This window comes from Simochromis diagramma, unplaced genomic scaffold, assembly GCF_900408965.1.
Source record: "Simochromis diagramma unplaced genomic scaffold, fSimDia1.1 OVJJ01000413.1, whole genome shotgun sequence".
NCBI lineage: Eukaryota > Metazoa > Chordata > Actinopteri > Cichliformes > Cichlidae > Simochromis > Simochromis diagramma.
This window is the reverse complement of record NW_024386948.1, coordinates 846584-968479: the sequence shown is the minus strand read 5'-3', so window position 1 is coordinate 968479 and position 121896 is coordinate 846584. Positions and strand designations below refer to the sequence as shown.

The 121896-nt window shown below is 40.3% G+C and overlaps 3 protein-coding genes across 6 annotated transcripts in view; all 3 read right to left on the bottom strand.

The window, feature by feature from the left end:
* Nucleotides 1-4140: 4140 nt before the first annotated feature.
* Nucleotides 4141-6845, bottom strand: LOC120737604. Its single transcript, XM_040038406.1, has 6 exons — nucleotides 6440-6845; nucleotides 6099-6209; nucleotides 5798-5928; nucleotides 5528-5689; nucleotides 5156-5382; nucleotides 4141-4554 (listed from the first exon to the last, which is right to left on the bottom strand). Exons 1-6 carry the CDS (start codon nucleotides 6504-6506, stop codon nucleotides 4452-4454), a joined length of 801 nt encoding a protein of 266 aa, XP_039894340.1. The 5' UTR covers nucleotides 6507-6845; the 3' UTR covers nucleotides 4141-4451.
* Nucleotides 6846-9261: 2416 nt separating this feature from the next.
* LOC120737561 (FERM and PDZ domain-containing protein 4-like) lies at nucleotides 9262-72537 on the bottom strand. The gene is made up of 16 exons (XM_040038348.1): nucleotides 71463-72537; nucleotides 44219-44341; nucleotides 35411-35562; nucleotides 34098-34200; nucleotides 32507-32552; nucleotides 29002-29106; nucleotides 28673-28780; nucleotides 26414-26545; nucleotides 24370-24489; nucleotides 23704-23840; nucleotides 20981-21107; nucleotides 18166-18255; nucleotides 17875-18057; nucleotides 17604-17742; nucleotides 15390-16364; nucleotides 9262-13549 (listed from the first exon to the last, which is right to left on the bottom strand). Exons 1-16 carry the CDS (start codon nucleotides 71495-71497, stop codon nucleotides 10197-10199), a joined length of 5928 nt encoding a protein of 1975 aa, XP_039894282.1. The 5' UTR covers nucleotides 71498-72537; the 3' UTR covers nucleotides 9262-10196.
* A 37294-nt stretch (nucleotides 72538-109831) lies between these two features.
* The window catches only part of LOC120737567 (male-specific lethal 3 homolog), a 12654-nt gene continuing 589 nt past the window's right edge, over nucleotides 109832-121896 (bottom strand). For 2 of the 4 annotated variants that reach the window (XM_040038359.1, XM_040038358.1), the window contains exons 2-14: nucleotides 119650-119732; nucleotides 119444-119539; nucleotides 119123-119217; nucleotides 118941-119038; nucleotides 118587-118715; nucleotides 118198-118355; nucleotides 116344-116502; nucleotides 116005-116240; nucleotides 115826-115915; nucleotides 114291-114400; nucleotides 114016-114115; nucleotides 113846-113930; nucleotides 109832-111068 (exon numbers count right to left, since the gene is read on the bottom strand). In XM_040038359.1, the coding sequence (XP_039894293.1) occupies nucleotides 110969-111068; nucleotides 113846-113930; nucleotides 114016-114115; nucleotides 114291-114400; nucleotides 115826-115915; nucleotides 116005-116240; nucleotides 116344-116502; nucleotides 118198-118355; nucleotides 118587-118715; nucleotides 118941-119038; nucleotides 119123-119217; nucleotides 119444-119445 (1362 nt within the window). In that variant the 5' untranslated portion in view covers nucleotides 119446-119539; nucleotides 119650-119732 and the 3' untranslated portion in view covers nucleotides 109832-110968. Of the gene's footprint in view, nucleotides 111069-113845; nucleotides 113931-114015; nucleotides 114116-114290; nucleotides 114401-115825; nucleotides 115916-116004; nucleotides 116241-116343; nucleotides 116503-118197; nucleotides 118356-118586; nucleotides 118716-118940; nucleotides 119039-119122; nucleotides 119218-119443; nucleotides 119540-119649; nucleotides 119733-120930; nucleotides 121464-121522; nucleotides 121798-121896 lie in introns of those variants that run through there. The other 2 variants (XM_040038357.1, XM_040038360.1) reach the window with 2 other exon arrangements.

The following is a 121896-nucleotide window of genomic DNA, read 5'->3' as shown; positions in this document are numbered from 1 at the left end:
AAACCTTGATCTTGCATGTTTTGAGGTAGCCCATGGAAGATTCCTGGCTCTGTTTTGGATCATTATCACAATGAGATCCTTCCAGAATTTTGCTGGTTTTTAACTGAATCTATCCTTCTCTCTACCATTGCCACAGGCTGCAACTCAAGCCAGCAGCCCGACTGATTCAACCCCATGCTTAAACCTGGGAAAGATAATCTTTTCGTGACATTCGGCACCACTTGCTTTGAAATTTTCATAGCTTGGCCTTTCCTTATAATGATTGTTAACAAGCCATAGCCCTAACAGGCTAATAAGGGTCTGAAAACTTATCTAAAAGCTCGATTCTCATAGGGTTCTCAAAATTGTACATGGTGTTCGTTCCTTTTTTTCTTTTTTACCCATTGAGTTATTAACTTTTATCCCTTTCAGAGATTACTAGCAACAGGAAAAACTAGCTCATAGCTCTGCTAGCATGAAGAGAAAAAAAAGGCAATGTTTATTGTTTTGAAGGAGACTACACTTACACAGCATTATTAAAGTTGAACGGTGTAAGACTGTAAAGGGCATCTCTAGGACTGAGGCAGTAGGTTTTGTCCTTGCTTTTCTTATCACCGTCCTTGGTACCTGCTCAGGTCTTTGAAGCCATGTAGCTGGAATTATAATGATAAATCCAAAGTGCTCTTTCTCCCCCCCTTTCAGCTCTATTTGCCCAAGCTGAAGTGACAGATGTTTGAATGCGAGTGCAGATGTCTATGAGAGGAATTTAGCTATGTTAGGACTATTGAAGTCATGTGCAAACACTCTGTCACTGTGTTCGCTCATTCTGAGCCCCTTCTGCAACTCCTTGGGACTCACGGGTGTTGGGTTTTCCATCCTCACAGCTAGTTAATTACTGTTAATTACACTCACCTGGCATCCCAGGTGTAAATCAGTCCCATATTAGACGGCTAGAGAGGAATGAAAAGAAGCTCTGCAAGAAGATAAAACCCACCAATGCAAACCTGACATTCTAGCAGCAGGAATTAGTCATTCCTTGGGTGCACAATCCATCTGTGATGTCCAGGGCATTGCAGGAGCTATTTTAGGATGAAGTGTTGTAGCTTTTTTTTCTTTTGGTACATTCAGTTTTCTTTATCCTGCGTATTTATTTTATGCTGCATTTCTTTTTATGGTTTACAAATTTGCTACTTGTTTTTCTAATTCAGGCGCTACATATAGCAAAAAGGTGTTAATCCTTAAGCTAATGAATGGTCCGTATTTAAAGGTCAGTTCAGGTAAATGTTGCTATCTAAAAATTTAAATAGCATATGAGTAGCTTATTTCCAGATTGGCTACAAGTATGTGCTAGTATAAACAACAAGCCTTCCAATTTAAATAACAAATTGTGCTAGTACCTGCCATCCAGGATAACACGTTTATGCCACTCGGAGACCTGGAGCCTCACAGCTTTGGTTTGAATGTGCAGGTGGAAAGAACAAAAGTAGCAGCAATACTGGAGGAACTGCCTCTTCCATCTCATAAGCAGACACACTGTTTATTATGGCTCTATTATGTTTGAGCAGGTACTGTAAGAATTTTCTGTGTTAAATTACAACATTACATCTTTTTAATGTTAAAACAGTTACAGTACTCTGTTGTACAATACTGTTAGCTGTTTGTTAGCAGTGCTACTCCTACTTTAGTGTTGCTACTGTAGCCTCCATAAACGTTTTTTTATTTTAAAATATAACTGCACATCTTAACTCCTGTTACCTGATGGCCTGTACACACATACATGGGTATTTTTGTTAGCTTAGCTTTTCTGTGTGTTTTACACCTTTAACCCACATGGAAACATTTCTGTACAGTTAGGGATAAAAGACTTTTCTTTGTCAAGTTCTTGACATCATTATGGATGAAGATGGGTTTTTTTAAAGGAAAACTTCCTGTTTAAAAGACACCCATGCATGTGTGGAAATAAATTTATACACTAATTTGTGCTTCTTTCAATTCTTTCAATATTTCACTGTTTTGTTTTAGCTTTATTATCTTTTGTAAGATGAGACACCAGAACCATGAAGACTAGGTACAGATAGTGTTTCAGGGTGGATGTTTCCTTTGCTGTGGAAAACAAAATACTCTGCATTTCCAATTTGATATAAGAGACACACTGGAAACAGTTCAACATAAACATAAAAATCTTAGCTCCGTAGAGTAATGCGGCTCCTTAAGCCCGAATTCGAAGGCAATAATTGAAAATGTGAAATATTCTTTCATTCCCTCTCGGACTAACCTCGAGTGACAGAATCTATTGGGGATATAAGCGGGCACTGTTTGGGGTGTTTATAGTGTGGAGATAAAATACAGAATTTACTGCTATGCAGAGAGGCAAGCAAACAGGGAGGTCTTTCTTTGTAGCTCAAACCTCTGTGATGCTGGCACTGTAGTGAAGACAACCTCAAAAACACATCCAAGGCACAGGGGAGCTGTAATGCACTGATAGTTGTTTTTGTGTGTGTGTGCACTGCATCGGTGTGGACTTCTTTAAACAATATTTCCTCTACAAGATCACAGAATATTACACACATTCAACATTGTGCATTTGATTCCAAGTTTCTGATCTCGCTAAGGATTTCATGGTGGCTTCTCCAGAGATCCTTTGAGAACCATTTTCTTGTAGTGCTAGTGAAAGGTGAGAACCCCATCATGCCTTTAGGGTATTTGTGAAAAAGCTCAACGCTTACAGATTGAACAAAATGCACAACATGAAATTTCTGTATTGCTGCTAAGCTTTTCTTTTTCCTATCAGTGCAGTCTCTGAAAGCTAAATTGTTGGGATGGCACTGTTCTCTTCTTTGGTATTATTTGTTCTGTAGGTTGGAGGTCTGTATGTGGGCTATGTTAACAGAACCAGGACTATCGGGAGCCTAGCCATTTCACTTCCAGCCTACGGATAATAAATTAACACCAAAGTTACGTGAGTGGGTTAGCCACATTTGCATGAGTTGCCATAGGCAGTAATATTAACTCATTCACTGCCAGCCATTGGCAGTGAATGAGTTAAACCCATTGACTCATTCACTGCAATTGACGGCTATAGACGTCAATGGCAGTGAATGAGTTAATAGGTTCCACTCTGCAACACCATGGAGACAAATAATTGTATTAATCTTGGATTTTGTGATATCCTCTTACAAAAGCTGAAGATATAACAGGAGATCCAACTCTCCAAATAGAAATAACATTGCTGCAGCAGGAAGTCTGCTTGTCATCCAGCAGCCTCTCACCCGCCCATTCATTATCTCGAACCCTAAATAGCATTTAAAATTATTTAATATTCACTTTACAGAGTGCCATGGCAACAGCTGTTTCTCCAGTGGCATTAATATTGCCTCTCCTCTGAAGTCACAAGCCTGACTCTGGAAACACAAACACCTGTGGAGAATCGTGCTACATGGGCTCCACCTAGTGGTACAAAATAGGAACTCAAAGAGCACGACAACTCTTGACACTGCCAAGATAGACTTACGATCAACTTATTGGTCAATTAATCCTATAATCTGCTGTAATGGCCTATCTTTGAGAAACTGTTTCCAATCAAGTAACTTTACAAACTGAACAATACAAATCAACTCTCGGAGCCTACAAGCCACAGCCTATGATCCGTTTCAGATAAAACTGTGGGCATAGAAACAGAGAGGTTGGGGAGGGAAAAAAACAAAAAAAACCCAGAAACTTCAGGGTTACTACATGAAAACAGCACTGTCCTCAGATCGTCTAGGTTCACAGTGCTTGGCATGCATGCAAAGCACTCGCACAAAACAAAGACACATGAGTGCAGTTTAAAGAACGTCTTTAATTAAATTAGGAGTCTTATCAAAATTGTTCAAGTTTTCAGGACAAACAACAGTGCAATCATTGACAGATGAGTATCTGTACACACAAGATAGATTACTATAGTCTAAGACAAAGGCCACAGCTTCAAGTAATGTAAACAGTAACAAGAACATATATACACACACAACCCTGCAAAAACAACAAGCGGGGGAAATTTCATACTTTTTATATTTCAGCCCTCGACACAGATGAAACTATACGATGTCTAAAAGTATACAAACATTTTAACAGTAAGCACCAAGTGGATGCTTTTTGGAATGTAAATGCTCCTTCTCCATTTTCATATAGGCTGGTAATGTATGAACAAACTGTTACATTAATTATTACTCTGCCATTGTGCAGTGCAACAACTCTTAAAATAACACTTTCCACATGCTGTTAAAATGCCATTTTCAGCCATTTAGGAAGTATTATTTATTACCCTTTGAAACCTGCATTATTCATTTTGCACTTGCCACCGTGCCCTTTGGAAGAATATTGTAGTGGTTTAATACAAACACTAATGTGTTCAATGTTTCTGGCCCATCACCACACATAAAGCACTTTTTTTTTTTGGTCATCCACAGTTTGCATTCTTTTGCCGGTTTCTCCTTTCATTTTGTATCCATGGACGAGTCATCGAGACATTCCATTATCCTCTGCAACTCCTGTATGCAGGGAACAATTGACTGGCTATACAGCTGAGCCATCTTCAGTCTAGAGACAAAAAGATTAGAGCCATCTGTTAGTTAGGGTTGATCGAAAAACATCTAGTCACACTTGCACTAATAACTCCCTGTTATATATTATTTTTTGCTCTTAAATAATCTTAAATCTATAAATAAAAGCTTTTTTGCACCAAGTTTATTTAGAGTCTACACAGTGCCAACAGAACATTAGCAAATGTTAGCAACAACCTCAGAACACAAAGTGAAGCTCAATTCACTTTAGCTGCTAAAATGACTGACAGGCGCATGGAAGAAAGTGGAGAGGCAAACACATTCGTGATCTGTGAATCGGTGTTGAAAGGTGTGTAAACTTGCACTCAACAGGTGGCAGACTTCAGTAGGATGTCCATGATGCTTTGCTTAAACTTGATATTCAAGTCAATAGTTTGTTGCCAGCCCATCAGCAGAGAGGCTGCGGAAAGCCGTTGGTGTATATAAACACCACCCACATGCATGTACAAGTATTATGTACTAACCAAACTGAGGTGTTTATAGTGCAATCCTCTGGTGTAGCGCTGCCTAAACCTCACTACAAGGAAGGGGGCGGGTGGGTGCCGTGGCATCCCACATCAGAGCAAAATGAGTGTTACCTTCTGAGCAGCTCGCGTCCTCTGTTGGGTTCGGGGGAATAGTGCTGGAGAGCGGTGAGGCTGTGAGCCACCAGGATACTGTAACACTGCTCTCGAAGGGCGTTGTGGCTCGCAGTGTCCCATTGCGGCAGCTCACTGGTGTAACGCCACGCCATCAGCGAGTGCTCCAACACGGCGTCCCAATCTTTGTTCCTCAGCAGAACTTGGCCCCACTCCTGACACGAAACCTGAGGTGGAAGACGAGGAGGTGTTTAATGTGACATAAATGTACTTAAGAATAGCAAAAGGAGATCTCCACTGGACACAAATAGCAGCCTTAAAGAACCTACTTTTAAAGGCCTAAAAACACAACTGTGCATGACAAAGACTCACTTTGAATGCCACCAGGTGAGGGTATGCCTTTCTGTAACAGTGAGCGTCCCTGTTGGATCCAAACCGTGAGTAAGGTATGGACCTGTAAACATTGGCCTTCTTTAGCTGCAGGTCTTCCTGTAGATACTTCAGGTCTGATGCCATTACCCTGGGCTCTTGGCTCTAGGGTACAACAGGAATGCACGCCTTAAGTTATGTCAATCGCAGCGTTTCTTCAAAAACACTGCCGCATTAGCTTTACTATAAGCTCAATTGTCCACTGATGAATACCTGTTCGACCAAGATGAGGGATCTAATGAGCTGCACAAGCTGCTGTTTGGAGAGCGGTGTGTGGTGCTCATCCATCTTCTCACACTGCTCCTCTAGCCTTCCTCTCCACGCTCCACCAACTGCCAAGTCCACTGCAAAACCAGGGAACACCAAGCCAAGTTAGCCCTTAACTCCCTTTCCATTATCAAGCGCGTTTTGTTTTTTGCCATGTAGCTTCCAATAAGGTCAGATCACAAAATCAATCGCATATCAGCTCAGCAAGTATAGCTACAATTAATTTAAGGTTAACAGCGTAACTTACATGACTGCATACGCTTTGTGCTTGCGGCTGTGTTTCTTCCTCTTGGAAGTGGGGACGGGGTCGGGACCATACGTGAACTTAATATTTCCAAGTAGGACCTCCTCATTCGAGCTGTAAAGAATTTTATATTTTTAAAAGTTGCATTGTTAAAATAGTTAACATAATTTTACACTCACAGCATGATACGAAACTACCAGAAATACTTTTGTTTTTTTTGTTTTTTTTAAATTTGGCGCTGTTATCGACATGTAGTGGGCGCGAGCGCCTCGATAGCTCGAGCAGGGTGGCGCCTCTCTCCAAACAACAAGTTACACATGTTAAATGAAAAGCTAAAAACTCACCGGCAATTTTGGGCTGTGGAGCAGGTATTTCCGCCAAGGCCCGTCGTGGCTGGCACACAGCTGCCATTGCGACTTAACTTACGGTTTATAACACTCGGGGCTTACAACCTGCTTCGGCCTGGGGCGCTTCTGTTAGCCGAAATTTAAACCCCACGGAGTGGCGAACAATAACTTCTCCACGCTGGTAGCAGTTTAATCTCGGCAGCCACGAGCTTGTTCCGAAGACGTCCTCGCAGTTCTTTGAGCTCTGCCTGAGTTTAACTTGCTACACAAAAAGTCCTCCTGTCAGGTAAACCTGCTGAAACGGTGACAAAAAGACGCTTGTAACTTTTGGTTCTTTCACTTGCACACTAGTACAATGCTGATTGTGAAGCGCGCGACACAAGTTACCGCGCGGGCGTGGTTTGTGGGATTCGCTGACCTGATTGGTTAGACGTCACGACATGCTCAGAACAGGCGCCCAGTATGCAAATTAAACATACTTCTCCGTCCTGCACGTACTCTTCTCTACTTCTCTTTGGCTCTTGGGGAAAACATCACGTGAACGAACAGCCAGCCGTGGCTGAACCCAGAGCCCTTTAGGTAGTAAACTGCATGGCTTGAGACCCGCGTGCATGATACATCTCTGCCATGGACGGAGAGAGGAAGTGCAGTACATATAGCATATGTGAGGCAATGCTTACTTGTAGGCCTGTAAGAATCTTGCAGATTCGAACATTTGATATGGGGATAGTTTTGCATGGCGACCCCGAACTTCCATTTGGTTATTATTATTATTGGTATTTTTAAATGTCATATCTCTTCTCTTACACACAGACATAGGGTTACAGAGACTATAGTACAAACAAAATAGGGTTTTTAAGGCTGACATCAATGCCGATATTTGGTGATTTAAAAATTGGATACTCCCATATATTGGCCGATTTTCTTTTTCTTTCCAATACACAAAACACAAGTAGATTTCCCGACTGTTCTTTATCTGTAGTTATTTACATACTGATCGCCTGGTTGTTGTTTTTGTAGTATTACAAACTTGTATTACCAACTAGGAAGTTGCAGAGTGACCTCTGGTGGACAAACTATGCAACAATTGGGGTCAACGCTCACCATATGTTTGACGAGTGTTTCTCCTGTCTCTTCTTTACTTTTTAATTTCCATTTATGGGTCAGTACCGATAACACCAGCTGCTGCTATGGGTTTCTAATAGAGACACTTGGTTAGCAGAGATCTCTTCATTTAGGATTGTGTATGATTGTCAGAAGTAGTTAGATACTTAATTTCTTACCTTACAGTTACAGCTACAAATCGCCAGATTTGTAGTTTTAAAACTAGCTAAACTATACTTGGATATCTTTTCATTTTAATGCTACTAGGCTGCTTTTGACCAAAGTCAAAGTGGACTAGAAGGATACTGCAGGCACATTAACCTGGGTTCTCTGCTGGAAGGTCCGTCTGTCTCAGCAGGATGAAACTATCTCTCCTCTTCTCCAAAAGTTGATTCTATTCATCTGGATGTAGTGTTTTCAGTGGGAGAAACGTGTCGTCACTCATCCAAGTGACTTCTTCAGTCTCAGCTGACTGCAGGTTTCCCCAATCTTATAAATAGTACATTTGCATAATGACTGAAACTAGCACCACTGAAGGAACAATGGGCAAATTCTCATGACCACTGATAAACAACCACTGATCAAAGCCCACTGATCGAAGCCCACTGATCAATGGCCATGAATACCATTCACAGAGAGTTGGGGAATGGCTGCAATCACAGCATTGCAAGATGGCAAAAGATATACCCTTAGGCCCCCTCCTCGATTCAGAGATGGTCTTTCCCTTTTCACGTAAATGGCCTCCTTGACTCCCTGCTCAAACCAGCGTTCCTCACTGGAACAGAATCAACTTTTGGAGATTTACTTACCTGGATGATTGAGCATGCATCAAGATATCACTCCTCTTCTTCTTCTTTTGGCTCCTCCCCTTAAGGGTAAACACAGCAAGCCATCTGCATCCATTCACCCTATCCCTAGCATCCTCTCCTGTCTGTACCAGTTGATTGTTGATGCATGTATGTCAAATTACCTGTAATATATAGCAATGCGCTTTAACACCAAATCAATACCTCCTCAACTGATATAAAGACTGAAATATTACTCTGAAAAGACAACTTAAAATTTCCACTGTGTGAGAGAAATATCAGGAAAATGAGTAGTTTTACACTAGACATTAGTTTAAATAGATTCACATTTCGCTGTCAGTTTAAAAAGGGGGGTATTTTAATATATCCCCCAATAAATCACATGTAAACTGACAGACAGTACCTTTTATGAAACAGACATTAAAATAAATGGCTGTTGATTTTAGGATGGCAAACTTTAGAAAACAAATCACAGCATGATTGCATGGTGTAGTAACTCATTCAAACCAAAGATGCATGGAATAAGACAAGTTTTTCTGCAAAATATCTTTTAATAGGTTGGTGGGTTGCTGAAAAAAAGCAGTGATTTCTTCTTTGTTGAGAGACATAACCACATCTTGATACACAGCGTGGTTTAGTAAATCATTCACGCACAAAACTCATTCCAAAAGCGATGGTAATAAAAAAACAAACTAAAAAAGTAATCGGATATAATCCACACAGTGTGTTCAATCTGAAATATGCCTTTAAACTTTGCTAAGTTATATATATATATATATATATATATATATATATATATATATATATATATATATATATATATATATATATATATATATATATATAACTTAGCAAAAGTTTAGCAAAGTTTATATTTGATGTTGGGGGAAATTATATATTTCTTTTTTTAAATATATATATATAACAAAATAATCTAAGTGGTAGAATACAAAGCGGTTGTGTGAATGAAGTGCAATGTTTAGTGTAACCTGTATGTTCAACACTTTTACTGAATTTTCCAGTCATCTTGTAAAATAAACAAAAACCAAAGAAAGAAAAACAAGCATCATAATGTAATCTGTTAAAATCAGCTCACTGTTACACAGTCATTTTAGAGCATTTAAATATAACTATACCGCTTCCTCACTGGACTGACAATGAAACTTGTTTTTTTACTTACATGTCTAGAGGTACATTTTCTTTTAAAATAAATACAGTTATTGTAAAACTGCCGCTCGTGAACTGATTGAACTGAAAGTGAAGTCACCCCTAGCCCTGCACAGTATCAAAGCAAATGAACCCTCTCCAGGCAGGCGTTGCTGATTTGCAACAGTTAAAAACTAACAACCTGATTACCCCACATACATATTTTATGAGTTTTTTTTTACTCAGATGTACCACTGCAGGACTTGGATACTCGATGGCTTCTTGAAACTGCTACAGTAAATTTGATAATTAATTATGTACATTATATACACATTTTCTAAATAACTTACATAATGCACACTTAAAAGGGTATAATTTCTATTAGGTACATATCATATTACAAAGGTCTGTGACAGTATGGCTTTGTAAATATGCATTACAATATTGTCATCAGAAAAAAAGCAAGTGCAGTCAGAGGACTCTTTAAGCATCTTATACATCTATTCATTGTAAATGTTATGTAACTTTAATGTTTAGTCTAACTCCTGCCTTTTGCTTTTTAAACTTTGATATGGAGACAGCTCTAAACCTTTATGAAAAATACATGACTCTTACAGCTGACTCAAAGACGACAAGACGCTTAAAGACATACTCCCGCTGACAGCAGAGGCCACACTATAAATTATAAGGAGTAGCCTCTACTTGCTAAGCAGCGTTTTAAGGGAGCGGGTGAGTGCGTTAGCAATGGCTGACATGGTACTAGAGTGGCGGACCAGGGCTTTCATGCTGTGCTCCCCTGGCGCTCCAACAGTGGCAGCCTCAGCTGCTTTGAGCAAACAGATATAGTTCATAACAACCTCGTCAACCTTTGCCACGACTTCTCTCTGTTGGTGTGAGGCTGAGGCTCCGAGTCCCCTAACCAGACACATGCAAGCTTCGCAGAGACAACAAAGCACCTGAAAGCTACAAGTCACGGCTAGCAGCATTTCCTCTGGACTGCTGTGGGCCTGTGCCATCCTCCGGCACGCCCGGCCTAATTCTTTTGACTCAACGGAGAGGAGCTGTTTATACTGTGATACATCCTGGTTAGGCATCTGGATGCCGCGCTCACAGCGACCTATGCTGGATCTCACTAATGCGATGAGCTCGCTGGCATCACGGCGGGCATCAGTGAAGCCGGAAGGGAAACCGTACATGTGGTCTTTGAGGGCGTTGATTCGTGCCAGTCGGTCACTGAAGCTCATGTTATTAAGGACCTCGCCATACAGCTGCTCGCCAGCAGCGTCCAGTGCGGAACCGCAGGGGAATATGGCTGAAGCAGCACCGTTATCCTCGAAATCAGGTCCACTGCGACTTCGTCTGGGCCTCTCCCATTCGATCTCATCCTCTTCGCCCTCACTCTTACGTTTAAAGAAACAGTAACTAAAGGGCCCATTACATCTCCAGGGACTTGTGTCCAGTTTTTGAGAGCCCTTCATTTGTTTTGCATCTTTCTGCAATGGAAAAGCCACAGATGCCCTTCTACTGTCTACCCTACTGCCTGTGGACCAGCACGTGGTGTGGGAAGACACAGAGCCTTGGGAGTAGCTCTTGGAGAGCCTCTTCCTAGTTGGTCTCCGCTGGACTTTGGTGTCACCTTGCGGGGGCAGAGACAGTGACAGGGGCTGCTGGCTCCGGCTTCGGGTGGGCTTCTCAAATAGAGCTTCAACACTACCAGAACTTGCAGTTACATTGCTAGAGCTCCGTTTAAGCTCCCGGCCCCGTTGCAGGCTACTGAAGGGATCTGTGTGTGGTAGCGTCGGGGTGACAGCCTGAATGTGGTTCTGACTCTGCCGGGACTGGACAGAATGATTGGGGTCCTGTGTGCATCCTGAGTTGCTGGAACTAGTGTTGACTTGAACAGGCTGGGAAAAAGAAGGAGGTGGTGGAGGAGGTGGTGGGGGAGGTGGATTCTGAGGATTGGGTGTTGGAGATGTAATGCAAGCTCTTGGACCAGCTGATGCTTGCCTGACAAAAGCAGAAGGATGGTCTCCCCTTCCTAGTGAGATAGTGTTGAGATCTGCTCTTTGACCACCGGGGGCAGCAGAGAAACAAAGAGAATCGTTAGGGCGGGACTGACGAACTGCATGCTTTGACTTCAGGTCTGATCTGAACCATTCCTCTGTGCTGCTAGCTTGGCTTCTTGATCGAGGTGGATGACGGCTAGTGGTACCTCCCCCCTCACGGTTTCCGCCTGTAGCAAGTCCTCCGTCGCGGCTGTTACAGCCCTCTCTCTTATAGAGGGACAGAAAGTGCTCTGGGTCCAGACCACTCCTCTCTAGCTCACTTTCTAGGCCAGAAAAGGAGCTCCTCCTCTCAGAAGTAGCTTTCCTGAAATCTAAAGTCTCATTCCTTCTTTGAGCATGCATATCAGGACTTCTCTTGAGTTTGGTAGGAAGTGTTGCAGAATAGTATGACCGTGCATTTTTGTTTGCTGCCTGCATGGCAGCAGCATTAGGGTTAACTACATTTGGGCTGAGGAATGGAGATGATATGGATGAAGGCATACACGGGCAGCGAGCGATGGTGTTTCCCCTATTTTTAACCATTTCAACAAGCTGGGGGTTGCTAGTAATAAAACGCCTTGTGTCCTTTTTAACTCCTCCTCCCATGCCCGCACTCTGCAACTTCCCTCCCTGATGCATCTGGCTGACTGTTAGATAGTTAATCAATTGCCTGTAGGCCTCGCTGCCTTCCTTCTGGTTCAGCCCTTTCAGACAGGCCTGTTGTTTAGCATGCTGATCATTCTGGAGTCGCTTGTTTCCTAAAGGGTCTTTATGCTTAGATGGTGTGGCTGAGGACGGCCGGCCCGGTTCTGACCCAGGGGAAGGTTGGTGAATATTGGGCAGCATTTTCCGAAGGAGGGCAGGATCTGCATGAGGGTGGAGGTCTTTTCCCTGAGTACTCTGGGCAGGGGTGCCAAAGGGGGTTCCGGGTTTGTTATCTTCATAGTTTAACACCCTGAGTAACGAGGAGGAGGAACTAGAAAGCGGGTGCCTTTGCAGATGGTGGTGTTTTGATTCAATGGCACCAGGGCCAAGGGGTGAATCATTTGGGGTAGCACAAACGCTACTGTTCGTGCTGCCACCAGCATCCAGTGATGAGCACAGAGAGCCCTGCAGTGAACTGTGTGCTTCTCCTTGCAGATTTGAAATCCTTTTTGCTAGATGGTATTCACACAGCCGGGCCACACTCTGTTGTCTCGAAATGGGCTGATGGTCACTCTGTAGGTCTGATCCCTGGTCTGATCCCCCTGATCTAGATTTTTTGGTTGGGGATAGCAACGATGCTACAACTAGATGTTCATCTTGCTCAGCAGCTGAAGCTCCATTATCTGCATCACAGCCCCCCAAGTTGACAACATCTGAGAAGCGGTCAGAGATAACGGAGGAAGGGCGGGGACTTCTATGATGATTACGAGGGAGGCTGTTGACTCCATGGCTCTCGGCTACAGAGTTTTCTGCTAAAAAAGAATCCTGCCTTCTTTGGCTGTCTTCTCGTTCGCAGAATGAGGTGCGCTGGTCCAAGTCAAGATGGCTGCGGCTCCCAATGCTCTCTCCTCGATATCCTTCCCTTGTGCTGAAGGTGTTATACTTTCCGCTGGAGTCTGCTGATTTTTTATGGTGCTTGCCTCCTGGTGTGGTGGAGCTTGGGCGCTGAAGAGTGGCTGAGAGATTAGTCTGGGGCCTTACTTCTGAGCTGTCCGGCCGTGATGATGTGGTGCTTAACTGAGGGCTCCGTCTTGGAGGAACTGCTGGAGGATGAAGGTGTCGTGTTGGACTGCGAGGTTTCTTTTGTATTGTTCCTCCGGTACTGGGGGAGACAGGAAATTCAGTTTTTTCTTCAAGTAAAGGTTGGTATCCTTCCCTTGTGGCCACCAGAAGACGCATGTGGCTCTCGCTCAGTCGGTGAGTAGCAGCTAGTTCAGAGATCTCAGTCATCTCTGAGGAGTTGGTCTCATTACCAGAGTCTGAGGATGACTCTGGACTAAAGCCATGAGATATATAAACACCTAGGTGATAAGAGATACAAAGTTAAATGTAGATCATTCAATCTCAATTTATCTGCTGCTGAAAGCTTTGACTGTTAGAACTCTGAACATGTTTGGTTTTTTTCCATAGCTTATAGTGAATACCAAATTAACTTGTGAATCTACACCAAAACAATTTTGTGCAGAAGTAGCAGTTAATATGAAATCTTAGACAGTAGTGACAGAGAACCAAGCTAAACATATTGTTAATTCTATTTAGCAGGCACAATGCACAACACATGTACCAGATATGGCTAACAGCTAACTCTGCTCCATAGACTCTTAAACAAAGGCCCTGACTGGCAGGTAGCATTAAAAGTTAGCAATTAATTGTCTTAAATCTAAATATGAAAGAAAAAAAAAGCAAGCAAATGGTAAAACATTTAAAATAGTTTGCACTGATATATGATGTAAATAGATACATAGTGGTCAAAAAGTAAGGAAAATGGTTGAAGTAGTTTGATGTAGTAGCTAAAAGTATGGTTAAAAAAATAAAATGCAAGCTAAATATACTAGAAATTGACATAGATGTCTGAAAATAGGAATATGATTGATTTTTAATTTTTAAGCAAAGGTATGGCTAACTGTCGAAATACCTAGCTAAAAGTCTTGAGAGCTTGAAAAAGAAGGCAAGTGTACTTCTACAAGATGTTTCACCTCTCATCCAAGAACCTTTCTGAGTTCTATAAAATGGTGTAGAGTCTCAGGTATTTAACCCCTAGTGGGAGTTGTCCCCTTTGGAAGTAGTCCTGAGCACTGTAGATCATATGAGTCATCACATGAGCTGAGGTATGAAAAAGGGCATGAGTATCATCACATGGGGTTATGGGTGAAACCACTGCAAGACCTTGCCCCAATCCATCATGTGGCCTATGGAGGTCACTGAGGCAACATATTGGGGTCGCTGAAGGTTGACACTCCATCATTTTTAAGAACTAATGAAACTGTCCAGTTGTCTTCTTTTTCAAGCTCTCAAGACTACTATGCCCTAGATGACTGGGAACCTAGACAGACATAACTAGATATTTGTTTTTGCCAACTGGTTAGGGAATATGCATTTTTCCTTAGTGACAGGTGGATGCCAAGAGGTCATTGATCAGTCTTTAGGCTTGCGTGACTAGTACTTTAGCAATAATTTTCTCAGAGACTGCCATTAACTTCCAGCAGCTCCTTGTGACCAGTTGAGAATATAAATTTTTTCCTCATAATCGGTGGTTTTCAGAGGGTTGGACCAGTCTTTAGACCTTTGCGACTGTCTTACATGCTTGATCCCACAGTGTCATCATGGTTGTCACACATCCAAAATGGTGGGCAAGTTAATGTCACGTGGTCACTTGTCTGCAAAACCTTAATTAGCAAATGTGTAGCCAGCAGTTGAAACTGAGCTAAAACGGAAGATGAACATATGAAACTTTTAGCAACAAGTAATAGTTACACTTTTGAAAGTATCAGTAAACATAATTAACAGCTTAAATGGATGTTGAAGGTTAGGTTGGAACTGTAACTAAAACTAGTGGATTAATGTTTGAATTACTCCACTAGTTGCTACTCAACGTTGACCAAGCTAGTAGTTATGGATAATGATTGAGGCAGTTTACAGACCATAACTGCTAAATATGTAATTGTTAAGACTAAATCGTAAGCTGAAAGCAATTCAGATCTAGTTTAAAATGAGTTTAAAGTCCATTTGACAGAGCTAGGGAGGGAGAATTTAAGACGAAGGAAAGTTGGTAACCACTGGCTCAGTCTAAGTAAAAGTGCTGTAAAATCAGTGCTAAATAAAGGCATCAACATTACTTTGCTGCATTAGTATTCAACAGACCTGGATTGTTACCGCTGGGTGGTGGTGGCGGTGGAGGCTTCTGTTCAGAGACCGAGAGAGCTTGCAGCGCTTGCAGTGTATTCATAACCGCATTTTCCAGTCCTCTCTCCCCTCCCCTGCTCCCTTCCCCCTCCCCATGCGTTGGAATGGCATCGATTAGTGAAACCGGAATATCGTCATTTTCACGTGTGCTTAGAGGCCTTCCCTCGGGTGCAACGTCCTCATCCAAACTGTCGCGAAAGCCTGGTGGTGGTGCTGCGATCGCAAGGTTGAGCGTCTGCAGCAGGGTGTCGTCTTCATCATCGTCAACACCATCATCGCCCTCGGGAGGAGGCAGCGACGTCAGGTCGATAATGTCGTCCGTAGAACCGGAAAGTGTGAGAAAGGTAGCTTTGCCAGCTGCTGTGGGTAGGCCCTCCCCTTGGATACCATCATGTGTCTCATCACCCACTGGCGTCCCCCCAGTGGAATCTTCTTCACAAGAATCCTCGTCTGGATCGCTTGTATTGCCACGATAAACTAGCTCCCTTAGCTCCTCACTACTTTCCTCGCTTATGATGTTACTATAGACGTGCTGAAATGGCTCTCTGTCCTGTTGCTGAAAGTATGTGTTGTTGTGCAAGTAGGGCGGTCCGTAGTTGGGTACCTCTGGGCTCTCTAACAGTCTTTCATAGCGTAAGTTCTTAAATTTATTGAGGGGTGGGTTCCCCTCAAAAATAAATGACACTTTGGCGCTCCGAGGTGAGTCTTGAGTTTTGTGTCTGGTAGCCGGAGGCAGAGGAGGGGGCAACGGACTCCTTCGGTTCTCAAGGTCTCTGTCAGGGTTTGGTGGTTCGTGGAAGTAAGGAGAAATGCTGTTTTCCCTTTGCCCATTGTCTGAGTACTCAGAGTCTCTGCTGTAGATCTCTACTTGACCAGGCTCCTCATTGTCCCCAAAAGATGTGCTGTAAGGCCACTCCAGGACACGTTCCTGACCTGCAACGAACACAAGATTTTATCACTTTACCTGTTTTGTATTTTATTTTGATTCAACTTTAAAGACCTGTTTCAGTTAAGCACTCTATTTCAAAGCAGGGTTTATGCAGCACTGTAAAACGTCAATTTTTAAATGTGTGACCTCACAACAAGTTTTCATAGTTTCATGTGGAGTATTTTTCCAGACCATCAACATCTACTACTCAAGTGAAACTTTAGATATCCACCAATTTGTCCTAAACAAATGGCTTGTAATCCATATTATGTCACATACACACAGACAGGGCTGGGCCATATCATACCATACCATATGATATTCACGGTAATACCTGTATAATGTTAGGCGATAAGAAAATGAAATATCGCAATGGAATATGGGTAAAACGCGCATGCGCAGTGCCTTTGTTTTCATACGCACATGGCAGAAAAGCATGGCGGCGACAGAGAATGGGAAGGACGGAAGCGGTTCGTTGAATGAAACAGATGAACCAGGATTGGTTTGTTAAAATGGTGCAACTTCAGTGGTGTGGAACTGGTTTGGCTTTCGTCCGTCAGATACACACCAAAGCAAAATTTTTGGTAGAGCATGCAAGCGGGCCGTTGTTATTACCATATTTTTCGGAAAATAAGTTGCTCTTAAAATCCTTTGATTTTCTGAAAAAATCGACAGTGCCCCTTATAATTCTTCTGTATGAATTCTGGTTGTGCTTACTGACCTCGAACCGATTTGTGGTACACGGCGCTCAAAAATCTGTAAAAAAATGTTTTAGTACGACTTTGCTAAGCTACGAAGCCGCACCGCTTGATGGATTGTCGGAGCATTACAGCTACCGTAGTCGGGAACCTTGTGGAGTGATACATACTGTGCTTCAACATAATATTACCGAATTGTGTGTGTATAACCTCTTTTTAAGTTTTGTGGATATTATACATGGTTATGCTCAGGATATGTCAGCCCATTTCCACTGGAAATGCCTTTTAGGTTAGACTGCCAGCAAGGAATTTGCATTTTCACTGTTAAATTTTTATGTAGCTTTAATGCACATAAAAAAACAGCCGCTTGTTTAAGTAAAAATACATTGATTTTTTTTGTTGGGTTTTTTTGCACTAATAAAGTTGCGGAGTTGCAAAGTATTGTCTCTAGTGTTATACTGTTATTGCAAATTTTCAAATATATATCGTGATAAATATTTTTGGCCATATTGCCCTGCCCTACACACAGACATGGATCATACTTACTAAGGTCATCCACTCCTGTGCTATTGCAGTGGGCCATGCTGAAAATAGATCTCCTCGAGTCCACTAGGAGGCGATAGTATCCTGCTGTTAGACAAGCCAGGTTCATTGCATCACTTGACTCCATGATCAGTGTGATTGGCTGTGAAAACAAAAAAGGGAGGATGTGCAGAAAAAAAATAGTTAAGGAAAACAACAGATGCTAAAATTAATGCAAGGCATTTTTTTGGGGGGGGGGAACTTGTTTTCAAAGACAGCTGTGCTCTTTTCTCACCCTGACGTCCAGAACATGCAGCTCCAGCCGGACATTGGTCTCATCCTCAGTGAGGATCTCAATGCGATTCACATGGCTGAAGTCAGCCAATAGGGCCACCAGGTTTGTGCGGGCATTGATGACGTGGCTGATGCCGTAACGTGGGCCCACTAACAGCGTCACCTCTGTCTGTTTCTCACCTTGCTGCGGATTTCAAAATAAACAAACAAATTAAAATCAGCGAAAAGCTCAAGAAGAACTCACATTTACTCTCAAACTTTTCACAAGGCTTCCTGGATCAAATGGGCTTACCAACAGTATTGATTTGAACTCCCTCCCTCCAAAGAGTCTGAGTTCACTGAGGTACCTCAGGTAATGCACCTTGGCCTGCAAAGCGGTCAACTGTGCAGAGAGGAGCAAGGACATTAGTAAGAATCTGAAAAGGAAATAGCTTTCACCACAAGCAAATGCAATTTGTCTTCTAATGTCAGGATGTAAAGCACTCTCAAAACTATTTTGATCTGGCCCGCTGATTTTCCATTATATCCCATCATGTCATTTATATCTGATAAGGTTCCAAAGAGCTGCTCCACAGCAGTGCCACTCTTTACACCCTGCTTTTGTGGAGTTGTGCCTCTCCTGCAGCTGAGGGTGAGTGGGATTTAAACTCGAGATGCCAAACATTACAGCTGCTTTCATTTTACTCCAGTGTTCATTCATTCATGACCTGAGGTTTTATCCCTTCACTCTTAATTCCAAAGTGTAGTCCAGCAATATTTTACTGTGCAGTCAGCCTCACATAGAAAATGCTAATGGGAACGTCTGATCTCTGTGAATACATTTGATTAGCTAGTGCCAATCGAGCCGCTTAGCCTTATGCACATGGGCTGAAGCTTTGGTGTGTTTCAACTGATATACATTCATCACCTACAACATAAAGCTGCATTACTTTGATTAAGCTGGACAATTAAACTGGAGTAATATCAGTTTGCCTGCTGATAATTGATGTCGCCAGCATTCAGGTTCTTTGCCCACTTCTGCTTTAGAGTGGCTCTTTGTATATTATGATGTACAGACGTGTAACAAATCAAAGAAGCACAGGCACTGTGCCTGGCTTGGTGCTTTTTGAGACCCAGCCCATGTTTCAACATGCACGGGAAGTTGTACATGAGCTTATGATGTGTTCTGGAGTGGAGAATGGGGGTCATTTGAAAAAACAAATCATGGTGGACATAGCCTTTGCACCTTACTGTTGGTTCTTGATGGATTAGATCAAGGGTGGTAAACATATGTCCCAGGGGCTAAAATCAGCCCAGCAAAGACTCCAATCCAGGCCACTGGATAGCTTTAGGAAAATTTTTGTATTTGCTTAATTGAAGTTTTAAAGCATTTCCTGCTGATAAAGGTGGCCCACATCACCATTCATATTACAACAAAGTACCAGGACCTTTTCTACAATTTTACACATTTAGTTCTTGCACTTTAAGCCCAAAGCTGTCAGAGTGCTTTCATTTACTACAGCATTTCTTTATCATGTAGAAAAACTGAGACATGCTGTTAAAATTGTACTTTTTTAGTTAAACTTCTGGAAAATGGGAGTTTCAGTGGTCTCACCCACTTAAGATCACATTGGGCTCCATACAGCCCATCGTGTAAAATGAGTTTGACATCCCTGGATTAAGTGACGGATCCAGACAGATGACACACTATTCTTCTAGGTATTGCCTCACTTTGTGTTTAGATAATGACAGTTGGGCCTAAAACGTTAGCACAAAATGATCGCATAGCACAAGACAGCCATTAAATCCCCTTCCTATAGGAGTCAAAGGTTCAGGTTTTGCTTTGATTTGTCTGTCAGATGCAAATGGTTTCATTTATTAGTTTAGAAAACTGAGAATCTGACTCTAAATATGCATCATATTTCATAGCAAATAACAGAAATGAATGATCAAGAGCTCGGCTGCAATATGAGACTTGTTTTGTGGGGTCGTAAAATGGTATGAAATATGTGTATCCTCGAGGAGAAACTTGCGCATACATAATATTCAGTCGGAATGAATACATGTTTGGTGCTCCAGTGAGCATTTGTGGAGACTCGACTATGCATGTGAGATCAGCTGTGAGCATTAGGGATATATGTTCATCGCAATAAATGAAAATTTCCATCAGTGCAATGCTGTGGTTCATCCATGTGTTTTTAATTGAATACATTTAGCTTTTGTTATTTATAGAAATGAGCTACAGCATGGCCTAGTTCAGTGTAACTTAAATGCTGCACACTATGTGAGATTTGTCCATTCTATGTGTAGAAGAGAAGCCATAACCTGATATGGGTTAGTATCGAAAGCAGCTGATCTGCTGGGATTGTGGCTGAACTTGAGCTGGTGGTCTGTCTGAACTAATGCCATGCTCAATTTGCTGTTTCACAGCATTGTTTTGGAGCTTTTTTAGAATTTAAGAAATAATATCTACTTCCTACATCATGCATCAAATACAACATGTCCAGAGTTGATTTACGTAGCGAGGCTCAGAAATGTGAGCCCATGGCCTATCCCATGACTCTATGGGACATTAAAGTCTGCAAGAACTCACAAACAAGTGCCGATGGCTTACCATGAATACACTCTATCTAACTCTGATTCACTAACAGAATTTGCATGACAGCTGATTGTAAATCACTGGGTGCCGCTGAAACTCTTGCAAGGGTCGGCTGCTGATTTGTACTTGTCAAAGTTAATATGGGTGCTGGAGAATGAGAAGACTGGCAGCTGCTTGCATCATTAAAACAGTTTTTTTTTGTTTTTGTTTTTTTAAAAAGCTAAAAAGTTCAGCCCAAGTTTGATTAGCTGCCCCTGACTGGAACATGTGTGCGCTTTTAAATTTAAATATCTTATTATGCATAAAGTTTGACAATCCATTGTTATTCACATTAGCATTCAAGGTCTAGCTTGACAAAGGGTCTTAGGTTGACAAGGGTGAGAACCTTTACAAGGTGGAGTATGGCAGCGATGCTATTTTAGGATATTGCGTCAGAAAACAGAGAGGCAGTGTGTTTGCGTGCATGTGTGTGTGTCAGAGTGTGTCAGCTTATTAACAAGGGCAAGGAAAGACAAAGAGAGCTGGTTACTTTTTTCCCTGGAGGCACGAGGTTCTGGTTGGTTTTGAGGATGTGTGTCAGAGCCTTCTTGATGTTTTTCTCCTTCATGCTGGACAGCACAGCAGGAGGCAGAAACAGTGACAAACCCCACTCTTTTCTGTTGAGAGAAGATTGATTTCAGCATAAAGCAGCCCTTAGAAAAAAAAAAAATCCTTCCACAGTGGTTAAAAAACAGCTACAAATTGGGAGACAAGCTGTTAGTAACAACAAAACAATGAATTGACTTTCAGGTGGACAGCTTTGTCAAAGGGGAAAGTGTTTCCTCAACAGGACCTTAAAAATGTGAGAGAGCTATCTGCGCTGAGACCCTAATATTTACAGTGCTTTACTCAGTGCTGGAGGACAAGTTAAATAAGGGCAGCCAGGCGGATTCCCTTACTTACACTGGGACTGCACAGGAACAGATGTGTCAACATTATATTGCCATATAAAAGTACAATAACAACATTTTCTTGTAACTCTCAATTGATTAAAAAACAAACAAACATCCTGACTGTTTGCTAAAGTCATGCTTCTTCTAAAGGAGACCGGTCATGCTCATTTACAACTCTATTTTTTTGTACTTAGACTCTACAAGGGTAGCTTTGCATATTTCATAATTCGAAGTACTCTTCATTTTCCTCATACTGAGACACTGTCTCCTGTTTTAGCTCCTCTCCCTTTAATAATAATAATAATAATAATAATAATAATGGATTGGATTTATATGGCGCTTTTCAAGGCACCCAAAGCGCTTTACAATGCCACTATTCATTCACTCTCACATTCACACACTGGTGGCCTTTAAGGCCACCCTGCCTCTAACCCAGGTTTCTCTTAATTGGCTTCCTAATTGATGGGTGGGGCTTCCTTAAAACATTCATATTAGGGATATCCACACTGAGTGACATTAAATAAAGTGTGAAACAGAGTGAAAGGGCATATAAAATCCAGCTGCAACCTGACTTCAGCCCATTTGGGCAATATGATGATGTTATTATTTAATCCTTTGGCCATCTTTATTATGAGCATCCACCACTAAAAATAACGGTTTAACTGTTGTCAAAAAACAGGAAATTTACCATTTAAAAAGGTGTCTTTAGTGTTAAAATTTGTCTACGTGGGTAGTAGTTACAGTAGTTACTCCATGTAACCCCGCCTCTTCGAGTACTGAGCACTGATTTCTTTTACCTTTGCTTGTGTCGGGTGACTAAACTTTATTCTATCGTGGTTCCTTTGGCACTCCTTACCTGTGCCTCTGGATGCATCATCATCCTACTATTACAATGTATGTATGTATAATCGTTCCCAGACCTCCCAGAACTGGCTCAATCTTGATTAAACTTGGCCTAAAAACTACTTTGGGTACCAAGATTCATAAATGGTAAATGGCATGTATTTGTATAGCGCTTTACTAGTCCCTAAGTACCCCAAAGCGCTTTACACAACCAGTCATTCACCCATTGATGATGGCAAGCTACATTGTAGCCACAACCACCCTGGGGCGCACTGACAGAGGCGAGGCTGCCGGACACTGGCGCCACCAGGCCCTCTGACCACCACCAGTAGGCAATAGGTGAATGTCTTGCCCAAGGACACAACGACCGAGACTGTCCAAGCCAGGGCTCGAACCAGCAACCTTCCGATTACAAGGCGAACTCCCAACTCTTGAGCCACGATCGCCCCATAACATCAACATGGTGATTGATTAAAGTATTTATTTCACATAAAAAGTAACTGTTTCTGTTTATCTGTATTTGGATATAGAAGTTGCATGATTAAAGCAGGTTCAAGAATCTATGTCATTTTCAGGCATGCATTTAGCAGTAATTTAGTAGTAATTAAGCTCTTAAGGTTTTATGGGTAGCTCATGCAACAGAAAAGATATCTATAACAATCAACATAAATAGCTGACACTATTGGTTGTACCACATACACAATGGGGTATGACTACTATTAAGTTACATCTTCCTATTGTATTTCTAATGGGTCCAAATTGTTGGTAATTGAATAGAATTCGATTACAATTCTCAACTGTAACTGTATCAGGTTTTTACAAGATAACTTTTTTAGAGCAAAACTTGCATCAATGGTGATTATTAATGCTGATCACTTAATCACTGATGACGATTTAGAGGTGGGTTAATATCTCAACACTGAACTGCAGAATACTGAAAAAAACATAATTTAAGAAACTAGAAAATATTACCTTTTAAATTCAAGTCTCTTCAGTATAGGCGAACATTTTCTAACCCTTCACAGTGTGCTCACTGCTAGTCATATATTCATGTACAAAGATTATTCGAAAATATTTTTGTATTATTTGGAGTTTTATTTTACCCGTATCATATTCAAACTAATAATCAGCCATGAGTTGTGATGTAAGCACATCTGAGAATGCCATAAATTTTCTCAAGTTGCCATTAACAACAGTCTGACAGTGTCAGCAAACTATTCAAGGAAACATTTCTTTCTGTTATGTGATTTTTTTGTTTAGCCAGAAAGATGCATTCATCCAAGAAGGGAACAAGGGCAACGAATTCTATTATGCCAGATAAACTTTAGCAAAACCATCAGAAAACTTTTAGAAAAAAAACTCTGTTATTTATTATTAATGATGAGCTGCAGCCTGTACAAGAGTTTTACATTTACAGACATGTTAAGAGTGTCAAAAACACACTCGTACCCACAGCTGCATTTACATGCACACTTACTGGATGTATTTCAGGGAGACCTTCTGACTCTGTCTGGTTGTCATGGTGAGGATGTACATCTGCAATGCAGCCAATCGCAGCGCAGCATCATACTTGAGCTCCTGGCCAAACCGCTCTAAGACCACATCGTTACAACTCTGCAGCAAAGGAGAAAGTTACGTAAGAGTCCTTAAGTTTTTTGGGGCTTGTGAAGCGCATTTCATCTCTACAAAGAGCTATTCGAGCACCAGCGCATCCCCACTGAGCTGTAATAAGTTGTTCACAACCTCTGTGGCTAGAGATCCCTTCAAAGGGATGCGCTGTAGCTTCCAGTCCCAGATGAAGGACTCGGAAACACAAAATGGTGAACTCTGACAGAAAGAAAAAAAAAGATGATTAACTTGCCTTCTCTCAGGCTATTTCACTTGACTAATTATCAAAGGAATCCTCAGGAAGCAATTTATTATTTCAGAGGGAAGTAGTTCATACAACAGTTGATATAAAGACTTTATTTGCAAATGAGGATTTTTGTCTTGAAAGGATTAATTCTCCACAAAACTAAGTAAGTCTGTAGATCATGAAATATAATTTCCAAACCATCTGGCAGCAGAGGATTTGGATGTATTTATATTTAACAGTCGACAAGTCTCACCTCGTGCTCATGCTGCTACTGTTGCCACCGCTCACCTGAACATAGAGGTATTCAAACGCAACAGCGTCTCTCCGCAGCAGCTCCACTGGGTCCCTGGGAACAAAGCTGATTCTAAAGAAACACTTCATCTTGTCACAGCCGGGTCTCTGAGTCACCTGGGGTTGAAAAGCACAGACAAAGAAAACCGTGAACATGTGAAAACACAGTAAACAAGCTATGTGTAAGTATATGCAGAAACTCAAGTTGTTCAAAAGTTCATGTTGGATCATTACGAGCGTTGAGAGTCATCATACCAATCACTATCAGAGGTAATGTGGGGTTTTTCAGTAAGTGCAACACCCTAAATCATGTCCCGTTTTATTGCCTTTTTTTTTCTTTTACATGGGACAAAGATGAACATCATCCTTTAATTAAAAAAAAGACTTGAAGCTAGTTTGATTTAATAAGACTGGCTTCACGTCTTATTAAATAAGATCATAAACCCAAGAAGAAAAGTCTTATTGTTGTATTCATTCAAGTGAGAAGAAGGGTCATTTTTAAAAGGAGATTCAAAGGGTCAGTCACTGGTTTCTAGGCCTGTGTGACTGGGGCCTAAGGTGCTCAAATATTCTTTCAATTTCAAAGAGAAGTAGTGAAAAAGTAGGATGACACTCCAATTAAGTCTACTTCCCGGATTTTGGGAATGCACCGACGTCCTGTTATCTTAGCCTGTGTTTGTATATGTATGTAGGTATGGGTGGGCCAATCTGAAGCAAGCCTTTCACAGACATCGTCACACATACACTACTAAGATCTATATGTTCTTAAAAAAGAGTTATCATGAATCTCAGTCCTTTTGATTTTTAGTTTATTTCATCATCATAACCGAGCGAATGTTATGTTACTTTCCATATGATTCAAATGTCCTACTTATGTCACCTGTTCAAAACTTCACATTTACTAAAATTTGTATTTTCGATTAAATTTTGTTCGAGTCACTACTAAATACAGAACGTAAAAAAATGGCATTTGTGTCTATATAAAAAACTAACTCAAACTAATTCAAAGAAATGAAGTTAATAAATAGTTATATGAGAAAATAAGTTAATAATTAATAATGACTGCATGTCAGCTTAAAAGCTCAGGTTCATTTTGTGACAACCTATAGGGTAGTTAACTGGTTTTTACCAGGCTTACCATCATCATCGTCGTATTTTAAAAACTAATTAAACTAAATAAACTCTGAAAAATAACCACTTATTATGGGTGTCAAACCAGTGCAAAATCAAACTGCCAAAAAATGTGAATCTTCAAGTAAAAGTCTTAAATTTATGAATACATTTATGACCAGTGGTGAACATATATAGCATTGGCTGCAGAAACATTAGTAATGGTACAAAAGCAACGACAGCAGCAGCAGCACTGTTTTGTTTTGTATATTCATAGCCATATTAGTTGTATTTAGACCACTTTGCAACCTAAAGACATGCTTGTGCAATCCAGCAGCAGTAACCTAGAAAAACCTCACTTTGCTTGCTGTGGTTGTTCATGCATTTGCTTCCATCCTCTATTCAAGACAAAACCACAAGACTGGCATCGTCTTTTAAATATTGATCATATTTTGTAAATTATTTAATATTGCGTCGTGTAGAAAGGGCAAGAGTGTTTTTTTCTTTTAATCTATACACTTCAAGAGTTACCAGCTTCCTCAAACACACCTGTCCTCAGTAGTGACACTCGGGTGTATTACAGTATAGAGAATGGTTTTCAGACTCTCAAAGAGTCTTCAGCCATTGTGTGTGCCACGTGCAGAGCTCTTCACATCTGAACTGTGTGGCATGAATATTAATATTGTCCTCCTGTGATGAACCCTATTAGAATATACTGGGCACTGTGTATGTGTGTGTGTGTGGTTGTGTAGGTGTAATGTGAGCTGTCGCCACTCCTGTGCAAGTGCTGATAAATGACACTGGGGTCTAAATGCTGCTTGAATACTGAGCAGGAATGTGTGTGTGTGTGTGTGTGTGTCTGCCAGTTGTTGTGTGTGAAAGACAGAAAAGAAGGCAAAGAAAGTGAAAAGAACAAGGCAACATCTCCGACCTGAGTAAGCATCTCCTGTTCGTGCAGGAGAAGCAGTTTACTCTCAGAGCCTTCGGTCCTCTGTTCCAACACCAGGGAGAAGTGCTCGATGCATTTGATTGACAGCTTCTCTTGCAGGGTCAGGATAACTTCCTGAAAGAATAATAGAAAAACTCACAATAACAGATTTTAACTGTTCTTGAAAACCTTCCTCAGGATACCTTTAAAATAAAAAAGACTTTTAAGCACACTTAAAAGGGATCTATTACGGTTATTTCCAACTTAATATTTTAAGTCTAGGGTTCTACTGAAGCTTTTTATTCTTCATTGACTATCAAAAAAAAACTACTGATCTTATACTGGGACTCTCATGGGCTTCACCCATGACAGTGAAATATAAGGCATGAGGGCCATAATCGGCCAGACAAAGACAGCAGTCCAACCCACTGGATTGTATTACAAAATATGACAAAGGTGATCAAAGGTGTTCATAAATGTTGGACTTTTAATTGTGTTTTCATATGTTTTACACATACTATTGAATTTGCACTTCTTTTTCTTATATTATATTTCAGAATTTAAATGTGTTGTTAAACTTCTTCACACTGACAGAAAGAGAGGTTTCACTAATTTGGCGAGTCTGAAATATGTCTTTTTTGTTTTTATCATCCTTCCCTTCAGGACAACTATCTTCCGATTTCCTGCCTGTTTGTGAGAGTCAGCCAATCAGACAATTTAAAGCACAAGTGGGTGAGGGTTCCACTCACACCCAAAACTATGTCTTATTGAGATTACTTTCTATGACATCATACATAGCCAAAAGAAGAAAAACAGTCTTAAACTGAGTGATGAAGAAAAGTCTGTAGAAAACTCTTCAACCTTCAGTAATTCTGTTGTAGATTTATTGCCTTGCCTGGGTTTATTGTCCTGTTGCATGACCCAATTTGGCCAAGCTTTAGCTTTTGAACAGATACATATTTGACTCTAAAATACTTTGGTATACAGAGACGTTCATGGCTGACTCAGTGACTGCAAGATACCCAGGTCCTGTAGTTCCAAAACAAGCCCAAATCATCACCACTCCACCACCGTGCTTGATAGTTGGTATGAGGTGTTTGTGCTGATGTGTTATGTTTGATTTTCACCAGACATGATGCTGTGCATTATGGTAAACATCTCCATTTTGGTCTCATCTGTCCGAAGGAAATTGCTGTCGAAGTCTTGTGCATGGTGAATCATTGCAAGGCCTGACTCTGGAGTGAATATATAGAAGTGCTCATACTTGGTGATGATTAGCATCTAATCAGCAACACTTATGCTGCTAATTACCCTCTTAATTCCTTAACATATTCTGCACTGGATTACAATATAAGCATATCTAAGTGTTTAAGTAGGTCATGACTACAGTTCCATGCGGGGAAGATATGATGGCATTACGCCTGAATTTTATGCAAAACTGTTATTTTTCCTGTGTTTGTAACATAAACTAAATGACAGAAGCAACAAAGTTGTGTGGAGTGCAGGATAACTTATTCTGTTGGTAACTTTATATAAAAAGGTCAAAGCATGTTTTAGTAAGTAAGGTGTCTTGCTTCCAGCAGGCCTGTCACTCATCTGATTGCTGCTTGCTTTTGGAGCTTTGGTAGTAACACATTTGCATGAGGTGTACCTCAACAGCAGCAGTTCAAACAGTAGCAGTGTGCAGCGATCAAATAGGTGAGCTCAGGTTAAAAACAAATGTAGCAGCTATGACTGAGTTCATCAAAGAATCGTCCACTTTGACCAGGTGCAGCACCTCATTCTGATCCCGAAAATCTCATCTTTAGTCAGTAAATGCTATCTCCTATTCACTGTATACCCCAACTTGATCATTTGGCATCACCTGGCAGCTTTATTCTACTGGTCATTTCTGTCCCACCCACTGGAGAGCGGTGAGTAAGAAAGATAAAAGGCAATTTCTGTCCAGGTTAGGATGACATCCTTTGCTATGAGGTTGAGAAAAAAGAAAGTCATTATGCCTCTTGCTTTCTGAATTCGCTCTGGGAGTTTCAGAGGATCATAGCTGAATAAGAATTAACAAGTCAAAAAATGAGAATACACTCTTTGTCGCCTTGACTGAATAACTAAAGAGCTCAAACAAATGGAAGTGAATTTCACGGTCCGCGCATGTGTTAAGACTCACTAATTTGGACTCTTGATAACATCCCCCTACTGTAATTACAAATGCAGCAGAAGCTGCTTATTTCATGACGTAAGCCTTAAGTTGTTGCACACACATACCTTGATGGAGGTACTACTGTCAAAGCGAAAGGACTTTGTCTGCCCGTTCTCCAGGTAGACCTTTAGGACATTTGGCATGAACAGAAGAGAGTTGTCCTTCATCGGGTTCTGCAAAGGAGGTACAGGATTAGTCTTTTCATTCTGTGCACGTGCCGTGGGTTCAATACATGGAAGGAATTCATAAAAATGCCATGTCGTAACTCATTTATGTGACTGTCTTACATCCATTGAAATCGCTGTCTAAAGTGGAAACCAGCTGGCATTGCCTATATAGGTCATACAAGCTTGTGTGTATGCGCGAGTGCGTGTGTTTGTGTGGTAGAACTGACCGGAACCTGGCCGTTTATAATGACCTCCTCAGCAAAGCGTACTTTGACCGGATTGGACTTGAGCATGGCTTTTTTGGCTGCACTGATGAACGCTGATTTAGGGGACTAGGAGGCAAGCGTCCAAAGAGTGATAGAGAGAAAGCAAGCAAGAGAGGAGAGGAAGGGAAGAAAGAGACAAACAGATGGAGAGAAAGAGATAAACAGGAAAATCGATGTTCAAACAAACAAACAAAAAACTGTTTTCAGTCCCAGTTTATGGACTATAAGAGCTATGTTTGACTCTTTCTTCCCCCCCAAAATCAATCAAAAACAGCACTTTTACAGCAGACTCTTCATACTTTATTTAGCAGAAATGCAACCCAGGAGGAAATTCTGAAGTGTTAGGAAATACAGGATCATCACTTCCACTCCTTTAAACGATTAAACTTAAACTCCTTTGTTCGTGACGGTAACAAATGCCATGAAAACACTGACATCATAACCTTTCTGTTGCATTCCACCTAGAGCACATTTCCTCCAGTGGAAGGAGGAGGACATGTTTTCTTTAAAGAGAAAGAAATGGTGCAGCTGTTAGGAGCTATTTTCAGGGGGGGATTGATACACAGAACACTGACTTTGTGGAGTGACTCAACATAAAACAGGCTTTACAGAAGCTTTGTTATTAATCTTGGAAAAAACAGAGAACTAATAGCTGATGGTGTTGTTATTCAAATGCCCTTGTTAACCAGAGTATTTACAGGACTTTTTCTCTATAGTGGCTGAAAGCTGAAGTTTATTCTTGCCATTAGTTAGTGGAATTAAAAAACTATGGGCCAGATTTACTGTTTTAAAAAAGTTGCACTATTTTCTAAACCCAGGTGCAGTCCCAGCACACCAAAAAAACAAAAAAAACAAAACAAACAAAAACCCCCCCACGTTAAATAGCAGTAAATTATTCTCTAAATGATTTAGATCATGAGAGAGAAACTCCCAGAAATACACATAGAAGAAGGTAAGTTGCAAAAATCTCTCACAAAAATTTGATTTTCTTCCACAAGTCTCACTTTTATTTCCTCTTGGAAGACTCCTGAACTTTATAGGCCTACTTAACTGCTAGCTTGTAAGCTGTTAGCTAGCAGAGCGACTCCTCTTCTCTACTTGGTTATAAAATACTACCATTTTGTCAATGCTAGTGACACTTTAGACAACTAAAAACACATCTTTTTAGAATTGCATTTTGTTAACTTTTGTCTGTTTTTGTTTTATACTCTGTCATTCCTTGTGAAGCACTTTGTGATCTTTTTATCTAGAAAGGTGCTATATAAACAACATTTTACTTACTTACTTTTTTCAATTAAAACTCCTAGAAATACATGCGCAACAGGGTGAGTTGCAAAAATCTCCCACCTTTTACACACAACTCTCTTTGTAAACACCAGCAACATTTTTTAATGCCAAAGCCCAGTTTGTGCTGGTGCAAGACATTTGTAAATGTGGCCCTAAGCAATCACAGACAAATGGGATGACTCCATTTTCTGATTATGCTGAGGTAATACACTGGAAACCTCTACTGTTAAAGACAAGGTTTGACTGACCTGGGGCCAGAAGAAAAAAGCACATCAGGCTAGTTCGCTTGTCATTCCTGTTTGAGTCAGTGATGCTGTTTCTACCAATGACAATTAAAATAAATTGCTTTAAAGGGAACAAAGCCCTTCTGGAAAAAGTCTAGAAGGCGGTAGTCAGTACTTGAGCCATGCTAATTTCTTTATAGTTTGCTTCCAACAACTAAAGTGGTCTTGGGCAATAGTTCTCCAGGCTTTCTCAAAGTCTATCAAAGTTTGTCTTTGGACATTTTCAGAGGAATGTTTTTCTTGATTTGCTTTTAAGCTACGTAACACTGACCTAAGAATCACTGAAGAAACACTTAACTCAAAGTATGAAGCAATGCTGTGTCTACATGTAACAGACAACTTGCCAGAAACAGCATATCTGGGTGTCCTAAAAGAATTCAGGGTGTGTTAAAGAAGAAAGTTGCTCATACCAAATAGTGACTTTGTAACTCGTTAGACAAAAACTATACTTGCATTCATGACAGCACATGTTTGAATAAACTGGTGCAGGATCATTCAGTCTCAAAAATTTTATGGTACAAAGTTTGATTATATATAATGTATGCTGTGAACTTTTAGCTTCATATATCAGATAGTTTCCATGATATATTCTTTTGGAAAAAATGGTCAGAATCTGTGATGGTAGAATCTTTTGTTTCTGTAATACAACTTGTTATATTTGCTCAATTCATGAACTCCAAGCATGAAAGTTGAACCACGCATTTTTTTTCTTTCATATTTTAACCAGCTGATGCGTGAACATTTTTATCTATCTGTTTCAACTTACATTTTCTGACTCATTTTGTTGGTAAGAAAGAAAGAATTTTCAGGCTTTTATGTTTTATATTCACTGCTTATATTCGTATTTAAGCAGTGCCTCAGATTTCAATGTGCAAAAAAGAAGAAAAAATCCTGAAAGTGTGTTACCGGACCATTCTTCAAAAATATCGTAAAAAGTATAAAGATTTTCTACCATGAAATTTGTATGCACATTAGAGACAGAAGGTTTGGTTGATTTGAGACAGAATGACCCTGCATCAAAAGAAATGATGGGTGGCTCAAGACTTTTGCACAGTATTGCCCATTTTAGGCATTTTTCTGCATTCATTCCAATTAATTGAAGACTATCTTCTGAACACCCTCTTCTATGCCCTTGGCTGAATTGTAGCCAATTTTGGTAAAATTGGATGAATAAGAAATAGAATGGCTCTCTTAATTTGGCTCTGCACACACACAGTGGGCAGCAGAGAGACCTTCATGGGGAAAAGAGCCAATAACAGCCAATCTTCTCTCCCGGTACCATCCAACATTGCGTTGTTTTGCATAGCAACAACACATCTGAATCAGGAACACACTAAAGTAGCACTTAAATTACTCATAATCATACTGTAATGGGTGTTTATAATTATATACAGGAGCTGGTTTCACTGTGTTGTTGTTTCACTGTTGATTTTGGTCTCTTTATGTAATTTGTTGTCAGCAATAAAAATATTGTATATCACTATCACCTTATTGTTTAAACGCAGGTGAGTTTTAGAGGCCTGCAGAAGGATGTCTTGTGTGATTTTAAATGTTTTTTTTATTTGGTTGAACAAAGTAAACAAAAAGTCCTTCAAAAATAAAATGCAGAAACCACATTTCATGTTCTACTATTACATATACAGTGTATATATGTATATATATATATATATAGTATATATATATATATATATATATATATATATATATATATATATATATATATGAAAACAATAAAAAAATTTAACACATGATAAAGTAACACATTTTTAAAATACGAATGGATGGAAAAAGTGGTTTGTGTATGTGTCACCAAAAAAAGAACATTTTTCTAGATTTATAAATCATCCCAACACATTTTGACAAATGTATCTGTATATATTGCGAGATCTACTCACAGGATAAGGTTGGACAACAGTCAACATGATGGATTCTTTGCAGCTCCTGGAACAAGAAGACAGAAAACCGTAAAGTCATCAAAATCATGAAAAAAGAAATAAACACCAACAAAAACCCAATGATTCCACTCAACAATAACGGCAAATAAACAACAGGATCTTGATTAGCCTGGGTGAAATGGAATTGAACGCCTCGGGCAAACACTGCTTACAACAGACACAGTTAAAACCAAAAGCACACAGGCACTCATTACTTTCCCCATTTAATTACAAAAAAAGGGGGTTGTACTTCCTGTGAAGTGAAACACGATTTGTTTCGTTGCGCACTGTTTTCAATGAAAGAGCAAAAGGATTCTCATTTTTCTTGTTATTTATTCAGAATATGTTGGGGTGACAAGCAGAACTGAGTTAACTAACTACTGAGCAGGCGAGTGGAAAGCATCGCTAACACTTGGAAAGAAACTTCATAATTTTAAAAGCAAATGAATGATAATGACTTTCGTTTCACCAATGTTGTTGTGTTTTTGTAATTAACTTTTTAGTTTTTTCAACCTGCCATTTAAAGGGACCCTAAACACTTTACCTGGAGCTTATTTATCTTTTTGTTTCAATTATTTTTTTTGGGCAATCTAGTGCACAGATTGTTGCTCAATGTGACATTATGTTACGCTACTCTGTGTGACTCTGTCACATGTCTGCAGTATAAATTCTCCCATACTGTACTCACTTTATCCAACAATGTGATCTATCTATCTGTCTATGTACATATTGACATAAAACTGCACATTTGTTGACTGCACATCCATACCTCCATCTATACACTGGATTGAAATTTGGTGACTGTGGAGGCCATTTGAGTTTAATTAACTTGTTATCAGATACCAGTTTGAGATGATCTGACTTTGTGACTGGTTTTTCCGAACTGGTGGTTAACCAATGACCAGTGGCAACAGGCAGTGGGTCCAATGGGTCATTGCCGAGACACAATCCAGCATATGGCTGAGCAATTCAGACACATTGCACCCAGTACAGATTTCAGTTTATCTTAGCGACACTCGGGGCCGGTTGTCTTCTGCTGCGTAGCCCATCTGCTTCAAGTTCAACATGGTTTTAGTTCCAGAGCTGGAGTACCGTCCTCTGTCAGCTCAAAGCAGCTGGCCATATCCAGTGAGCTACAGAACTGTGGCTCACTGGATATTTAATCTTTTTTGGAGCTATTTTCTGTACAAAGTGGCTGGTGAGACTATATACACTGTTACCCTGGTTGATGCTCATATAAATTATTCAAAAAACATGAGCAATTTTTCAAACAGCAAGTCCCACATCGCAAAAAGTCATCCCAGTCTACTCTAAACACTGGTTTCAGACAGTATTTTCTACTTGTGTATCTGTGTGATGTCAAATAGAGAAGTCATCCAATGAAAACCGCTCTAACTTTGGGCTCAACAGCCCCACCCACTGGCTGTTCAGACTTGTCATTTAAGAGGGGCGGCCAATCAGAAAAAGCAAGGGAAAGCAGCAGTGGATAAAGTGTCAGGGGGGAAAGTGTTCTCTAAATGTTATTTTTCACCAATCTGGATTTTGTATCTACCTGACGAGATCGATGACTCGTTCTCTAGGAGCCGAACTGACGGGTTCGTCGTTTATCATGATGATCTCATCACCTGGCAGCAGCTTCCCCTCTGATGGACCACCTACCAATATACAAACACATGCAAACAAGCAACAGCTGATCAAAGCGCTCCATGAAAGCAGCAGGCAGACAGATGTCGTCTAGCCAGCCAAAGATTACCTGCAAATAAAATCAAGAGTAATTACAGCTAAATTGACAAGGCGAATGAGTGTGTGTGTGATTTTTGCAGATGCGAAATATGCAGCTAATTTGCAAATACTTTGTTGTTTGTGCTCGTCTAGACACGTGTAATAGGTGTAAGCATTAATCTACTCTCTGCTAGTACATGCGTTTCCTTCCTTGGCCAACCATTGTAAATAGAATATTCATCAGTTCAATTGTCTGCTTAGGATTCAGCACTGATTGATTATTGAGATGCCTAATCACTGTCTGCGTCCGTGCAGCCAATGGAGCTGACACTTAATAAAGGTTTGTGAACTGTTTGTTTGGCAGCAATGTGGCAACCTGCCAGTCAAATCAAAGTTTTAGTGGAAAATAGACTTCCAAACATGAATTTGTGTTCATGCTTTTTCTTGCCTGTGGCTGCTTACTTGAGGCAAACACAGCCCAACAGAGCGCACGGTTTCCTTCAGCAGCAGCTATTTGATGTGCTGATCAGAACCAATCAGATGGGGAGAAAGAACTAACAAAATAAGTCAATCTGCACACTCTCAGACGACTACACTAGCTTAGCTGGAGGGCTCATTTTCCTACTTTGTTTCTAAGTTATATTATTGGCTTTCTTATCAAATCTTAGCAGAGGTAGATTTGCTTTCAGTAAGTAGTGACTCTGAGGACTACTCTCCTGCCTTTCCATCACTGGACTTCTGACTTTGCACTGGGAATGAAGTTTTTGTTGCTCTAAATGCTTTATTGTGATTTTATTTTTATATTCTTATTTATTATAATATTAAATCAATTATTTAGACCACTTTAAGCTGAGACAAGTGGTAAAATCCAATCAAAACTGACTCAAATATTCCAAAATAAAAAGACATATCGTATTGTCTCTGATTATTTGACAGGCATGCCGAAAAAGTGAGAGAGAGTCAAAACTCCCACACGGAATAAAGCTGTACTTGTATAGTAGAGGTGTATCACTGACTACTGTGTTAGGGGTAGGCAAGTGTACAGTTAGTTTGCAACTAAATAAAATTATAACAGTTGCCCAAATGAATAAATAAAAGTATTCATTTTAAAGATTGTTAGTTTAAGCCAATCTTGACACCCACCTGGTGTAACAGAGCGGACTACCACCGGTTTCTCACTGCCTGCCACAAAGCCGAAGCCCAGGACAGGGTCCCGTCTCATCTCCACCAGACGAGGGGCAGGAGGGACCCCATCTAGGTGGACCTCCTCCAGGGAGCTGCTCTGCGATACTTGGCTAGAAAATACAGAGCAGAAGGAAATTCAAGTACAATTCCAACACTAATAAACAGTTTTCTGATTGATGTATAGTACTGTGCAAGTGATCTTGAGCAATAGTTCTCCAGGCTTTCTGAAGGTCTTTCAGAGTTTTTCTTTGGACTTTCCAACTCACTATTCCCATTTCCCAATTCGTTCCCATTTCTTCAGTTTAATCTATAAACATGTCAAAAGCAACGCAGTTTGACAGACATAAAATACTATTTTTATATCTACAAAAGTATTTTCAAAGAGCTATTTACTGAAACTTGGTATATGTCTGCATGGTGCAAAAGTTAAAAAGCGCCCTAAAAACTGAAATTTTATCTTAAAGGAAGACGCTATGGTCTGATTGTTGGAGTTTTCTCTCTCTTACCTTACCATTTAAAGCACCTTGAGGTGACAGTTGTTGTGATTTGGTGCTATATACAGTAAATAAAAGTGAACTAAACTGAATTATAGCAGACATACAGCTGCTGGCTGGTTTTCAGCCTGATTTAAAGGCTGAGAAGCAAAAAATTCAATTGAGTCAAGGCTCATGGGTACTGTATTTTAGCACTAAGTGCTATTATGACATAATAAACATTACTTCTAAATTTTCTAACAGTTAGAAGCCATGGTCAGTGCCAGGGGCGCCACCAGGGTGGGGCTGGAGGGGGCACTGGCCATCCCCCAATATTTGCCCCCCCCCCCCGGCAAGACTATACCAAAACCACTAAATAGTTGGTTTTGAAACACACGAAGGTCTCTGTGTGCTGTTTGAAGCTTCAAAAGTCTTATTTCCACTGAAAGCACTACTGATCTAAGTGATTCATAGCATTTGTTTGCCATGTTATTTATAGTTATTTGATCCGTATCAGGTTGCAGAAAAGCTTGTTTGTTCTTAACATTTACTCCATTCTCAGAGAGTGAATCTTTGGCTTCTTCTGGTCAGCTCTGCTGAGAATCATTAAAGCATGGTTGGGACCTTCAATCAATCAATCAATCAATCAATCAATCAATCAATCAAAATAGATTATTATGGGTTTCAAAATCTTATTTGGTTTTCATATGTACTTTTCTCAGTGATATGAATTTATATTAATAGCAGGAAATCAACTAGGCATATATTTTTTCTTTCTCTCTTTCTTGACATATTTTTCAAGTAACCTATATTTGACAACAACATAATAAAACTGGAAATTCTGTTTTTGGTGTGCCACCCCAATATTTTTAGTGGCCTCCATCCAGGCACCCTATGGAAAAATTCTAGAGCTGCCCTTGGTCATTGCATGAGATAATAGAATAGAGCATTTATTCAAGAGACTCCAGTTAATTCTATGTTCAGCATTATTAGAAATTCCATGTAAAAAAAAGCGATGGGGAAATTGTTCTGCTACCCACGAAGCTGCCTGCTTTGCAATTATATTGAGTAAATAAAGGAAGGTTACCGTTTGTTGTTTGGGTGTAAAAAGATTGGATGGGATTATGTAAATCTACCCCACAAAAAACACAAGCTTAGAAATATCATTTTGTATAATATAATTTTCAATATCTCAAATTTAATTACACTATTTAAAAAGGCAAAAAAAAAAAATAAAGGACGCCTTTCCTTTAACTTTGGCTTTAATTCACTTTCAGTTCAGACAATTTGCTGACCTACTTATGACGAGTGACATAAAATAAGTTGCCAAATAGTTTCTCTTCTCGATGACATAATGGGCACAATGACTATTACAGGGATCAAATCTGTCCCGCAGGATAAAGAAGGTTTTCTAGGAGAAATATGACTAAATGCACATTAGAATTCAATCACTAAATTTCAGTTGTACAGAAGAAATCATTTTAGCTGAGACAGAGATCCTTAAACTTGGAATGAATGATATGAGCTGTGCAGTCAGCTGGTCATAAATCAGTGCTCTGGCTCAGGTTTCAAACATTTTATGCTTAAAAGCCACTTATAGAAGAGAGTACAGGTCTTCTGTTCACTTACTCGCTCAGATTTGCAGTCTGGAGGCAATTTGTCTTTTGAAGCTGTATAAAAGTCTGCAGGCTGTTCAGGATAAGAACAGTTGGCAGATTTCTTTCATAGATGACCTAAGCCTTCCTGAATCCTTCTGAGGAGTGGGAAACACCAGTTTCAAACTAACATAAGCAACAGGGACACACGGATACAGCTCAAGAGATAACTGAGGTGGAAAACTGTTTGGAAGTAAGGAAATATAAGTGTTGCAAAGAAGGGATCAAATGTATCTTTCTTTGTTTTATTTTGAAGCAACAATAACTAATGTGGTTAGTAGATGGTTGTGACCACACATACACAGACTAGCATTACAAAAACACACTTTTAAGCTATTTATATTTTTTGTAAATGTAAATTTCATCTGTTGCGTGACTTTTATAATTATAGCATCTGTAAGCGATTCCAATCAGTAATGAGATAGCATAAAAATTTCTTTAACACAGTGCATGTTAGCTTTCTATTGCTAACAATGACATCCAGGAGATATTAAAGGAACAAATTGAACCGATGTCAGTTCAGCTTCTATTTTGGGATCTTTCAACCGTGCCAAGACATCTAGAAAAGGCAGCAGGCCAATGGGTATTTAACATCAAAACATTTGCTAGGAAGATAATAAAATACTAGCTTTTACTCACCAAAACTAGCATACAAACTTCTTAGACTGTCTGCTCCACATATAAAGCATGTTTTTCACTGGATAATTCTATTAAAAATGCTCTTAAAATATGCCAACAACACAATCTCAATGGAGCGGTCCAGTTCAATGAGTTAATTAGGCAGAAACACCCTGGATTTTAAGCCATAAGAAAATCCCAACAAATGAGTTATACAAAAATGTGGCCATTAGGTTTAGTTTTTCAGTACTGGAAGTGAGTACTTAGTCATACCCTTACTCCTTTCTCACATTTACTGTGAAATAAAAGGATTTAATTCTCTCCAAAAAGCTTGAAAATGGAAACAACCAGAAAAAAAAGAAAAATTATTAAGAAACTTGCCCTGTGTGTTTAGCAGCAGTCAGCAGCCACGTGCCCCCCAGGACCAACACTACTTCTAAGAAGGGCTTTAGTGCATGTTTTGGCGCTTGGAGAGGAATCCAGTGGAAGCACGAGAACATGCAAATAGAAACACCCTGCAGCAGCCAGATCTTCTTGCTGTGAATCAATAGTTCTCTGCTGTTGGCGGCTATATGCGGTCACCTCTATTAAATATAGGTTAATATTAAATTTTTCACATCGCCATTTTCTTTGTCTTATTGCAAGTCATTGCACTCGGGGTGAAAGCACCACTAAAATGTAAATGTACTGTATTAAATTACTTCTTGCCCGCTGAACCTCAGACGTCTGTCTCAGCTGAGACACTGAGAATACAGACTGCCTGTTAATTAAGAGCTGATACACACTTTCAGTGGGGTTAACTCATTCTCTCTGTCTCTATCCTAGCTTCCTTTCTCTTTTGCAGCTTAAAAGGCTCCCTTGGCAGCTGCTGCTTCCTGTCTGCACATAAAGTCCAGTACAGGGTGTCTATTGTTGCCTGGCCAGCATCCATCCCATTGTTCAGTGCCTACAATCCATACAGTAGATCATATGAAATTTCTGCCTCGTGTATACTGACATTTATGTGCAACTATATGAATACTCACAAAAATAATTTCTTTTACTGTCTCAGGTGGTTTGAGACTTTTATTTAGGAACCAGTGAAATATATCTATTTATTATAGTATATCTACAGCTTTGCCTAAATCTGCTCAGAGGATGAAACACGTTCCAAGCATCCACAGTATACCTTCATCTCTGACCAATCAATCTGAATCTCTGCCCCACTTCTTTTATGCCATTTATTCCACATTCTCATTCCCTAGCCCATTATCACATTGATCTCTATTGTACATTAGGCACAGAAATCTCAGAGTAAATCTGTCCGTGAAAGAGCATGTTCCAATCTGCAATGCCGGTTCATATTCCCCGTCAGGATCGGTGGGATTTAATCCCGCAGAAGGAAAGACGAGGGCATCACGGGGTCAAGGGAAAGCTGGAAACAAAAGGTCAGATCCTGGTAATGTTTCTGAAATTCCAGGTTCTTTCCTTACTGGGGCGGTAGCCATTACTGAGGTTTCTACCACTAGGCCTCAGCCTAGTGTGACACATGGTAATAGATGCTAGAGAAATAACTGAACGATTGAGCAAAAATAAAAAATAAAAAAATTTACGAAGTTTATTAAAAAACAAAACACGATTCCTGGAAGTAATGGTTGGCTCTCTTCCTTTCAAGCGCAGATTTAAGTGAGTGCATTTAAACAATAGAGTCATCTTTCATCAGATAATTTCAATAGATACCCAACAACTGGGCAAAAAAATGTAATACAGTCAAGAACAAAGCAGAGCATATTAGAGTTATATAACAGGCTTAACAGACCCAGCTAACGTAGTATTGACTATCAGGTTCCACACAGTTTAAAGGTGTATGTTGCTATAAAGACATGTGAAATTATTGATTCAGTTTTTCTGTTCTGTTTAAATGATTAGGATCGAGTCATTGGACATATGACTTATTGATTACTAAAAACCAAGAAACCTCTTGTCCAAAGAAAGCAGATTAATAGTAGAAGTTAATAGAAAATGCTATGGTTGTAAAACACACACTATCGCAAAACCAGTTCAAAAATATGGCAAGTATATACTGGCTAATAGAGACAAACTCATTTGTTATTTGGATTTTTGACATTATTTATAATTGTTTTGGGGAAACGCAAAGGAAAGGACAGCAGGGATGGGTGAGTGATGGGTATATCTGCAACTTGGCAGCTCATCTCAGAGCAAGCCATGGCTCTTCTCTTCTCTTGACAGGCTGTGCTTCATGAAAGCAAAGTTTGTGGCGAGCTTTTTACTTACTTCCAATTTACTTCCAATGCCTCATACTATAAATGAATCAAGGAAAGGGCAAAAGGCCAGTGTGATGGGCAAGATTTGATTAAAAACAGTATATATAATCACTGAAATGTAATTAAGAAATAGTTTAGCTTGCTATTTATATATTATAGTATTTAATGGTTCTTGGGCAACAACTGTAATAATCTAAGTTTTCAAAATCCTGAAAACTAAAGCCCTCGTAAGACAGGCCTAGAGACAAGTCAGTGATTCCACGGCAACTATCAGTTCAAATCAATTCATTTTTATTTATATAGTGTCAAATCACAGCAGTCAACAGCAGTCATCTCGAGGCACTTTATGCTGGAAAGTAAAGACCCAAAAATAATACAGAGGAAACCCCAAAAATCAAACAACCCCCCTTTGATCAATAACTTGGTGACAGTGGGAAGGAAGAACTCCCTTTTAACAGGAAGGAACCTCTGATAGAACCAGGCTCAGGTCTGCTGTCTGGGGTGATGGGAAGATGACAGTATATAAGACACACTGTAGAAGAGAGCCAAAGATTCATAATAACCATTGATTAAATTGATTGTTAAACTAGAACTACAGGTTGCTATGGAAAAATGTATTGCCACGGTTGCCTGTGAAGTCGCCAAGCTATCTTCAAACACTTGCCAACTGCTAGCTTACCAGTGGTAAATTTGTGAAGGGTATGATGCAAACAACAAACAGAGACTGTTCACCTTAAAAGTAAAAGCTGGGCCTTTTGAAATGTGTTGGCAGCAGTAATAAGGCACAGTTTTACTATGAAGAAAGACTTGTGTTTTCTGTTTCTGCTTTGCTTCACACTTTTTATCATTCACTGAATAGTTGACAAGTATTTGCAGATAACATCTTCTACACAAGCACCGTTTTACCACCAATTTCAGCCAGTGACAGGCACCAACCTCCAGTAACCAGTCCCTAGCCAGTTGGGAAAATATACATTCTTCCCTAGTGAATGGAGGTTAAAAGATGGTTACAGAGACCGGTCTCTAGGTCTGTGAGACCGAAGGGACTCGTCTCATGTTAATAGAGAAATCAGAAATCTTAACAGAATCCCACAGACTCTACACGCAGCTGAGCATGTGCATAGTGTTCTTTATGCCAGCACCTCGCTGCCAGTGAGTTGAGCATGTCCTTATGGCAGGAGGTGTCTTCCTGCATGACAAATTTGCAGAGACAACAGCCTGCATATGCACTGATGGAATGCAAATTACCTCAAACAATGGCTACTTTTGTAGGCCGCTGAAACAATGCCCACCCCACTGCTTTGGGACTGTTACACTGCTTCATGCATACTGCATTTCCACTGTTGTTTATATTCCTTTTTGACAGCTATTTAAATATATAACTGTTCATATATATATTAGTGCTGCCAGTGTTAATCTCGTTAAAATGACGTTAACGCCATAACCGCATTAACGCGGCAAATTTCCATTAACGAGTTAACGCTAATGGTTTATATATACAGGATGGGCCATTTATATGGATACACCGTAATAAAATGGGAATGGTTGGTGATATTAAAGTCCTGTTTGTGGCACATTGGTATATGTGAGGGGGCAAACTCCTCAAGATGGGTGGTAACCATGGTGGCCATTCAGAAGTCGGCCATCTTGGATACAACTTTTGTTTTTTCAATAGGAAGAGGGCCATGTGACACATCAAACTTATTGATAATGTCACAAGAAAAACAATAGTGTGCTTGGTTTCAACGTAACTTTATTCTTTCATGAGTTATTTACAAGTTTCTCTTTGTTCACAGCCATTGACATGTCGAAGAGGTTAACACGTGAGGAGCGGATTGAAATTGTGTTGATATCTGGTGAACGCAGTAACCGGGTCATTGCAGCAGATTTCAATGCAAGACACCCTATGAGACCACCCATCTCCCATGCTACAGTCAGCAAACTGCTTGCTTAGTTTCATGAAACTGGTTCAGTGTTGGATTTGCCAAAATGTGAATGCAAGAAACCTGTCACTAATGAAGAAACATCAGTGGCTGTCCTAGCTTCATTCAGCAAGAGCCCACAGCGTAGCACTCGCCGCATGTCACTGGAGAGTGGCATTAGTCGAACATCCCTTCGGCGGATATTAGCTACTCACAAATGGCACCCTTACAAACTCCAGCTACTGCAGCATCTCAACGAGGATGACCCAGATCGGCGCACATAATTTGCAGAATGGGCAAAACAAAAATTGGAACAGGACCCTCAGTTCACGCAGAAGATTTTATTCAGTGATGAGGCAAACTTTTATGTGAATGGTGAAGTTAACAAACAAAACCACCGCTATTGGTCTGACACTAACCCACATTGGATGGATCCCTCCAAGACTGTTGGAACAACAAAAGTGATGGTTTGGTGTGGTATATGGGGTACAACGATAGTGGGTCCATTCTTCATCAATGGAAACCTCAAGGCCACTGGATATTTGAAATTGCTACATGATGATGTGTTTCCCTCTTTCTGCACTGAAGCTGGCATGTTCCCTGATTTATTCCAGCAAGATGGTGCACCACCACATTATGGGTGCCAGGTCCGAGCATTCCTAGATGAACAGTTTCCTGGAAAGTGGATTGGTCGTCGTGGGCAAGTTGAATGGCGCCCAAGGTCTCCCGATCTGCCCCCCTTAGACTTTTATCTTTGAGGTCATCTGAAGGCAATCGTCTATGGTGTGAAGATACGAGATTTGCAGCACCTGAAACTATGGATACTGGATGCCTGTGCTGGCATTTCTCCTGCGGTGTTGCTATCAGTGTGTGAAGAGTGGGAGAAGAGGGTTGCATTGACAATCCAACACAATGGGCAGCACATTGAACACTTTTTTAAGTGGTCAGTAACTTGTAAATAACTCATGAAAGAATAAAGTTACATTGAAGCACACCATTGTTTTTCTTGTGACATTATCAATAAGTTTGATGTGTCACATGGCCCTCTTCCTATTGAAAAAACAAAAGTTGTATCCAAGATGGCCGACTTCTAAATGGCCACCATGGTCACCACCCATCTTGAGGAGTTTGCCCCCTCACATATACTAATGTGCCACAAAAAGGACTTTAATATCACCAACCATTCCCATTTTATTACGGTGTATCCATATAAATGGCCCACCCTGTACTATAAATTCCACATACTAGTCTTTTTTTCTCACAATTGGGATGTTTTTTTATATTAATGATTCTGTTCACAACTCTTGGTAAACTACTCTAAAACTGTTACATTGTGATGTTGTATATCAGCACTACCAAACTAGCCTAGTACTAGTTTGGTCTCCATCACAAAGGCTGCTAGTTTCATGTATTATTCCCATTTCACAACATTCTAGGCCTATCCATCCATTTCCACTTATTCAATTAAACCTATCCCAACTGCCATAGGGCGAGAGGCGGGGTACACCCAGGACAGGTCAGATTCACATTCACACCTATGGCCAACATAGAATTATCTGTTAACCTAATCACATTAACCACATTGTAAGTCATCAAAGAAATTAGCCATATAAAGATAATTGCACTGCAAAAACCTTAAACATTTAGACTTCACTGAACATGACTTTTTTCACACTTATGGTTCATATACTGTAGTTTTTCCATGATGCATCCACATGTGATGCACTCATGCAATAATTTATGCACAATTATTGCATGAGTGCATAACTGTGCATAAACAGAATGACACCACACATTTAAACACATGCATGCCAGTGCTTATCATCATACATACTTGGTGAGGCATTCCCGTCCCTCCCTGGCACTGTTCATGCTGTCCCAACTGTATGGGGGCCCCTGCAGTCCTCCCCAGGAGCCTGGGCCAGGAGGCGGCCAGCCTGATGTTTTGTTCTTATGGCTAAAGAAATGGAGCAAAGGAAAAGCAAGCACATTTTAAGAGACAATTAAAGCAAATAATGTATTCCAGACTAAAAATAACTGTTCGATTAAGTATCGATTGGCCTTTTGTTTTGGGTAATAAAGACAAACAGCGACCGTCATCTTTAATCGAGACAGTGAAAACCTGGTAAGATGGATAGCATTACTGGATTTCAAGACTACAGTGTAACAGTTTTACCCAGATTTTACTCCATTTGGAAAATGCGATCATCATACAGCATTTAAATAAAACTAGTATATTCAAAATAAACTCTCAGAAACACTTTGTGCACCTCTAGTTTGATTTTTGCTCATTCCAATTAGTAAGACTTCTTGTCTCCCGGTGTGAGATCGCACTGCTTAGTGCAATCGACCGCAGTCAAATAACAGCTCATCGACTCCGCAGATAGGCAATCGATGGCTGCACGCACGAGCGGCTCCATGGTGGTCGCTCAGCAGAACGGTACGCACACGGTGAGGGAACACACTGATGTGACAGCTGATTCTCTTATTGCAGATTAAGCTAACAATGCCATTATGGGTTTCAGGAGGGTGGGAGTCCACGGAGTCAAAGGGGAAGAGATGGGAGAAGAGCCACTGTGGCACCTCAGTGGGTATTATACCAGAAAAGAAAATGATGAGAACTGGATGTATCATCCTAGTGACTCATAAAAATTTACAGTAAGTCTCACATGCTACAGTGACTAATCGCACACAGATCATTAAGCACCCATCCCCTAACTCTCCACGGAAATAATGTGCAGCATCTGCATGTGCTCATCTTTACTGTTTGATTTATTTTGTTTAGACTACTCCCTCTGCCACAAACCAGGAGAAGTTTATGCCTGCCGGAGCAAGTTGATGCATAGCTACGGTAAGAATTAGTCTTAGCGGCATTTCAGTGGCAAAATGCAGACTTGTATTTGATCGAACAGCTGATTCTCCAGTGCTTTCTGCACATTTAATGTTCCCGCTCTTGCTTTTCTCAAAAGTGACTAAGGCAAGCTGTTCAGTCACCATCTGACACACATTTTTAAAGCAGGTGAAATTGCATACTAGATGAGGACATCATCGCCGTACGAATCCAGCCAATCCATTCCCATATTGTGCTCTTGATGGGTTGAATACATCAGTCAGTCATATCATAGCGTGCTGTATATGAAACAGAAAACTGTCCTTTGACTCAAAGTGTATGATGGCCTTAAATAAAGTCTAAAAGGGATGTTTCAGCTGTCTCCAGACAAATATTTTGCATTTTGCAGAGCTTAAAAAGATGAACAGCTGATTTTGGAATTATCCTTAGAAGCAACAGATCCATTTCAACACTTTCCGGCTTTTGAGTTCCACTCCTCTCTATTCGGTTTCCTTCCACGGATTACGCTTAGATGCTTCTGTTTCTGCTGATCTTCAGTCATCTGGAAGAAAAACATATCCACTCTCCACTTTAGAATCCCAATCAGAAGCTCTTGCACCCAGAAGACACACTGGCCGTGGCGTTAACGGCTGTGCAGATCTCCAGTGTGCAGCCAGACATTCATCTATTTGTCTTTGTGCTGCTGCTGCTGGTGCTGCTGCTGCTGAGAGCAGCTTTGGTCCAACCTGAACTAAACTGCTGTGGCCTCGTCTCCTTTATCCCATAATCCCTCTCATCACAGAGAAAACAAATCCACGCTGTGTGTGTCTCCAAGTGTGAGCATGAGTGTTTCTGTGTGTGAGCGTGTTCAGCTGTGTATAACTATGTGAGGATGTGTGTGTGTGTGTGTGTGTGTGGAGGGGGGGAGTAAGAGGATTTTGGGAGACCAGCACCGCGTGTATGGAAATGCTGCTCCAGCTGAGAGCTGGAGTCACACGGCAGGAAGCAGGAAGAGGAAACTGAAAGTTCACCTGGACGCCATCGCTGCTTTACTTGCCACTTTTGGTCTTTTTGCAGAAAAGGGGAAAAAAAACAAGAACTTTCCCTAAGTAGACAGGAATGTCGTACAATAAAACTGAAAAGGTGAGCGAGTTATAAAATAAATGCTAGTGTTAGCATAAGAAGTTAAATGTGCTTAGAATGACAATGCTAGCATGCAACCCCTCAAAAGATAATGATTAAGCAATTGTAATTTGATTACTTAGTGTCAAACCTCTGGTAATACACAGTGGCCAAAGTACAGCCAAGACTTAAGGGGGTGCATGAGGAGTTTTAATGGCTCAAAAGCAGCATTAGCTTTACTAAAAGTGAAATGTGTAAAAAAAAAACCCACTACTATCATTTCTGTATTATCTGTCCTGTTGTATTAAACATGTCAAACATACATAATGTGAATGAGTACTTGCCCCATTTCTTATTCCTTGTAGTTTTGATATGTCATATCAAACATATTTTTAATATTTGTCAAAGATAACCTGAGTATATACAAAATGCAGTTTCTTAATGCTGATTTCATTCATTTAATCCAAGCCTACTCGGGCCTGTGTGAAAAAGTAATTGCTCTCTAAACGTAAAAACTGGTTCTGCTGTGCTTGGCAGGAGGAACTGCAATCAGGTGTTTGCTCTAACTGGCAATGAGTCTTTTACATCACCGTGGAGGAATTTTGGCTCCCTTTTCTTTGAAGTATTGTTTTAATTCAACCACACTGGAGCTTCTTTTTTTTTTTTTTAAATCATGAACAGCCTGTTTGAAGTCATGCTAAAGCGTCTCATTCAGATTTAAGTCTGTAATTTGATAGTCCAATTTTATTGTTTGTTTACTTTTCATAAACCTTTCCAGACTGATCGATGTCAGTGACTTTGTTTCTCAGCTGTTTCTTTAGATAGTCGCTTGATGTGTTGCTTTTTGAGATCCTTTAGCTTATTTCTCTTTCATTCAACAGGGCCTGAGTGTAGCTGGTGAAATTGAACTTTGCTTCCCCAAAAAATTTGATTAATCACAAAGGGGACAATTGCTTTTTTATACAGGGTTAGGTGGGTTTGGATAGCTTTTGTCCCTTCTACTCCTCCTAATATTGAAATTTTGTCAACACTAGTGACACCTTTTCAGTAACTGTTACAGTAACTTACATTTTACACTGTTACTTTACAACTAATTTTGTACGTATGGACAACATGGACAGTTATAAATGACCCTTGGGTATTTGGGTATTTTTTAACACGTATTCTTAATGCCATGAAAGGGAAACTCTAACCCAAAAGAACCGTTGTATAGCTAACCAAGCAGTTCTTAGCACCTACAATTAACCTGGGGGTAAAAATGAAAATAAAACAATCACTAAGGAGGCGTCCGAGTGGGATTATACGTACTGTCAACTGCTGCTAAATGAGTCTTTCAGATCCTTCAAAGATGAAAAATGTCAACTTGCTGGGAAAGGTAAAGCCAGAGTTACTAAAATTAAGGACCATATATCTGTATAATATAAAAAAATCTTCATAGTTACTGTATATCAGACAGTTTTGTAGACATTTAGGTTTATAACCAAACTCTAACATGGAAAATAAAGCCAGCAATCTTATTCAGTCCAGCCTGGGTAACACCTGGACCATTACTGCTCTGTATCAAAATCTGTCAAAATAATTTTTCAAAATGGAAAATTATAACCCTTTAATTCTATGTTCAATCAATAAATTACCATTCGTAACTTTGTTCGGCATCACAAGTGTTACAGCAGCATGTTTAAGATAACATTTTTATTATTAACTGCACTGAAATGTTTTCTATCCCTACAGATGATTCAGTCTTCTTTATTGCTTCTCTCAATAATTCTTAATATTTCCGAAATAGAAGGTATTTCTTACTAAATAACGTCTGTGGAGAAACGTACAAACTTGCATAAAAATGAACCCTGAAACCACACCGTACCTCTGTCTAATTGAAGTGGTAAAGCTTAGTTTGTGTACACAAGCCCCCACTCATCCCTGTTTCCTCCTTTGAAGAGTTTTACTTCAACCTGCGGCCAATCCAATATGCATTCAAAAGAGACAGCAGGGTCCTTTGTTCATAGGTTTGCCTTTGCTGAAAAGGACAGTGTATTGACTTCAAAAAGGTGTCTTTTCTTTTAAATTGATCAACTCGTGTTTCTCTCCAAAACTTTATCCAAGGGATTGATTTCTCTCAGTCATTCACACCACTCCTCAAAGTCGTTTTACAAACTCCATCAAAGTCTTTCTCAGTCTTTCAAAAATGTGTACAGGCAAAAACTGTATTTAGCGAAAGAGTGTTAGCCACAACTGAGTAAAAAGATAACTTTCAGACTTTATCACGATAAGACCATTAAGCATGGATTAAAATTGTATTAAACTGTAACAATATTTTATTGATTAAATCATTTTAGGTTGAGTAAAATGTTTATAAATGGACCACCTTTATGCTAGGCTAGAGCTAAATGCTACAATTAGCATGTTTTCTAGATATTCCATTTGAGAATCTCTTCAGAAATGTATCACTTTCTAAATTTTGTATTTACATCAAAATGGAAAAAAATATTAGCTGTCTGAATGCATTTAGCTTTTCTGATAACCATGAGCTTTTTTTTAATTTTTTTTTAAAGTTTTGACTTTTTCAACACCCAATGAAAAATGTTACCTACAAAGGTTTTTGAAATCCATCATGTGGGAGATTATGAATATCACATTTGGTGACAAATTTAACCAATTTATCTTAAATAAATATTTTACCAAGAAGGTTAACCCACTTTTGATGCTAAAAATAACAACTTTTTTTTTGTTACATATTAAGCTCCTGAATTTTATAACATCAGTAAAGTTTAAGGCAAATTATAAAGTTAGTTGCCTGTTAAACAAAACACTAGAAAGACAAAACCTACAGATTTTAACAGAGGCAAACAATATTTTTCATCTGCTGCCCAACGTTTAGATGACTGTGAGTTTTAACTTACATCAGTTTTATCTCAAGGTAATCTGTTAAAAACTAACATGAACAACCCATGATAACACATGAAGTGTTGCTAGCTAGATAACATGAATGCCATATTTAGCAGGAGTTCTACTGTATAGAATTACAGCTACCTTTTACTCTACTGATAACATATTTTACTATTAGAAAATAAAAGAATACATTTACATTTAAAATAACACTGAAAATGAAAATAAAACAGTGTGTTTTTTATGTATTAAAAACATCAGCCTACATATTGATATATATTAATATATCATTCAGTTTAAATTTTAACACTCTTGCTAAAATGAACATTGTATTTTTGTTCTAATAACTTGTGCTGTTAGTAAATATATATGTTACTTTTATCAAAAGATGACTAATATAGTTCACGTCATCTGTGAGTTACGAAAAAATTAAAAAAAAATTAAAAGTGCCCCCACTCTTCTGTACTTAAAAGGACTTTACATAGAATATTTCTTAATTAGTTGTTTGTAATTTGGCATTAAGTAATCGACACATGATTATGGTGGTATTTTTGAGTGCATTAGAATCCCCTTGCTTTCTTCCTGTAGTTAATCTCTGCTGCCAGTGATTTGTTATGGCCGGCCTTTCATTGACTCTCATTAAAGATATCGATCCTCTCAGTCTTTACATTAGCCTGTTTTAAACACTAAGAACAAAGAGTGATTTATTAGACTCAGTCTATATCCTCGTACATATACAAAGGCACATTATCAGTTTGTGGGACCTTATTACACCTGTATATATTTGCACACATGGTGAATAAATGTCTGTGCTTGCAAAGTAACAAAGACTGCGGTTGGTCAGATTGATTTTTGCTGTATCATATGTCAAACCCCCACGGAAAACGGTCGAGCCAGCTGGCACGGACTTTGATCCTCCGCCACATGCTCCAGTCAGCAATAACGCACAGCCCCAAACACTGTGCTTAACAAATGTTTCATTTCTTATGTCCTGCAGCGATTATTTGGGCTGTTACTGTCCAGTAAAATAATCCTTAAGGGTCAGACAGCACGTATGCCTTATATACAGTAGTCTATCAGATTGGATTAAAATGCTTCTTTTTTTTTTTCTCCAGTATGATTGTTGAAGAGTTCGTATAATATCGTGCAAATCAAAAATCACTAGAAAATAGCGATGAAAATAGAAAATAAAATGAATGATTATTGACTATTGGAATCTGTGATAGTGGTAACCTAAAACTGAAGGCTTAGGCTTGGGGTTAGAGTTGGGCTAGTCTAAGAAATTTATGACATTCAATATTGTGTCAAAGTTTTAGACGCTTCAAAGGTTTTGATTCTTATCCATCAAGCAATGCTATGACAGAGCTCTCTGGTCAGCATCAAATTCATCCAGCATCATGACAGCAACCCCAAACAATCAGTCATAAAAAACCATTTCAGCGACAAAAAGAACAAGAAATTCTACAACAGATGGTATGGCCCCCACACAGCTCTGATCTTAACATCCTGAAGGCAGTCTGAGATTATATGAAGAGAAACAGCTAAGACCAGCTAAGTCCACAGAATCGTAAGACATTTAAAGGCATTACTTTAAGATCAGAGATCAGCCATACTGTGATTTTCTTTTCTTTTTTGTTCTCTTCGATTCTCAATTACGTTATGCTTATGTGCCGTGTCTAAGCGGGTTCTCTGCTATTCGCTCTTACCTTATATGTCTGCTTTGGACCACTAAACCCTGACATTATCGGTCTCTATGTGACACTCTTTGAAGGAAAATGGGGTACAAAGAAGGGTCTGAGTCACTGAGCCATTTCTGCATTGGCCTTTACTGACACACAGTTTCAGCTCTGACTTCGAATCAGCAGAATTATGATTCAAACAAGATGCTGTAACATTTCAATGATCCAGCCTCAAGAATGAGGCCATTTGAAGGACCGTCTCTGCCAGTGGCCTGTCTACTTATTACTGCATGGAGTGAAAATAATTTTATTTGACCTCCCTTTTTTGAATAGACTATAGACACACAACACGCACAACCACAAGGGGAGATATTACATTTTCAAATCCCCTCAAGATCTTTAGGCAGACTGAATGAAACTGCACAAAGGCAAAGCTCTCCCAAAATGCTTTAGCCTACATTATAACAATACTTACTGCAGTCAGTAGGGTAAAATCCACCTCCCCCATCTTGAGTGGCCTTGCCAATTCCCACCACTTTACACTCTACAGAACAACTAGGGTAATTTCAGATCAAGCACACTTCTGTGGGAGACTTGTTTTCTTTCTTTTACAAGCTGAGCAGGATGCGTCTCAGAATACAAGGATGTGTAGGTGAAGTGGTCGGGAGGAGCTTTGTGAGTTCCCTTCATCTTCAGTTCCCTCACGTTATAACATGCCAGTCGAGTCTTCAATAAAAATTGTTCGTCACAATCTATCTTTCATAGACAGAGAATTATTAAAGTGATTCAGGAAAAAATCTGATCATAGGTATTTCACCTGAATGGACTTGAGATGGTATGCAAAGAGAATGTATTTTTACTTGCTGTGATTTCGCACTACCAAACATGCAAAGGCTCCTTTGCAAAAACTTCACAATTAGCCTGAAGTAACGGTGTGCATGTTTCGAGAACACCTTCTTTTAACTCAGCAGGAGGCTCCATTAACAACACCCTGGCTCTGGTTTAGAGGTCCCGCAGAAAAGCACGGGATGAAGGCTGGCTGTCTTTCTTCTGGTTTAAAGTTTCAGAAATAAAGAGGAGTGCGGGAAGCAGACTTAAATCCCATACAGACTGTGATAACAGCTTGTGGGTTCGTTGCGTTTTACACTGTGCAAGCGAGCACCGTGTAATAAAATCTTGGTCACAATCTGTGCCGTGTTGTGCTATAAATTTTGGAGCGTGTCAGATTGTGTGATGGATGCCTGGGAAATCGGAACGTGACAGCATCACTTAGAAAAATTGCAAACAGAGACGTATCATAATATCATCATCTTAAATCATCCTTTGGCTCAGTAAAGTCTATCAAAAGGCAACTTTTAACCATCGCAGCTACATTACTATATGTATTCACATACAGTGGCTTGCAAAAGTATACACGTGAGAAGTGGAACGAAAATCATACATGATTCCAAACATCTTTTACAAATAAATAACTGCAAAGTGGGGTGTGCATAATTATTCAGCCCCCTTTGGTCTGAGTGCAGTCAGTTGCCCATAGACATTGCCTGATGAGTGCTATAGACTAAATAGAGTGCACCTGTGTGTAATCTAATATCAGTAGAAATACAGCTGCTCTGTGACGGCCTCAGAGGTTGTCTAAGAGAATATTGGGAGCAACAACACCATGAAGTCCAAAGAACACACCAGACAGGTCAGGGATAAAGTTATTGAGAAATTTAAAGCAGGCTTAGGCTACAAAAAGATTTCCCAAGCCTTGAACATCCCACGGAGCACTGTTCAAGCGATCATTCAGAAATGGAAGGAGTATGGCACAACTGTAAACCTACCAAGACAAGGCCGTCCACCTAAACTCACAGGCCGAACAAGGAGAGCGCTGATCAGAAATGCAGCCAAGAGGCCCATGGTGACTCTGGACGACCTGCAGAGTTCTACAGCTCATCACTCTGAACACACCAACCCCACTGTCAAATATGGGGGTGCCAGCATCATGCTTTGGGGGTGCTTCTCTTCAGCAGGGACAGGGAAGCTGGTCAGAGTTGATGGGAAGATGGATGGAGCCAAATACAGGGCAATCTTGGAAGAAAACCTCTTGGAGTCTGCAAAAGACTTGAGACTGGGGCGGAGGTTCACCTTCCAGCAGGACAACGACCCTAAACATAAAGCCAGGGCAACAATGGAATGGTTTAAAACAAAACATATCCATGTGTTAGAATGGCCCAGTCAAAGTCCAGATCTAAATCCAATCAAGAATCTGTGGCAAGATCTGAAAACTGCTGTTCACAAACGCTGTCCATCTAATCTGACTGAGCTGGAGCTGTTGCAAAGAAGAATGGGCAAGGATTTCAGTCGCTAGATGTGCAAAGCTGGTAGAGACAGACCCTAAAAGACTGGCAGCTGTAACTGCAGCAAAAGGTGGTTCTACAAAGTATTGACTCAGGGGGCTGAATAATTACGCACACCCCACTTTGCAGTTATTTATTTGTAAAAAAATGTTTGGAATCATGTATGATTTTCGTTCCACTTCTCACGTGTTCACCACTTTGTGTTGGTCTTTCACGTGGAATTCCAATAAAATTGATTCATGTTTGTGGCTGTAATGTGACAAAATGTGGAAAAGTTCAAGGGGGCCGAATACTTTTGCAAGCCACTGTATAAGCTGTGTATCGGTGCTCATTTTGGTTGATCTGTCTGTTTTTAATGTCAATCAGCATTAATCAAACTGTTCAACTGTTAATGAACAGCAACTCAAACAAACACTCATCACAGCCAGTGTATGCAGAAGAGCATCTCTAAATGTATAACATGTCAAGCATCGAAGCAGATGGGCTTACAGCAACAGAAGAGCACACAGCCAGAAGTGACCATATTTGGATAAGACAGTGGCATGCCAAGTTATCAGTTAATGTTAGCAAGCTAGGTTAGTACGGTGAATCAATACAGTGTATGATTACATCTCAGAGACATAGATACCTGCTAATTAGTACTAAGCAACATACTATACCAATAAAATGGTAGAATTTCTCTCGCTTCTTGGATGGTCTGTTTGTAGAATTAGCAGGCATAAACACAGAAAAAGGTCCAGGTCAGTGATTTGAATTAGCTGTGAGTAATCACTCCCTGTTTCTGCTCCCACTTGTTGTTCCATTAGTTAGGCCTACTTTTAAGCCTTAAACCATTTAAATGAGGTAGTTGTCATGAAATTCACCCCCCATACTTTTGTTCTAAACAGATGAAATAACTACAGAGATGGCAATCAGGCAGTAACCATGTAACTTGAATTTAGAAAGTGTGTATTTCAACATAGGAGCATATGAGGATTGAGTGGCTTCCTGATCTAAGATGCTATTGCACAATATACAGTGTAAGTCTGGTGAGAGCTGCCAGTCTCATCAAAGATGATGTGTTTGCACGAGGGCTGCAAACACATCATCTCATAAAATTCCGCATTCGTCGATGTGGAATTTTATTGTCGTCACGTCACGTAAATGTGTTTTTGTAACTGCAATACACTACAGGAAGTTATGGTGGCAGCAATGCCTATATGGTCTACCAAGACTGCACTCTCGCTACACTCTGCTACTAACGAAGCAGAGTGTAGCGAGAACGACAAAACAGAAGAATGGAAAAATATGGAAATGAAGATTTGAAAAACTGTTAAAAGCATTTCTCACAAAACAAACAAAGTTAAATGCAGACTGTGTAAGGTGAAGCTTTCCTTCCACGACAGCACTGCTGCAGTGCATGAGTATTTAAATGCCGGCACTCTGGAGCTGTGATGTCCGTTACACCCATTAAAGAGGAGTAGCTACACTGCTTCCTAGGTGTTGTTTTCCTCGCATTAATATTAGTGTTTATTCTGAATAGTAAACCTCTGCCACTTAACATTAGGTAGTTGATTAGTAACAGTCTTCTCTAATTTTTTTTGTTCTGTTTTACTAGTGTTAATAAAGGGCGTATAGATGAGTTTGACCTGCTCATGAACCTCTCAAAGGGCTGAAGTCATGACAGAGAGCATCTTTACCATGGCTACCAGCTGCTGGGAACATCATCCAAAAAATAAGAGCAAGCCTCACTCCAGAGCATGTCCACTGCAATCTTGGATTCATGAACTGAACCGTATTACCTAATATTTTGACTTGTTTCATTATTTTCATTTGGTGTGGGATGAGGTAACAGGGTGATATTCACAGGTGGGCAGGCTGGAGCCTAGAACAGGAAGTTTGCCCACAGGAAGCGGAGATGAGAGTTATTGAAATAATAGTTGACCAATCGACTAATCGAAGAAAAATTAGGCAGATTAGACCACTATCAAAATAATCGTTAGCTGCAGTCACGCTTTGCACACTGCAGTCAAGTTAACATCTCATCTAAATTAACTGGATTTGCACTACTGTCAGTAAAACAGGAGCGTCCATTGATCTGGCATCGATCTGTCAGTTGAAATTTCTTAATTGGCTTGCTAATATGGCTTCTCCCTCTTCCTGATTGTACTCATTAAAACTCTGAGTTTGCACAGTCTCGGGTCCTAACCAGATAACTCCAGCTCCTGAATGTCCTCCCGCGCCGTCCTCACCCCCCTCTCCTCTCTCATTCCATTTGCTGCCTTTTCCCCCATCTCTCCTACTTATTCGGTCTTCCCGCTGTTCATAAATGAAACATTGATGAACGCTGTTAAAAGTTGCCCTAGAAGTGCTCTCACTTTATACAGCTTTACTATCTGAACACGACATGCTTCGGCTCTCAGCGCATTTTCCACACACGTGCGCACACAAACGCCTTCTTTTTGTGTGAGCCGTTGAATATTAAATCTCCATTCAGTAAGCTCCCCCAGTATCTTTCAGAGTTTGCTTAAACAAGCATAACAGAATAAAAAAAAAAAAATACAAAGCACACAGACACACAAAACACTGCAAGAGTTTCACAAAGTTGCTAATTTGCAGCAAAGGCTTTGGAAACTCATAGAATTACACATATGCAAATTCAATGAATGCAGGAAGAAGTATTTTATTGACTCATCAACTCCACGGTTAATGAATTAATACACCCAGATGATCCCTGCTTACCTTCCAACCAACAACCAGCAACTTTACAACCATCCAACATCACAACCTCCCAATCAGACCTATCATCTATCCCCAGATAAACTGTAGCCTGACCATGTTTTTGTGCATCTCGCTTAAAACAGCCCAACCTGGCCTAGACCTGTCACCTTTACACGTTGGTTGCTACTACCTTTCATACCAGTGTCTGGAGCAGGAAGCTGCTGTCACAATTTGCAGTTACACAAACAAATAAGCTATAATATGACTGTTTTGCTGTTTGTGAGCAACAACACCAGAGCTACATAAATCACTGAAAAATAATCTGCAGCAATTTTCAGTGGACTGGAAGAGGCTGGTGTTAAAGCCATTTATCAAAATGTTTTTTTTCTCTAACAATAAGGTGATTTATTTCGTTTTGACCATGTCCTCTCGGGCTGCCATGACTCTAAACGACCAGATACAATCATTTGTATTTCCCCGTCAGCCAACCAAGCTGCTCGGTCTGTAGCCTAGCGGCACTAACTGCCGAAGCAGTGAGTCACTGCTCTTCTGCTGTTTTATGGTTGCGGGTGACCATTGCATTTCGGGCGCCATGCCGTGCCGCAGTGGTGCACAATAAAGCCATCCCTCTGCAAACAAATTGTCCCCGCCGATCATAATAAATGCTGAACTTTACTTGCAGTTATCAGTTTGATTCGCATCATTCTGTCCTTCGGAGATGAAACCGGGCTCGTTACAAACCCTCATTAGTCTCACTGATGTGGAAACATGCCAACAGCCTGTGATGATGGAATCAATTAATAGCTCGCCATAAAAATGCTACTCCTTACAAAGACATCAAAGCAGGCAGGCGGGGGAGCTGCTCCTATTCAGGCTTGCCACTCAGACAACTTCAGGACCAGGGACAGCTCCCGTCTTATTCCACGGCGCCTACAGAATGTGAATGCTCGCCGTTCAAGTCGATGCACATACACGTTGTATAAGCAGACAGAGATGTCAGGGTTATGTCAATATGTACACAGTCAGCTGCATCAATCACAGCTGTCCGGCCCGGTGAAACCTCGGGGCACTGCAGCCTCATTTAACAATGAAGCTTGTGCTGGAAAGCAGGCCACGGGTATCACCTCAGACAGCGTGACAGCAGCCTCAACAAATGCCACATTGGGTAAACTATTTTTAAGGGCTTCACGGCTATTTGTTTGCTCATTCTTTATCTTTTCTGCGTCTTTGCAGCTTTAGTCAAAGCGAGGACGCCCCGTCCTCTCCCTGTGTAAAGATTAACTGCAATAAAAAACACGCATTTATACACAGATCTCTGCTCAGGGACTGCCTTTAACTGCACTGCCAAATGTCATTTTACAGCATTTGGCAAGCGTCAGTTTGTGGAAATGTCACATTTCTACAAGGGAGTGTCCAGTTACAAGACATGAGGAGATCACTGATGAAAGCTCAAGATCCCAGTGAGGGAGTTAAGATGGAAAGCATATGGTGGGTGAACACCCATGTGCACTTTTTAGTTACTCATATCTAGGAGGACGCCTTACTAGCATCCTCCTAGATATGAGTATCAAACATAAGGTCCTTAAATGACCTGGCAAAGTCTGGCCCACTGGACAGTTTTCGAAAATGTGAAGGAGGGCATAGATTTTTTAGACTTTTAACTATATTTTCACAAGTTTTGCAGCTTTTCCTGCTGATAAAGACCTCACTCATTGTCATTAATACTATACCAAAGTAGTTGATGATGAATAAACAAGGAAGGCGGAGTTCTGCTGGTCGTTCAGCCCACTTAAGATCAAAGTGGGCTGTATGTGGCCCATGCTGTAAAATGGGTTTGTCATCCTGCCCTAACAGTTCTCTGATAACAGAGTCACACTCAGGACAACAGTGGTTGAAGACCACAGCATGATCACAGTAATTATTGAAATTGAAACATTGTTGCCAGTGAGATGATTGCTTTGAAAAATGGGGACCAAGTCTGCAACCACTCACAGTCAGTTGCCATCTTCAACTGTTGGTTGAAGATGGCAGTTGGTGTGCCAACTGTAGTGATAAAATGAGAACAACTCAGAGCCATCAGTCTGCTGTAAGTTGGCAATCTGTGATAATACAGCAATGAGCTATAATGAATACTTGAGAATCACAAATCAGTTGCTGTCTTATTAAACAGAAGTAAGATAAGACAGGACGTAAAGCTTTAGTTTCTAAAAAGGGGCTGAAAGCTCACCTGGGCTTTTCTTTACGTTTTAACAAAACATGCCCTATAATGTTCCCCCTCAGGGTCCCATGAGAATTTATATATTTTTGCGTTGTGTTAATGATTCTTTTATTGGATTTTAATGCGTCTACTCCATGTACAACACTTACACAAGAAGCGTTGTAAATAAAACATGAAGTTTGCTTGGTTTTAACATGCCAACCCCATACCTGTGTAAATATACATTTTGAATTCTTGCGATGTAATATAAATGTAAAAGGGCAGCTGCACTATGGGCTCTGTGTAAGCCAAAGCTTGATTAGCTAACAGGGTCATCTTAGTGTGTTGAAAATGGGAGCTGAAACAAAGATCAATAGGCAGCATGACTCCTACAGCTCAACAGGAGGTCATGCCTGTTTAGCAACAAGTATAGCTTTAGATGATATATTACCTCAAACGTTCCGATATAGATGGTTCCCCTTTATTAATTAACCACTCATTCTGGACCAAATAAAGTCAGTAGTCAATAAGTAAAACTGTGATTAGGAAAGACTTATTACTGTTCTTCAGTAATAAGTCTGAAGAACAAAAACAGAGCAACTACAAGGACAACAGAGAACAAGTGTAATGCCTTAAGTTGTTTCTGGACAAGATAACGGTGATGCTTGCTCTTGTGTCTACACTGTGTCAAAGTGTGGCATGCAGATAGCTTCCTCTGTATCAGCAGCAGAACCAAAACGCTTTACAGCATCGCTTTTCAACCTTTGCGGCACAGCGGTGCGTCTCTGTTGGACAACAGAGTCCACAACACAACACCTCATTGATTCTCTGTAAATGTCACGTAGAGCTCAGTGGAATCAAGGGGCAGAAAATACAAAAGGGTAGCAGAGCAAGTTAGAAATGATAGTTTTTAACATGATATTTCTGCCGTTGGTGGATCAATGATTTCTGCATTTGGCCGAAACACCCTCTGGAGTATCACTTGAACTCACCGAGGGCAAAACTAGGATGATTACAGAGATTTTATTCCACATCACAAAGCGCCGGTGTTGTCTGAAGTTAGAATAATTGCCAAAGCCTTAATTTAACTTTAATTGCTTTAACTTTACTGTATGTGTTGAGCTAGAAGAGAAAACCAAAACCTGTAATGAGATTCAGCATTTTGATGGCAGTTTGCACCCTTATGGCTGCCGAACCAAGAGTAAGAAGATGCTTAAACACTGAGAGCCCCAGAGGTAATTATACTCACCAGTCAACTTATTTTCACACTTTGTGACGACCAAAGCCCTTGAAATGTTTTATAAGCCTTAGTATATCAATGTTATTCGGTTTTTGAGACTTCTAGATCACCAGTCTGATTCCTCCCAGATTGGACAATATATTTTTAAGCAAAAAATTAGTAAATATGATACAATTTAAAACTCATATATAAAAATACATTTTTAATGTTTCTTTTTGCTATGGCAGAAGGTTCAAGAAATACTCCACATTTAAAACAATTGAATATTCTGGAAATTAAAAGTCAAGTGAAACTGGTTTGCTCTTAGATTCTCAGAAAACCACACGTATGAAATAATTATGTACGTTTCTGTAATTGTAATAACTGCATCATTTCTGTAATGCATTTCCTAAAATTGGTTTTAATCATTTGTATTTGTTCTAGATCTTCTTAAAATCCATTCCGCCCTGTGTCAGAGCTCTTTATGCTCTTAACTGAGGCCATGCCTGTGGGGAGTTTCACTATCACTATGTTTCTGGTTGGTTGGCGGCACTCGCGTGATGCAAAGCCTCGACTACTCTCCGTCTGTTTGGTTCAAGTCAATTGGAAAGGTTAGAGGGAGAGCGAGCGAGGGAGCGTGTGTGAAAAGAATCCATAGCTGCAGAATGTGCAAATGTACGGCGCTAAATACGATCGAGCAAAGCCGTTCGTCACCGGGTGCATTCAGTCCACGTCAAAACACACGCGGGCTGCAAAACATTATATCTGACTGGAACATCTGCACCCAACAATGAAGCATAATTCCACAGGCTAAAAATACCCTCGAACGCTCCCTAAATAAGATTACTCGGGAGAATGGGGATCATTAGGATGAATAAGGAACACTTACGTTCATGTCTCGCTTCTTGAATCATAATTTCCAAAAGAAAATCTCTCTCCACTCTCGGATTGTGTTTACACAAAAAAAAGGCACAAAAAAACGACAGAGACAGAGAATAAAAACTGCAATCAAGTAGGTTATGCCGCTGATAATAACGTAACGGATGAATCCCATCACAGTGATGAAGCCACAAGTGCTCCCATCAAAAATCTTTTCTTAACAAAAATGGCAAAAATTCAACAAGTTTATACAGACAAAAGGGTTGCTCCCCTATATTTATGATCTAATGCTAAACTATGTTGAAAGAATTCTAACTCCACATACTGAGAATCTGCTGTGTAATGAGGTGCAGTGAGCTTTCATTCTTCTCTTAAATCCAGATGCTGTTGGAGTGTTACATGCTTTTCTGGTCAACTGGGAACACAATGCCCAGAAAACCATGCGCTTATTATTGTGCCAGGTAAATTTGTGGAACAAAGGACCTGGAGAACATGACTCTTTGATGAAACGGCAACTTATATATTTCACACATGACGACATGTCAAGTCACAAATGACGATAAAGCTACTCGATCTCTGTTTAACTCATTTCCAGTCTCCTGCGTGTACTATTTTCAGAGGACTGTTTTTTCTTTGTTATGTCTGACCTACAAATCACTCAAGCATAAAAAGCCACCCAACTAAAGGGATGAACCAGTGTTGTGGTTACACACAGCAGGTGACTTAGCAATGAACCAATTTTAAATTGTATCTACAGAACAGATGTTTCCCCATTTCTAGTTGATGCCTAAAGACAGCCGCTAGTAGTTCAGAGCTACTAGCTGAAAACTTGGCATATCTCAGCACTGTGTGCAGTGTGCCCTTAAATAAATTTGAGGGCACTGAACAAATGAGAGACAAAAGAAGAAGTGACAGGCCTAAAAGCTATCTACAGCAGATGAGCAGTACCTGAAAGTCCTGTCCTTAAGAAATAGGAAATAATCCAGCAAAGATTTGACACAGGATCTGTGTCACATGTGACCTTTCAGTTGATCCATCTACTGTTTATACTTCATCAGTAATGTCTCAGTGGAAGGGTGGCTGTCATGAAGCCATTCTTAAGGAAGGAAACACATTTTGGGGCTGCATTTCAGCCAGTAGTGCTTGGGATCTTATGAAAATGGATGGAATAATGAACACAGAAAAGTACCACCAGATATTGATCCAGCATCCAGCAATTTTTCTGCCTGAAAATAATGTTAAAATGTATTAAAGCATAAAACACTATCAGTCATGGATTGGGCTCCCAAGAGCTTGGGCGTCAACATTGTTGCAGCGGTGTGGAATCATCTTGAGAGAGAACGCCAGCCAACATCTAAAAAAGAGCTTTAAATGTCCTTCAAGAAGCCTGGACAACTATTTCTGATGACTACAGAAACTGTGTGCGTATTTTATAATGTATATGCAGAAGTCATAGAAGTGTAAGCAACAAAAAATACAATAAACTCAGTAATATCAGTTTGCGCCTCGAGGCAACTGTTGTTGTGATTTGGTTTCTATATAAATAAAACTGAATTGAAGCACCAGTCTGGTCTTATGTGGAATCATTTTTCATAACAGTTGCCATTTGTGGTAGTTGACCCATAAAAAGGGGTAAAAGAGAGTCTGTAATACCTTATAACACCACAGATTTTGATTGAGTGCCTTGCTAGGAGTTTGCTTTGCGGTTTGTTTCAGGTTTCACGTGTCAGCTGTTCTGAACCCAACATTATGGAGTTTTCCTCGGCTTCCAGTTTGTTGCAGGGACACGTGAAAAAATTAAATTCCACAGTAACTTTGATACATTTTCAACCAGCCTCGCACTGACACGATTAAAATGTTTGGTTCGGTTTTTCAATTTACCTGAAATTCAATTAGTCAATTCATTTAAAGCTAATTAGGGGAAATAATAGCGGTGCTCAGTCAGTAGGGAAAGGACTGTGTGTTTATACCATCACACGAGGCTGTGTGATTTGAGGGCTCATGTGTGCGAACTGTACGGCAGGCTTACAGTACATTTAGTGCGTGTGTGTGACCATGCTGCTCTGAGAGTACACATTGGCACTTATGTATTATGTGTCAGTATTTGGAGCAGAACTAATTCTTCCACTAGCCTCTTTTTTGAAAACACACGTATTAGCAAACAAACAACTGTCTGAACTCAGGGTTTGGTTTATCTTTAGCTTCTGTTTTACTCACTGACTGTAACAGGATTTTTTTAAATTCCATTTAACCTTCACTGAATCGGATTCTTTGACTAAATGAATTAGCAGATGAACGAATTGAATCAAATTACAGTATGTGACACTGACGTAGGAAACCCCTCATCATAATAGGAAACGACATGCTCAATGCAAGTGCATAACAAGTTTATGTAACTTCATAAAAACATTTCCCCACTTGTAAATTTGACGTTAAAGATAAACGACAAGCGCTCGTCAAGTGCACATTTTGCTGTCATGTTTGATTTATTTGTTTCCTGGTGCTTGACTGAGACAGGAATTTGAAAACATGCAACATACAAGATGTTTTGCACTTTGCTTTTCCTGCTAGGGCCTCAGAATCGCTCAGTGCACGGAGTAAAACCAAAGCCAAAGTGATGAATTATTAACCGTCCGCTCGGAAAAAAAGGATGTGTTGTTCTACTTTTTAAAAATGTATTTGCAAAAAGAGAATTTATGGAAAAAGAACAGAAAGATAAGTTATTAAGATTGTGAAAACTGTGTGGTGTGCTGGTGTATATCTGTGTGTCTGAGGTGGGATTATTTGTTGTTTTGAGTTGACGTATCTGCCTGAGCGAAGCGGCGTGGAGAGAAATCAGCTGCCAGGACGGAGATCAGGTGGGAGATTGTCCTTTAGAGCTGACGAGAGCTATGTGCACGGCCTGTAAACATATCAGGGCGGTAGCTTATAGATAACTTTGTTCTGTCTTTCCAGTTGAGTAATATGTTTTGGGGTTTGTTTTTTTTCCCTCGGCCACTGCTGAAGCTGAAGTTGAAGATTTGTAGATGCTGTGGGATTGTAAATGAGGAAATATTGACTGAAAGGAAGACTGAAGGTGAGAGGGGAATACTAAGCATGTGCAGAGCCAGAATGCATGGAAGCAGTAGTAGCAGTAGTCCACTGCAGTGGAACATTCTGTACAAGTGCTGTGGTCTATGATGCTCAGAAGCTTACAACTCACAACATGACTCATGACTGCTTTAGTTTCTGGTTGTCAGAGAGGAGTGAAGCAAAAATATACTAGTCAAAGTTTTTGTTTTATATAGCTTAAAATAGATTTTTATAGAAGAACAATATCTGTATTTATGTGATGCAAGCAGTCATTCCTGTTGCTCTCATAGACATGCAAGAACACACACGCCATTATCAAGTTGGCGTGGGGCACTGATGGTCACAATGTGCATACACTGTTTTTTTGTGTGTGTAGGTTCAAAGGCCACAGGCTTAAGAATAGAGTAAATGCTCAGAAGCTCAGAAGCAATTCTGAGGTGTACAAGTGAGTTCATTTGTGTTTGGTAAAGGTCAGAAGGAGCTGCTTTGTGTCTTTGTGGATCTAGAGAACGCATATGATGGGGTGCCAGGAGATGAACTGTGGTGCTGTACAAGGAAGTCGGGTGGATGAGTTTTGGGAGTAATTTGTGACAGGATAGCAGCAGGGATGGTTTAAAAGATCGTGGTGAGACCCACTATGGTGGATAGGTTGGATTTACACTGACAAAAAGACAGGAAGCTGAGCTGGAGGTGACAGAGTTGAAGACACTAAGATTTTCATTGGGAGTGAGCAGGATGGACAAGATTAGAAACCAGTACATCAGAGAGACAGCTCGGGTTGAGTTGTTTTGGAGACAAAGCTAAAGAGGATGGTTTAGTTTCCAGTGGTTTACAGATGTGCAAACGAAGGCTATATTGGACAAAGGAGCTCCCAGGAAGAAGGAAAAGAGCAAGACCACAGAGAAGATTCATGGATGTAGTGAAGGAGCACATGGCTGAGGGATTCAAGAGATGGGGTGAGATGGAGGCAGATGATTCAGGTGACCATGAAAGGAAGCTGCCGAGAAAAGAAGAAAAAGAAGAAGAAACAAAGAACCAGTATGGCCACTGAATAAACCCAATCAGCTTGAAGATTGAGAACTATTCACAGAATATATCTGGGTTTATTATAAGGGTTAAAATGACTTGCTGAGAAGTGTATTTAAAAAACACATTTTCTTCTTAAAATAGTAGATCTAAAAGTGACAATATTGGGCTATGCTGTATGCATGCTTAAGTAAGGTCAAAGGTCACGACAGAGCTAGCACTGGAAAGGGGGCCTATCATGGTCACCCCCCTCCATTTCCATGCAGTGACGTTAATGAGCTCTTTATTGATTTTAAACACAGAGTATAAGTAGAAGGCCATACTTTCAGGTTAAGTATGCAATTTGCTTCCAGCAGGCAGTGAAGGGTGTGTTTATAGTGTAAATCTGAAGCAGCTGTGGGAGTTAACTGATTAATACAGAAATGCATTATGCTGAATGGGGAGACACTTGCAGATGGTGTGTTCAATGTCAATCCAAGAAGTAATAGAGATGTTTGTCCAGTGGGAAATGTAGTTAAGTTGGTGGACAGGAAAGTAGTAAAAATTCAGTGCCATACTGTTTTAGAGTGTAGTTATTTTAATCGTAGATTGTTTGTCTTTTCAATGCAGTTTATGTCCTGGTGGATTAACAAAAGGTGGAGTCAGTTTAAAGGGAGTGACGGTAAAGTAAACTGAGTTAAACTGAGTTTAAATTTTTACTTTTGGTCATGTTAAAATATAGATTCTGAGATAAATAAATGGATTGGGTTGTATGGTTATTGTTATGATTAGGTAGTATACAAATGGTCGACTTGCTATATATAACAAGATATCATTGGCATATAGGCTGATTTTAAGATAATGTGGAGTGGTTTTATGCTAAATGTTTTTCATAGCTACACTTAAAATAATGCCAAGATGTGTAATCATTGGGCACTTTTCTGTTTCAACTGTGATGACCAATCTTTACATATTTCTAACTAATGTTTAACTATCCCCTGAATGGCTACCCTGAGGTACCCCTGAGCAAGGTACCACCCCCACACGCTGCTCCCCGGGCGCTGCACTGGTGGCTGCCCACTGCTTCACTGAGTGAATGGGTTAAATGCAGAGAAGAATTTCCCCACGGGGATCAATAAAAGTGTACATTATTATTATTATTATTATTATTAACTATGGTTAAGAGTTTATTATTCACCTAACACACCTCACTTATCACCTGAGTATTGCAAACTGGCGTTAGGGAAATGAGAAGGTGGTCTCAGCAAATAGGCTGGCAAAAAGGCCGTTATCCACTGATACAGCAGAGACCTATGTGCCCATGTGTCATTAAATAACACGCCAAGCATCCTTATCAAGGCTTCCATGCAGAACACATAACACATGAAAGAGCTAAAAGAGAAACAGATGCTTCTGCATCACATCTGCAAAATGCATGACGCACATCTCTGGGCGAAACTCAATGAAAACGTCACTTTTTGCGTCACTTTTTGCGTCACTGATGCGCGCTGCATGTTATTTTTCAGTTTCAATGTGATTTGAAAATAAAAGTGTAACTGCTTGCTCTGAAAACCATTTGTTTTTGTGAGGCAGAGACGGGGGAAATTACAATCTGAAAAAAAAAGAGAGAGTTAAACTTCATTTGCATAACAGATCGAATTTGGGGGCTCACGTCAAAGAGGGGCGGAAGCTGACGCGCATCACTACAGCCATTCAGTATTATCTGCTGTGAGAAATGAATGGAATTATGGGAAAAGAAAATGTGGTAATCACGGCATAAGAGAACATTAGTGTTCACCAGGAAATGAATCCCTGCAGAAGACACTGTTCGGAATGCAGGACTGATTAAAGCATTTCATTTCAGAGCTTGTATCTTTTATCAAATAAGCACTGACAGATAACTAATGTGTAATAGACCAGGATGAAATTAAACGTCTGAAATAGGGGAAAAAGAAAAACATCACAACATCACATGTTAAGATAAACAAAAAACATCTTAAAGTAGATGTCAACACACTGATAAACTCAGAAACAACCTCACTTTCAATTTGAAAGGTGCAGCTCACCTGCGAAGCGGACCTGTGCCTGGTTTAAATTACAAGCTGGTAAAATACACGGATAAGTGGATGGATGGGCTGCGATATGAAGCAGACAGAGAGGTAAGAGAAAGAGAGAGATATGTGGCACAGCCCCTCACCACCCCCACCCCACCCCACGCAGTGATCACCGACCAAATCCCTTAGGAGGATTATCCAGACTCAAATCAAGAAAAACGTGCAACTTTAAGGGTTATAGGCAGAGAGTGAGAAAGGGAGAAATTGAGTGGGGGTGGTTGCCCTGTAGTTTGATGTTATTTTTCCTTCTCCAGTATTTGATTTTTTTGTGTGAGATACTGTACAGTATGTGCTCTGTGCCATCCAACAAACACCTCTGAATTTTAGGAAGCAAACACTGTAAGCTTTGTGCCTCAATCACACAGAAGTAAAAATAAGACAACAGCCTCCTCGTGACCGGACTGAGTTTTTTGCATTCTGCGACTAAGACGGCATAACAATCTTCGGCTGGAACTCAGACACAGAAAAACTGATGAGTATTTTAACCTGCTTTGTAAATCCACTTTAGATTCATCTGCACCTTTTAAGCCAAGGACTAGACATGGTACTCAGCCGTTACCTCGAATTAATAAGACAATGCTGGAGGGCAGGAAGGAGGTGGAAGAAAACAAATGATTAAAAACTGAAAGCGGTAATGCTTTCAATGAACAGGTTAAAGAGGAAAGGACCAACTAATTTTCTCAACTTGAATTCATTCTGATAAGCACAGCCACAAGCTCACAGTGGATTCTCTTCTAAATCCTGTATGTTAAAATCAGATTATGGCAGCAAGTGGGAAATGCCTTCACTTTCTATACTTTTTTTTAAGGACAATGACATAAAATCCAAATTAATAATCTCTTACTCCATGATATTTTATCTTTTTTCTCTCTATGGATTAGCTTTTTAAGTGCTGCACAAATAAACTTTATTATTATCATTATTTTATGATTAATATATAGCCATAAGTCTTTTTGCAACCATGGGACTCGCGCCCTTCTGGTCAACAGAAACAGTTCAGGGCTGGTGTGCATTGGCTTTTTATACCTCCAGCATGACTGCTCTCCAGTCCACAAAACAAGCTTTACCAGAAGAGTTGAAGTGGTTAAGTTCATATGTGAGCTTAGGTAGACAAGCAAATAATTTTGGCAACATAGTGGATGTTTGAAAATATGTCAGCCCACACTGTCATGAACTAAGTCGTGCTACCAGTTTCTAGTCTTTATGCTAAACTAAGCTATATTTTCATGATTTTAGTTTATTTTTTGCCACAATATCTCTCAGAAAAGAAATGTTGCATATGGAGTCTGAAACACACTGCTTCAGTAATGCTGACAGTCGGGCCCTGGGGAGGCCAATCCATTACTAATAGTGCCCCACTGTGTGTTTTTCTATCCAGTTATACTTTTACCTCATAGGCAGTGTTTTGGAATTGTTGTCATACTGAAAACCATCGATCTCCGCCCAAGCCACACACTTTCCATTTGTTATTACATAGTGGATCAAAATCTAATTGTACTTTTCAGCAAGAAAAAGTCTGGCCTCTTGGAAGCTAAACATAAAGAGATGAGGCATGGCTCAAGACCTTTGCACAGTACCATACGAAAGGGATAAGGCTGATACTAAATAAGACAATATTTCATATGCAGACAACTATATGTGGGTGAATGAGTGGAATTATAAACAGAAATTCCAAAGATGCAATCGAGATTGTTAATAGTTAAAGGATTATGGGTCATTTTATGTAATGAAGCCCTTGAATTACTGAAAAATGAATAAACTATTAGGGTGCCATGACTTGTCAGATGGCTCTCTGTACAATGGAACTATGCCCTCTGAAGAAGCAGCATGTACTGGCATAAAGCAGACGGCAATTTGGCACGGATAACTGTAATCTGATATTCAGAGCACAAACAAGCACTGCTGGCTAGTTTCACTGCCAAATTCCAACACACTAAAGCCAAGATTTTCCCACCCTATAAACACTGATAAAGGTCCTGTGTTTGTCTTCACAATGCATGCATTGGATTAGATAAGACAGACTGGGTTAATGTTCCTGAGATAGAGCCAGATGTGTGACGACAAAACTCTCATTAGTTCCTAATTAGAATGAAGACAACAAACAGAAACAGAAAGATCTCCGATCCCCTCACCTGCTGCAGCTGTTTTACTGCCTGTCTTACAATGAATGATTTATAACAAGCATTCAAAGGTGATGAAAGATCCACGACTCATTAAAGTTTATGGAGCAAATTTAGCTTGTGCGCCATCTGCAAACAGAACGGTCTGACACTGTATTGTGGCAGATCATGGATACACACCAGCCATCTGGGTATACGCAAAGTGCAGCACTCTCTTGATGCCTGTTAGTGTTATGCTTTTATTAATTTCTTGCTATTTTACCTTCTGTCTACAATATATGAGCCCAATGTGTAAAAATAGATGTGCCGTACATTGCGACTGGCTGACAAAACAGTCGAACATAAGGAGTTGTGCAATTGGCTGCTCTGGTGAAAAACACGGGGAGGGGAAATTGAAGCTATTTATTTAAATTAGACACCATATTAGGATGAAAATGCAATGGCGTGCAAAACATGCACTCTGTAGACAGTCGCTTCTGCATTGCATCCATCCATATAAATGCGCCAAATATATGTTTTTCATTTTATTTATAAAAAGCACATTTTGAATGTGTTGAGCTCTCAGGATTTACAAGGATAGTTTAACACTGTGTTTTGGAAAAGTCTGCAGGAGCACGGTGCCTTCACTTAAAGGGTACATCTTTCACCATCTTACAATGCTGTGATTGCAGCCATTCCCCAACTCTCTGTGAATGGTACTCATGGCCATTGATCAGTGTTCTTTGATCAGTGGGTTTTGATCAGTAGTTGTTGATCAATGGTCATGAGAATTTGCATATAAATGATCAAGGAACTGACCTCACAGGCCATTGCTCATTAAGTGGGCTAGTTTCAGTTATTGTGCAAATGTACTGTTTATAAGATTGGGGAAACCTGCAGTCAGCTGAGACTGAAGAAGTCACTTGGATGAGTGATGAAACATTTATCCCACCGAAAAGGCTACGTCCAGATGAATAGAATCAACCTTTTGGGGTCCCAAAGATTGAATTGGTTGCTAGTAAATTGCCGCTGTCTCCCATAGTTTGTATGGAAGACACAGATTTGTCTGCAAACACTTGCCAACTATATAGTGTAACAAGTGAGTTGCAGTGGCCCTGAGAGGTCAAATACACTGCAACTTGAGAAAAATGCTGCAAAAGCACACAAAACACAGCAGTGGAAATGTTTTTTAAAATGCCACAGTAGCTCATGAAAAAAAGACGTAAAAGACAACAGAAGTGTTTTTGGAGAAACAATAACATGATGGACCAGCTGCAGAAGGGACGAGCTAACGGTAAACGTATGAAACATTTTACTACAGCATTTTGAGAATCATGCAATTAAAACACCAGTTACCGATGTAAACAGGGAACGGCAGCCGTTCAGTGTCAAAAGGAAAAGTTGTACATTTTAAAATATGTTAAAACATTTGTACAAGATGTCAAAACACTACAGGCAACCACATCTACTGAAGCAATCAAAAAGGGGTTTACGTCTTTACCTTGTGACCAGAGTTTGCCACAGGGTTGCTGACCAGTCTCTACACCTGTGTGACTGAAGCCTTAGATTTTAAACCTTTGTTATATTTCTTGTACAAAGTGTCAAAGATTTAATGTTACCTTGCAATGCTTTAGAACAGTTGCTAGCAGTGTGTAGTATTTCCTTTCAGACACTTGCTAAAGTAGACTTAGCAAGTATCTTAGCAAGTGTTTGCTTACCAAATGACTTAGCAGCATATTTATTTAAAAAAAAACAACTTATCCTTAAGTTTATACTCCAGCTTCTCTAGATGTAAGATCTTTTCCATCATTCATGTACTTCTGATGCTAAACACAGAAAAACTTTGCATATTAGTTGAAAAGACTGGTCATAAGCCACATTTGGTGGACTTAGTGATGTGACGACACATGAATCAAGGATCATGTGTATCAGTGAGTGTGAGCAACGGACACACAGTGAGTCACATTAAGCAAGGAGTTGGCTTTCTAATGTTTCCTCACACATTAGCTCAATTCAAACAGCTTGATACCTGCAGATACTCAGTTCAAATATCACTGACATCAAAGACCAAAGACATATTTGCCTTAAGGTGGAACTTTTAAAACAACTTAATGCTTTTTTTCTTTTTTCTTTCTTTCTTTTTTAATAGATAAAAGTCATTGCATTTGCAGACACTGCAAATTCATCCTCTTGTTAGTAAGATCAAAATGTGAGGCTGCATGAAAACTTTTTCCAAACAGATTTCCCATATGAGGTCTGAGTCTTCTACCTGTGAACTCCCAAATACATGCAGCAAGTATGCACATTTAAGGGATCCAAAACCCGTGCTTCTTTTATAAGTAATTGCCAGTCTCATTTTAGCTCTTTCTTTGCCTCACACACCTGGCTCACCACCCTTCCTTTTTAGTAAGTGTCTGTCCTCGCTTGCTTATCTCTTCCCTAATCCTTTCAAACATCCGGTGACTCCTTGTACTGTAGTCCTGTGATCCTATTCCTGCTCTCATTTTCCACATTTCCCCAAACCTTTTTTTTTTTTTTATCACTGAATATTAAAACGAGTCAGAGGCTACCTTGGAGAGTCCCAAATAAGGACTGCTTAGTCACTCAAACTCAAATAATAGAAGAACAGAAGAAGGAGAAAAAAAGACCTCTCTCAAAGACACAGCAACCTCCATTAGTTATCCCCTCTTGTTTTTAGCTTTGATACCAAGCTGTACTTCACTGTAAAGGTCCAGAAAGTTTTTTTTAAACAAACCAAAAATTGAATGCAAGGCTGATTTTTTTAGGTGCAAACTTGAATAGGAATGGAGACATGCTTTTTTGAAGAAGTCCATCTTTCACAAAATTTGAAAAAAGGCTATTTGTATGATAACCTGCAGCCATGTGAAAGCAAACGTGTGAATTCCAGGTGTAAAACTCCAAACGCGCACTCACCCAGACAGCTTTGGCATCTTGGAGAAACCAAACATGTCCCAGAAGGTTTACGTCCCAAAGCTCAGGTGCTCCACATCAGTATTCTAATCCACACCCAATTCCCCTCACAGTTAAAACCAGGACAATCCAGCGTCAACCTGGATCCATGTCCGGAGTCGGCAAAAGTCTGTTGAATACCTCGCAGTTACAGGAAACAAGCGGCAGCAAGTATCACCCTTGCTGAATGCCCCATCCGGGGTAGAGAGTCTTAAGTGACTGCAGAGACAGCAAGGGTCACCCTGCACCTCTCTCCTGCTCTCTTTAGGACGAGTCAGTCCGTTCTGCAGCTTTCCACCTGGATCGGTTGGGCTGCAATGAGCCCTCTGTGTGTGCTTCCCATCTCAGCGCACGCAGAAGTGCAGTGATCGTAACCGCGGCGAGGGAGGGAGAGAGAACAGGAGAGGGAGATGAGAGGGAGGGAGAGAGCAAATGGATGATGGAGCCTCTCTGGTTCTGGTTTTGCCCCCCCGTTCATCGGGGCTGTGCGTCTCTTCGCCAGGCAAAGGAGAGGACGCATGGGGGGGTACAAGAGGAGGAAAACAAGATGAGAGATGGAGGCGGGACAGAAAGGAGAGTTAAAGTGCATTGGTTGTAAAGAGAAAACAAGTGATGGAGACAGAAGAAGGGGGGCTAGAGTGGTGACGGGCAGAGGAAAGCTGACTCTGCAGAACAGGACGCTGATGGGAGCGGGACCCCATCGCTCACGGTTTGCCTGTTAGGTTTCACAATGTGAGTTAATGCATGGGCACTCTCATCCGGAGCGCCATCACCATGACGCAGAACACAGACTGGTTACTCATCAGATTAAACATTTGGCTTTCCATCGATTTTAAGGCGTGTCGCAAAATGTTTTTCAATTTAGCCTTTTTTATTAAAAGAATGCAAATTATGTGGAAAAGTTAGTCGATCATTGATTGTCTCTGACAGGAACAATAAAAGGCTCTTGTTACGTTACATCCCATCATGTAATGAAAACCTGAAATGAAAATCAAGTCAGGTCTAACAAGTGTGTGTGTGTGTGTGTGTGTGTGTGTGTGTGTGTGTGTGTGTGTGTGTGTGTGTGTGTGTGTGTGTGTGTGTGTGTGTGTTAAACGCACACAGATGGCTCAGTTTTAACAAGATGCTCGACCTGATGGCCCCACGTCACAAGAGGTGAAAGAACAAACAAGTGAGATAGTGACGAATGAGCTGAATGCAAACAAGTGCCGGGGGGGGGGGGCTTTTTAGCATCATATGCAGTATAACATGCATGTTTTTTGTTTAGTTGAAGATGATAAGGAAACGGTTCTTTCAGACCATTGTTTCTCTCTGTGCCGACTGTAGTAAGACTTGCAAAGATAAGGCGGAAGTCACTACGTCAGCTGGTGACCAACTTCTCATTTCTTTTTCATTTCTTCTGCTCTTCTTCATCTATTTGGGTGCTAGTCTTTTCTTTTAATGGGTTCTTTGAATTAACTACTCAGCTTCGAGGCTCAAGTAGTTCACAAGTACCATCCTGAAAAGCGCAAGAAGTGTGAAAAAGTGCTTGCTGCTTTCCTGATTTCCTATGTCTTTGTGTTTGTCATGCTTGTTTTGTGTTTCAGATCATTACATACATTTAAATATTACACAAAGATAACACAAGTAAACACAATTATTAAGGGCAGAAAAAAAATCAAAGCCTACATGGCCCTTTGTGAAAAAGTGATTGTCCCCTAAACCTAGTAAGTGGTTGGGCCACTCTTAGCAGTTACTGCCAGGTGTTGCAAACACTTGCTTGCAGTTGTGAGTCTTCTACAGCACTATGGAGGAATTTTCGCACACTTATCTTTGCAGAATTGCTGTAATTCAGCCACATTGGAGAGTTTGACCATGAACCACCTTTTGAAGGTCATGCCACAGCATCTCAATCAGATTCAGATCAGGACTTTGACTGGGCCACTCTAAAGTATTCATTTTGTTTTTCCTTCAGCCATTCAGAGGTGAATTTAAAACTGCTGGCGCTAAGGGTAAACGTAAATACAGTAAAATCATAATCCACGTCGGCAGTAATGACACCAGGATACGCCAATCAGAGGTCACTAAAATCAATATCGAATCGGTGTGTAACTTTGCCAAAACAATGTCGGACTCTGTAGTTTTCTCTGGTCCCCTCCCCAATCAGACCAGGAGTGACATGTTTAGCCGCATGTTCTCTTTAAATGGCTGGCTGTCTGAGTGGTGTCCCAGAAACGATGTGGGCTTCATAGATAGATTCTGGAGGAAACCTGGTCTTGTTAGGAGAGACGGCATCCATCCCACTTTGGATGGAGCAGCTCTCATTTCTAGAAATATGGACAAATTTATTAAACCCCCCCAAATATGACTATCCAGAGTTGGGACCAGGAAGCAGAGTTGCAGTCTTACACGCCTCTCTGCAGCTTCTCTCCTCCTGCTACCCCCCCAAAAACCCATCTCCATAGAGACTGTGTCAGCTTTCAAAAAGACAAAAAACAAACTAAAAACCAGCAACAAACAACTTAAACATAAACAATTACAAAGAAAGAACAATACAGTATCCACATCTGAACCAAAGAGTAAAACAGTGAAATGTGGATTATTAAATATTAGGCCTCTCTCCTCCAAGTCTCTGTTAGTACATGACTTAATAATTGATCAATAAATTGATTTACTTTACCTTACAGAAACCTGGTTGCAGCCGGATGATTATTGATGATTATTATCCGATACAGTTGACCATAATATCCTATTAGAGCGATTAGAACATGCTGTAGGTATTACAGGTCCTGCACTGCAGTGGTTTGTATCATATCTGTCTAATAGACTCCAATTTGTACATGTAAATGGAGAGTCCTCTTCACACACTAAGGTCAATTATGGAGTTCCACAGGGTTCAGTGCTAGGACCAATTATGTTTACATTATACATGCTTCCCCTAGGCAGTATCATTAGAAGACATAGCATAAATTTTCACTGCTATGCAGATGACACGCAGCTCTATCTATCCATGAAGCCAGATAACTCACACCAATTAGTTAAACTGCAGGAATGTCTTAAAGACATAAAGACCTGGATGGCCGCTAACTTTCTGCTTCTTAATTCAGATCAAACCGAGGTTATTGTACTCGGCCCTGAAAATCTTAGAAATATGGTATCTAACCAGATTCTTACTCTGGATGGCATTACCTTGGCCTCCAGTAACGCTGTGAGGAACCTTGGAGTCATTTTTGACCAGGATATGTCCTTCAACGCACATATTAAACAAATATGTAAGACTGCTTTCTTCCATTTGCGCAACATCTCTAAAATTAGAAATATCCTGTCTCAGAGTGACGCTGAAAAACTAGTTCATGCATTTATTACTTCCAGGCTGGACTACTGTAATTCATTATTATCAGGATGTCCAAAAAACTCGCTGAAAAGCCTTCAGCTAATCCAAAATGCTGCAGCAAGAGTACTGAGAGGGACTAGAAAGAGAGAGCATATTTCTCCTGTTTTGGCTTCCCTTCATTGGCTTCCTGTTAAATCCAGAATTGAATTCAAAATCCTGCTCCTCACATACAAGGTCTTAAATGATCAGGCCCCATCTTATCTTAATGACCTTGTAGTACCATATCACCCTATTAGAGCACTTCGCTCTCGCTCTGCAGGCCTACTTGTTGTTCCTAGAGTATTTAAAAGTAGAATGGGAGGCAGAGCCTTCAGTTTTCAGGCCCCTCTTCTGTGGAACCAACTTCCAGTTTGGATTCGGGAGACAGACACTATCTCTACTTTCAAGATTAGGCTTAAAACTTTCCTTTTTGCTAAAGCATATAGTTAGGGCTGGACCAGGTGACCCTGAATCCTCCCTTAGTTATGCTGCAATAGACGTAGGCTGCCGGGGATTCCCATGATGCATTGAGTTTTTCCTTTCCAGTCACCTTTCTCACTCAGTATGTGTCAATAGACCTCTCTGCATTGAATCATATCTGTTATTAATCTCTGTCTCTCTTCCACAGCATGTCTTTATCCTGTCTTCCTTCTCTCGCCCCAACCAGTCGCAGCAGATGGCCCCGCCCCTCCCTAAGCCTGGTACTGTTAAAAGGGAGCTTTTCCTTTTGAGGTCATGAACTGATGGCTGGACATTCTCCTTCAGACCATCACTCGATCATCACCATATTTTACTGTTAGTATGATGTTCCTTCTCTGAAATGCTCTGTTACTTTTATGTGTGATGTAATGGGACTCAAAAAATCTAAAAAAGTATTTTCTCAAAAGTCTTAGAGATTATCAAGATATTTTCTGGAAAAACTGAGGCAAGCCTTCATGTTCCTTTTGCTCAGTAGTGGTCTTGCCTTGGAATTCTGCCATGGATGCCATTTTTGCTCAGTCTGTTTCATATGGTGGAGTCATGAACACTGACCTTGATGCAAGTGAGACCAGCAGTTCTGTTTTTCTGGGGGTCTTTTGTGACCTACTGGATGAGTCATCGATGCCCTCTTGGAGGATTTTGGTTGGCCTGTCACTCCAGGGAAGGTTCACCACTTTTCCATGTTTTCCTCATTTGTGGATAACGGCTCTCACTGTGGTTCGCTGGGGCTACTCTACTCCACTTTCAGGCCGGTCGTATTTAAGTGATTTCTTAACCCTTTAAGACCTACCATAGAACCAAGTCCGCCAGAGCTTATCTTTATATTCTTACATGTTGTGGTGAGATTTTTGGGAACATTTCAAGTTGCTATACATCAATACAACCATTATAGCCCAAATTTTAATAATATGTATGCATTAAATCCAAACAAACTACGTAAATTGCAAAAACGTGCACTAAACTACAAAAGAATTGAAAATCATTTTGTTTGTTTTTTACATATATTTCTAGTTAGAGAAATGGAAGAGGTTGATTGCTCAAAACTGTAAATACAAAAAAGTTGCACAAAATAGTTTCCAATCACAGGAAATTTATTTTGTGTCTTCATAGTTTTATTTTTGAGATACACCAATTTTTATATACTGCAGGAAAAACAAAAATAAATATTATAATGCAACTTTGCAAAAAAAAACAAAAACAGCATGTGCATCAAAATAAACTATTTCCAGATAGACTTTTAAAAACACCAGTATAGGCTTATAAGGCCCTGAAGGTAAAGAAAACTACATTTTCCGCAAAAATGACGTCATTTCCGGTTTTGGCCAGGTAAATGGTGGACATACGATAGTTCGCGCTGATGTCTATTCCAATGTAGGAAGTGTTGCGAACAGCTGATCGGATCGGCAAAGCGTGTTTCTGCAATATAATGGTTATTTTGGTGCAAGCGCTTTTTATGCAATTTTTGCAAAGCTTTATGTGGAAGGAAACCGTGACCTAGGACAAGCTAATGGCGTAACATGTAAGTACAACTCCTCCGGTTTCATATGCAAAAAAAAAATATTGCACTACCTTACGTGGTTCCAGTTCTTCAGAGATTTAAAAATAGTTACGCAAAACGGAGCGTGCCCGCTCCGACCGGTTTTAAAGGGTTAATTGAGAACAGGTGTGGCAATACTCAGGCCTGGGTGTGGCTAGAGAAATTGAACTCAGCTTTCCAAACATGTGATACCTTACAGTTAATTTGTTATAAATCATAAACACCTTCATTCAGAAACTGCATTTTGTGTTTTCTTGTGTTATCTTTCTCTAATATTTGACTTTGTTTGATGATCTGAAACATTTAAGTGTGACACAAAAACAGGAAATCAGGAAGGGGCAAACACTTTTAAACACCACTTATTCTCAGGTGGGCTGTGGTATCTTTACATTTATATAACTGTTAATAGAAATCTATCCAGAGCGATGAAAGAAAAGTCAGCAGCTCACCAAAATTTCTCCTGGGATATTTGTAAATACTTATCATATCAAATATCAATGGGAGTCTCTATAGCTGACAGAGAAAGAACATGGATAACGATACACTTGATGGCATCTTTTGGAAGGCAAATATTCATTCAACTTCAACTTCCACAAGGCTTTTATAACAATGCCAACATTCTTGCACAATGCAAACACATACATTTTTATGTTAAAATGAACTTCTACCCTTTATCAATGTGCTGTTCACTGGTGTGTCTGTGAATTAAAGGCATCACATGTGTCGCCTCTCTTGCTCGGAGTGTGAAGCAGCAAAGACATAAAGCAGGCTTTTTTCATCAAGCAGCTTTGATGCAAAGACTCTTTGATAGCCTTCTCTGTCCCTTAGGCACACACTGAAGCACATGCATGCATACACATCAAACATACTTTTATGGGTGGCAAGATACAAACGGTTTTCGTTACCCTCTCATAATTTCATACTGGTTTAGGCACAAACCCATCTTGGGCCAGGAACGACACAAATGAAAACCCTCTTTATCTGTTGGTAGATTCAATTTCCTGGCTGCATTTTATTAAAAACTAGAAGCTATTTTGAGAGGTATTTGGTGTTGTGTATCTCTAGGTACTTTCAGATAACAATTTCAGAAATCAATCATACTAGTTTTGAAATAATGGGACTTTTTTTGTGAATAAGCAACCCAAGTGGGTTGCTGTCTTTCTAACGGTGATGGAAGGGGTGATGTGTGATTTGCCCCAATGAGACAAAAGAACAACCACTAGAGCAGGGCACATGTTCTTAATAGGGCTTATTTGCTTTTAACAGCATGACAGATACCAGAACCTGTTGTTATCTTGCAATATAATGATAAGTCTCTTAGGACTTCTATAGCAGTAGACAAAGTTTCTGTCTATGCAAAGCCATCCAATGAAGACAAGGCATTGCAGATAATGGAGTTCAGATGTTGTTGTATGAGGTGCTGGTTGGGTGTTCTTGTCACTTTTAGAAGTTGGAAAAAAACATACTTTACAAGAAAAGCTAATTGGATTGAAACTTGCAGAAGCTTGTGACAAACAATTGGTTCTTGAGTGGATAAGCAAGACAAGTGGTACCTTTAGGCTTAAAAGATTGGTTGAAGTAATTGATGAGGGAGCTGCCTAACTTTAAATTGACAGGATTATAAAAGACGAAGGGATTCAAGAGAATGGAACGGAGCCAAGAGGTTCAAGGACTGAGAGAGAAGGAATGACTAAGGAAGTTTGGAAAAGTGATACAACTTTGCCAAGGTCTTCAAATTTCCATTTTATCATTTTGACTTGTTCTATGGAGATGTTGTTTTTTTCACTAACTTCTATTAATAAAAAAGTGTGGCACTGCCTGCCATAAAAAAAAGAAAATCTTACAAAGGTAACCCTCATGAAGTTTGAAAAGGTTTAGAATACAGGGAAATTCAATTTATTCAGCAAACTTAATTTAGAGCCAAAATGATTCTGATTTTGTGCATCATCCTAAAAGGAAAAAACGAACAATTTAGTTCACCAAAGCTCACACTCTGGGGCAGAAACAGGTTATAAATATGCAAAAGGATGAAAAAGATGGTTTATTAAATAAGTCTGCATTCTTAACTTTTTGAGTGGGGTTCTTTGAGGGTCATGCAAGACATTTTACATCCAAACTTGTAATTTGCTTCCGCACTTCACTGATTCCACCTCCAGTGGCTTGCAGAGCCATACAACTTTCAAAGCTGTTCCATCTCAGAGGGACTCTGAGAGTGCAAACTTTGATAAGTGCTATATGAAAAGTAAGCTTTCTTACCTCAAGAGCCAAAACAAAAGAAAACTCAGTGTTTTCTTTTTGCCTGTCTTGTAAACCAGTTATTGTATCTTGACATCTTGTACAGTAATCAGTGTTATAAGTCTGATTATTAAGCATTAAAAAAAAGTAACTCAAGGGTGCCAGTTTAGCTCAGTGGGCGAGCAGGCAACCACATGCCGCATGGCCAGAAATCAGCGGCCTGGATTCGAGTCTGACCCGCAGCCCTTTGCTGCATGTCTTCCCCACTCTCTCTCTCTGCTTTCCTATCTTCACTATCCAATAAAGGCAAAGTGACAAAAAGTAATATTAAAAAAAAAACATAATCAAAAAGGCTTCTAACACATCTTCAGTATACCGATGCAACACTTCTCTCGATCTGTTTTGATAACAGCAAATCATGTTCACATGAACAAGGGTGTATTTAATATTGCAGACAGAAAAGCTCTTAGGATCACGAAAACAATGGAGGGTAAAATATGTGTACGTGTAATGTTTTTTTTTTTGAGAAACATACCGTGTGCAAGTCTTTGAAACATATGGATTTAGTATATAGAGCAAAAACAGACTCGATACAATTCTAACAAACTCCAAAGTCAATATTTGGTATGACCGTGGCTTAAAGTGAGCCAAAAAAATCCTCAGTGATGCTTCGAAACATTTGGATAATGAGCAATCAAATATAGCTAGGTATTACTGTCTATTACAGGATTATTACTGTTGAATGAGTTAATCGTTCACGCCCTGAAGCCTTGTGTTGCTTCCAGTGACGGCATGAAAATACTACATGGAGATAATGTCACTCATGGTCCTCTTTTCTTCACAAAGACAAATATATGACACTGCAAAAGTTGTCATTTTGGTCACAAATTTCCTTACATGAACTTAAAGTTTTGCAGTGTAAAGTCTTTTAGTGACATAGACTTCTTAGCATTTAACAAGACTATCAAACTACTGAACAGATGCTTTTTGAATGGGCCCTGACTTCTGGTCCCAACATGATTATCGGCTCTGATATCCGTTTGTAACTGTGCAAACAATCGTTTTGAAAAGCAGCAGACAATAATCCATGGATGCTATATCAGACCAAACGCTGATATGAACTATAAAAAGCCAGTTTTTGTATGTATGTCAAATATTTTGTGTTTCCCTCGCAGTCTGAACAGAAAAGAAAATTAATTAAAAAGAGTTCAAAAATGTATTTTAATGTGACACCTGACAGACAGGATGGCGGGACTTTTCGCTCGAGGCAAACGTGTAATCTCGGCTGATTTAAAACAGCGATGCTTACTACAGTGAGGACAGATAGCAAAGCCACTGGCATCCCACTGCTGGTTTGTGTCCCATAGATATAAGAAAAGGAAAGACAGTCTGCCCACCTCTGTCAACCAATGAATAACAATATAGCCCAAGGTCACCATTCCACTGTGAGTGAGTGCGTGAGCGAAAACTGGAAAAGGCAAAATGTGTGTGCTGCATTATTAACGCCACGCAGGCGTTCAGCACACCTTCAGTTAATCATTAACCCGTGTCTGTTTGTGCGCATTTATATCTAGATATATCTTTTGTCTCCTGTAAAATAGCAGAGCACATCACATCAAACAAAATAAGCTTTATAACAGTACAGCGTGATGAGATTTTCACTAGAAGTTGCTTCAGGAACAAAAAAGTCACAGAGACGAAATGCTTTGTGCCGAAGCATATCCATCATGCTGTAAATCCAGTGATGATAGATAATGAAAGTTGTGTCTCATCTTCAAGCACACTCTGGACCTTGACGACTTTGACGCTTCCTTGAGTCTGAGCGGCGGTGTTCGTCCATTAATCACTGTCACCTTACTGTTCTCTGTTCTGCAGAACACTGACAAATCCACACAGAGCCTATCATATCTGCTGAAAAGATGATTATCTACTACCTGTTTTGCTTCTTCAGTTGCATTTTGATGGTAATACTTTCTGGTTGCACTGCATTGTTTCCGTTCTCCTCTTCGGAAAATTACTTCACCACTCCTGGTGGATAGGAGTGGTCTTTTATGGAGATAGCTGCCCCTCCCTGAGCCTGGTTCTGCCGGAGGTTTCTCCCTGTTAAAAGTGAATTTTTCCTTCCCAATGTTGCCAAAGTGTTTGCTCATAGGGGGTCATATGATGGTTGGGTTTTTCTCTGTATGTATCACGATGATGACTTATATTGTATGTCTACTGCATAAGCAATGGCCAAAATACATTTTCAAAGCAAAAAAGTTTCAAACCAATGGGTCACAGAGGTTCCGTCCATAATTTAGATACAGGTTATGACTGCTGCTTGCTACATTTAACTGTAGTTCTTGTATTAATTCTGTGTTTTTTAAATATATATAAATACTTTTTTATATTTCAGTGTTACCTCTCTGTATCTGATGTTTTGAATTCTTTTTTCAGTAAAAGTTCACCAGTGCTAACTAATCTGAATAACCTGACAGTATGAGCCTTAAAAAAAATAAAACCTTTTTCATCACTTTTTCGCTCTTTAGGATCTAAACTGATTTCATATGTGGTCTCTCTGCAATCCAATAGATCGAAATCTGTTGCAGCGACAGAGAACTGTAATCCATGTGTGTGCTTCACTTTTATAAGCATTGTTTTCTTTCAAATAGATTGTCATGTCATACGGTGGTTTATAAGGTCACAGCGCGGCGTGAGCCATTCAGTCCTAACATTGTAACGTTCTTCACTTTAACTATTTTGTTTGAATGTATAGCGTAATACACAGGAACACACAGTGCCTTAACATGCTGTGACAGCTACACGACATCATAGTGATAGATGAATACAATAATACTACAAAAAAGTCAAATCATCATTTGTTAAACTGTTTTTCTTTTGACCTACTAAACACAGGCAAGATTTCCCAGCATTCAACACTGCAGAGCCAGGCGTTCCTGGCCAGCTCCCTGTCATTACAAGGGATAAAGCAGACTCCACGCTTTGCATGCACACACATACACCAACTTTATGGGACTCGTCTAAACAATGAGATCATAGAATTTCATTCCCGTACCCCTTTAATCCAGCCGGCAATCTCACTGTTTCTCTCTTTTTCTTATGACACAGGCCTAATCTGATAGCGCAGACAACCCGAAAGAGAGGGAAGGGAGGGACAGTTCGAGGGAGGAGAAATGGACTAACATTATAAAACAAAGTGGGAACCAGAGAGCGTGTGACAGGCAGCGAGAGAGAAAGGTCAGGAGGATAAATGATGGATTCTGGGAGAAAGGTTGTAAGACAAAGGTGTGATGCTGGAGTTGAAGATGGATTGACTGAGAAGGAGACGAGCAAACGAGAAAGGAAAGGGTCAAGTGGGGGCAAACGGGAGAAGGGATTATAAGTGAAGGTGATGAGAGAGAAGAAAAGATGAGGAGAGAAAAAAAGGCTTATACTTTTAATATACATAATGTAATGCAGGTCAAGATCCAGTGGGGACGTTTATTTAGAGATTTAGTGACAAGGCATGAAAGAGGGTCAACAAGCAAAGCCGGTATTTTATGCAAAGAACATCAAAAATAAATTTGTTTCAGCCACAGTATGTGGATTCAGTCCTTGTGGAGTTGGAAGTTTCATTAGATCTTGCTAGATAGGCCAGCCTTAGTTTCCAGCAGGAGAGCGCCAACGGGTTTGAGTCAGCAGTTTGATCTACATTTATATGAAGTAAGTGCCGGTTGCTGCTATTGGTTCTTTACAGATTAATCTGTCAATTATTTTCTTGGGTAATCAATAAACAGTTTGGTTTGTAAATCATTAAAGTCACAAATTACATCTGGTACCAGAAACATCTGGTTTTATCCAGTTAAAGAAAAAAATGACACATTTATTATGGTGTAGAATGAATGATAAATGATAAAATAATCAAGCATAGCATTATTTTAGGCACATGCCTGGTTGATCGGGGATCTCAGTACCAATGAGATCACCTGATCAGCATCAGCTGATGTTGCAGTATTATATGATACTATATACTGTTTAAAAATAATCTTGATTTTTGCCATAACAAGTCATGGCTGATGCTCCATTTCTACTTCAGTGAGAAATCCATATCGTAAATTAAAAACCAAACCAGGAATCCCTGTTAACCTTATACAGTAACCTTCCACGTAACCTGACATGAAATGGCATTACATATAGGTCGATGCAGCCTGATATGACTGAATGACTTGGAAGGTTACAGCGTAAGGATCAGGGTTTCTGGTTAGGGCGTAATTTATGATGTAGGTCTAATTTACCGGTGTACGCTCTACCTGACTCTGCTCGGATTATCTGGTTGTTGCGCTCATAACGTTCCAAACACGTGAATTACCGACAGTGAAGTTTGCAGAGCACCCTCTGGTGGACAAACTATGCAACATCAACAGAAAAAAGGGTGTTTCTCCTGTTTCCTCTTTTAATTTTTCAAGTATCAGTCATTATAAGCCTGTGCAGCAATACATCAGCAAATTTCAGCTATCAGCTGATATATTGGTCATGCTCTAGTACTGCAATTGTATCTTTACTTATCTGGGACCTGCGATGAAAATTAAGCCTTTCCTCACACCTTGTTTGCAATGACTTGCCAATTAATTTATATCCGAAAATATATTAATATAAACATGCAAAGTAATCAAAGAACAAGAAATTGATTGCAAAATAAGGATGACATTGGATGAAATCTCATTGGACGCTTTCACTATGTGCATTACTGACTGTTGATCCAAAGGCTAAATCAGCAGATTAGCTGACGAGGTTTTCTAAACTGGATGAAGTGTTTAAACCAGACGACATGATTAATGAGCTTGTCAGCCTTAAGTGCCAGTACTTCCCAACAAAGATGGACAATTTAAACTAAAGATAAACTAAACTGCACACTGACGAAGTATTAATGACATTAAAAATAAAACATCTACAGAAAGAAACATACCTACCATTAACACCTGCTGTAGATTTATTTCTTAGGCATGTGAGGACTCTGTGCTGTATATTAAAGTTTGAGTCCAACATTTTCCCAAAGAGGCAGAGTTTTTCATCCACCTGGCACATCTTACGTACCTGGAAGCCAATAGAACCTTTCTGGCGCATTACATAGGGAGCACTGATTGCTCCATGTGGGCTTAGACAAATAAAACATTTGGCTCAAGTATGCTTTCTTCCTTCTACCTCTCCATCTTCCCCCTCTTTCCCCACAACTCCTGCTGTCAGCTTACTAAACATCCCTCTTCGATAATTGGGCTTGTCATAGACATTTAGGAGATAAGGAAAACTGGGAACAGCAGAAGCCATTTGTCACCTCTCAGCATATTAGCAAGCTGCCGACTGCGCCTGAGCTTTTAGAAGGGGTCGCTTCCACATAGGCCTGCATCGGCTGCAAAGCCCATAGAAAAAAAAACCCATCTTCCTCTGGAGGGTACATCAATACCATGCACATATTCCCATAATGCCTGGTGTGCACGCACATAAATGGACACCCATAGTTAAGTAGACTGAAAAAATTGATTAAATGCTATTAGCTATTCTCCAAGCCTACCCTGACATTTAATTACACACACACTGACTGAGTATGAATGCTGACGAGCGATGTAGTGGGTTTTTTGAGGCAGCCAGCAAAGCTAATTGTCTGAAAGCCAAACACAGTCACACACACACACACACACACACACACACACACACACACACACACACACACACACACTGTATACAGGCTTGTATTTTTAGGGAGATCGTTAGAACACTATATTTTTTAATCAGCTATATATAGTAACACCATAGAAAATTGCGACAGGAAATAAAAGCCCATGACAACACAAAACAAAGCAAAGCAGTTCAGTTAAAAGGAAACTAAATCATTGATTTCAGTCATTTTCAACTGGGGACGACTCATTTATTAGTTAAGAGCTACTGCTTGGTGAATGTAGGGACTAAAAGTGTGCTTTCCAGGCCAAGGACCAACAATTGATGATGAGAAAAGGACACAAGGGTTTTTTTTCTGTGTGTTTTCTTTCTTTTTTTGACATGGGCAATAATCCCAGTATTGCTAAACATAACTGGGCAATGCTCCCAGTGAAGAGATGGGGAAAAAAAGTGTCACTGTAAAGTTTTGGGCAGACGAGGACATAATAAATAACAGCTTTTCCTGGAACAGAAGTCGAGAGGGCACATTGCAAAAAGAAAAATACAGCAATTTTTAAAGCAATTTTGCATGTTCAAACAAATTAGGAGTGTTAACGTGGAGAGCTACGTTGTGACAGCACACATGACGGAACTAAAAATAAAGATTAATTAAACATCATCGTAGCCAAGAAATTAAAAATTCTCTTTCAGAGACTACTCGCTCACTAGTCTTCATGCTGTTTAAAAATAAATAGCAGTCTCTAACACACAGAAATATGCAGTTTTGGCAGAAAAACATCTCAGGTTTGCAAAGTTGCATCTGAACAAACTACAGGACTTCTGGAACAATCGCTTTTGCACAGAAGAGACCAAAGTTCAGATGTCTGGCTATAATGCAAACCACCTTTTTTGAGAAAAACCAAACACCTCTTGCTAACTGTGAAGCACGGTGGTGGAGGGGTAATGATTTGGGCTTGTTTTGCAGCCACACACCAGGGTGCCGTGCACTCGTTCGGTCAACTATGAACTCCTCTGTATACCATGCTTTGTATTCTAGAGTCAAATGTGAGGCCTTCTGCCTGACAGCTAATGGTGCTTTTATATTTACCACGTCGCATGGTGCCGTGCAATGACACTGGTGTAATTTCTCAATTTTTGTAACTCTAAGCATTCTGCTGTTGCCACCTGAACTAGGTGAAGACATGAGTGTGAAATTTTCCACAGTCCTGATGTGGTGGTATTTTCTGAGTGGCGACACCTAGAGTTCGGGAGAATACTGCAGCGGCTACTTGCGTCTTAATGATGAGCATAAATAGAAGTGGCAATGACATTACAGCAGCACAAGCTACAACCAATGCAGTGGCTGTAGTGGGGCCAAACTTAGGTCATGCAGCAGGGCAATGATCCCAAACAGAGCAACAAATCCACAATAGAACGGGTGAGAAAGAAAAAAAAATCCAGATCCAAAGGACAGACCTCTGAAGCAGAACTGAAACTGAAGCACAGTTTTAAAGAAGAACTGGATTCGGCCACAGCTATGTGAGAGTCTGTCAGAAAACAGTTACTTTAAGCTGTTGCTGCTAAAGGTGGTTCTACAGGCGACTTAATCACAGGCTGTGATTAGTTTTAATACTGCACACTGCAGTGACTGTTAAGTGAAGACATAGCAGGCGATAACATGACTCTGTGTAGGTCTTTCTTTTTGACATGGCTGTCAGACACCTTAAATGTTTATTAGGCAGACAATGCAAAAGCAAAAGAAAATAGAGAGCCAATAGACTTACCCAGGAAGTTTATGTGCGCTAAAAATGAGTAGATGCTGACTTTTGCTTTCATGCAGGGTTATAACACAGTTTTCCCAGTTGAAAGTCCTTTACTTAATCATTTAAGTAATTAGTTTTTTTTTGTTTTTTTAAGTGTGTACACATGTGTGGGAGTTGGGTTCCCTTTCAGACCCCTTGAATTACAGCATCATAAAAGGTTATTATTCATCTTTTGTCCAGTGGCAGCAAAACGCATGTTGCCTACGTCAGCTTTAAAAGCTATTGCTGCTGGTTGCTGCTGGTTCAGGGACATGCTAATAAAAACTAATTGAAACTTCAGCCTGCAATCCAATTTAAAGTGCAACTTCACTTCAGAAAAACAAGTTGGATTCCCCCCCCCCCAACTATTTGGGCATCAAGCATCAGAGAGTGTAATCTAATAAACAGCTATTAAGGGGAATTTAAAAAACCTGATGATCCAAATCTCATCCATCTGATAAAACTTCGTTTAACAGGCGCAGCTCAAAGCATATGCAATTGTGGCATATGGGTTCTAACTGTTCCTCCACATGTAGAGACAGAAATCCTGTGACGAATATAAATGTTCCTTAACTGGTTGAGTCGCTGCCACGTCTGCATTAAGTCATTAAGGGATTTGTGGCTTTATACATTAACTCATTTGATATTTGGGAATGATATCTCACTGTTTGGAAACAGACGACGGATTTACGGCACAAATCCCCAGTTAGCGCACGGCTGGTCCGACACCACACATCCAGGTTTATATTACAAATGCTGTTCTCAGTAATATCGCATTTCTTTGCTTCTCTGGAGCAAAACCAAGACCAATAAATAACCTCAAAATTTGCATATTAACTATGGTTAAACATTAAATGATCTTCTTAATACATACTTACATTAGAATATCCATCACAAGTTCAGCCAATTTAGGATGCAAAATTTGGCAGCAGGTACTTTCTAAGATATTACCTATAAGATGAAAGCTAGAAACTGACACCCAGTTTCTGCTGGTAGTCTGATTTGCAGCCCTGTAGTGTGCATTTCAGGAACTGCAATACATGAAACTCACTTTTGTGTGTATGTTTTATTCCACACATGCTGAGGGGTTTGGAATAATAGAAGCCGGGCTTCGACTATGTGTTTCACGATGCCTTCCAAAACCATAGCTCCGTTTCCTTTTTCCAGCCAACAGAAATTTACATGAATTTTCCATCTGACAGGCGGAAGAAGAGTTGGAAGAGGACTAGACATTGAGCACCTGCCAGCAAACTAATCGGCCTATGACCGATTTGGCCTCGAGGCCCGTCCTGCCTGACCCAACCTATTCGAGCACAAACACCCTGCAGTGCGGCGGGAGGCGCAGGCCGAGCGGCCATGTTTTAAAACCAGGGGAAGAACATCTCTCAACTTTTCTGCCTGTGTTTGAGAATGGGAGAATTTGATTTGGCTTTCAGCAAAACAGCTGAAGTGTCTTGTTTCACTCAGATGGAAAAACTATGGTGTCGACAGGAAACCACTGAATTTCATCACATTCAAATCGTATTATAGAAAGTTTGTAATACCTCAGGATCTAATTTCCTTGTTATGTACAAGTCCAATGAGATTGAAATTGCAGAACAAATGGAAAAAAGAGATCACCCAAGGGATTTTCAGGAAACGTAGGTGCACTTTCAACCTCAGATGAATAATCACAGTCAAGAAATGAACAATGCCTCTCATTTCCAATGCTTATATCCTAGTTATGCGCCTTTATAGAATTACAGGTTAAAGCTGCAGTCTTAAATGTAATCTGTTTGGGAGTATTCCACTAAATATGCACTCTCTTGCTTTTGCATATGAACTAACAGCAGCAAAGGAAAGGGAAACTGTTATCTAATTACCTGTTATATCGGGTTTAAGATTTCCCTTCCAAATGCACAGTGTCAGGCCCAGTTCTATCAGGGTGCAAAGGCACCGATTACAGCCTTGGTTTAATATATTAGAACCTCTGCTGAAATATAAATAGCAAATGTGCCGCAAAGACATGCCATTAATTATACCAAGGACGTGGTCTTTTGTGAAGTATAACATAAAATAATTGCAACCTAATAAGCAATGGTCAACCTCTGGTGATGAAAAATTAGGCCAATGCAGAAGAGGCAAAAAAACTGCAGTTCCACTAATGACCACAGGGTGACAAAAAGGGAATCAATCTCCATAGAATCCCAGCTTTACACCATTTAAAAGCATATTTATATCCTGGTATAAAATACCGTTTTGGCCTCTATATAAAGTTTCACCCTTCACAATAACTCTTAGTTCTTTATAACTTATCAACGTTCATCCACTGTTGGTTGGTAGCTGTCCCAACACAATAATTTGGGTCAGTTCACTCTGTATGTGCAGCCTGTTCCATTTGGAGCATTTCAAGGGGCTTATCTGCGTAATATTATGGCTTGCTTTTCTATACAGCACATCCTAGACCTTTGTGCTTTATTTTTGATCAGTATAATTCTGATATTTTATTAAATGATTAGGCCATTTACTGCTACTACTAGGCAACTTAGCATTGCGCCGTACAGTTTGAATGTATCTTGCTAGCCAAGCTTGATAACACTGGCTAATGAATTAGCACTCCACTCTGCATTTCATATAAGCTAATTTTGAGCTACAAAACAAATAAAAGGAAAAAAAAAAACAATATGGCGGCACTCAAAGTGCTAACCTGATGCTTTAAAATCGTTGATGTCATGGTGGCTGTTTATTATGGCAATAGCTCTGCTTTGTGGTTGCAATACAACGTTTTTCATCCAGATGTATTTTTATTACTTTGGCAGAAGAGAAAAAGTGCGACTTTCAGAGAAAGGGATTGGTAGTAAATACAGAGGGAGAAAGAGAGTATTGAGTAGAAAAGGGTGGGCAGAAAAATCAACAGTATAAATATTACATGGAAGATGAAGAGACAAGAAAAGAGAGAGCCTCTGGAATGTTCTGGAAAGCAGAGAAACAAAAAGGGATGCTAAGAAAGCGCACATATGAAACCACAGTTTTAACCTCCAAATTTATATTCAAAAAATAATTTTTAAAAAAGGCATTATATTTTAGAGCTTGCCACATGGATGAACATAAAGTTTCTGTATTTGCGTTTTTAATCTAGATAAAAGCAGCTGTAGATGGCTATAAACTAGGTGATAATCTGTTTTTGGCAGGCCGTGATCACTTTTAGGTGTCTGCCCTTTTGCACCACAATAATTTCACACGCACCTTAACTGATTTTAGGTTTGGAACTGGGCCTGTAGAACCTAGCCCGACATCCGAGGAAAACCCTTTATACTGCAGTAAGGGGGTAGTGGAGAAAAAGCACAGCAGATTCCCTTGGCTTTACTTGTCTCACTCTTTCTGCAGCTGCTGAGTCAACATTCAAATATTTGCAATATCGGTGGTCAGAAAACCACGAACAGCAGGTGGAGAGATTGAAAGAAAATCAGTTCATGCATGTCTGTCTGCCTGACACAGCAGAGCCAAGTCTGAATCAAATTTCATTTGTCTGCTTTCTGGGCCACATGTTTCCAAGCCAATGACCTATCACCTTGTTGCTGTAATCCTTCAACAATGATGCTGCGATCTGGTGCTTCCTCAATCCTACAGTCCACTGCTGACCAGCAGCTGCATGGGTTTATCTTTATGTAGGAAAAAAAAAAATTACACAGACCCAGCAAACTCACATCTTTTCTTCTTTTAGCTTTTCTCACAGCTGTTGTAGCTTAAAGATAAATAAATAAATAACAGTGTTATGAAATCAAAAAATATCACTCAAATTGATTTGGCTCATATTCAAATGTGTTCATTTTAATTACCTGGATATTATTTAAAACAACTTACCATATATTAGGTTTAATATAGCAATAACTGTGTCTACCATAGACCACCGGTTTCTTACTAGCTTCATACTAACTTCACTATTATTTTTATTTCACTATTAACTAACCTAGTTAGCCATTGCTAGTAAAAATTTCAACTATTTATACACTAATTTGAACTATTTTGGCTATATACCCTTTACTTTTCATAAAATAATACTTCTAAATTATTAACATAATTAATTTTTTTTAAATCAGCCATTAAACTCTAATTTTCATCTACTTCAGTTAAGCTTTTATTAATATTAATCCTTTAATGTTCACATTTTCAGCCAATCTATCAGTGTGGTTGATTTTAACCATGCTAGCCCCACGTTTAGCTATTTAGCCACTAACTTTAACTAACAGTTTCAAACATTTACCCATTATTGTTGTCCATTTCATAATAGCTGCTAAAATTGGAACCATTTAGCATTACTTTGACCCAAATTTATTTAGTTACAGAAAGTTACAGCTTTTAGTTACATTTTAACTTTTTTTTTTAGCTTTTAGATAATTTACCCTTGTAGCCTAACAGTTTTAACCATTTGATTGCTAGCCTTAGCTAACAAGTTAAACGATTTACCCAGTACATTTGACTTCTTTTAACCACAGAGCCTTACTTTTAGCTAATTTAACCATTTAGCCAATAGATTAAGATTTGTTTGACCAGTTGTTACTTAAGTTTGTTCATACATAGATATTTATTTTCACTATTTTGACTCTGCTCGATTGCTAATTAATTCCCATGCACCTAGTATTCAGCGTTACAACTGACAAAATTAGCAATTTTTTCATACTAGCTGACCTACCAGATAATATTTTAATGTGAACCTTGACAACAAAAGTGCCTTGAGGTGTACAAATCTAGCAGGTGAATGTCACATCGTATTACATATTCATGGAAGGATCAGAAGCAAATTTGTCCAATAAAATTTGTTATCAGTCCAAGTAAAAACTTCACCAGGCTATTGTATAGACAACATTAAAACAACCTCCTCCTGAGCTTTTTTTACTCTCTACAGTAACTACATAAAACTCCTGAACTAGTATACAGTATTCATACAGTCTGTATGACCATACCATAAATGCATATTCAAGGCAAGCAACTTGTGTTCAAAATTTATGTGCAAAACCACATTTTAAGTGACCACAACCCACAAATACATGCACACACGCACGCACACTTCCCAGCAACCATCTAGCTAAACCCTTCAATCCATGATGTAATCTCTAAGTGTGTTCAGTAATTACAAGGTCTCGGGTGCTTGGAGCCACCTCAGCCTTATGTAACTTAAGATTCACGTGCCGTTAATTCAGCGAGCGAGATTACAATATGGTTGTTCTAAAGCCTGCTGTGGGACGGTCCAGTATTGCATCCAGCTCCTTGCTAGTCAGCAGATGATGAAGAAAGCTAAAAACATGTATAAACTCTCATTCATAAGAGAAATCAAAATAAACTTTGAGATTGTTTGGCTAGGGATGCAAAATGGCACAAGCAAACTTTAAAACAATATGCATCTATGTCAAGCACATATTTAAGCTAAAGTCGTGTAGGCAGATTTTTGATGCCTCATAATTATAACAGCTATAGCCTGAATTTGATCCCTGCTTTGATCGACGTCTCTTCTTTAAAACATTTCACTGGATTAGATGTACAGATAATAGTCACCTCTGCATAAGCAGGATCAACACAGAGGTGACTTTGGCATGCAAAACAAATATAAACTTTATTCGCAGTGCACTTAATGCTCATATGCTTCAGATAAAAGCACATAGCGATGAGATGCCATCAAAAGCTCAAAGATTGAAAATGGGTCTTGAAAAATTGCAGGAGTATTCATTAAAAGTCAGTGGCCCTGAGCCAGAGGCCCATAACTGGCTTCACTACCAGCCACAATCTCTATGAAAAGCTCCTCCGGAGCTTCATCAACAAAGCCTTCACTGAAGAGCTTTAACACGCCGGAGGCTGAAAAAGGATTACTTCAAATCAAAGAACAACAAAAGCATGTACGGTACAAGCGGCGTCTAGGGGCACCAGAACTTACTGGAAAGCTGCTAACATTCCCAGTTCGTCGTCATCATCACACGGCTCCATCCTGTCAGCTGGACAGATGAAGGAAAGATCGGGTGGAGTGAGCGGAATGGTTCTCCCGGCCCCACCACCACCACCACCTCCACCACCAACAGGCTTAGAAAAAAAAGAGCTCCTATCTCGCTCCCTGAGTCCAAGTCCTCCTCTAAAAAAATCTACTTCCTCTGAATCTCTTTAGAAAAAAAATCCCCAAACTCAATTTTCTGTGTGTGTGTATGTGTGTTTGCATATGTGTATATCTTTGTGTGTTCCTGTGTTTTTTTCCTCATTCCTAGCTTGGTGCCAAATGTTCCAGCTTAGTGCTGCTGTGCAGCACCGCTGGTGATGGATTTAGCCGGGGCATCTGGGCCAGGGATAAACTCCATTCTCACACACACACACACAAATGCACGGACACCCACACACACATCGCATGCACATGAGTGTCATGCGGAATAGCAGCGGACAATGTTGAGACCCCCCCTCACAAAACCTCAACAGTAAGATCACAAGATGTGAGCTTTACAGTAAAGACACACACACACAGACCCACACACTACTTTTGCACTCGCAGAGCATCCGCACAGAGCCGCTGGATCAATGCATGAACAGATGTGTGCCAACTTCAGAGCTGCCACTAAGCGCAGACATCAGCAGCTGTACTTACACATGTGCATGTGTGCGTATCTCTTAAACCTTGCTGCTCCTGGGAAAAGATGCGTGGGACATATAGTAGGCACCTCACTACATTTATGTGTTTGTGTGAGAATCAGTGGCCATGATACAATCCTCTGTGGTCAGAGCAGACGGAGGTCAGCTGTGCCTGTGGGCATGCAGCAGACAGTGTGCGATTAACACAACAATGATGTTTACAATAAGGACAAAACATAATAGCAAGCTCGTCCTTGCTGACTCGCCACAGAGGAGAAGTAGGGCCTGATGATAATAAAACCTGATCGTGTAAAGTGAGAGACAAGATTATTTCGGGGGCACCATCAAGTGCTGTTTCTTCTTTTTCTCTTTGAGGCAGATGTGTATAAAATCTCCTGTAAAGTTAACACGGGCTGATCTTCAGCATGTGTGTGAGTCTCTGATGTTTTTTTAACAGGGCAAACTTTCTGTTTTATAATTACAGGCCAGTCCATCATTTTACACTTTATATTTCTAATACTAACATATCTCAGGGATTAAGTGTGCTGCTAAACTTCTTTATACTAATAGAAAAGGGAGTGTCACTGGAGGCCCACTTAAATTAAAAGTGTATTTGGCCACAGCTGAGGGAGTTTGACACCCCTGCTGCAGATCCTACAGATAATCCTCTATTTTGTAAATCTTGGTCAATCAGTGTTTCAGAATAGACTTAATTTTTTATTCAGTAAGATCAGAAATAAGCAATTGAGCCCTTAAACTCAGCGCTAACAACCAAAATACGTTTTCCCATAGACTTTTATAGGACAGGAAGTCATTTTGCAACCAGAGCTATCGCCATCTGGTGGTCTTCAGATGGAATGCAGGTTCAAGGAACTAATGCACTTTTTTTTGTTCACTACATCCATGTTTTAGGCTGTCTATGATGTTGACAGCCACCAAATACTAGGTGTCCTGTGAGCTGAAAAGCATTATATAAGTACCAGTCCATTCAAACTTCTGAGATGTTTGAGATACTGAGATACTTTGTGTTACTTTGTGAGCTGGATGTTGTAGATGCAATTTTAGCTTTCAGTTTATTTAAACATAAAGTATTCATTATACAGCATTATTGCCGAATACTATCAAATAAGAAGTGCATAAGTCCTCTCTCACCAGATTGATGTAGAATGATGTAGTGGTCAGGATAAAATCACATTTAATGGGAAACTGGAGTCGAAAACATCATTGTCATTGGACATTGACTATATTACAATGCAGTGACTTCACATGAGCCCCTGGTGGCAGACTTCAAAAAAGTATACAGGAATGACTACCTGGTCATCATGTCTCCAACTGTTTGTGTATTTAAAGAGGATAATCAAGGCACAAGTTGTTCCAGGACTTTGCCACGGCGCTACCTGTGGGCATCCTTACACACTGGTAAACAGTACTGGCTTTTCAAAAAGTGTATAGCGCCCAAGACACAGGCTCTAGGAGAAACAACTGGTGGCTTTATATGTCAAAACCTGTTATAACAAGCACTACCTTGATAACCTAAGTGATAAATAGGAACTACAGTTTTCTACTTTATGACATCTAACAGCCTCTTTGAAGTGTTACCAGTCTGATAATCCTGTAGATTTATAATCGCATGTCGTGATGTCCTCTGCGGTCACACTTTGTGGCTGAGTAAATCATTCGTTTAACAGCTGAATTTGGCTTCGGTACACTGCAACATCAGTTTCTGTGTATCGCAATATGCAAATAACTGTTAAACAAGTTGGCAGTGACAGAAAATCATCGATATGTCATTATCAAAGGACAATGAAGTCAGCTTAAGCTGCCTTTTAAGGATGTGGCAGGACACTTTTGGCACTGTGATGACTGTTCTGCACATTATTCCAAGATATGATGCCATCTCTGCACATTCCAGTCCAGTGAAGACCAGCTCCGTTTGCTGCCTCTTGAGATGCCACCTGCTCCTGACTCTTGGCCAAGGATATCTATAGCCAACACTACAGGGATGTGACTACTGATTTGTATGCAGCCATGACCCTGTTGGTCTAATTTTACACCTAACATAAATATCTGCTTATGCAGTGTATTGCATTGATATGAAATATGAAATATCAGCCAGCTAGCATTTTTCACTACAGATATGGCAGGATCCTTTAATTAGTAAATGAAAGTAACCCTAAACACACATACAGGTGTGTATGTATGTACAAATTATACTGGAAGCATCTCCTGGTCGAAAGACCTCAGCCTTGTCCATCTGGAGGCTTTGTAGACTTTATGTAACCCTGCCTGTTTACTGAGAAAAGCGTCCCCTGAGTAAAGGCACTTTACTTTTTTATCCACTCACTGTCATGAGCTCTGTTTTATGCAATATTATGTGGATTGTCATGGGAGAGCAGATGACGGGGGAAGGTAGTGCAGCGGGAGACGCAAAGAGGACAAAATTAGGGGAAGAAGGAAGGAAGAAGGGAGATATGCGGAAGGAGAAGCGATTCAGGGATGACTCATAAAGCAAATTACAGGATGAGTGATCTCATTTCGTCTTCAAGGGAGTAATAATTGGAAAAAATACAATAATGACAATCCCAATTCAGAATCAAAAGTAATAAGCTGTCATCAGTTCTCTTCATTCACATCTCATTCATGGTGTCGTAGAAGAGTTGACGTGACACAGAGCTCAGTCCTGGGTGCCATATTACTTTTTCATTTTAAAAAGATTTTAATCACGCCCTCTCCAATCAGTCATAAAACACCACTAACTAACCAACACATCAATCTGGGACAAAAAGAAAACACCTTTTAAAACTACATGATTGGCATTTATCTTGTGTTTTATACCAAAGAAAAAATTTTTTTGACATAACTCTCAAATTTGTATGCAACTCACATCCAGCTGTGCTTACAAATTCATCTGCTGCTCCAGTGAGGGCACTAAATCAAAGGTCAGAATTTTAAACTCGAATGTTATGCACTGTTGGAGTGATTTGGACATCTCAGCGCTGTGATCTTGTGTTCAAAAAGTACCAAACCAACCAGATGGAGGCAGGACGCAGTTGAATTTTAAATCGGCCTCGCATCTTTCTGCTGTATTTTTTAGTCAGTTTCATTAGATGTCTCCTTTGTATTATGGCAGGACTCAGTCTGATCAATTCTGTATTTGAAAACCCGCTTAGATTTAAATCCATCAGTCCTTGCCACAGCCCGATTAAAGGAGGAAATTGAAACTTGTAAAAAGAGTAAATTTATAATGAATCTCTGCATCACATTACCCTGAATCCCCATTTTCTCTCTTCACATTTCCTTTGTATTAAGGCTGGACCGCAGCCTGGTCCCCTACTTGTTTACATTTTGGGTTGACTCATGGTGCCACGGCAACCATAGACAACTTTTTATGGGGAAAGAGAAGCCTTTAAAGCAAGAGTCCACAAAAAATCAGGTTCACACACAATTCCTCTGGTATATAATGATATTTATCCATCCAGATTGTTTTGGTGTCAGTTCCTCAGTTTTAAATATATATCGCCCAGAGAAATGTCAGCATTGTCGTAAATGTAACAGAACCAGATGGTACTTAGGTTGTGATGCTCAAAGCAACAAAAAGAAAAAAAGAAAATGACATTTGAAAATCTCCACAAAGCCGCAAATCTCGCTGAGGGCAGTTTCACATAGGAACTATTTTCTCTCTGCTCACTACATCCAGTATTAAAAATGAGAGACTCACCACGATGATTTGACAAACATCCGTGCCAGGAATGACTGTATGAACTGTTTGGGACATATTTTCTTTTGTTCTTGCTTAGATTTTGTATCCGTTAAAATATGTTGTTTTAGATGGGTAGGTATATTAAACTAAACCTTCAGCCAAGTTCTTTTCCGCCCCAATTACAAACAAATTCAGATAGAAAATGCTGCTGAACATTTGTACATGAATGGTAAATGGCCTGTATTTGTATAGCGCTTTACTTAGTCCCTAAGGACCCCAAAGCACTTTACACTACATTCAGTCATTCACCCATTCACACACTGGTGATGGCAAGTTACATTGTAGCCACAGCTGCCCTGGGGCGCACTGACAGAGGCAAGGCTGCCAGACACTGGCCCTCTGACCACCACCAGTAGGCAACGGGTGAAGTGTCTTGCCCAAGGACACAACGACCGAGACTGTCTGAGCCAGGGCTCAAACCGACAACCTTCTGATTACAAGACGAACTGCCAACTCTTGAGCCATGAATGCAATTAACTCTCCTCATAACCCTGATCTTCTAATGGAAATGTCTTATTCATTTAGACAGCATGTGCCTAACATGGAGTTTAATTGGCGAGGTCGGGGTCAACAAGGACAGCAGAGTTGTGAGCTGTAATACCAAAACAATGAGCTGAAAGCTGATAAAATGGTGTTTAAAGAGTATGATCACAATATTGCGTGGGCTTGTTACTTTGAGTGATACCTTTCATGTTAGAAATAACCAAGTCACAGTCAACAGCCACTTTATGAGGTACACCAGTTCAACTGCTTATTAACACAAATATTCAACTAGCCAATCACATGGCAGCAACTCAGTGCAACTTGTCTTGTAAACATGGTCAACTGTCTGAAGTTCAAGCTGAGCATCAGAATGGGAAAGAAAGTTAAGTTAGATTAGAACATGGCATGGTTGCTGGTGCCAGACTGGCTGCTCCGAGTATTTCGGAAACTGCTGATTTACACAGTCGTCTATGGAGTTTACAGAGATTGGGCTAAAAAAAGAGAAAATATCCAGCGAGCTGCAGATCTCTGGGCAGAAATGCCTTGTTGATGTCAGAGAATGGCCAGACTGCTTCGAGCTGACAGGAAGACAACTCCAACTTGAATAACCCCTCATTACAACCAAGTTATGCAGAAAAGCATCTATGAATGCACAACACGTTGAACACTGAAGCAGATCACTGCAACAGGTGCCACTCCTGCCAGCTAAGAACAGGGAACTGAAGGCAGAATTTGCACAGGCTCGCCAATACTGAACAACAGAGGATTAGAAAATTCATACTTGGTCTGATGCGTCTTGATTTCTGCTGTGAAATTTGAATGGTAGGGTTAGAATTTGGTGTAAACAACATGAATCCTTGTATTAACAGGTGGATGGTGGTTCATGGTATGGGGGATATTTTCTTAGCACACTTTAGGCTCCTTAATTCATGCTCAATCGTCCAGGTAAGTAAATCTCCAAACGTTGATTCTGTTTATAAGATTGGGGAAACCTGCAGTCAGCTGAGACTGAAGAAGTCACTTGGATAAGTGACGAAACGTTTCTCCCACAAAACGCTACGTCCAGATGAACAGAATCACCTTTTGGAGATTTAGGCTCCTTAGTACCAACTGAGCATTGTTGAAGCACCACAGCCTTGTTGTTAGTCATGTCCATCCCATTATGACCAAACTGTACCCATTGTCTGATGGTTGCTTTCAGCAGGATAACACACTAAGTTATATGGTTTATAGAACAACTCAGCTGGCCTACCCTGTCATCAGATCTCAGTCCAACAGAGAGAGCACCTTTGGGATGTGGTGGAACAGGAGATTATGCAGCCAACAAATCTGCAGAAACTGTGCAACACTATCATATCGGTATAGCCCAAAGGAATGTTTCCAGCATTTTGCTGAATCAGGGTGGCTCAGAAGGCAAAACACGATTCACAATCCAGTACCAGTACTGTGTTCATAATGGAGGTGGAAGGTGACTGGTTCTATAAAAACACTGGGTTAGGGTTATGGGCAGCTAGAGGATTATCAGTGGTTTGTAGCTTGCCTCCACCAGTGTGTGAATGTGAGAGAAAATAAATCGTGGAATTGTAAAGCGCTTTGAGTGTCTAGAAAAGCGCTATATAAATGCAATCCATTATTATTATTATTATTATTATTGTTATTGTTATTGTTTGTAAGTTTGGTTTTGAATTGCATTGGGACAGACATTATAGTTTTGACCTGCTAGCAGGTCTGCTTACTGCCACATTAAATGCTTAATTATCCATTTACTTGGATAATTTACATGAAACATAAATTGCATACGTTCATGTTTCCCTATTTTTAACACATATAGGTAAGCCTGCCACCATCCTACAAAGCAAAGCACAGCCTCACACTAAAGTCAGACTCGCATTTTATGTCAAAAAAATCACAGAGCTTGAAAGGAGTAGAAAATGCAGTTGCTACAGTAAGATAAGGAGGAGGGCTCCAATCAGAGTGTCTCCACCCAACTGTGAAAATGTCTGTCTGCCACACACTGCGCTTGCCTGGAGAGATAGAAACAACTTTCTTCAAAATTCTCCAGCTTCTGCTCAGATGAAATGAGGTGCAAAGTGCATGGGGACACGGAAACACACTGCGATATTTGAATATCTGTGCTGTGCCATACGTGGCTAAAATAGAAATACTTTACCCATCACAAGCACCGCATGTTCACCGCATTCCACCTCTTAAAATTATATACGGTAGACATAAAAGGATGAAATGGCACTAAACACTATATCATATCTTACCTCATGGCTTAATGTGCCATCTTTTTGCAGCTCTCTGCCCGACTGTCTCCTAATCCTCAGGCTGCCACCCAGCAGGTCCCAGCAAAAACAATAACCTGAACTGCAGCAAAATTACTTTATGTTCAGGGTCAGTGGGGGTGGTGTGGAAAAGAAAAACAAGATGTTCAAAGTTGAGGAGCAGATGGGATGCAAGGAAGTGAAGGAGAAAAGTGAGCTGAGAAGAAACAGACGTGATTAGGATTGGAGGAAGCTGGGAGTCGAGGGCAGAGGGTCCAGAAGAGTGCTGATGGGGTCAGGTGATTCAACGGCAAGTGGAAAATCTCTTTATCTGCTTTCTTTCCTTACATCTCTGAAGCTCTCTCCGTCTCTGCTACGATTATCATCAGGCTGCCTCTCCTTTTTCCCCCTCACCCTCCCTCTCTCTCTTGCTCTCGCTAAACATCTGGGGATGTGATTATTACTTTTGCTCGGGAAAAAATCCGAACGAGGGCAAAGACATTAACACGGAAACAGTTTGCTTATGTTTAGAAAAGGTAATCATGTTCTTATATTTATGTTATGTTAATACTATTGTGAGGGTAATAATGTGCATTAGAAAGTCTCACCTTAATTGTTTTCAGCAATTGTCATTACTGTCACTTCCAGCCACTTCCTCCCCTCAACCCCAACCGGTCACGGCAGATGGCGCCCCTCCCTGAGCCTGCTTCTGCTGGAGGTTTCTTCCTGTTAAAAGGGAGTTTTTCCTTCCCACTGTCACCAAAGCTCTTCGGATCATCTAATTTTGGGGTTTTTCTCTGTATTATTATAGGATCTTCACCTTACATTAAAAAAATGCCCTGGTGCAACTGTTGTTGTAATTGATGCTATATAGATAAAACTGAATTGAATTTTGACATTTTTGGGGTAACTTTTTAAATGCTAAAATACCACTGATTCAATGTGAATAAGTAGCTTTACCTAAACGAATGATTGCTGTGGAGCTGCTGAGAAGAGGCAAACGGCTTGGCTTAGCAAAAAGATTGATCTTTCTTCAGCAATATGAAACAAAAAATTTAAAAGAAGAGGTAAAACTATGGCAAGAGGAAAAGACCAGGAGCAGAACTGCAGAAATTGGACCAACACTGCAAAGGCTTAAAGCTACAGCGACACATTAACAATGACTCAGTAACATATCTTAGCAATTTCTTAAAGGTTTTGCAACACTACAACGCAAAGACTCATGGGAATTTAATGTTCATATATAAATAGGAGAATTAGCAGTGTTATTACTAGGTCTTCTTTTCCTTGACACCAGCTATGAAATGTGTCAATATGTCTTCTCTTCTCTTCCTCCTAAGAGTCGACATTTTTATCATATTTTCATGAGAAACAGGGATCATGGGAGCTCGTTGGACCGTTTTCCAGGACCAGATCAAATGTGTATATCTAACCTTACTGCACGTGGAGATTACTTCTGACTGGATCACTTCCAATTTCGTCCAGCCTTTCTGCACAATTTAATCAATTCTGATTGGATCTTGTCTCTCCAGAATATTTCCCTCTCAATTTTATTCGCTGACAAAAGCCTCCATCATCGCTTTTGTCCTTGTGCATTAGTTTATATGTAGTTATCATCTTGTTTTTGTCAAAAAAAAATGAAGAAGAGTAAATGAAGAAAAATATGATGAAATTATTATTATTAGTCAATGAAATTTAAATTGTCCGACAGTGGACGACTCTTTGTGATTATCCTGCTAAACCTCAATACTGCTGACCATAATATTTTATTACAGAGATTAGAGCATGCCGTTAGTATTAAACATACTGTACTGCACTAGTTTGAATCATGCATGTCTATAGACTTCAATTTGTTCATGTAAATTCATTTCCCTGCTATGCCATATACCCAGCTTTATCAATCCATAAATCAGATGACAAGCTGGGTCTGCCAGAAGGTTCCTTCTTTTCAAAGGGATTTTTAATTCCCACTTTCCATACTACTATATAAATAAAAGTAAACTGAACTAAACTGAATCAATATGTTCAGCTAGCAATTGGCCAATGTGATTGACAGTATTGTGGTGAAAACAAACTTTTGGCCAGTGTTTACATTTGTTGTCAAATCTGTTATTATACAAAATATGTGTACAACCGTACGAAAAGGAATTTTTTTCACAGGTCTTTATGCAGTCCTTTAAAAAAAACTAGGTACACCCCATAATTCAATAGGTTGTAGAGCTGGGGTGGGGGAACTCCAGGCCTCAGGGGACAGTGTCCTGCAGGTTTTAGATGTGTCGTTGATCCAACACAGCAGATTTAAATGGCTAAATGACCTCCTCAGCGGCTGTGTCCCAGTTCAGGGTCTGCACGCTTGAAGTACGCATTTTAAGTGCAATTACGTCACCGCCACGCGACGACGGCTGTCCCAATCCGAAGTGTACTTCAAATGCATGCTCCAAAAGCGCTGTCGATTTCCCCAAATATCAAGCGTGGTCCGGTGCACGCTTCGTGGTCCCATATATCCCACAATTCATAGCGCGGCGGTGGGTGTGGATAATTTTGCTGCAAAATACGGCAGAAGGGAGCGGCCGAAGAGTGAACTGTCAAAGTACTGAATATGAGGTCACTTATTTATGTGCGAATGTTTAATAATGAAGAACATTAAAACATTGCTGTTCGCCACATGTCGGCAAAGTTGTGTGACATTAGTGATGTTTGTACTTTCAGCGTTAACTTGGTTTTATCATAATAATCTGACAATACTATAATATTGGCCATATTATATTTACATTACCACAGTGGGATGATTTTAGTCTCATCTAATTGTTATTTACTGACTAATCTTGAAATGAAGCCCAACAATCATGTTTTACAGTCCTGTGGTCTCAGCCTCAGATACTCAACTAATCAAAGTGATGTCATGACGAAAATGCATGACTAACAAAACATTTGTTTCTCCTTCATTTCTGTCAAACAAAGCTGTATGTAACGTTACTCGCGGTTAGTATCATGGTTGCTAGGCAACCTGAACAGCGCGACGAAGGCTAGACTGTCCCATTTCACAAGCCTCTCACTTCCACACTTCTCGTACTTATAGTACACACCGTACGTAGTACGCGTAGTGCGCGTACTTCAAGCGTGCAGACCCTGAATTGGGACACAGCCAGCATGTCTTGAACACTCCAGAGACCTGGTAATGAACTAATCATTTGATTCAGGTGTGTTGGCCCAGGGTGATATCTGAAACCCTAGGGCACGGCTCCATTGAGGCCTGGAGTTCCCCACCCCTGTTGTAGAGCCACCTTTGGCAGCGATAACTTAAAGTAAGGATAAGAGTTTTTGGTATGACTTTATCAATCCCTCACATCATGCCTGAGGTTTGCAGGCATTTGTTCATGCAGAACTCTTTTAAGGTCCCACCACAGCATTTAAATAAGGTTGAAAAAATAAGTTTTTTTTTTCCTTTTTCAGTCATTTCAGTCGTTTTCTATTTGATGTTGTTCTTCGGCTCATTGTCCTGTTTCAAAACACAATTTGGGCCCGGCCTTTGCTGTCATACATATGGCCTCACATTTGTTACACTTTGGTATAGAGAGGAGTTCATAGTCAACTCACTGCAAGGTGCCCAGGTCTTGTGGCTACAAAACAAAAGCCCAAATCATCACCCTTCCACCACTGTGCTTAACAGTGGGCATAAGGCATTAGTACTGATATGCTGTGCTTGGTTTTCACCAAATGTGGTGCTGTGCATTATGGGTAAGCATCTCCACTTTGGTCCATCCAGAGGACATAGGTGCTTAAGTCTTGTGAATTGTTCAGATACAACTTTACAAACCTAATCCATGCTACCATGTTCTTTTAGACGGAAAAGACTTTCATCAAACAAGCAGTACTTGTTTAGTTTTTTTCATTAACTTTAACATCATGCTTGTAGAATCTGAGATATAGCTCTTGGCTTTTTTGCCATTTTTTTTTTTGTGCACAGTCTGACCTTGGGGTGAATCAGCTTGGATGGAAGACTTTGGTAAAAATAGAGGTTTTGGGAGTGTGTTGGTCTAGAGCATTCAGGTTTAATAACACAATCATCAGCAGCTGGCTGCTACTTACCTCTTAATTCCTGTGGATTCACATAATGTTGCATCTTTGATATCTATACTGAACGCCATCTCAGTGAAGGCTGGAAAATTATAAGTGGGCTCTTTTCTAGCAGCCGTCGTAGCTTGTTAGGAGACTCACACGCTGATTAGCAGGAATTCAGAACCATGCTGCCTGAATGATTTGAGTTCATAAATATTTTTTGTTCAGTCAATGTCTTGATTGAAAACGCCTTCGGGTCATACCACAGCATTTCCATAGGAGTGGAGTGAGGTGGGCTGACAATGCCTTATAAAATATCTCAACACAATTAACTTTTGCCTTAACAATTACAAGGACAAGAGGTTGCAAAACAGACCCAAATCATGATTCTCTCCCTACCATGATAATTGGTGTGAAATGCCTTTATTCTCTCATAGTGTTGTGTATTTTGGCCAAAGAGGTTCAGCCTTTGTCTCATCCATCCATCATTATCCCAGAGGTGATACCAAATGTTAACATTTGTAGTCAACCTTTATGACGCCCTTCCCGTGCCTACCACTTTCCAAACTGGACTGTGTCCTGTTGCTTTGATATCAGCAGAAAACCCACTTACTGTGTATGTATGCACTGATAAGCACCTATTTCTTTAGAAACAGTTTGCAGCTTTGTGCCATTCTGCAATGCTTCTTTACAACCCAAACTTCTATTAATTCCAACCTTTGTCTCAACATAGATCCTGGGATGGTCATTGTTTGTCAGGCACAGATATTCATAAACTCTTTTTCTGGAATGTGTGTTTACTATTAGTTTAATCAGATGACATTTTTTTCTATAATTGCAAGTAATCAATGAATAAATCCTGGTAATTCCAGACGGCTGCCTTACTATATGCTCAAGAACAGCAGGGGCATTTCAAAGAGCTACTGTTGTCAACAAGATTTACAGTCCAATTTGGATTTCTTCCCACCTGACTGTGAAAAATATAAAGTCAAATAGACATTTGCCATTCCTGCTCAGCTACCCGATTTGAAAGATGAAAAACAAGCTGCTGACAAAGACAGCAAAAGCGTGAATGCATTTACATTCGTCAGCTGGCTCAGAAACACTCCTCAGCCAAAGTTTAATCAGTCTTCATGCAAAGATACTGAACACTCTGCGGGGAGTTTGGGGTGATTTAAAGACACGGCGAGAGTGTCAGCCAGTGAGTAAGTTCAGACATTTGTCTGCATGTGGAAGGCTAATTATATATACCAGGGCATGGCGGAGTGATGGAGAGTGGAAAGAAGGAAGTGAAACAAGAAAGGAATAAGAAAAGTAACACTTGATGCACAACACCCTGGTTTTTCTTACTTGCCAGAGACTCTCAGTAGAATTCAAGGAGAAGAGGTGATTTATGGTTTCTATCCGAAGTAATGCAGGGTTTATTTTATCTGCTCTCGCAGTCCTGCTACTGGGAATCAGACTCCCATTATAGAACCGCTCGTGATTAAAGCCAGATGAAACAGCTCATGATTGCCACTGTGGGCTGAAAGCAAAGACTCTCACACACACACACACACACACTTGTGACCGTGTGCTATTGGTCTGAGCCTCTTCTCTCCTGCGTCGTTACTGTTATTTGGCCCTTGCCTTACCAAAGAAAACCTCTTTTTTTTTTTTTTAAACATTCAATCAACTGGTGCAATAGTTTTATGAAAATGTCAATGAAATCCCATCTCAAGCTGAAAAAAATACACAACCACGTATTGATATTGCTGGCCTCGAGGAAAAAACATTGATTAAAAACACAAGGTCTAATCAAAGTTGTCATATGTAAGAGTATAATTAATTTCAGTCTAATAAATAGACATTGCAAAATCACTGGATGGAATAAAATGTGATGACGTATCTCAGAGTGATGGCCTGAAATGGTACAACGGTTTACGACTCAAGGTTGACGACTTTGGTCTGGTGTGACATTTCTAAAACAAAGCCGTGGGTTCTAACCTTGGTCATCATCGTGACTTTCCATTACAGTCTACAGCTATATAAATGCAGATGAAACATGCTAAAATCACATATTAGCATACTGATATTGTCATAAAGCAAAGTTGCTAACATTTTTCAGCCCTACATCATGTCCCATATTTAAAAACGTGACAAATCACTCCACTAGTTATGGTACAATATATACATCTCCTTATATTAGCACTACTCTCCTTAAACAAAGACAAATACAGTGAAATTGTTCAAATTGGCTCTTCTAGCTTTAACATGAAATTGCTTCTTAGTCATTTTTAACTGTTGCCTGACTAAACTGCCTGATCCATTAACTGCAGTCAAGTACTTACTCGTCGTTTCCAAGAAAAGACGTCTCTCTCCACGCCACAGTTCGCACTTTAGACGAGGCCGTGACTGAAGAAGACTTCTTTGGAAGAGAGTCCTCGAAGGGTTTGAAGCCGCTCTCAGCTGTTACTGGAGTCAAGATTTGGTCAGAGCTCAGTGATGTGATGTCACTGCTAATGTCAAATGATGTCCAAGAGGATACGGTGGACAAAGAGGGGCTGATGTCCACCGTCTCCCCTCTCAATGCGTGCCTTAGATCCATGACGCTAGAATGAAGATGGAAAGCGGTGGATGGAGAGAAGCAAGAAAGAAGAGAATGAAGAGGAAAACTGGAAGACTTTGATAACGGCTGGCGAGAAGACGTATGCATCATGTATGATGTCTCAATAAGACAAAGGTTTGGATGAAAAGTGGAAATGTGGTGGAAAGCTCTCCTAAATTAGATAAGAGAATAGAAAGAGATACTTCCGCGAACTCCTATTGGCCAAAAGCGTCTCACTGTCTTCTCTCTGGCTGCAGTTAAGTACTGAAGTCAATGAAGAGATGAGCAGAAAGTCAAAAGACTGGTCAAAGCGAACATTAGACAAACGAGACGAGGATACAGATGTGAAGTGAAGAAAAGAAAAGAAACTTGGGGACATAAGAAGGAGTGAGATAGAGAGATAGGAGAGTGGGATGGAAAAGCAGAGGCTGGCTTTTCCAAATGGAAAAAGGAAAAAGAAAAAAGAAGCACATTCAGGTGAAAGGTGCCGGCAGCAGCACTTACAAGGTGATAGCTCACATCTCATTATGCCCCATTTCTTCCGCTAACAATTGAATCATGTGGTAAGCTGATAGAGACAACGATGGATGGGAAATCGAATTGAGATGCTTGAACTGGTGGCTTCTGTGGCTACGTGATAGCAGCAGGCAGAGAGTGCTGTATCAGGTTGCAATGATAAGCGGTTCATTACAAGAAGTCTGACCCAGTCCAAATACAATTAAGGTTTGCCACTGAAACCCATTAGAACTCTGATACGGGGAAGCCAGCATAGCCAGTTTCCCATAGGTGCACTAGAAGTAAAGAGCATAACTCTGCAGGCAGTAAAGATGTGTAATGTATCAAAGAGACGAACAAATTCTCATTTTTATTTAACTCTCGTGTTGTTTTGCAACTGTAGATTACACAAGAAGAAGACACTTGGCTGGTAAAAACATTTGTATCAGCCAAACCCTAAATCACCCAATATTTAGCATTTCTAGGATAAGTACTGAGAAAGCATATACACTGTCAGTTTTCTAAAGATCTATACAACAATAATAGTCTAAAAATGATGTATGTATAAAACTTTTTCATCAGAAAGACATCTAGAGCTTTAGATCAGAATAAATAAGGCTTGTGTTTTCACTTGTCTAAATAATCATATGTTAATATTCTGCTTTATAACAGCAAAAACAATTACAGAGGAAACAATTTTCTTTGTATGAGATAAAGAAGAAAGGATCAATACCACTCTTATTCCTATAAAGAAAGGCAAATTATCAGCTAATCTAGCTACATCCATTGATTGTGTGGGTTCAGCAAAGACATCAACACTTGCTAACAATTTCCAGAGAACAAGAGTTGCCAGACCTCATTTTTCTGATGTATGACAGTCAACTTAATTCTGTTTTCTTACTCCTCCTAGTTTGAGTGCATAATCTTAGCTATGGTGGCCATTGTAGGACAAACATGTTTTAGTCTCTTTTAGCCATCTTTGAAAAGTGTAGGCTGTCAGTCCGGCGTTTACCTCAGCTGTCAAAATGCCGGTGGAGAAGCCGCTAGATGTCCTTTCCTTTGCGAAGGAAGTCTGTTATGAGTCACACTTCTGTTTGATGACAGCGATACTGAGGTGACTTGTTCAGGATGTCTTGCTTTTCTCTCAGTATGCGGTGTGTTTTTTGCCTCTGTTAGCTGCTGTTAGCCTTTGTTAGCTGGCATTAGATCCACCTCACAGTTTTATCCCCATAATGTTGCAAGAATGTAATCAAACTGATTATCAGAGAGAAACTGGAGTTGTGTTGGTTGGTCCAGAGAGATACAACTTTGACTTCACTTATTCATTTAATAATTACTTTAATAGTAATTCCACATTTGTGAGAAAAAAAAAAATGGATTTGTGGGTTGAGCAGCAGAGTTGAGCACTCTTCTGTCAAACAGCGTATTCTGCTATTGACTCTTGTTTTTAGCGGTCAGTTGGTGTCTACAAGCATGCCGTGTTTGACTGATCTGCTTTGGCTCGTGCCACAGTGTGACTTAAAGCTTGTGTTCCTTTTTGTGCCAAGTTTATAAAGAATATACATACCAGTAAAGTGCTAACATGCTGCTGCTTCTTCAAACATTAGTGTTACAAAAACTAATCAATGTGTTTTTGTAACAGTGAATGCACTCCCTGTGCTGCAGATTACAGCTCTGAAACATTAATGGTGACTAAAGGAAATGTTGACATTGATCCACTGATAAACTAAAGCAAACGGAAATGTTTAAATTATATGTCTGTTGTTTTAATTGATTGAGCAGCTGTTGGTGATAAATAGCCCGACCAGTTTTCTAATCCATGTTCAATATCAGCAGTGGATGGGCAGATAAAAAAAACAAAAACAAAAAAAACAAAACAATTATCCCAAGCTGAATGTAAATTCCAGCAACAATCTGACATTTGTGATGTTGATAAGGCACAAAAAAAAAAAAAAAAAAAAAAAGCACATTAGCCCAACAGGGGTGTAATGTGTAGATTCACAGGACTTAAAACAGACTAGGTAGAAGCACAAGGTGTTCATTATATTTACAATCTTACACTTGCTCCTAACTAGGAGCAAGTTACGTGTTCAGGATAAGTTACCACGGCGACTTAGTTTGGTTTCGTAACAAAAAACAAACAAAAAAAACAAACAAAACAAAACAAAAAAAAAACAAAAAAAAAAAAAAACACACCACCTTACTAACCCACGCATCCCCGTTGAAGTAGACCCTTCAGCTACCTCCAGGGTGCATCCCGCCTGTATCTCCTCCCTGTGAGAGCCCAGATGTGATCCTGAATTTGACAAGCAGAAGAAAATGGCTTGATGGGAATTTTTCTGCTCTTACAGACACAGTGGCCCCTGTAAGCTCACTCCAATCCCAAGACAAAAAGCCTTGCGGACTACAGTCTTCTGACCTCATTCCTAAAATCCACTGAATGATGTGGTGACATTCCTGACTTCACTATAACAAGTATTTCCAACTTTTCCCTACACATTAAATCAAGTGCTGTTTCAGAACCCGATCTAAATAAGTGCCAAAAACATGGCCACCTCTTGAGACGAGCACTCAGAGCCTCATCCACATTCAGCAGACATCGATCGGACCAACAGTCCAGCTGGCTGTGGCAGTATCGTACACCATCGGTTAAACATATCTTCCCGCTACTGTAGTCATTTTATGACTGCCGTTGGTGCCACACTTAAACAGTACAAACGAGCACCAGGAGTTTCAATAAGGGTCGCTTTTAAGTTGCTGCAAGACAGAAGAGTCCTGTTGACAAAGACGGCGGAATCAAAATGTCAAGCTGTGGCAGCAACTTCCACCGGCTCAATTTTAAATCATCTGCTGTGTGCTGACAAGCAAGGTCGAAGCAGATGATAAAATTCTCCTGTCTGTGTCCAAATTTAAAGTGCTCCATCACAATCCACTCGCGTGCTTCCTGCTAATTAATCTTATAGTGAAAAAGGCACCAAGGTGCAAGAAGCGTATACACAAAACTGGCAGGGGCACCAAGTCGTCTCGCTGCCTCGCGCTTATGTAAATAAGCTGCAAGCCTTCAGAAAACGTCTTTATTTGAACTATGAACAGAGCTGGAAGGAAACAAAAGCGTTCAAATGAAACAGAAAAATTCAGACATCCTGTGCATAGCGTGTGCGGCCAAAACAAACTGAGGTATTATTGGAGTGAGCCAGTGGTGTACAAAGAAATATAACATGCTGATGAACAGGCGTTTTGCATTTATTTACATGTTCACAATTTCACGAGTAAAGCACGTAGTTTCTTTTGCTGCATTAAAAATTGTACATTTGTACATAAAATTCAAAACTGAACTGGTCCAAAAAAAGCTTCAGGGTCTAGAAGAACTGTGCATTAAGACTACCCGTTAACTGAAGATGAGCTTTAGGACAAATTGCACCCGATTCTTACTGACAGGAGGGAAGAAACGATAAAAATCAGATGACTGACAGTTATCAGACATGCAAAACAAAGCAGGAAAGCAGATCTCAGGACACTGAACAGACCATAAAACTTTCAAGAACCTAAAGAAATCAGTTCTGAATCAAAGTTCTTGAACAGTCCGTGAATTTGATCAGCTCAGTGAAAGCAGGAAAACATTGAGGACAGGGAGAGAGAGTCCTAATGCAGCCTCAGGGAAACTGTATACAGAAGGATGGTGGCAGCGTTGCCACAAATAGGACGGGGCTAAGCTTAAAGACAAAAAACAAACAAACAAAAAACAAACAAACAAGCAAATCTGCATACAAAGCCCTTGCGAGTATCCCAAATGGGTTCATCGGGAAGGCAGACAAGCAGAGCACCGCAATGTGGTCGCAGCTCTGAACTAGAGTGAAGAAAGCGAGGCTTTGATGGTTAGCAGTTTTCTAAGATTTCAGTCTTACCAAGGGTTACAGAAAGCTGCCCTCGACATGAACCACAGCAAAGCGGCACAGGCGTGGCCTCACGCAGAGCATAGGCGAGGGTTAGTGGGGACAGTAGAAGCAAATGTTCCACAGTACAACACCCAGAAAGCTAATGTTGGGCCAGAGGCGAAGAAATCGGAAATCCAGAGAAAGCTGACATTTAGTCCAGTAAACACGAGCTCAGACAGGTCAGCGCTAGACAAGCTGAGGGGGGTGGTTAGAGGTCAGGGAAGAGACGAGCAAAGGAAGAGGTGGGCGACCCATGTCTCCTTCAGTAAACCGGCCTCGGTTGTTTCATGCTGTAGTGAGCCTCTGATGCCGACACGTATGCGGACTCTGGAAAAAAATCCTCATGGAACTCAGCCAGAAACCTGAAAAAGAGCAAAAAGGAGAACAAATAAATACTCAGCATGAGCCATTTTTTCCAGATGAAGATGACATGACAGGCTTACACGACAACAGTGCAAGGATGGTGTTGGCTAGGGCTGAGTATAGTCACTGATTTCTATGATTGATTCAATTCTGATTTACAAGGTCCAAATTTTGACTCAGTCAGAAATATTATAATCCTGATCATTTATCAGTACATATCCATATTTTTATATGTATAAAAACAAAGCTGACACTTTGAGACTTCAGAGGTGTAAGCATCATAGCAGATGCCTTTGTGTCAAAGTAACTGAGGATAAAATATTTTTATAGCAGATAACCTTAAAAATATTCTGCAGTAGATCACAAACTGAAGAAAACCATGAATCAACATTACCTGATGCTGCTGAAGTGAAGCAGAGCACAGGTTTTAATATATACACAGCTAACCGTTTTGATATTTAAAAAGTCTACATTTCCTCAATATTGAACAGCAGAAATGAGACTTTGTCGGAAGTCATTTTTGGAAAAACAAAACAGCGGCCAACAGCGCTGTACACAAAGGTAGACTGGTGTACAATAAGCAAGCAAATAATGCAGAAAACAGAGATTTTAGATGGGAAACTGTTCTTGAAGTACACAGAGAGAGAGAATGAGAGCTGCGCAGGAAGTGTGATTTTATCGTGGTGGAAGCAAAACAGCCAAAGTAAGAGGGAATTAATGACAATGTTTATCAAACGTGAAGCGTAGTTTGGATCTTCTTTTGTTGCTAGTTCAGTGAATTTTAATCAGAGTGACAAAACCTGAAGCATCAGAATCTGTGAGACGTTGGCTTTCAGCCCCGATGGCATGTTGGGTGAACGATCCACACTTTGTGTTTACGTCTTTGTGAGGAATCAATTTACCTGCTCTCATTTGCAGTTTTAGCTGTTTGGTTGTTGGTGAAATTGTTTTGTGAGCTTTAACCTGAGATTCTGGCATTTTTCTAGCAAAATACATTTAAAAATCCATTCAGGATTTAATGAATTGATATCGCTTTATTCAAGCTAAAATAGATTTGAATCAGAAAATCGATTTTTTAAACCCACCCCTAGTCTTAGCTGACATCAGCCTGTGTTTTCCTAGATATCCCTGGCTGTGTTGCACATAAATCCTACACTCTGTCGCCTTCTGCCCTCAGCTTGGAGTGGACATTTTGGAGACAAAGCCCACACCCCACCAATCAATCCCTATAACCAATCAATGTGACAGAAAGACCAAGAAGACGACTGACCGACAGCCAGAGAGGGAAAGAGTGAAAAATCCCCCCACCCCCACCCCACCCTCCCATCTAATCAGTAGCGGGGAAAACTAATCTGGAATCTTCTTAGTATCCGCCACTCGGCCAAATCCTCTAAATCTTGCCATCTCATCTTAGCTCCACCGGCCTTCCTAATCTCAATGCAAACAAATTATCCTCATCAGAGCAGAACTTAAGAAACAACAAACAAACTAATGGGACATTGATGGAAAAGCGTGACAAGCAATCAAAGCTTGACTCTTTTGTCTTAAAAACTTTAAATAAAAAGAATAAAATGGGTATTAAAAAGCAGCTATTTGTTGCTCTGAAAAGTGTGGGGCCTCTTTTGTGCCAGAAATTTAGGCCTCGTTGTCATCGTTGGCGCTGGATCAGAAACGACACAGGTACATATGCCATGACGTGCCCCACACGTGCGCCCCACACTTAATCGTATTCGCACTAGCGGAGAAAGAGAGAGTGAGAGATCAACTGTGGCCAAATCCCAGAATGCAATGCACATCAGTCCCTGCGACATCAATCAGTTTTTGCCCGCTCGGCACAATCTGCCACAAGGCTGATTACAGATAAAAACAGAAGAAGAAAAAAAATATTCCACTATGTTAGTTTGTGTTCAGGGTCTCACCAACTGCAACGTGGTGAACATATTAATTAGACATGAAGGAACATCAGAGAGCAACACTGATCCTGGAACAGCTCTGTGCCCTTTAACACAACGATGATCCTTCAAAAAAAAGAAAGAAGCGATCAGCAGTCGAGTGAATTAAGAGAACCTTCTGCACATGTTTACCCCACTGCTGATGGGATCGCCTTGCCAAGAGGCACTGCTAATGCTTGAGGTAATAGTGTAATAGTCACACTATGACAATGATGTTTGACACAAGAAAAGGGGCACAAACAAAAACCAACAAACAAACAAAAAAAGTGAGGCATCCCATCCTTTCCTGCTGCACGCCCCCCTCTCCTCACCTTGTCCTGACAAACTGACCGTCTCCCTGACGACCCTTTAACAACATCCATTTATAAACACTTTCCACTTAAGTGATGAAAGAGGCAATGCCGGCTCTCAGAGCAGAGATCTGTTCCCGCTCCATGCCGAGCTCTGCTCACTGGCTCCACAGCGCTGCTTGATGGCAGAAGGCGGCACTGCGTGCGTTTGATTACAGAACCAGAGGACCTAAATCCCCTCAGGTTTGGGAGCAGCTGAACTGAAGATCACTCGGGAGGATTTAAAGATTAGACTCCCGCGCTTGTGTAACGCCCACTCATCTCCCTCCCTCCAACACGTGCTCCCTCTCACTCCAGCTTTCCCCTCCATGTTCTCATTTACTTGCTCCTCCTTTTCCTTTTTGTTTTCGTGATTCTCAGTTATTTTGGGCGTACTAGTGATTTGTCCACCCTTTTAAACTCTTTTGTGAACCCAGCAGAACTGAGTGTGAATCAGGTTTGCTGATCCAAGTCTCCTAACTAACAACAGATTACCTGAGGAACTGTTCCAGATGTTTAATCAGGGCTCGGAGACTCCTCTCAGGCAGCTGCATTTTCCCCAGGATTTCAGGAAGCTTCACTAAAAGCCAAAAACAGGGATTATGGGAGTGTTTCAGTGTGGGGAAAAGGCTAGTAGCAAAAACCGTGTCTGGACTGAAACTGACCGAAGAGTCGCAAAAGGTGCTGTGACCCATACAGGTAGGATGGCGGAGGAGGCTGGTCATTCAGTGGGTAGTTATCAGGAGTCAGCTTCCAACTCAAAACCTGCTGGGCAGAGCAAACAGAACAGCACAGTTTAGTGGAGTTGTGAGTGCAATGTTTCAACCTCCTGTCAACTGGGTGGTGTATACAAATCTACAGCAGCACATTACAATACATAAAATGATCCTAGTGCCTTTGAGCAATTCCCACATTCCAGATAATCACGCAGTTTCATCACCTCATTGAGCTCGTTGTTTCTGCGGCTCTCCAGGCCGTAGAAAGGGCCGCTGCGCTCTTTGCTCGGGGTCAAAGGCAACGGGGAAGAGGAGCCGCTGTGCACTGGAGTCTCTGCGGGACGGGGAAAATAAAAGGAAAGATCACTGCCAGAAAGACAGATCAGCTGATTCTGTTAATTATTGACATTTTCACAGCACGCTATCGATGATCAACAAAAACATTCAAAGGAAACGATTCAAACTGTTAGAGCTTAGTTATTGTTTTCATTTCATTTGGACCTGTTAAATTCAGTTTAGTTTCAGTTAGTTTCCAGTGTGGATTTTCTCATTACAGCTTAGTTTGAAAATGTTTAGTTTTTAATTAATTTCACTGCTAGTTTTAGTCTTTAATTATTACGGTGTGTGTCAGAGGTACGATTTAGGAATAATAATAAAATCATTAAAAACGAACTAAAATAAGATGTAAAGTTCACAAAATAGTTGTTTTTTATTTTCATTTTGTTAACTAAAATGTTTCTTTACATTTAACTTGAGTTCACTGTAATAACTTTATTGGCAGAGAGCAGCTCGCTGACTTTGAAGAGGGGAAGAATGTGGGAGGACAGAAGTGAGATAACACCACCTACTGGGCTAAACTGGTTACTACAAAATCAAAGTTAGCACTCAAACACAATCACTGTGCGTTTACAGGAAGTGCGTTATTCTGATCTTCACCCAATCAGGAAACATGGCTACAATAAAGCCTGCAGTGAGGAGCTCATGTCTCCCCCTTCTGGAAGTGAGTAATTATGCAAACATTCCCCTAAGAACATAAAAATAAATGAATCTGCATCTCTGAGGGAAAGACAAAGTTTCCAAACTACACCAAATTTGATAGAGAACATCAACGATCCCTTATGAGCGAGTTGTTGAACCCAACTGGGAGCTGCTTCCACAGGGAGCCCGAGAGCCGAAACCTCTCATTCTACTCTTGCAAACTCTTCTTGTTGGTTTTCATTTTGTTTAGAATTACATAGCTTTTAAATTTCTTGAAGGCGGCTGTGTTTGTCAATGTTGGGGAGGTTTTATCTGCACAGGCGACTAGATCAAAGAATACGGTTACAGATAAATGCTTGGTCTCATTCTGTGGTACTTGAGCATGCCGTGACCTGTGACAATACAAGCCTAGTAGAGCAATCGTTTAGCAGAGAGTTGCTACTATTGCCATTTTACACATAAAACCTGCTTCAGAAAGTTTAAAAGAAGAACGAAGAACCAGGTGAACACTTGTCTACTTATGTCTTGATGCATTCTCAATCATCCAGGAAAGTAAATCTCCAAAAGTTGATTCTGTTCTGATTTGTCTACTTATGTGGACGAATTAAGGATTCTAATGAGTTAAATCATGAGTCAAATTTGATTTAGACTTGCAGGGGATTTTGGGGAGGTGCACGTCAGGTTACGCTGTAGCGTTTCAAAGAGGTTTGCAGCTACGACATGATAGTGATTTTCACAAACTTACAATCACACAGAGTACTTTCAGAGACGTGGAGCTTACTTTTGTCAAGGTTAAGGAAGAACTTGGGCTGCGATGAGGTGTCGACCACTCGCCGTTTGAGCTGCGGTGACGCCGTGGCGCTGCCTCCACCTATATCACGACATATGTTGCATTTCTAAGTTGAGTTTGTGTAAACACATAAAGCTACATCAAATCCAGGAGGAACTTAAACTCATTACCGCCGCTGCTTCCCTCAGCTGGACGGTCACCTCCGGACGTGTTCCTGGTAGAGCGCCTCAGTGACTGCGACTGGTAGGAAATGCAGTCCATATCGGGGTGGCGCCGGCGCTTTGGGGTTGGGGCTGGAGTGGTGGGGGTGGTAGTAGAGATGTCACTTAGGGCTGGCTGGCTGTCTGTGGACTGAGGGGTAGGCGGGTTGTGCCCCAGTGGGCTTGGACTGCGTTCTCTTTGGGTGCTTTGGAAGCAAAGGCAAATACATAAAAAATAAAATAAACAGCACAGCAGTTGAACGCAGTGCTTTCTGATGCGGCGCAAGGGATTCATCGCAGCACACTTACTTGCTTGAGCAGGGGGAGCTTTCATTCATGGCCAGGAAGAGCCTCGAGGAGCTGACCTTCTTAAACTGGGCTTGCTCACAGGGGTAGAGAAGGATCATGGGTAAGGTGAAGTCAAACGTAATCCTCAGGCCGTCGACCATTTCCTTACACAGCTCCTCACTTTATTAAAAAACAGGAAGGAACAGAGATGTAACAAGTGTGAGTTGATTATACAGGCCCCAGTGAAGGGAAGCTATTCGAGTGCCCTGTTTCAGGATAATTTCAACAAGATTAAATTTACTGTGGTTTACAGAGAACGGTCAGAAGAAAAGACAAATAACCACTCATTGCAACCAAGGTGCAAAGAAGAGCGTCTCTGCTTCTGTAGCTCATCCACTTCAATTTTTAACATGTTGCATGTCCAGAGGACCACACCCGGTGCCACTCCTGTCAGCTAAGAAAAAAAAAAAAAAAAAAAATTGAGGCTAACATTTGGAAGGGCTCCCCAAATCTGGTTGGGGGAGGGGGATGTCCTTCAATGCACATATTAAACAAATATGTAAGACTGCTTTCTTCCACTTGCACAACATCTCTAAAGTTACAAATATCCTGTCTCAGAGTGACGCTGAAAAACTAGTTCATGCATTTATTACTTACAGGCTGGACTACTACAATTCATTATCATCAGGAAGTCCCAAAAACTCACTGAAAAGCCTTCAGCTAATCCAAAATGCTGCAGCAAGAGTCCTGACAGGGACTAGAAAGAGAGAGCAGATTTCTCCTGTTTTGGCTTCCCTTCAAATCCAGAATTGAATTCAAAATCCTGCTCCTCACATACAAGGTCTTAAATGATCAGGCCCCATCTTATCTTAATGACCTTGTAGTACCATATCACCCTATTAGAGCACTTCGCTCTCGCTCTGCAGGCCTACTTGTTGTTCCCAGAGTATTTAAAAGTAGAATGGGAGGCAGAGCCTTCAGTTTTCAGGCCCCTCTTCTGTGGAACCAGCTTCCAGTTTGGATTCGGGAGACAGACACTATCTCTACTTTCAAGATTAGGCTTAAAACTTTCCTTTTGCTAAAGCATATAGTTAGGGCTGGACCAGGTGACCCTGAATCCTCCCTTATTTATGCTGCAATAGACGTAGGCTGCTGGGGGATTCCCATGATGCATTGAGTTTTTCTTTTTCAGTCACCTTTCTCACTCACTGTGTGTTAACAGACCTCTCTGCATTAAATCATACTTCTTATTAATCTCTGGCTCTCTTCCACAGCATGTCTTCTATCTTGTGTTCCCTCTCTCCCCAACCGGTCGCAGCAGATGGCCGCCCCTCCCTGAGCCTGGTTCTGCCGGAGGTTTCTTCCTGTTAAAAGGGAGTTTTTCCTTCCCACTGTCGCCAAAGTGCTTGCTCATAGGGGGTCATATGATTGTTGGGTTTTTCTCTGTATCTATGATTGTACGATCTACTGTACAATATAAAGCGTCTTGAAGTGACTGTTGTTGTGAGTTGGCGCTATATAAATAATATTGAATTGAATTGATTATTGTCTGATCTAAGTCTCCATTTCTGCCATGACTTTCAGAAGGTCAAATCTGCAGCATCTCTGTGACGCCATCATATCAACAAGAACCAAATGCCATCTTTACATGACAAATTAAGGCAGCGCTGAAGGCAAAAGGGGATCAAATATGTTCGAAGAAAGGTGTACCTAATAAAGTGGCCACTGAGTGGACAAATTTGTATGTATTAGAGCATGTTTCAGTTTTAATTCCCATTAACCATTTTCTATTGGACACTTGGAAATGAAGACTAAGTGGTTTGCATGCTTGGATCGCCTTATTTGCCCTCCTGTTTAAAGAACATGAATACTAACCTTTTCTCTGGAGGGATTGGCTGTGGACTGCCGCTCTGCGTGGTGCTCTGCTGACGCCTGTACCGCTCGTTGGCCATGAACGCTTTGTTGATCGCAAAGTGCTTGACGTAGGACTCCAGGATGTGCACAACGTTTGTCTGACAGGGAACCATCACGAGCTGAGAGAGGAAAAACAACACGAGGTCAAATACTGACACGCTTCAGTTCCATATCCTACAATTCTTTCCAAACACAAACCAGTGTCAGAAATCTTTGAGTCGTGCCCACTCGTCCTTTAGCTGCCAAGCTAAATTATGATGGATTTGTAGAACAAAAACAACCAATGAGCTGTTGACATTTTGTATATAGGCTTTAGAAAGCGGTGTGTGCCCAGGATCTGCTGCCCGCACCTTCTTCCTCTTGTTGATGTAGAAGCAGTCATCTTCCAGTTTCTTCTTCAGAACATCGGGGATGTTGATGTCAACATGAACGACCTTCTCCTCACATTCCCTCTTGACATTCACGTCTGCCTCAACCCTCTGATACAAAAACAAATGTATCAATAAAAATGGATCAATAAAAACAATCGCGTAGATTTTCCGTGGCCAGAAATCCCTCCCACAACCACAGCTGAATTTATCAGCCACATATTACACATATCAAGGTCATTTACTTCAAGTTAAGCCTGACAGTGATGTTATCTAAAGGCCTGCAATGCAACTAGTGATCTACATGCCCTTGAACCTGTGTCGATCAACTTTTACCATTTTGTTGATGTCCTCAGAGAAGGTGCTGTCCCCGCTATTTGAAGACTCGGGGTCAGAATCGTCCCCGTCGCTGCTTTCCGAAGTTGAAATTAAGCCTGGAGAAAGAACACGTGGGGCTTAACTTGATTGCTGAGGGAGACGGGGAGCAAAAGACAAAGAGATGCAGAGAGATTTCTCACACGCGTCATCGCTGTCGTCCTCCTTTGGGAGAGTCTTCAGAGAAGATTTAGTACCAGACTGACGACGGCGCCTCTTTACCCATCCCTTTCTCTTCCTATCACCGAGAAACAAAACAAAAAAAAAAACAAACAAAAAAAAACAAAAAAAAAACCACTGTCTCAGACTTTTCTACAGACAGACATTCCAAAAGGTCAAATCCAAAACTTGCAGGCAATGAAATGAAATACACCACACTGGACTTTTTAAATCAAAATTTTTCAGAACTTCATCATCAAGTAATTGCTGATAATCATCAGTAGACGATTAGAACGTGAACTTACATGCGACCTAGAGCTTTGCGAGCCAGTTTACGTTGTAATTTTCGGTTTTCCTCGGTGTCCCTTAGGACATGATCCTCTGCGGCCCAACGATCCCAGCTACAAAAACAGCCATATATGCAAAATATATCAATAATTAAAAGTGCGTGGCCTTGACAGCAGTGCTACATTACTGCTTCATACAAAAGCTGATGAAAGGAGAACTTTACCTTCTGTTCCAACCATTGAAATGAATCAGGTACTTCGGGATTCGTCTTCCATGTTCATCTGTACCTATCAAGACATCAAGGACCTGCAACATGAACACACAGTTAGCGCAGTCCTGCTAAACATCTATTCATATCTTAGCAAGTACCCAACACCACCATTTTCTGGGGTAATCATTCATTTCCAGTTTTAATAAAGGGTCAATAATCAATAAAGGGTTCAAGTACAAGAAGAAAAATAAGGAATTTGCATATTAGCATAACTAGCAGACCAACAAAGAGATTTTGTATCACTTATTTGTGGCAAGCACAGTGTACATTGTTGTGGTCTGCAGGTGGCACGGCATTGGCATTCAGGCAACCTTCAGATCAAAAGTGGCCCCGAGCGTAACATCCTCAAGCTCTGAGCAACCATTTAGTCACCATAAGTTGCGCTTGCAGAATGTAAAAAAATACAATACAATCATCAGCAACCACTTATAGCTGTAAAGAGATTTCTGTCTTAGTTTTACTTGTGTGACTGAGCCGTTAGCTTGACAAAGCTACCTCCTAATTCAGAGCAAGCTAAGTGTGGCCAGTGTTGGTCGTTTTGTTTGTTAACTTACATTAAATTGGCTCACCCAATATCATGGCTAACAATATAACCGGATGGTGGTGTACTCTTGTTCTTTTCCCAGGGTATTTTAATTTATTTAACAAAATATTGATATTGTAGCGATACAGGCACACCAGATACCGCCACGCAATATATTACAATACTATCACACCCCAAGACATGATGCAAAAACTTCATTTGCTTAGTTATTACCTGCATATGAAGCCAAGTTATGTGTAATACTCAGTCTATTATAATTAAAAAATCTCTTGCACTAGTTACTCTCTAGGGTTATGACTGTTATTACTTTGCAAATCAGAATTTGACACTTGCAACATCTAGACTCAGCAAAATCTTGATGTTAATGCAATCATTATCAATCATAAAGCTATGAAAGGATTATAGACCATAGAAAGTACAAACAACTGTAGATAAACCCTTTACCCTTGAACCTCTCATAATAAAACAGTAATTACCCAACTTATAACTAAAGCTAAATACTTAAAAGGTTTATCAGGATAAAAAAATATCCACGTAAAGCAGCTACATTCTGACACTAAGAATGATCATATATAATATACTAAGACAACTGCAAATAAGTGTTAATGCTAACCACTAGCTAGCGCAGGTTAGCAACAGCCATGCTAGAGTGGAGTAAAGACTGTAGCTTTCTTGGAGCGTTAGCTTACCAGCTAGTCAGGCAGCAGAATAGCCACCAGTCTGCTGGACAATTTTAGCCCGCTTAAAAAAAAAAGCCAGCAAACAACTAAACTGAAATAGGCAGACAACTGTGTGTGCAAAGTTAGCAGCCCTGCTGTCGTGGTGCGCTTGTTGGTTGGTGTGTTGACATTAATCTGCTTTGCACGGCAAGCCGCCCGGCTAATAACTCCCTTACTGCTGTTTAAAGATGCTTCTAATGCTAACTGACTGCAACAGAATTTTCATGTGAAATTCCCCTTTCAGCAGCCTCCTCCACACAAACAAACCGGTAACATTACAAAACGTCAAAGTTGTGTTCACTTTTTTTTTCTAAATTGTTACCCGCGAGCGACACACAGCTAATCAAACACACCCGGAAACCACGCGAAAAACATCAAGAGAACCTAGCCTGGGCGTTATTTGTGCAAGCGTATTTTCCTGTGGCCTAAGCAGCCATCCCAAGCTAAATTTAGAGCCCCACACCTTAAAGAATCAACCCTGCTTCCCCCCTTAGAATGAATTACACGTTTATACAAAGTCGAAAATCCGACCAGTCTGCATCTTTCTGTGCAAAACATTTACCTTAGCGTCATACAACACTTTAGCCTTGGTGGGGTCGGGTTCAAAGCACAGGACTCGCTCTCCTTTGTGAAATTGATATTTAAGTCCCCGCGAATTCATTTGTTCATGGCGACGTGTGGGAGAGGAGGCATCGATCTGAACCCTGTAAACCCCTTAACCCTTTCGTTGCCAGACTCTTCCCTGTGAAGGCTCTCCCACCAAAACACACTGTGGAAGGATGGCGCTGTTGTGGGATGAGATGCTGCTAGTCTTACTGCTGCTGATGCTCTGGCTGCTTTCAAGGACCGCTCGTAATTTCTCTAGTCGACACAGCGCGGGGCCACTGTGGGTCACGCGCTTACTTGTGGTTACTTGTGGATAACAAGTGCAGAGGC

Bases quoted from the DNA above. Each gene is read 5' to 3' on its own strand.
- LOC120737604 (XM_040038406.1), bottom strand. From the start codon at position 6,506: ATGGCAGCTGTGTGCCAGCCACGACGGGCCTTGGCGGAAATACCTGCT. The intron at 6,210-6,439 runs GTGAGTTTTTAG...AATTCTTTACAG, and splicing joins TCCACAGCCCAAAATTGCCG to CTCGAATGAGGAGGTCCTAC. The intron at 4,555-5,155 runs GTAACACTCATT...TTTTGTCTCTAG, and splicing joins GGACGCGAGCTGCTCAGAAG to ACTGAAGATGGCTCAGCTGT.
- LOC120737561 (XM_040038348.1), bottom strand. From the start codon at position 71,497: ATGTTTGGTTTCTCCAAGATGCCAAAGCTGTCTGG. The intron at 29,107-32,506 runs GTGAGTAGATCT...CTTGCCTCCTAG, and splicing joins CTGTTGTCCAACCTTATCCT to TCCCCTAAATCAGCGTTCAT. The intron at 18,058-18,165 runs GTAAGCCCATTT...TGAAATCCGCAG, and splicing joins AGTTCAAATCAATACTGTTG to CAAGGTGAGAAACAGACAGA.